General features: G+C 39.2%; 2 protein-coding genes across 3 annotated transcripts in view; one reads left to right on the top strand and one right to left on the bottom strand.

The window, feature by feature from the left end:
* Window positions 1-19200, top strand: part of LOC128733156 (protein yellow) — a 22843-nt gene extending 3643 nt beyond the window's left edge. The window contains exon 2 of the mRNA XM_053826796.1: window positions 17840-19200. Within this exon, the coding sequence (XP_053682771.1) occupies window positions 17840-19200 (1361 nt within the window). The remainder of the gene's footprint in view (window positions 1-17839) is intronic.
* A 25475-nt stretch (window positions 19201-44675) lies between these two features.
* On the bottom strand, window positions 44676-140032 carry LOC128739068 (proton channel OtopLc). 2 transcript variants are annotated; one of them, XM_053834525.1, is made up of 12 exons: window positions 139437-140032; window positions 103851-104076; window positions 103586-103782; window positions 68472-68656; window positions 68171-68400; window positions 67812-67928; window positions 57691-57793; window positions 57470-57630; window positions 56527-57407; window positions 56177-56461; window positions 48571-48919; window positions 44676-48506 (listed from the first exon to the last, which is right to left on the bottom strand). In XM_053834525.1, the coding sequence occupies exons 2-12, from the start codon at window positions 104031-104033 to the stop codon at window positions 48366-48368; spliced, it is 2832 nt and encodes a 943-aa protein (XP_053690500.1). In that variant the 5' UTR covers window positions 104034-104076; window positions 139437-140032; the 3' UTR covers window positions 44676-48365. The 2 variants fall into 2 exon arrangements, with proteins under 2 accessions (XP_053690500.1, XP_053690501.1); XM_053834526.1 differs by lacking the exon at window positions 67812-67928.
* Window positions 140033-144179: the final 4147 nt, after the last annotated feature.

Raw genomic sequence — 144179 nt, 5'->3', positions numbered from 1 at the left:
CCGTGTAGATCTTATGAGAGAGTATGCTCTAACTCTTTTTTAACTCTTTTAATCGTCTTCAAGAAGATATTAGAAAATGCTGCATAGTGGAAGATGGCCAAACATGGAATAATTAAACTGAAATTAGTTAGAGTTAGAGTTCGAGTTAGAGAAAAAACCAGCTTTTATTTTCACATAAATTTGAAATAAAATTTCAAGCTTTCAGAAACGGGCAAGTTTGATTTTTCCGTTTGCCCCTTTTTGAGATATTCTATTCTGAAAAAGACTAAAAAACACAGGAAAAACGTTAGAACTCGTCATACGTATGAGTTTTCAACATACAATGTTCTACAAAAATATGTCTTTTGATAAGAGAAACAGCTTTGTAAAACATTATGATGCAATAAAACCATCAAATTTGAAGTAATTACCGAAAAAGTGATTTATGTAAAACGCCCTGTGAGATAGAAACTATAAAAAATACACCTACTATGTCTTTGGTAAAGTTACTTATATAATCTTTAGCTACAACTTTATCGAATAAAAAATTATTGTGTATCATGTGTTTACAAGCCAAACTGAAACTTAGTCGTTGATTCCACATTAATTGCCTTTTAGAGTTGAACAACTTTGCTGAACATTGCAGGGAGCTATTATGAATCGCTTAGCCGCAAAAGTAAATTTCCACTCAGTTTTCGTTTCTGGACCACTGCGACCAGTGTTTAGATCTACTGTGGTATGCTCCATCCTTAATCTACATGCACTGTCTGACATATCACCAGTAATTCGAGTGGTTGTCAGTACTCAGTATGACTATAGCTCAAGGGTATAGACTGGATTCTTGGGAATCACAGTGATGCCATCACAGTTGTACCATTATTCAGTCGAATTTGAATAGTGATAGTTTGCCACATTGGACCAGAAAAAGCACTCGTTTTGATGAACATCCTGGTTCATGGTTCCTGATGTTACGGAAGCGCCACTCCACAGCTGCAGATTGCTTGTCTGCAATTGCCCTTGAGAACGGAGGGGAAATCGGAATTAAATTGGATTCAAAATTGGACTTGAAGCGAGGCTTAAAGTGGGACACTCAATTGGACAAGAATTAAATTGGATTTCAAATCGGTGTTGAAACTGGAATCAAATTGGATTTGAGTTAGGTTTTAAAGTGGGACATTAAATTGGACTTAAAATTGGACCTGAAATTACACTTGAAATTGAGTTTAAAATCGCGCTTGAAATCACTTGAAATCAGACCTAGAATTGGATTTCAAATCGGGATTAAATTTGAATTTGGATTTTAAATGGGACACTAAAATTGATTTAAAATTAGACCTGAATTGGACTTGAAACTGTACTTGAAATTCTGTAATTGTGCATGAAATTATAGGGAAAATCGGAATTAAATAGAACTCGAACTTGGGACTCAAAGTGAATCATTCAATTGGACACGAATTAAAATTGGAGGCAAAACTGGAACTACCCGAAGAGCAAAATGATATCAAAATGTGTTATGGAAATCGAATAACTCGTATCAAAATTTGGTCTTGTTTTGGCTGACATAGTTGGTAAAATAACAAAAAATAATATCAAAATTTTGCTCCTTAAAGGCTAAAAGAATAACTACTTGTGTTATTTGAATAACAAAGCGATAACATGACTCTATGACACATTCCAGCGTTACGGCCCGAGCAGGGGTTTAGAGCAAATTGAAAACAAAATTTGATATCTTGATGTAACGGATTTTGAATACTCGGTGTGATTTCATTTTGGTCGACTTAGCGGTTAAAATATCAAAATTGATTGCAAAAATTCCACGCCGTGAAATTAAATTGAATACTACTTTTGCTTTCAAAAATATCAAACGGAATACTAATCTTGCGGTCACTCAATATTAATAGGAAAGCAGAATTAGCTATCATTTTACTATCATATCATCATCATTTTGCTATCATCATATAATTTGAACCAACCATTTGACTAGAAAAAAGTTTAAGTGAAAATAGATTAATTTAAATATTGAAGGTTTATTTACATCATATATAGAATCTGCCAACACATTTTCTTTCAATAAAAATGAAAGCAAAATGATAGCAAAGTCTGATACATCATAAGTGCCATTTTGAGTTGGTAACAAAACATGTTTTCTAGTTGATATCAACAGCAGAATATGTAATAATTTTGATATACTTTTGTTGTCAATCCTTGCTCGGGGGGACACTATCCTACTATGCAGATCGGTTCCTGTTTCATCAAAAAATCTTACAACCACTGTTTAAAATATCTACTCAATAACAAAATGTGTTATCAATGTATCTCCATACCTATTCAATAACAAAATATAGCATTATAACACAGTTTGATATTGTTTTTATATTATTTTGCACTTCGCTCCTGCTCGGGTAGATTGGATTTGAATTAAGATTTGAAGTGGGACACTCAATTGGACTTGAAATGGCACCTGAAATTGGACTTAAAATTGGATTTGCAATCTCTTGAAATCGGGCTTTAAATTTGATCTCGAATCGGAATTGAAACTGGAATTAATTTGAACTTGGACTGTAAAATGGGACACTTAAACTTGGAATTGAATTTGAACGTTCAAACTGGAAGTTAAAGCTGGACATGAAATCGAACTTAAAACAGAATTTGAAGAATAATTAAATTTATTTCCAAGCCGCTCGAAACTCTGCAGAATAACCGCGAACAAGCCGGATATCTGCGCAGAAACTTTCCACGCGCTGAAGAAAGAGATTTGTTCTTGGAATTTGAAGTTTTTATTTGAAATTGGGCTTGAGATGTTATTTAAAATTGGAATTGAATTAGACTTGAAGTTAGATTCTAGTTCTAGTTAGATGGAACTAGATTTAAATTGGACTTGAGATTAGACTTAAAATTACATTTGAAATTATGCTTGAAATTAGAATTCAAATTGTACTTGAAATTTGACTTGAACTCAGCGTTTAAATTTGACTTAAAATTTAATCGAAATTGGAATTAAATTATGCCTAAAATTTAACTTTACATTGGACTTTCAATTAAACTTAAATTGGAACTAATTTGAACTTGAAGAATTACTTTAAACCGGACATAGACACGTAATTTTATTCGAACTTTTACTGATTCGAAGGTTTATTTGAGAACAGAATTTACATTTTTTCGTCTGATAGCACGTTTATCTCTTTTCTGTTTCGTTTTTTCTCCTTTCCAGTGCCGTTTTTTCCAATTTTTGTTCCGTTTTATCTCCTTTCATGTACCGTTTTCTTGGTTTTTGCTTGTACTTTCCTCCCGTTTTCCTTTTTTCTGACCCGTGTTTTCTGTTTCATTTTATCGTTTTTCTTCGTTTCCCATTTCACTTTTCCTTATTTCCAGTCCGGTTTTTCCGCATGTTTTTCACTCGTTTTTGTGTTCTCTTCTCTATCGTTTTCTGTCATTTCTCTTAGTCTTTTTTTCGTCATTCATTTTTCATGTTTTCTGTCCGTCGCTTCCTCTTTCTCAGTTCCTTTTTTGTTCTATTCCTGTTCCATTTTCGCATTTTTCCGGAGTCCTGAATTTTCTCTGTTCCGTTACTCATCTTTTTTCTTCCGTTTTTCCCCATTTGCAAGCCCATGTTTGCTCTTTTCCTATCTCGTTTCGACCTTTTTTGTTTTCTCTTCCATTTTTCGTTTTTATCTGTACCGTTCTTCCTCTTTGTCTGTCGTTTCCTGTCTGTCTGTTTCCTTCTTTTCTGTTACGTTCTGTTTTGCTTTTTCGTTGTATCCCTTTTGCCTACTGATTTCATTTTTTCACTCTATTATTTTCTTTTTCTGTCCCGTTTTCCCCCTTATTTGCACCGTTCTTGAGATTTGCCTATTCTCATTTTCTTCGTTTTCTTATCGCTTTTCCTTCTTTTCTCTCATTGATAACGTTTTTCTGTTTCGTTCTTTATCTTTTTCTGTCCTTGCTTTTCGATTTTTGCCTCGTTTTTCCCTTTTCGTCTCTCCCGTTCTCTTTTTTTGCGCTTTTTTCTCTTTTTATTCCCCATTTTCCCACGCATTTTGTCACCTTTTTTCTTTGGTTTTTCTTTTTTTTTCATGCCATTTTTTATAATTTTTTTTCTCTTATGAGGAGGAAAAGACAAAAACCTTTCTTCTATCCCATTTGTGTCCAGTTTTTGTCACGTTTTCCTTCGTGCTCTTTTCTGTTTGTCCTCCTTCATTAACATTTCCATTGGAAACTGTTTGATCTACGTTGTTTGGTTCACGAGGTATCAGTTTTTGGATTGGGTAAATATTCAGGAAAAGCGTGTTTTCCAGACCTAACGCAGGAACAATAAAAAAAAGTTATCCGGAAAATTGATTTCTTCGGCAAAGTTATAGAAAATATAAAGTCAAACAATTTTGCTAAAGAAATGACATTTCTACCTCTATCGAGTTCAGAGCTATAGAGCGTTTTCTTTGGAAATTTTTTAAAAATACGTTTTTCATATTTATCGTATGTCGGTTGCATTTTACAAGAGAATGTGGTTCTAAGCGATTATTGAAGGACTCTATACTCATGTTTTTGCAGAAGGTTGCAAATCTTTAGGACCTTTCCTTACAAAGTTATCGCTTATTTAAGCTTTATTTTTCCTTAACTCCACAAGCCAAAAGCGATAACTTTGTAAGGAAAGGTCCTAGAGTTTTCCAATCTTCTGCAAAAACGTGTATTTTGAGTCCTTCAATAATCGCCTAGAACCATATATTCTTGTAAAATGCAACCTGTATAAGCTAAGTATGAAAAACTAATTTTTAAAGAATTCCCCAAGAAAAATCCTCTATAGCTCTGCACTCGATAGAGATAGGAATGTCGCTTCTTTAGCAAAGTTGTTTATCTTCATATTTTTTATAACTTTACCGAAGAAACCATGTGTCTATCTACGAACACAAAAAAATGGACGTGTATCGAGCCTTTCGCGAACGCGAAACACATAAAACGTACGCTTGCCGTACTCTCATTTGGGTGGTTGGGAACAAGCGGAACCCTTACAAGTTTATAGTACTCGACTCAAGCTTTAAGATGTATGATGTATGTTTTGAGTGCTTCGATAATTGCCTTGAACAATGTGTTCTTGTAAAATGCAACTAACAAAAACTAACAATGAAAAACTAATTTTTAAAGAAATTTCAAAGAATACGCCCTATAGTTCAGCACTCGATGAAGATAGCAATTTTATTTCTTCAACAAAGTTGCTTGTTTTTACAATATTTACAACTTTGCTGAAGAAACTATGTCTACATTTCCTAGCACAAAAAAGTTATTTTATTATTTTCATTATAGTAAGCTATGACTAAGTTCCGCTTTTCGCCCTTTTGGACCACTGTGCATTGCAGTTGCATGTTGAACAAATGCAATATTGATTGTTTCACATTTTGTGTGGAGTTTGAAATCCCTGCTTGGACTCTGAAATGTTTGATTTTCTCAATTTTTCCGGTTCGGTTGTTACTTTAGGTATTTATATTGCGAGAGACAACATCATCATATATGTAATAACAGCAACCACTCTTATGGCCATTCTGACACATGCTCACTTAATGTCACTTTCATTGAATTTCGATTTTCGCAAGGATAGGGTAAATTTCAAGACCATATAGCCCCTTTTAGCAGGCCTCTTTTGTTAATCGTTTCGCAGAGTTGAATGTGTCATAATATTAAATTATTGTTAGTTCAACCGCCCGAGGCGCGTCCCATATATAAAAGTTCTACTTGACCGTCAAACGGTTAGCAACAGTCAGTGGTACTCCTTTCGCGCCAATTTGCGACCTCGGAGAAGTTATTTTAAGCTTGGTTTAATTAGTGGTGTATCAATCTAGACCGGGCTGTGCAGACAACCGAAGACAGAAAACTAATAAAGGTTTTTGTTCTATTTGTGCGTGAAGTTTAACCGGCTCTCGGATGACCATCATAAAAATTAATTGGAACTCACTGTGCCGATTTTTACAGTTTAAGATTTTATGATATCCGTTCTAAGTTTCCTTTGAAAAAGTGCTCGGAAGTTCATTAACTACCTACGCCAAGTGGAATTTTATGTCAGTTTGAACTAAAACTTCAATTATAGAGCAGGACACTCAAGAAATTTACTGTTCTGTAATTTCATGTTGTTCTACCTGTTGTACAATGAATTCAACGCAATGGGGCGTGCCCATGGCTTGTCTGTAAACTTAGTCCATAAAAACTAACGCATGTCCGGAGTATTTAACTGAATTGTGCGGTTATTTAGCGATAAGTTAAGGTGTTTGCTTACAAAAAGCGGCATCATCATACCAGCACCTACGTGTGACCTTCTTACGGGTACAGAAAATACCAACGCCACCCTTTAGTGTTAATGGCCAAGAACAATTAAGCGTCAACACATTCGTCAGCATTTATAATTTCGCACCCTATAGTGCGTACGAAATCCGTCAATGTCGTCAACAAAAAACATTTTTTGGACTTAGTCTACAGTGCGAGCCCTCAAACTGACTAACACGGCTGTGCTGTATGTAGATTCTTCGCTTTGACGATTTTCGACCACCGCAGGTTGAAAAAATGACCTAAATTTTTTTACTGTACATCGAAGCGAAAAACTACCTCTATTTTGACAAACTGCAGAAATCAGAACTTAGTTTTGTGTGCGATTAGTTTAGATTTAGTCGTAAACAGAGCACGCCGACTAGTTCAATTTGCTTTGACTCGACTTCATTTGAAGCACTGAATGCTTCGAAAAGGAACAAACCGGAAAAAACCGCACACTGCAATCATTGAGCAGAAAATAAAACAAGAACAGCTTTTACCGGAGGTTAATCTCCCCCAAGGTGATTCGCAGCGTACGGAGATATGGTGTTTATTGTTTTGATTCCTGCGTTGCTTTCTCTCAGCCATCTGCGCGCGCGTCTGCCAAAATATTTACCGCACTCGGAGAGTGCAACTTTGGCTATGTTTTGCATTTCTATCAAATGTTTACATTCTTTCATTTGGTCGTTACTTGACGCTAATCTAGAAAAATAATTAACTGCCGGCAACTTTTTTGTTGTTGTTGTTGTGTGATGCCACTGTTTTTTTGAATTTTACCACAACGCAGAACCAAACTAGCTGATGTCAGTTTGATGCGCTTGCGCTTTTTCTACTCAGCATAAAGTTTCATGGCTGAACGGCAATTTCCAAAGTCACCCAAATGTGCCCAACATGTGCGACAACGCATTTCACGCTGAAAACAATCAGTGTTGCACTTGTTCGACATGCACTTCATTGCACACTGATAGGTACTGGGTTTGCATATCAAAATTGTTAAAACAAACACTCAAAGTGGACAGTTAACAAGTACTCAAATGACCAAAAAGCACCGCTTGTCCGTTTTTAAAAACATTTTAATCGGCTCGCATCAATGAAAGTTTATTTTTTTCTTTGAAAATAAAACTGAAATTTAATTCGGCTACTAATTTGTGTCAATGAATTGGCTGTCTTCGAAAGGGAATGCGCTGCATTCGCAAATTTCAATGTATATTTCTAGTGTTGCTGTTTTTTATACCGACATTTATGACAAATATGAGCCTTTCAAACTCCCAGTAACAGTATTTATCCTACATTTCAAGCAATGCATGAATGCATCATAGCTTTGAAGATCATACACGGTAAAATCTACTAATGTATACAAATAAGCAAAATGCAAAAAGGGTTAAGACAACTGCATGCCATCCATTCTTCAAAACGACTTTGCTTATTGTATTACAATAATGTCATTGATATGTATTCTTTTAAACTACTTCCGTTTTGCTACTCTTTGTATGCCTAATACATTATTATAAAATTATCCGCTGACGACTGAAATCCCACGTAAATATTGATGTACTTTCCAGTTTTGTCGTCTAACTGAAAATCCCGGTAGTGTTAGCGTACTCGTTGAGACCATTATTGCTCAGAACAGCTTATTTCAATATTTCATAAGAGCAACTCTCGCGCAATATTCAAAACTTTCAGTTAATACGCAGCAAATAGAAATCTAACTTAGTGGCAATCACTAGCGTGCCCAGACATAAACAAAAGGTGGGGCACCCGGCCTTTCAGAAGAATGTTTTCGCTTGTAAAGTAATCGAGTAATAAAAACAAAGGTCGATTATGTTGAAAACTCTGAACTTTCAGGTGCAGTTGGATTTAAAGTTGCAGTTAGACTAGAAATTAGAGTTGAAATTTCACTCAAATTTGAATCGGAATCAAGTTATATGTCAAAACGGACATGGTCACGAAATTAGATACGAAGTTTTACTTTAAATTGCGGTTGAAATTTTTCGTCTTGTTCTTTCACACATTTTATCTCTTTTCTTCGGTCCCTTTTTTTCTCCTTTTCTGCACCTTTTTTTGGTTTTTGCTCTCGCTTGTTCTCCGTTTTTCATTTTTTTCTACCGTTTATCCTTTTGCTGTGCTGTTTTTGCTGTTTCATTGTACCGCTTTTCTTCATTTTGTGTCCCTTTTTTCATAATTTTAATCTTGTTTTGCGAAAAACAACGCTGCTTTATGTTATTTTTTTCTCGTTATCCGTCCGATTACTTTCTTTTTTTTTTGTTTCTAGTTTACTTCTGATCTTCGGTTTTCCTTTTTTATCTCCTGCTTTTCCTCTTTTCCATTTTTTGACCGATTGTTTTCCATTTTTATCTCGTTTAACCTCTTTTAGCGGCTTTCGTAGTTCTCTCTTTTGTGGTTCTTTTTTCTCCTTCGCTTTATTCCCCTTTGAAACCATCATTTGTTTTCTATTTCGTTTTGCCTCTTTTTCTCTTCCGTTTTCCCACCTTTTTGTCACGTTTTACCTTTGTTTTTCTGTGTAATCTTTCTTCTATTTGTCTTATTTTCCCTCATTTTAGTCGCGTTCTTTATTATTTGTGTCCATCGCTTCCTCTTTTCTCTTCCTCTTCATTCTCTATCCCAATTCTCGTCTCGTTTTTCCCTCGTTACATTTCTTGTGTTTGTAATTTTCAGTCTCGTTTCATCTTTTATCCCTTTCCTGTTTTTTTTTGTTTTCGTCTGTTACATTCTTCCTCTTTTCATCATGTTCATGCTTCTTTTTCTATCATGTGCATTGTGTACCGTTTTCATTTTCGTTCTGGATTTTTTCTTCTTTTGCTGTTCTCGTTTCTACTGCTTTCATTTTATTTTTATTATCCTCCTTTTCTATTTCGTTTTTTTTTTCTTTTTCTGTCCATTTTCTTTCTCGGTTTTCCTTATCGATTTTCTTTCTTTTCTCTAATTCCTCTTATTTTCCTTTCCATTTTTTCTTTCTAGTCTCCTCTTTTTAGACCCTTTTTCGCTCTTTTTTCTCTGGTTTACTTTTTTCTCTTTTCAAGTCCCGTTTTCCCTCCCATTCTGTCACGTTTGTAAAAGCAGGAGCAGGAGACCCAGCTAGCATTTTCATACGTATATAAAAGATAAAAATCAGCATTACGTACAGATATGCATGATAATAAATCATATTTGATGCGTAAAATTGGCATATCCGTACGATTTTGGAGGCGATATACGTGATTAGGAATAGTTTTGAGCGTTACGACTATATAAGTATTTATATACGATAATATCCGATTAAGCGTGACTCGTTTCGTAATGCTATACGATTTTGTGCTGAATATCGTATGTATGACAGATATTATCCTTATATACGATAGAAAATCAACCTGGGCCCACTTTATCAAGCTTCAGTTGCGATTTCGAATTTGCTAAGAGATATTTACGATAATTTTCGTACATTGATATACGAGTTGGTGCTAGCTGGGGATGAACTGCCTCTAAATCCATCGATAATCTAAGGAAATGCGGGACAGCCAAAGGGTAAACGATGGAAAACCAAAAACAAGCAAAAAGTAGAAAACAGGAAGGAAGGAAAAGAAGAAAAAACGAAACAATTTCTAAACAAATAATTCACTTATCGCAAAAATAGTGGCAAATTAAATCACAAACTGTGGACTTCTGGGTTACAGAATTTATTTTGTTTTATATTCAATTTCAAAGTGAAGGCGGGGCACGTGGCCCTGTCTGGGAACGCCAGTGGACATGGTCACAAAATTTTACTTGAAATTAGATTGAGATTTCTAGTCCTACTGTCTCGCACGTTTTTTTTTTTTGGTCTTCAATATTTTGTCCCTTTTCCCGTTTTCTGTCCCATATTTTTGCTTTTATTCTTGGTTTTCCTTTCCGTAGAGAACTATCGCTCTTATTATCGTTTTGTACATGATACACTTAGAACGGGGGTAAAGGCTCTTCACGGTCAATTGTATCTTAGGCGACGGTAAAATCTATAAATACATAGAGGGTAGCGACTTGGTAATCGCGACATTTTTGGAGAATCTGCCACGATACACAAAGATTTAATCCGTTGTGGATCGCTCATTCACACTGTATCACCGGAGGACTGTAAACTCGTAAAAATCTGGTAAAACTTATAGCGTATCAGCAAATTACGTTAAAAACCACGGTAATAGTCGCTTTTCCGAGTTAATGTAGAGCTTGATACAACTCACGCTCGAATGGTGATGACGGATTTCCCATGTGTGCTCTTTTGATTTGTTTATAAAAGTTATCTATTATCTTAATTTCAAACAGCCCATTATTTCCTTTTGAAATTAAAGAAACGTGTTGCTTCAGTTCAGTCATTATTTCTGCTTCCACGCATTACTCTTGTGTTATTTCACAAATCACCCTTCTATTTGTTCTGCCACAGGAACGCTGGGTTGTGGCACCAAACGAGATCATTATATCATTATATCATAATTTTATACACTAGATGAGCTCGAATCTTACGACGCCGGAAAATATAAATGTCTGTCAAGAAAACTGCGGATACATTCCCTTTCCCAGTGTTTGCGAAGATGTTTAATCTAGTGTATTAAATTTATTTAAATTTACGAAACTCCCATCATTTGAAAATATGATGTTCTATGGCTCGCCATTTGCACGATCGGCTCCCGACCCCATTTACGTGGGAAACTGTCAACCAACTTCGACACTTGCTCTTTGTACCGGTTACACGCTACCGGCAACTACCCAGCTAGTACCAACTCGTATATCAATGTAGGAAAACTATCGTAAATATCTCCTAACGAACTCGAAATCGTAACTAAAGCTGGATAAAGTGAGATCAAGTTGATTTTCTGTCGTATATAATGATAATAACTGACATATATACGATTTTCAGCACAAAATCGTAGAGTAGTACGGAGCGACTCGCGCTTAATCGGATATTATCGTATATAAATACTTATATAGTCGTAACGCTCAAAATTAATCCTAATCACGTATAACGCCTCCAAAATAGTGCGGATATGCCAATTTTGCGCATGAAATACGATTTATTTAGCATGTATATCTGTACGTAATGCTGATTTTTTATACATATGAAAATGCTAGCTGGGTACCCAAATAATGTGTAAGCACATTACACATTCCAGACAAATCTTCTAATATGGTTTTAATACCAGGATGCCACATCCTCCCCCTGTATAAAATGAACAATTTCATAAATAATATTATTCCAGATCAATTCGTTAACTCTCAAACATAACCTGTCGAGAAGCGGCTCTTCATTTTGTAAAGTGACGACTTAAAATAGAAAATACCACTTGTCTCAAAAACTTTGTTAGGACACGTATAATCGTCCCAGTACCTACCATATCTTGGTCATTGATATTTCACTTCTACGGCCATGGTCTTTTGCCGGCTCAACCTCAACATACGTTGGTCATAGTTGGCTCTTCCCGGCTCAATCTTAAAACACGTTCAATACACTGGCATGTCCAGACCGAAACAGAAGGTTTCCGACCTTTCAAAATTGCACCTGAATTGGACGCTGCAATTTCACTCTGAGTGGAACATAAATTGGAATTAAATTAGACGAGATGTTGAATTCAAATTGGGCTTGAAATTGAACTTGACCGCAGACTTGAAATCAGAATTGAATTTGTCTTAAAATCGGACTGGACTTCGGATATAAACATGGATCTGAAATTGGACTTAAAATCGGACATCACATTGGACCTAAATTAGACTTGAATTGAACTTGAAATCGGTGGTGAAATTGGAATTAAATAAGGCTCTGGATTGGACTTAAAATGAAATATTGGACATGAAATCGTACTTAAATTGGACTTAGGAATTGATCCAAAATTTTAATTCAAAATTAGGCTTGAAATTAAACATCAATGCGACTTGAAAACAGGACTGGTAACGGTCAGTTTCGTCACTGACGCTAAACGAAAACCAAAAACAAAAAGTCACCCTGCAAAATAATCAGTCCCTTGCGTTTTTGTCAGTGTTTCACTATAATCTGCTAGAATAAAATCACGACGCATCCAGGGTAGGTGACGGTCAGTTCAGTAAGTGACGTTTGACTATAACCAATAATAAATAGTCGTGCAGCAAAAATATTGGTTCCATGCGTTTTTATCAATAATATTTATTTGGAAGACGTGAAAAGGTTCCCAATTTGATGATTTGGAACCGGGGATGCTATTAGATGTTTAACACCATTTTACCATTTGTTCGAAATTGAATGTTTGACGCCGTTTTGATATGCAAGATGGCGGTTTATAATTTATGTTATTTTGGGAATTTTGCATGAAATCCTATACAATAAAGTCTTTTTTGGAATGGGAATATTGTCAGAGTTGAAAAATCAACATTAGACGCCATTTTGAAATCCAAAATGGAGGACTATTATTTAGCATTTTGCATAAAAACTCTTGCAATATATACCTACTTTGTTAGACAGCGAGTGACGGATAGAAGTCGAAAAACGATGTTTGACTCGACTTGAATGATCGACTGGAATTTTCGATTGGACTGCTCGACTCAATCACTCAACTCGACTGTTCGACTAAACTGCTTGATTCGATTACTCGACTGGACTGCTCGACACGACTGCTCAACTCGACTGTCCGATTGAACCATTCGACTGGAATGCTCGGCTCAACTGCTCGACTTAACTGTTCGACTCGACTGCTCGAGTCGATCCCTCGACTGGACTTCTCGACTCAACTGCTCAATTTCATTACTGAACTTGACTGCTTATCTGGACTGTTCGAGCTCAGCTCAGTTTAAATTCTGCTTTCCTCGAACACTACATCAAGTTTGTGTCTTGAAAATATCTATACATATACAGTAGGATTTTGAATTTGGCAACAAATGCGTTCAATCACCCATGTTGCAAAAATCGAATATAGGGCAATAACGGCAACAAAAATATTGTACGAAATATTCCATACCCACACATTTTTAACGTAGGACTGCGTCTTTCGGAAAGGCAGCTGTGATAAGGGTCGATTAAAAAAATCTATTTCAAAAAGTGTACGGGATTCGAACGTTTATAACTTGGAGATTTCCAAATTAAATCGAATAGCCAAGTCGAGCAGTTAAATAGAACAGCCCAGTCGAGCAGTCAAGTCGAGTCAAACATCGATTTTCAACTCATAGCCGTCACACGCATTCTAAAAGAGTATATATTGCAAGGGTTTTTATCTTCTATTAGTCACCCCATACTAAATGTTGAATTTTGGGCTGACAAAATAGGGAAACTGACCAAATCGGGAAATTTTTTTCAAAATTCAAGACCTAAGACCTTGCGATATCGAAGACTTCTACTAAAAATTAAATTTCAACCCTCAATTGGTCAATCGAAAGCTAAATGAACCGGGCACAGTACACTGGTTTAAAATTATAATTACTATCGTCCAAAGGAATTTAGATTTTGATTAATCCTTCTAAAAGAGCAATAAAACATTTATTTTTCTTCAGTTTCAATATAACACATTGATGTGTTCTGCAAAGTTTTTCAGCATATTATTACAAGAAATTTTGCTGAAGACAGTAACCTTCTATCTCTTCAGCGAAGAGAGAAAAAGCCTATTAAAAATCGTTAAAATCAGTTTTTCTATTTTAGCTGTTTTTGTAGTTGTTGTATGATTTTTTCCTGTTGTACAAAGTTGTACAAATAGTAAAAATACACAACATTGCTGAATATAGTCTACCTCTATCTTTGCTTATTGAGGAACTATAGAACTCTTACTATAAAAATACCCTAATTTTTACCCCGCAATACTCGCAAGAATGCATCATTTTATTCAAAAACTCTTTCCAGAGAATCAGAATAGTTTCAAGCAGACTGAAAAGTTTTATAAATCACGTTTAAAAGCACAAAAGTTAAACAAAACTTATAGGCTGACAAAATCGGGATAAAAAGCTGATAAAATAGGGGGTAGACAAAATTGGGAGCTGACAAAATCGGAACGTTACTGTATTTACTAAAATAAGTCGCAGGCAAAAAATTGTCCGACAATAACTTAGTCAACCTTTTCTCAGTCATTAACCATACTACGCGCGAAGTTAACTAAATTATGCAGGTTTTGATCATTCACGACCGACTAACCAACTTATCAAGGAGTAATTCTCGCTGAAACGGGGCCACTACTGACTCGAGGTCTTCAAATATTGGAACTTTTGCGTTTAATTGGTTGAAAATGGTTAAAAAATAAGAATCACACTTTTGATATCTCGAAATAGTGGACCCCTCGTGCGCCAAGGGTTCAAAAAAAGTTGAATTTTGAGCAACCCTTGAGAACTATACCATGTGATAGTTCATAAATTTGCTATGAAACAACTAACAAATGACCCGGTTCTGCAAAGCAGAAGAACAGGGCTTTCAAATGGAGTAAAATTCGCCGTTTTCGCCATAATCCCCCCGAACGATTTTAATTTTAAGACCACCGTCGGAAAGCTGAGAAAAAAATGCTATAAGGAACATTCATCAAATTACATGTGTAGTGGCATTAAATAAACGAAACAATTTCTTATCTGTATCAAGGTTTATAACTCTCATATAATGGAATGTCTTGCTACAGACAATTAACTGTTTTATTTAGTTAATGCCATTGCACGCCTAATTTGATGAATGTTTCTTATAGCATTTTTTCTCAACTTTGGTGGTGGTGGTGGTCTTGAAATCAAAATCGGTTGGGGGGATTATGGCGAAAACGACGAATTTTACTCCATTCGAAAGCCCTGTTCTTCTTTTTACAGAATCGGGCTATTTTTTAGTTGTTTCATTGCAAATTTATGAAATACCACTTGACATAGATCTCAAGGTTTGCTCAAAATTCAACTTTTTTTTTAACCTGTTAGACCCCTTGGCGAACAAGGGGTCCACTATTTCGAGGTATCAAAAGTTTAATTCTTATTTTTTAACCATTTCCAACTAATTAAGCGCAAAAGTTGCAATATTTGAAGACCTCGTGTCAGTAGTGGCCCCGTTTCAGCGAGGACTTTGAAATTGAACGTTGGAATTTGATTTAAAACTAGACTGAGAATTGGACATAAAATCGGGCTAGAAATTGGACTGAAGTTAGACTGGAAATGGGACATTGAAATTGAACTGGAAATTAAACTTGTGATGGGACATGAAAATTGACTTGAATTTAAACTCCAAATCTTACTTGAAAATTGACTTAAATTGAACTCGAAATTAAAGTTAAAATTGGATTTAAAGCAGAATCTATTTTAACGCAATTAATATTCTTACCGGGCTATTGACCCCGGACTTCCCGATTGCATATCGAGAAATTATTGTGCTCCAGCCTGGAAACGCCAGGGTGTTCACAACTACCTAAAGATAATTTTCCCTACCATGTATTACTTTAATTACCAGAGAGGTCAGGCCAGCTTCGTTTATTGTTGCGAATGTAATTATCTACCCCTTTTCATGCAAAACGTTCGAAGCTCGATGAATACATCATTATTTCGCCTAGCAATTATATTGCCACCAAATGTTCAAACAACACCTGCCTAAAATAAACTCATAGTGCGAACCATTCCATTTTTTCTTACCTCATACGTTACCTCTAAAGTTCAATTTGGCACTGGATCGCCAATGTGATGTTTTGTGGTTTGTCATCTGCACGATTAAGTCTCGACCTCCCGCGGGAAACTGTTAACCGATTTTGACACTTTCTCTGTAACACGCTACCGACAACTACTCAAATAATGTGTAAACAACACTCCTGGTAAAACTTGCATTTGTTCGTGGCCCAATTCGTTACCAAAAGTGGTTGAACACGTTTTCTAAAGCAAAGCAAAAATTTCAACGCCCACTGGGTTTCTTTCGGTTCAATCGAAATCGAAAGCCGCAGTTCAAAAGGAAATTGGTACCATATTTTTCCGGCTGATGACGCGATGGTACAAAACGGCATCACTTAGCAATTGAAATGACCGTGTGCCGGTCGGTCCGATGGTCGGTCGGCCGGAGCCAGTTTTCTTCGGCAGCTCTAATTTATTGGCATTTTCAGGCAGTTTCACATGAGCTTGTTTGTCACTTAATAAAGATTGGTACGGTTTACGTAAAAGGTAGGCGTCCGTTCAATCAATTAACCTTGACTCGGATCCGGTGATAAACGATGGTGTGGTTTGATTGGAACATTTTCCAGCCACGTTCGGTACTCTGCCGAAGGCAGATTGGAATGTGGAATGATTTACTTTAAAACGTTCTGGTTTCGACTGTACATTGCTGTTAAAAGTTGACTACTAAAACCGTTGACTGTAAGTGGATTCCGTCGTAAACTGGATTATAAGTTAATGGCAATAATAGAAAAACTTCACTAATAGAAAAATGGAGGAGCAATTTTCTGATATAAATCGGCTGAACTAACTGTGACTTCACCCTACTACTTACCAACAGCTCAGCTATTAATGTTTTATTGTCAAAAATTAATGTGATTTATTGCAAGTTTTGACATGTAGGCCCCAAACCTTGTTGCTGGGCATCGTAAATCATATCGTTGGAATCGGAAGTATGCCTTAAAATAGTAACACCCAGCGATCATAACAGCAGCAGCTTACGACACCCGAACTTACCTTCTCGTGACTGACGAAGCGTAGACGTCGGTCGGTACATACACGTGTTCAGATGGAGTCCGTTTTCTCATCAGCTGATGAAACCCCGGCTTAACCATAGCCGCAGCCATAGCAGGCAGTAGCTGAACCTCCGCTTAACCAACCACATCCTTATTGCCGAGCTAGGCAGTTTGTTTTGCTACCGCGCCGGCGCGGTCGAGGCGCTGAATGCTGACTATGCTATCAGCATGGCCTACTAACTGACTGACGGACGAAGCCAGCGATGCGATATGATTGGCAATTCCTTTCAAGTACGCTGGCAAATAGTGATCGACCGACCGATCGGTCGGTCGGTTGGCGAACGGAAGCCGGTCGCGAGGAAGCGGTTGCTTCAGCAGCTGCTGGTTGTAATTGCCACCTAAATGGCGACGACGTCGCTAATCTGGGCTACTGAAAATGTGGTTTTACGGCGATCAGTCAACAGTGAAAGAGTCATAACTTGTCTGACAGGTAACAACATATCTGTAGAGGCAGTAACGTTTAATTGGCAGAGCTATTAGCGTTGTGTCAGGCTTTAAAACGTTCTGGAACGGGTCGTTTCGGTTACGAAAAATATTCCATTTTAATATTCTAGCCCTTTAAGAAACCGGCCCTATTTCCTAAGGCGTCGCAGACGCCCAGTCTGGCCACATCCGCACGATCGAAACAGGTCTAAACAATGTAAACAAATTATTTATCTATCAACAAGCTGACAAGCCAGACAATCTACTCGGCGTCCGCCTGCCGGCTAAAGCTGGCAACTAACCGGTTGAGAGAAACTGACAGCAAAACAGAAATGAAAAGTTTACGACTCTGCATCGCCCCTTCGGGGCGTAATTTTTCATTGTGAATCAGCTGATATCTTTAATAGGCACCCTTTGCCATTGATTCAAGTGCATGATCAAGCCCCCGCCGCGCCGTCACTGTCACCCTTTTTAATTCATTTCCCTCCTTCCGATTGCAGGCATTCCGTCCACGCTGAACTACATCGACATGAATCAGACCCCGTCGGGGTCGCCGGCTTTGATTCCGTATCCGGACTGGGCCAGCAACGTTGCGGGAGACTGCGCCAACGGCTTGAACACCGTCTACCGTATCAAAGCGGACAAGTGTGATCGGCTGTGGCTGCTCGACACCGGCACCGTTGGCATTGGAAACACCACCCAGCAGCTCTGTCCGTACGCGCTGAACATTATCGATCTGAAAACGAACCGCCGAATCCGGCGCTACGAACTGCGTGCTGAGGACACCAACCCGAACACCTTTATCGCCAATATTGCCATCGATATGGGACGCAGTTGTGACGACACGTTCGCCTACATGTCCGATGAGCTGGGCTACGGATTGATTGCTTACTCTTACGAAAAGAACAAGTCGTGGCGTTTCGCTCACAGCTTCTTCTTCCCGGATCCGCTGCGCGGAGACTTCAACATCGCCGGACTGAACTTCCAATGGGGTGAGGAGGGTATCTTCGGAATGTCACTTTCGCCCCTGCAAGCCGACGGATTCCGCACGATGTACTTCTCCCCATTGGCCAGCCATCGCGAATTTATGGTCTCGACCAAGACGCTCCGTGACGAAGATCGAGTGGAGGAAAGCTTCCACGATTTCCAGTATCTGAAAGAACGAGGACCAGACGCGCACACCACCTCGCGTGTCATGAGCGAAACCGGCCTGCAGTTGTTCAACTTGATCGATCAGAACTCGGTCGGTTGTTGGCATTCATCGCTTCCCTACAGTCCCGAATACCACGGCGTCGTCGATCGCGACGACGTCGAGCTAGTCTTCCCTGCTGACGTCAAGATCGACGAATCGGAAACCGTGTGGGTCATATCCGATCGGATGCCAGTGTTCCTGATCACCGAACTGGACTACAGCGACGTTAACTTCCGAATTTTCAGCGCTCCACTGCGCGTCCTAGTTTCGGGAACCGTCTGTGACGTTCATCCGTCGCTCGGACCTGCCTCCGTGCAGCCCAAGTTCGGAGGCTCGGAAGCGGACACCACACTGGTTGAAACCGGCTACACCCAACCCGTTAGCTACACCCCTGTGGCATACACCCCAACCGCTGCCCCAGCCGTGTCCTACGACACACCCTCCTCCCACATGTACTCAACCCAACTGTACCCAACAACCGCCAAAGCCTACCACTACAATAAGTACCACAACATAGAGTACCACGCACAGGGTAACGGACACGGTCCGGAATACCACCAATACCAGCCGCACGATCACTCCGGCGGCGGTTACTATTCCGGTCATCGTTACTGGGGGGGCGGTGGCGGTAGCAAAAAGCACGAATCCCTAAAGCAATACTTTTACTAGGCACTGGGTGAATGAAGCACTATTTAAAAAAAAACTGTGAATATTTTAGGAGCACACCCGACGATGACGACGACGAAACCAGTCGCCACCGGTTCGGTTATTGATTTAGATAAATTATTAACTTGTAATACCGAGAAGCACATTAATAGTGTTTAGAATGTTGTAGCGAAAGAAAAAAAAACAAAAGCACACGAAGCCGAAAGTAGCCTCTAGCTCTAAGTTTGTTACGAAATAAAATACCTAGGTAATGTGGAGACGTGCGTGTCACTGGTAATGGCTGCTGCAACGCTGCGCGCCGCCGATATGATGACAGTCACTTCCCTGATGTCTTGTAAAAGGTAATTTACTGGGCGCGAGAGGAAAATCTCTGTGGCGCTTTCCATCGCTGGTGCACCAGGTGCGACGAAGGAATTGCAAAATTGCCGCAATTAGATAAGCCGTGCGAGGAAACCGGTAAAGTATTTCGCCTGTTTGCGTAAATGGTTGCTCACTTAGTCAGAGGACTGCAGTTGAGCATTTATTTAGTTATCTAATACTTTTTGTCAGTTTCTCACTTTGAAGATAATTTGAAGTCAACAAATTCTGCGACGGTAGAAGTTAGCGGTAAAGTAATTCATTTCGATTGTTACGACAGGACTATTTCGTAGGCAACACTCGTAAATATTTTATCTGTTATTGAAGGTTCCTTGCGCAATTTTTGTTTTTTTTTTTCACTAAGTGACATCGCCTGGAGCTTGTACATTCGCATCCTGCACTTTTCTCATATTTATCCATTTCCTAACTATGTCAGCCAATTAGGTAAATGAGTAACCATGTCACCGTGGCGTAATATTCCGGAACATCCACATTATTGGCAACATAACCCCCTTAACCTTTCACTCCGTCTTCTACATGTGGCTCTCGACTTTCTTTCCGCTCTGCGTGTGTAATCTAATACTAACCGGTCCTTTCAAGATATTACTACTTTCGAGATGGTTAAATTGTTAGTTTTGCAGCTTTTCCATATGTTCGAAATATACCATTTGTGTGAGTATACGAATCTTTTCTAAGTGTCTCCACTTGATTCGTTTTGATCTTTTCAACAAGAAAATATACACAGTAATTATTATTCGATTCACAGAAAGCAAACCAGACACGGTTTTGTTTCCATTATCGATAATAATCATCGATAGCTTTCCCATCCTTTATTCTGCGTACTGCGTTGTCAAAGCATGCGGTTCCAACTTCCAAGCATGCGAATATTTCGAAAAATCTAGTGATGTTCCGTAGGCAGTAGGTACATATTTGTTTATTTGTTTGTTTATTTATTATTTTCCATCTGGCTACTTGGGCCTCCATGAAATTTACTTGGATTGGATAGGGAAAAGCGCCTTTGAGATAGTCTAACATACGCCATTCTCAAAGAGGCATAAAAACCCCATCATCTTTTGATCATTTTCAGTATTTACAAATTCTATAAAAGTCGTTTTTACACTACTTACATACAAATTTACAAAAAGATAGGGCATCACTGCTTGCATAACGACGCGTGTGTTTTTCGCGAGCTCTCCAATTTTCAGCAAATAGTGACTTAAAATCGGTTTTTCTTCGTGTAGAAACTGTCTAGAACTGTAACTAAAGTAAAATCGCGACCTAATACAATGAAGTTTGGCAGAAAAGTGATGTTTTTATAACTTAAATTGTGAATTCAAAACCTGATTCAGTGACTTCCCCTACGCGTTTGCAGTTTTATTCTGCACAAATACATGGAGAGCGCGCCAGAGGAAGCAGCTAATTGCATACCAATACATGCCCAGTGCCTCATATTTAAGCTTTTGTTGTTACTTGCGCTCAAAATTCCTATATGGCCATGTGTCGGTCGGGGTGTATAGCGAAGAATTCCTATTGGAATATTTGGTGAAGCTTTTTCGTTGATAGTAGTGATGTCGATAAGTTTCGATAAAAGTGCTCGTTTAATCTCGATTGTGTTGACGGTAGTTTCAACTTGTTTTTTTTTCTCATACTCTTAATTGCAATCAAAATAATGATGGTGTCACGGTAAAGAGTGAACGGAATGAATAATGCCTGGGGATGACGGACATCGACGGGAGTATTAAAAAAAACGGAGTTGGCCTTTGTTAACTTTCACAGGAGGCATGAGCCATCAAATATAGTGGCGAGGGATAAGTATAATGTTTAAATTTACGTATTTTACATATCCTTACTAAATAGAAGTTTGGTACCTTTAGCGCTCATATAAACATTCCAGTTTCATTTTTTTTATTTTATTTTCTTTCAACATACATTATATGGAGAGTTTGGCAGCCATCTAAAACTAAGACTTCCTAAGATTTTGGCACCAGATCGCATCAACTATTAAAAACATATATTTTCCTTTAATATATTTCTTATATCGCGTGATAAAGATAATAACTACTAGTTTAAAGTTGTAATAAGTAGACAGTTTCATCCATCCATCCAACCGAGAGTTACGAATGAAGGGAAATATTGACTTAACTTACCCCACCACCTCATTTGGTACATCCGAATCTTCTTCGTTACCGGCATTTTTGTCGTTTCGCGGTATTTGTGTTGAAACGTACCAGTCGTACTATACTATAAAATACTCCCTCTGCAGGGATGAAACATTGTCGCGGTTATGCACGATTTAGCAACACTCCCTACAGCCGGCTGTCTGGAGTTTAAATTGCTATAAATACTTATAATTGGAAAAAAATAAATACGATCGATTGAATAATGAATAGATGAAAAACATAGCTAAAATTCTACACTTTATAAAAAAAGCGACGATCATATCACTTATCAAGGTGAATCCTGATCCAACAAACCCCACCTTACTAGCAAAACACCTTCCTGTAATCTTTGTAGGGATGCAGAGGTTAACACGGTCCCTAGAACAGCAAAGATTACACTAACATTCCTTCCCCGTTCCCACCTGATTGCAAGGACGTGGCCGGCGCAGTTATTGATCATTATTATGTCGAATCACTGAATTTTGCACAATGAGAATGATCGGTAAATCCCAACCCCATTCATTTGATTCATTGTGCAATTTCACTGGTTCTGGTCAATCACTGAGTGCAACCATTGATATGTGCAATCAGTCTAAGCTAAGCAAGCTAAGCTACTTACATACAAATTTACAAAAATCATACACTTCTTAATAACTAATCAAATTTCTAGTAGGCGTCATCTTCTATCTATATATATAAAAATGAAATGCTGTTCGTGTGTCCGGTATAGACTCGCAAACCGCTCGACGGATTTTGATGAAACTTGGCATACACATTGCGTTTGATGTGAGGAATGTTGTTAGCATGGTTTGATACCCCTCCCCCCTCTACAAGGGGGGGCTCCCATACAAATGGAACACAAATTTCTTCATAACTCGAGAACTAATCAAGCAAATGGAACCAAATTTGGCATGTGAAAGTTTTTGGAGGTAGAAATTTTTTCTATGGTAGATTGAGAACCCTCCTTCCTCTAAGAGGGGCGGCTCCCATACAAATAAAACCAAAATTTTCTCATAACTTGACTATTAATCAAGCAAATGGAACCAAATTTGGCATGTGGGAGTTTCTAGAGACAAGATTTATTTCTACGGTTGTTTGAGACCCCTACCCCCTCTAGAAGGGGGGGCTCCCATACAAATGGAACACGAATTTCTTCATAACTCGAGAACTAATCAAGCAAATGGAACCAAATTTGGTATGTGAAGGTTTTTGAAGGCAAAAATTTTTTCTATGGTAGATTGAGAACCCTCCTTCGTCTAAGAGGGGGGGCTCCCATACAAATAAAACCAAAATTTCCTCATAACTTGACTATTAATCAAGCAAATGGAACCAAATTTGGCATGTGGGGGTTTCTAGAGACAGGGTTTATTTCTACGGTTGTTTGAGACCCCTCCCCCTCTAAAAGGGGGGGGGCTCCCATACAAATGAAACACAAATTTCTTCATAACTCGGAAACTAATTAAGCAAATGAAACCAAATTTGGCATGTGAAGGTTTTTGGAGGTTAAAATTTTTTCTATGGTAGATTGAGAACCCTCCTTCGTCTAAGAGGGGGGGCTCCCATACAAATAAAACCAAAATTTCCTCATAACTTGACTATTAATCAAGCAAATGGAACCAAATTTGGCATGTGGGGGTTTCTAGAGACAGGGTTTATTTCTACGGTTGTTTGAAACCACTCCCCTTCTAGAAGGGGGGCTCCCACACAAATGAAACACAAATATCTTTATAACTCGGGAACTAAATAAGCAAATGGAACCAAATTTGGTATGTGAAGGTTTTTGGAGGCAGAAATTTTTTCTATGGTAGATTGAGAACCCTCCTTCCTCTAAGAGGGGGGGGGGGCTCCCATTCAAATAAAACCAAAATTTCCTCATAACTTGACTATTAATCAAGCAAATGGAACCAAATTTGGCATGTGGGGGTTTCTAAAGACAGGATTTTTTCTATGGTTGTTTGAGACCTCTCTTCCTCTAGAAGGGGGGGCTCCCATACAAATGAAACACAAATTCCTTCATAACTCGGGAACTAATCAAGCAAATGGAACCAAATTTGGCAAGTGAAGGTTTTTGGAGGTAGAATTTTTTTTCTATGGTAGATTGAGAATCCTTCTTCTTCTAAGAGGGGGGTTGCCATACAAATAAAACAAAAAATTTCATCATAACTTGGGGGTTACTGGAGGCAAAATTTTTTTCTATGGCGTATTGTGATTCCTCTCCCCTCTGTAAGGGGGGATGGCTCTCATACAAATTAAACAGAATTTTTTGCAATATTCAAAAAGTAATCGAATTCGCGAGTGTTGCCGTCCATACTAAAATATAAGATAAATTTGGAACAAAATTGTTAAGAATAAATCGGTGAAGGCATGATAATGGGTCAAATTAAATAGAAGTAAGATAATATAATACTTATTTTAAAAACAAAATTGAAAAGAAAATACATTGTTAAAATGAAAATATGAAGAAAATAATATTGAGGTTACACTAAGTTTATTGTTTCTGACCAGTTTTCAACTGATTTCAATCGAACTGCACTGATATTTTATTACGATTTTGCCAACAATACCATTTTAAGGGTTGGTAATAAAACCCAAATCGTTACGTTGGACTTGCTGCTCGAGTCACAAATGCTTATGCGTTGGATTATAAATTTGCGGCATGATTAAGGAATATCATGGGTTGTCAAAAAGAAAGCCATTGGTTGCAAGATTACAATTAATCAAATCTTCAGGATTATGCATGTACCATCTTTTTAGAATGGCGTAGCAACGCGCGCCGGGTCCTCTAGTACATATTAAAATAATCTTTGTAGTCTTGTCTTAAAACTAACACTGGACATGCAAAAATCAAAGTGAACATACTTACTTACTTACTTAATTGGCCTAACGTCTTATGACAAGGCCTGCGCAGTATAATTTCTTCATCTGTTTCGGTCCATGGCAACTGATCTCCAGTTCCGTGGGCACCCAGTGCTCGCCAGATCTCACTCCACCTGGTCTTGCCACCTCGCTCGCTGTGCCCTTCTTCGTCTTATTCCTACCGGATTTGATGCGAAAACCATTTTTGCAGGATAGTGGTCCGGCATTCTAGCAACATGTCCTGCCCAACGTATCCGTCCAGCTTTAACCACTTTCTGAATACTTGGTTCGCCGTAGAGACGCGCGAGCTCGTGGTTCATTCTTCGCCTCCATACACCGTTCTCTTGCATTCGAAAACTCGTTCGTTCGAAAACTCCGAGTGCTCGTAGGTCCTCTTCCAGCAGTGTCCACGTTTCGTGCCCGTAGAGGACAACCGGTCTAATTAGCGTTTTGTACAGTATGCACTTTGTACGGGGGCTCAAATTGTTCGACCGCAAGTGTTTGTGGAGTCCGTAGTAGGCCCGTCTTCCGCTTATAATACGTCTTTTAATCTCACGGCTGGTATTGTTGTCCTCTGTTGCCAGTGAGCCAAGGTATACGAACTCGTCGACTACCTCGAACTCATCCCCGTCGATTACCACGGTACTGCGCAAGCGGGCCCTGTCGCGCTCGGTTCCGCCCGCCAGGATATACTTCGTTTTAGACGTATTTATCTTCAATCCAATCTTCTCTGCTTCGCGTTTTAGTCTGGTGTACTGATCTTCCACCGCCTCAAATGTTCTGCCGACAGCATCCACGTCATCAGCAAAGCAGATAAATTGACTGGATTTATTGTAAATCGTGCCCCGCATTTCGATCGCCGCTCGCCTTATAACACCTTCAAGCGCAATGTTGAATAGCAGGCAGGAAAGACCATCTCTTTGTCGAAGTCCCCTGCGAGATTCGATTGGGTCCGACAATCCACCCGAGCTTCTCACACAGCACTGGATCCCATCCATCGTAGCCATGATAAGTCTAGTAAGCTTACCCGAAAAGCCGTTCGTCCAAAATTTTCCTTAGCTCTTGTCGGTTTACGCTATCATATGCGGCTTTGAAATCGATGAACAGGTGGTGCGTGGGGACTCGGAATTCGCGGCACTTCTGGAGGATCTGCCGCAGGGTGAAGATTTGGTCCATTGTAGACCGACCCTCCATGAAGCCGGCCTGGTAACTTCCCACAAATCTATTGGCTACTGGCGATAGTCAATGAAATAGGACTTGGGACAGCACTTTGTAGGCGGCAAACAGGATAGTGATGGCTCGGTAGTTCTCACAATCCAGCTTATCACCTTTCTTGTAGATAGGGCAGATAACCCCGTCTTTCCACTTCTCCGGTAGTCGTTCCGTATCCCAAATCTTGACAATCAATTGATGCAGACAGCCGGCCAACTTGTCCGGGCCCATTTTAATAAGTTCCGCTCCAATGCCATCCTTTCCCGCTGCTTTGTTGTTCTTCAGCTGCTGGATGGCTTCTTTAACTTCCCTTATCGATGGGGGTGGCACATCTTCGTCGCTTGCTGCACCAATGTGGTCACTTCCTCCGCTATCATGGTCTTCCGCCTGCACGCCATTCAGGTGCTCATCGTAGTGCTGCTTCCACCTTTCGATCACCGCACGGTCGTCAGTCAAGATACCTCCTTCTTTATCTCTGCACATTTCGGCCCGCGGCACGAAGCCTTTGCGAGATCCGTTGAGTCTCTGATAGAACTTCCGTGTGTCGTGAAAGCGGTACAGCTGTTCGAGTTCTTCGCACTCTTCTCCTCTTGGTGGCGCTTCTACTCCTTGAAGAGTTGGGTTTGCTGCCTCCGCTTCTGTTTGTATCGCTCCACATTCTGACGGGTGGCTCTACGCAGCATTTGTACCCGCGCTGCGTTCTTCTCATCCAATATTTGCTGGCATTCGTCGTCAAACCATTCGTTACGTCGATTCGGCGCCACACTGCCTAGGACGTTCTCCGCTACGCTGTTAATGGCTGTTTTCACGGCATTCCAACAGCCCTCAAGAGGGGCTTCATCCGGCTCACCCTCTTCCGGCAGCGCGGTTTCGAGAGATAACGCGTAGTTTTCGGCGACCTCCGGTTGCTTCAGTCGCGCTAGATTATACCGTGGCGGGCGGCGGTATCGTATGTTGTTCACAACAGATCACTAGGTAGTGATCCGAATCAATGTTAGCGCCCGGATAGGTTCTGACGTCGATAATGTCTGAAAAGTGCCGACCATCTATCAGAACGTGGTCGATTTGTGATTCTGTCTGGTTGGGTGATCTCCAGGTGTACCGATGGTAGAGGTTATGCTGGAAGAAGGTACTACGTATGGCCATGTTCTTGGAGGCGGCGAAGTCGACAAGTCTTAGGCCGTTTTCGTTCGTTTGCGGGTGGGCGCTGAACCGTCCAATCACCGGTTTGAATTCCTCCTCCTGACCAACCTGAGCATTACAGTCCCCGATGATAATTTTGACATCATGTCTTGGGCAGCGGTCGTATTCACGCTCCAGCTGCGCGTAGAATTCGTCTTTGTCATCATCGGTACTTCCGAGGTGAGGGCTGTGCACGTTAATTATGCTTATATTGAAGAATCGGCCCTTGATTCTTAATCTGCACATTCGGGGGCTGATCGGCCACCACCCGATCACCCGCTTCTGCATCTCGCCCATCACTATAAGCTGTGCCCAGCTCGTGTGTATTGCCGCAGCTCTGGTAGATGGTATGACCATCTCTATACGTACGTAACATCGTTCCTTTCCAGTATACCTCCTGCAGCGCTACGATGTCGAACTTGCGGCTCTTCACTTCTTTAGAAAGCACGTGGGTACTTCCGAGGAAATTTAGAGACCGACAGTTCCATGTTCCTAATTTCCAATCGTTAGTCCGTTTTCGTCGCCTGGGTCTTTGCCGATTGTTACGATTAGAGTTATTATTATTACTTACGGAGTCCATTGCTTTGGTTTTTTTAATGGTTCAGGCTTGCAAAGCCCGCAACCAACCCCACAGTATCACCGGAGGGCCAACGTAGCTCGAAGGAGCCCTCCTCCTCTGTCAGCATACGACCTTGGTTTCCACCGGGGTTGGTTACCCGATCTCCACCGTGGTTGCTCGTATCCCGGCTGGTACCACGAGGAGGTAGGGGTAGGAGTTGCTAGGTAAGAGGTTGTGAACCACTGTGGGGTCTTTTTTGTGTCCAGTGCACAAGGCACCGATGGTACTCATTACCAAGCCGTTTACCAGCCAAAGTAAACATAGCATTTATTAAAAATATCACTCATCGCCCTTATGGGTTCGTTTTGGCCGTATTGAGTACGCTGGTATTGCAGTCTTAGAAAGTCCCATTTTCTTAGGCTTCTAGGCGGAATGTTAATATTGATTTTAGATAGGATGAAAGGCAAATCGACTTCCCCTAGTAGCAGCATTCCAACAAAAACTGCTCTGGAAATGTCCCTTCTTCTGGCCAGCGTATTCATGTCGAGCAAACGGCAACGATCAATGTATGGTGGTAACTCCACTGGGTTCTGCCAAGGCAAACGTCTTAGAACATAGCGCAGGACCCTGGATTGAGCTGCTTCGATTCTGTTTGACCAAGAAGCCGCGTATGGGCTCCATATAATAGCTGAGGATTCCAATACAGAACGAACAAGGCAGAAATACAATGCTCGTAAGCATCGTAATATGCGAGTAATGATTTCTAAAAGACATTTGTGTGTCCAATAGTACTCCAAGATCTTTTATTACTGTTACTCTGTTTAGTTGCTCTTCAGAAAGAGTATAATTCCAAAGAATAAAGTTTTTCCTACATGAAAAAGAGATCACAGAGCACTTAGAAACACTCAAGACCAGGAGGTTTCGGGAACACCAGTCATGAAAATCATTCAAATGCTGCTGTAGTTCAATGCAATCTGCTGTCGAACGTACGATAAGCAAGATCTTGAGGTCGTCGGCATAGATTAGAAATCGGCCTGAAGGTATAACTTGGCAGACGTCGTTGAAGAATAATGAAAAAAGTAATGGCCCAGGTTACTCCCTTGAGGTACGCCCGAGTAGTTTGTGAAACATTGCGATTCATGATTTCCTATTTTTACAGAAAGAGTTCGACCAACAAGGTATGATTTGAACCATTCTACCATGTTGGGCGACACGCCAAGGCGTTCAATTTTTGCCAATAAGATAGAGTGATCAACGCGGTCAAATGCCGCCTTAATATCAGTATACACGGTGTCGACTTGGGCTCCTCCTTCCATACCCTTAATGCAATGGGAAGTAAACTGTGCTAAGTTTGTTGTTGTCGATCTGCCTGGGAAAAAACCATGTTGATCCGTCGAAATGTAGGATTTTCCCTCCCGTAATATGATGCCACCAACTAAGATTTCAACCAGCTTGGAACCTGCGCAGAGGGATATAATTCCTCGATAGTTTGCCACGTTTTGTTTATCGCCTTTTTTAAAGATTTAAAGGGAACATGATAGATTTTTTCCAGCGCGATGGGAATATCGCCTGAGATAGCGATTGATTGAAGATTAACTTTAGTGGAACACATAAGGCAGTTGCACATTTTTTTAACACAATCGAGAGGATTCCGTCGCTTGGTACGTCACGGATGGCATGCTCGATTTGAGTCAGATTAGGTATCACTGTTGAAAACACACTTGAGAAGTGGTTAGCAAATAGGTTGCAGGTAGCACTTGATGTACCGCCATCCAGGGTGAGATTGTGCCAAAAACCAAAAATGTTTATTTGTGAAAATTTATTATATCTATAGCGACTGGTGACCTAAATTCAAAATGATGATGAACATAACATATTTATTCATAACTTAGAATGGAACACAGATAATATTAGCAAATTGTTTAGCCAATACAGGGTTTCAAAGTTCGCGATTAAAAATACTCGGAAATAACGCTTCTAAAAAATGTCCCGTATAAACCAACCCAAACAAGAAATCAACTTGCTATTCTGAAGGTATATAAACTAATCATTTACAATGTATTGAAAGATTATTATGCGTTGGATAAGTTTTGATTACGAAAATAATATTTTTCGAAACTTTGTACTTTTCGAGCCTCACGGGGGTGAGATTGTGCCAAGCCATAATGATCGATCCAATTTGTGGATTTCACATACACAACAAAAATACGTCAGTATACACCAGTACACTCACATTCTTTACTATTGAGCACAATATTTTGACAGATTAGATTGCATCATCCATTTTGGAGCAAACAGCATCATAGGTCTGCTAAATAATTTAAACTAATTTTTACTTTTTCTCTAGAAATTTCAGATACTTTGAATAAACACTCTAAAATAAGACTAATATATTATACCGTGTATAAACTGCCAGTTTCAAGCAGGGGGGAGGGGGGTGGGATGGGCCACACGTTCTGCGGCCGCGGGTTCTCGAACGAAGTAATGGTTACTTTTGTAAAATGGTCAAATAGGTATGGATACACCCCTTCATATATCTCCCCCTTTTTAACCCTAGAAACGCTACTGGCTATTTTAAGGCTGTCCATTGACTACGAACTCATTTTTAGTTATTTCAGATCTCCCCGGGTTATTTTCGTTCATACTTTTTGTATGATGCGTTGTTTTTGGCCGACCCCCTGCCCATAATGGTCCACTAATGGTAATGGTTCACGGACGGCCCCATATGAACTACTTTATACTGATATATATGTGTATTGTTTATAAACATGCTAATGTTCACTGTTTAGATGTTTTCCTTAACTTTATGTTTTTGGCACAATGTCACCCCCTAGAAGGGGTGAGATTGTGCCAAAGTTCATGCACTTCTAGTATAACTTGGTTTCATTGTAACTAAACCATCTCTACGGTAGTTGTTAATTGAACAATTTAGTATATATTGACAGGTTTGAAATCAACTTAGTTCCTAAATTGTGTGTATACTGAGCTATAGAACAAAAACATTTGCTTTTTTGGAACAATCTCGCCCCGATAACGGAACCATTTTAGTGAATTTTGCGATGCTAAAAATGAAGTAGACCTTAAAGGGGTTAAGACAATTCTTAAATTAAAAAATATTGGGAATCAAAGCACCTTGAATCTACTTAAGCATAATTTTCTCCTAACATTTTCTGTCAACTTGTATTAGGGGGAAGTCCTGTATAACCGGACAAGCCTCTATGCCCGGACACTAGCGATTTCTCGAAAACAAGGAATGTTAAAAATATTTGGAAAGAATAGGACGATAGTACCGTTTAAGTAGTATTGTTCCATTCTTTTCAAATATTTTTATCATTTTTTGTTTTTGAGAAATCGCCAGTGTCCGGGCATAAAGGCCAGTCCGGCTAAATTAGACTTCCCCCTAATCATCCTTCAAAAAAATATTAACTAAATGGTAATAATAATTTGTTTTTATTTTATATATTGCGGGAAGCATAAAATGTTTTAAGTGATTCTGGTTAAGAATGGCATACACAGAAAATTACATCTTCTTCTTTTTGTTATTTCCAATTATACTACAAATTTCAGGGATCGGCAAACCCTGTGAAATCTCGAATAGCACTTCCTGTTTTAATCACGCGAAATCGCCATTAAATTTTCTGTTACAAACTTCGCCGACTTTAATTACACTTTATTCAAGCACGATTTTTCCTGTGAAACTCTTCGTTTAATTTTAAAAAAGTGTTGTGTATTGTCGAAGATTCCACAATAATAATACACTTGTCGCCCCTTTGGCTATTCAATTAGCAAGGACTTTCGTGGAGTCAATGGCACTGAAATCCAACTGATGAAGTAGTAAAACTCTTGATCCACTTTTAAATCTTTGTACTGTTAAGGAAACTGTATTATTTAAGATAAATGATCGATATTTAATTTACTAACTGTTTTTTTTTATTGATTTTGTTTTATTGTTTTAATTTCTGCAATTTTATAAAAGAAATGACAGAACTAGAGAACATCCAACGAAAACGGTTTTGAAAAAATTCAAGTGGCGAAATTTGGATCCATGACTAAAAATGGATACCATATTTCGCCACTTTAATTTTGATGAATTTTTGAAAATTATCCAAAATTTAAAGTAAAATCGGTTTAAAATTAGTTGAAATATTGAAATATTATTCAAAAATAATTGAATAATGAAACAGTTTGAGAACATTTTTCCCCAATAGTATTTTTGCCTCTTGTTTTGAATTTGTAAAAAAATATACACTTAGTATGAGATGGTATTTTCAAATCGTAAGTAATACATGATAAATTAATAACAAGCCAAAGGCATTAATTATTTTTGGTAGTACATGCCCTTAATTTTACCAATTTGTCAAATAACTTCTTTGAAGTCGACCAAAAATATGCAAAAAAAACTTTGGATTCATTAAACTGGCGAAATATGGCTCCTGACGAAATATGGATCGGGTAGAGGATTTATTATACCAAAAATAAAGTTAAATCATGAAATCGTTAGTTCCGAATGTATCGCATCGGTTCCGCCGGGTGATGGCCATGCCACCAATAGTGGTGAATATAGAGGCTAGTTGACTGTTGGTGAAATACCTTTTATCTCGTTCAGTAAGTTGAACGCAATGTTGTATGCAATCATTTGTGGTTTCTAGTCTGGATACAAAATTCTTACTATCAAAGTACAGTCGTTCCACAATAATGGGTCACTTAAGGAATCGTCGCACTAAAAAATAAATTATTTTTCATTTCTAAACAAACCATCTATAAGAAAAATCATATATTCTGATTATCATATACATATTTGGTTTATTATTACAAGTTTATTGTTTGCTTCTTGTGATCGGCGGTTTTCGGCGATTATCTGTGGTCAACATTTTGCGTCTTTACACTACACACCCATCGATTCCAGGTCCCGTACAAGTTCCTTCGAAATCCGTTCCGTGCTTGAATCAGAAAAGAAACTCTCCCCGGGGCCGGAACCGGTCATATGGCCTCTGAGAGTCATGAGATGATCGCCAATCGCTATTTTGTCGAATGCTGATGTTTTTCGATATGCGACACGACTTACTTTACTGAAGCTGAAATGTCCCTTTATGGAAACCGGTTCCGGATTCATAGTGTCCCCCCGGAGCCGGAAGGTGCGCGCCGATGTTAAAAATGTTGTGGACCTTAGAGGGGTTGAGGGGAGGAACATTCGTAGTCTTCCGCCAAGCCTGCGTTTGTGTCTCGACTCTTGAGTCACAGAACCTTCTAACTTATGGGAATCCATAAAAAAAATATTTGTTCTACGATGCTTGATTGTAAAACGATGAACTTATGAAATAAGCGATGTCCGAGAAAATCAGAAAATTTCCCTTGAAGTTTTTTAGGAAAATAGCATACCTCGTTTCTTTTTAAAAATTGTTTCCTTTTGTTATGGATTCATACATAAACGATGCCCGTTTACAAAACTTTACGAATTTCTAAAACCCATCGACCCATTTTGTACGATAATTTTGAAAAATGCGCATTTTTCACTTTCATCGTATGGCATGCATCCTCCCGGTTCCATATTCGACAGTATCAATCGTCCGCAAACAGGAATATTCATTCTCGATCGTTGGAGGTATTGCGCTGTTCATTCAACAACCAAAACTATTTCACTACGCTGTATTTGTCATGCGAGGGGACGCCAACCAACACACCGATGGAAGTGCCGAAAGCGGAAAGTACCGTTATTCGGCGTGCATGATCACTGCGGCCGGCGGCCCGACGATTTTTGCACACGCATTTTTTCGAAATCTTCTATCAATTCAGTTGCCATTGGTTTGGCATCGGGTTCGGATCGGGTCAAGTTCGCATAGTGTCAGTGGCTGTAGGTGGCAGTGAACCGGGGCGACGCGCGGTTTGGTGTTACGTGCTGATCGTGGTTTATTGTGGCTATGAAGTAGGCCTTGTTTCAATGGTTTTAATCAAAGAAAAATCAAAATTATCGTTCAAATCTGTTGTGGAATACCTACCTATTAGTGCAAAAAGTATGTGAATAGTGAAGATAAATGTGAAAATGTGTTTTCAGCGGCAAGTGGTGTTTGTGTTTTTCTGCGGCGATTGCTATCTGGCGGCCAAGATAGTAGCTGTGGTAGGCGATAAAAAGAAAGTGAAGAGCCTTCCGACAACGGTTCCCTTGCTGTCCAAGGGAATTTGCACTTTTTTCGTACCTTTACAAACAGCGGAGGGCTGAATCGCGAGAAGCTCGTGCTGGATGGGGAGGTTTAGGTATGTTTTATTGTATTTTTGTTTTGGTACATGATTTTGTTCCCATTTTGATTCTTATTAACCGTGTCCGTGTCGCAATTGAAACAAGCCCAACGATTCATTGCATCTTGAAACTTGATTCAACTCAAAATAAATAATTTATTAAATACCTAATCAATTGCAAATATGGCGGTAACCATGAAAATCGTTTACCCTGCGCTGTGCAGCTTCGCCTCCGTTCCGTAGACGACCAAAATAAATAGCAAAATGTACCGTTATTCGGCGCATTCGGGTATTGCGGATGTGAACCGGACGCGAAAATGACCGACCGTTGGCGTTGACCGGCAGTTATTTTTGAATGAATTTATTTTGAAATAAAATGAACCTCTGAGATAAATAGACGCACACGAGCACACGACAGCTATAAGAGTTTTCGGGCCAACAGCGTGGTTTATGTATAGAAAGCACTGGAAGTTTCAATATCGTTGCGTTCGATCGTTGAGAACAAATAGCAATGGGATGAATGCATCATCCATTATACCCATAATACATTTTACCATGAAAAATGCCGGTGTTTGTTAGTGTTTAAGCGAAGTTTAAACATTTTTAGTCGATATTTGAACGTAATTTACTGCCTTAAAGGTGATCCAAAAACATTATGCAATGTACCTGTTGGGGGATGGGATCGTTGCCTCCAGTGTTCGATAGCTCTTGGTGGGTAATTGGGGATCCAGCCCCCAGCATCGACGGAATTCTGCCCCCAGCAGAATGACCAGTTATCCGAGTAGTACCGGGTAAAATCCAGAGGATGGAACCACCTTTCGGGACCAGTAAATCACTCCATGCACAGATAAAACCTGCACTTTATTTACTACACAATTAACGGAGCTGACTTTTATTTTCTTCGTGTAGTTGAACACTTATATAATTAAATCTAACGAATTAAAAAGCAGCATGCGATTCCATCGCTCATGCTATCAGATGGTTAGTTTGGATTCGACTGACTTATTGCTCCAGCAGTAAGCCGAAGGAATCCTTCGGGCTAATCATGCGATGTTATTTCGGTGCCCCAGAAGTGGTATAAACTCTCCGCTCTTATCATCATCACCTCTGCGCTGACGAATTGGTAGGATGTGATTTCTGCGTTGATAGATTGGTTGGATGCGATCTCGTTCTGTGATATAATACATTGTTATAGAAAGGGTTGTAGTGCTGGGTGGGTTACCGTATTCCTTAACAGTACCAATTACCGTTATAGGTACTTTTATTCTGCATAAAATCACCAGAAATTGATAAAAGTTTCATTTTTTCCCTATACAGTAAAGCATAACTCTAGGGGGCCCTTATAGCCGTAACGTTACCGAGTCTGCCTTGACAAGCGAGCGGTCATGGGTTCGAATCTTAGTAGAATCAGGCCTTTCGATTTGAAGTGACTTTAGCATGGGTTTATTCTCAAATCCCTCCACATCCTTCCTAGTGAATTCTGCATTTTACTAATGATGAAGCCTCTTACCATGGCAAGCTATAAGAGTGGTACTTGCTTAAGGTGCGAATGAAGCCTCTTGTTCAAGGGCAAATAATAACTGCTTCTAGGAACGAGATCGGTAATGCAATAGTAGTAAGGACACATACACACCCTCGCTGAACCAACCATGAAACCTCTACCCTGGGTTGATTATAAGAATGATACTTTCTCGAGGTGCGAATGACGCCTCCTGTCCAAGAAAATTATAAGTAGTCTCTGCACTTACTGGCGCCTTAAACTGAATAAAAAAACTTATCTAATTTAATTCTACTATGTATATTTCTTCGCGACAGATACGTATTTGACCTATGACCTGCAGGTTTCATCAGTGCCATCAGTGTTTTCTTTTTACTTAATTTCTGGTTTCGTATTCTACTAAGACGCTCCAAAAACTTCAGTCAATACTCATTAGGCCATGTTTTGCAAATAAGGCCATTGCAAATCATTTCAAAAGTTTTTGTCACCCCCCCCCCCCCCTTCTTTCGTTTTTGTTCGGCCACTGAAGGGGGGGGGCGAAAAAAAAACAAAGTGAATTTTTTAATCGAGCAAAAAAAACTTGGATTAAAGCATTTTTATTTAAAGTTTAAACGTGAATCTATTCTTGCTTATAATATATGCGTTATTATTTTCTATGCAAAAATCTACGAAAAAAAGACAAAAACGAAGGAAAATTTTTTGGACGATTTTCAGAAATTCCATTCTTCGAATTTCCATTTCTGTTTCGTGCTAGAAGCGTTAGCTCAACTTGTACACTCATTTTTCGAGTTTTTCAGACTGTAGAGCCCACAGACAATTGATTTTATAAAAAAAAGGGGTAGATGGTAGATTTGCTTAATTATAATCAGTGTAGTGCAGTGTTGCAACCAAGAGCTTTCTTTTTGACAAACCAAGATATTCCTAATTTATGCCGCAAATTTCTAATCCCACGTAACAATTTGTTTTTTTACCAACCGTTTTTTTTGTTGGCAAAATCGCAATAAAATATCAGTGCAGTTCGTTTGAAATCAGTTGAAAACTGGTCAGAAACCATGGACTTAGAGAAATCAGTTTTGTTCCAAATTTACTCTATATTTTAGTATGGAAGGCAACACTCGCGGCCTGCGGCCTTCTCGCCCTGAATCATCTAGTGTTACTATAAGCAGTTTTTGGTGGTATTGGTAATACCTAATGGTTCATCTAATGTTTTTTGTCGCCCCAGAGAGGGAAGGGGTCACAAACTACCATAGAAAAAAACTTGCCTCCAAATATATGGTCATGTGGGAGGCCACATTTGATTATTTCTCGAGTTATGCATAAATTTGAGTTTCATTTGTATGAGAGCCCCCCTTCCAGAGAGGAGAGGTGTCTCAGTCCGCCATAGAAAGAAAAATTGCCTCCAAAAACCTTAGGTTGCCAAATTTGGTTCTATTTTCTTGATTAGTTCCCGAGTTATGCCCCCCATTCTAGTGGGGGTGGGGGTCTCAAACCACCATATAAAAAAATCCTGTCTAGAAACCCCCACATCCCGAATTTGGTTCCATTTGCTTGATTAATAGTCGAGCTAGGCGGAAATTTTTGTTTTATCTGTATGGAAGCCCCCCCCCCCTCTTGAAGTGGGCAGGGGTCTCAATCCACCATGGAAAAAAATTCTGCCTTTAAAAACCTTTACTTGCCAAATTTGGTTCCATTTGCTCCATTAGTTTCCGAGTTATGCAGAAATGTGTGTTTCATTTGTATGGGAGCCCCCCTTTCTAATGGAGGGAGGGGTCTCAAACCATGCTAACAACATTCCTCATATCATACGTAATGTGTATGCCAAGTTTCATCAAAATCCGTCGAGTGTTTTGCGAGTCTATACCGGACACACGAACAGCATTTCTTTTATATATATGTATAGATTTTTGACTCATATACAAATTATTTTTCTGCCCCCCGATTTTTGATGCCAATTTCCAAGGGGGCGACAAAAACTTTTAAAACGATTTGCAATGGCCTTATTGGTTTTTGATCAATTTGTTACCAATTTGTAACAGATTATGTATCATAATCTGTAGATAAGTATCATAATATGTTATAAAACTGATAAAACCCTGTTATGGCCTTCTGATCGGATCCTGACCGGTCACTGCACATCATCTTATGAAAAGATTGGCAAGCTCAATGAGGAGATTTGCCGCTTCTGTAACCTTGAGAGTGAGACCTCAAGATATATAACTTTGTCAAATTTGGCTCGACAGGGACGGCACTGTCAAATGAATCAAAATTGAGTCAAAGTGATCAAACCATCCATTCTTAATACAAATATACCGGCCGATTGATTGAAAACAGCGGACTTTCGGATACAATTGGATTTAATTGGACTAGAATAGAGACTTGAAACCGGATTAGAAATTAGATTTGACTTAAATTCGGACTTGACAAAGGACATTTAATCAAACATGACTATTTTGAGCTCCAAATTGAACTGAACATTGGATATTGGATTTAAATTGGATTAGATTTGGAAATTTTAGTTGTGTCGTACCAAAAATTAAACACTATTGACGGATGCAAAATTAAGCAACGGAAACAGAAACATTTTGATCATGCAACTAAAGTTTATTACGTCCGTCTTCAACAATGGTACAATATCTAATAAATTTTCATGTCCTTTTATGTTGGTTACAAAGGGCTTTCATACACACATATAACGTATGAATTAAAAAAATAGACTTCTTGACGTAGGACTACGTCTTTGTTCACTATACTGGGACTGGGTAGCACTTTGTGAAAACGAAAATAGAAGTGTAACGTTTGAAAGAAAGATTTCAAATACTAATAACTACTAAACTACTGAACGAAACTGAACAATTTGTACGTCGTTGGATAGATAAAATGACCAGCAATTTTATGAGGGGTGAGAAAGCAACTTTAAGGACCGCGTAAGAGGGGGGCTATCATACAAATGAAAGACAAATTTCCTCATAACTTGAGAACTAATCAAGCATAAGGAGGCAAATTCGGCAGGTGGGGGTTTTTGGAGGTGAGATTTTTTTTCTATGGTTTACTGAGACCCCTTCCCCCGTTAAGAGGGGGGGCTCCCATACAAATGAAATACAAATTTTACCATAACTCTAGAACTAATCAAGCCAATTGAACCAAATTTGGTATGTGAGGGTTTTTGGAGGTATGAATTTATTTTATGATGGTTTGTAGTAGGAGGATAAGAACTCTCATACAAATAAAACAGAAATTTTTGAGTATGTGCCATATTTTCTGCTATGCAACAAGCGATAATCTGTGAAAGTAAACTAGTTAAACCTTCTCGGAGCAAAAGACAGTGAATCTAAGAGAGTAGGACATTCGAATGGCACGTTATATTTGTGTTGAACGTGCTTTGGCTTTAATGTTATTTGTAACTAATGGCCCTTTTAAAGGCCACATGCGAGTTAAAGTAAGATTATTGAAACATGTCAAGCTACGCATAATCATATTTATTACAATAATCTGTGGGCTGGTCATTCATTACTATTTCAACCTGTATGACGCACACAAGTGATTTTTAAAAGAAATCTCTATGGCTCAATGGTTGCAGGCGTTGTACTTATGAACCCCCATCCACGTATTTTCAAAGCCACCATTGCATTCAATGAAGAATTGAATCTGAATATTTCGCTTTTCTCTTTTAAACATTTACTTAAACAGAGGCACTCACAGATTCTTATAAACATACATATGCCAGAAATGCAGTTTACATTAGTCTTTGATCTGATACTTTGATATAGTCCTACCTCACCCTGTCGTACAACCCTTAGGGCTGTATACCTTGTTATTTTTCGGATGGTGATGAACAAAAAAACTAAGACAGCTAATTGAGTTGGATAAATTTTCCCTGGAAGGTAATTATATTAGCTTACTTGCAAAAAAATTCTACAGCTCTATCAGTCGAACTCTAACCGTGATGGCGAAAACAGTGAAGCTACTCCGTTCAGAAGTGTGCGCGTTCAAAGAACGGTATCCCGCTTCGTCGAAAACAGACATCGTACGGCACTTTGTTTATTTGATTTGTATTTCGAATATAGGCTTTAGCCCTTTACCCATTCTTAAATCTATACTACAACAGTATACAACAATTAACTGAAAATTAAAAGTATTCGATTTATCGTAATTGTCCTCTAAAGTATAAACTGAGTCTATGTCATATTACATCCGAGCTCATGCTAATAGTTATAATATGTTACCATGCATTGAAGGCGTTCATGAATCGGTCGGTTCGTGCTGTGAGTAATTTCTAAACCTAAAAGATGGGTCAAACATCCTACGTCGGAGCGTGACTGCACTATCATTAAATATCAATCGACTGGTCAGAGGTTGGCTGTTTGTTCGTTCTGAGAGAATGTTCATGAAGAATATCTTATGCCTCGAATGGACCGTATCAATATCCACCAAAGAACAGAGATCGTGGTAAGGCGGTAGTTGTTCTCCGTTCTATCCGAGATTCCTGAGAGCGAATCTTACAAATCTCTTCTGAATCCTTTCGATACGGTGTATGTGCGTTATATACAGCGGGCGCCAAATAACGCTAACGAAAACGAGCTTGCTTCTGACGAGGCCTTTGTAGATCGCTAGTACTGCATGAGGGTCATCGAGATCACGGCCAAATCTTCGGACAAGTGCGTAAAGTTTCAGACTCTCATTGATGACATTGTCAATGTGCCTATTGAAGGAGAACGAGCGATCAAAAGTTACCCCCAGGTCACGGACAAATTCACCTCGCGGAACAACATTGCCTCGGTATGCGTAGTCAAAGATCACAGGATTAGCTTTTCTGGTGAAAGTCATAACAGAGCACTTATTCGTGTTTACTTTCAATCCACGGTTTTCGCAGTACGTTCTTACCTGACCTAAGTCGAGCTGCAATTTCATGCAATCATCAATAGATTTGATCGGAAACCAGTTTTTTACATCATCTGCGTGAATCAGCATTGCTACATGGGAGATAACATCTGGCAATTTGTTCATCAGAAGCACGAATAGCAATGGTCCTAAGTGACTACCTTGTTGTACTCCTGAGTGCACAGTAAACGAACGAGATTTGTGGCCACGAATTTCTACAAATTGTACACTATACTTGAGATAAGATATTAACCAGTTGTGGACGCCGGATACGCCCGTTCTGGCATCTACAACATCTTGGCACTATCGAACAACAATCAGCGGCAAAAAGCGGCTACTTCGCTGCGAGCGCTTGGTCGAGAGGTCGGCGCAACCGGCCAAATATTGAAAAAGTTGCTGGCGAACAGGGATATACATGTCAGGAAGCGGCAGTCCCGTCCACTCACTGGTCTCGGAGCTGCAGGCAATGGCGCAGCGGCAGCGGCTGAATAAGATGGTCAAGATGATTTTCCCGGCGAATCGCGACGTGGTGGTGGCTAGGGATGGAAACTATCATTAAAAGTCGTTACTGATAACTATCAGTAGTTTCAGTACGTTACTGATAACTATCAGTAAATATCAGTAATTTTACCCATCACGGCATTGTAGCAAAAAAATAGGCAATTGTAATAACTGCATTATTCATTGTAATTTTACATTGTAATTTATCAGGTGGATTTCAAGGGGGCTCGCGCAACTGCCGACCAGATTTTTTCCATCCGACAGATCTTGCACAGATGTTGAGGATACATCATGTCCTCGGATCACATCTTAATTGATTTCAAAGCAACATATGATACAGTCCATCGCGACCAGCTATGGTACATAATGCACGAAACCCGTTTGCCGGATAAACTGACCCGACTAATCAGAGCTATATTGGAACGAGTGATGTGCTTCGCACGTCTCCGGGACACACTCGAGTCCCTTCGAGACTCGTCGAGGGTTGGGACAAAGTGACAGCTTATCCAGTATGCTGTTCAACGTCACTCTTGAGGCGGTGTTCCGATCAGCGAGTATCCAAACGAGAGGCATGATTTTCATCAAGGGTAGAAGTATATGAATCACGACATAGTTTCACTGTTTGAGAATCCCAGAGACCCCCATCTATATCTGACGATAGTCGGTAGGCTACGGTGGGCCGGGCACGTCGTAGGGATGCCGAACGATAGAGCAACGACAACAGTTCTTTTCAACAACCCCACCGGCACCGGAAACACGAAGACTCAACATGCAAGATGGCTTGACCAAGTCGAAAGTGATTTATGACTTTTGAGACGACTGGGAAACTTGCGACGAATGGCCCAAGATCGAATTAAATAGAGACGACTGCTTGAAACAGCACGAGCCACCCCGGCTCTAGGCTGCTGACGACAATGACGATATATTGTGTCACTCTCGTCTATCGTACGCAACTACCTACCATTTATTTAATCCAACTGATTTTTCTAACTGGACGACGTAACTGTATCAGTAAGCATCAATAACTGCGAAACCTTACTGATACTTAGTGATATTATTGCTTACTGATAACTATCAGTAATTAATGATAGTTTTCCCATCCCTAGTGGTGGCGATGGACGACGAGACCTATCTCACCCTGGATGGCAACGACTGCACTATGGGCCAGAAATTGAAATTTCGGGACAAATCTATTTGCGGTTAAACGGCGTGTCTCAGCTCAATATAATCTTCGGCAACTTTTTGAATGAAAAAATGATGCATCTTTTGAAGGGGTCGTCCAATATTTACGTGTTACTTTAACAACAATTTGGGTAATAACTTTTTGAGTAAATTTTTTTTCATCTTTTTGATTTCAAAATATTAAAGATGAACTAATTTCAAGTATGTTTTCTGAAGATATGAAACTTCTACCTTTTACCCATTTTCAGCAATAGACCTTTGTTTATAAACGACCACTCAAATCACATTTCTTCTTGTAACATGTTTATTTCATCAGACAGCTCAATGTGATGTTCTAGACAACATTTTGCACATAAAAGAGGAATATTTTTGATGAAGACTGTTTTGCTTTTTCTGCATTAATTAATAAGATATAACTATTTTTAGGCTAAAAACCGTTTGATGAAAAATGTGTATTTTTTCAAGGGTGGTGTCTTCGGAGAAGTGAAATTATAAAATATAGCGCATCTTCCTGTACTATTAGGGTGACCATGAATTCACCTATCAGGGTGATACAAAGTTTTGTTTTCTTAAATAATTTTTAAAAAAAGTTTTTTTCTCCAAAAGTTGCAGAAAATACTAATATAAGCAGCTTTGCTGAATAAAGTAACTATCTATCTCTTACCGGTTACGAAATATTATGATGTGTTAAAAAAGAGCACTTAAAAATCAATTACACTCAATAACTTTGCACACGATTATTTTATTGCTTTCAAATGTTCTACAAAGTTATTTAGTATGTTGAAATACATATTTTCTGTGAACACTGTTTGACGCTAGGACGCATATTTATTAAGCTATAAATTGTATGAAAAAAAAATCCGCACTATTCCCAGGTATTCCCAGCCATGGTATTCCCAGGTATTCTCTGAAATACACATTTGGGCAGATAGCTTTAATAATTCCCTACAAATTGGTATGCAAACTAATTGCAGATACTTGCAGATGGCTAAGATATTTGGACTTTTCATCAGACGGTTTTTAACCTAAAACCAGTTATATCTTATTAATTAATGCAAATAAAGGAAAACAGTCTTCAGCAAAAATATTCCTCTTTTACGTGCAAAATATTTTTTAGAACATCACATTGAGCTGTCTGTTGAAATAAACATGTTACAAGAAGAAATGTGATTTGAGGGATTGTTTATAAACAAAGGTCTATGCTGAAAATGGGTAAAAGGTAGAAGTTTCATATCTTCACAAAAATTACTTGAAATTGGTTTATCTTTAATATTTTGAAACCAAAAAGGTGAAAAAAAGTTTACTCAAAAAGTTATTACTTAAATTGTTGTTTAAGTAACGCTTAAATATTGGACGACCCCTTCAAAATATGCATCAATTTTTTATTCAAAAAGTTGCCGAAGAGCACATTGAGCTGAGATATGCTGTTTAACCGCAAATATTTTTGTCCCGAAATTTTAATTTCTGGCCCATAGTGGACTGGCAGGGCACTTCGTATTTCACTTTCCCCACGAAGGCAGTGAGCTCCGAGGTGAAGTTTATTTCACACAAAAAGTTCCCCAAGAAGGTGCTGATGCTGCTTTGACTGACAATCAGCGAGAAAGAGATGTCAAAGCCGCTCTTCTTTCCCTCTGGTCTGGCCGAACGTCCCCCTGCTGCCTCTCAACACATTCAGAGTTGCTTAGAGACAATAATTCACCCATTGATAATGGAAATTGTTTCGACTTTTCTTTCACTAAAAAATTTTTGCTGGGTTTAAAGGGGTTCAATAGTTCCATATAGTTGCCATAGTCGCATACAAGCTACTTTAAAAATCTGTTTATCGCATTCAAGCTTGCATGGAAACTTGTTATCCAACCCAAATTAGCAGAGAAACAAATCATTTATCAGTTCGGAAGTGTTCCATGTCTTGTGGCGCAATTATTTAATTGAATTTTATCCGAAAACGGCGGGACTACGATTGCCGACCGTTGTCTATTAATTCGTCCCAAAGAAAGTAAATACAAAAATAAGTTAATCTCTAGAGTAAATAAACTAAAAATTGTAGAGAGAAAGAATAAACTTTTTCTATTAACTATAGTATTTATTTTTAATTTTGGCAGATCTATGACTTTCGTTTCCGACTCGAAGTTCGAATCAAGATTCGAACGACATCGACTAACCAATGATAAACACCTAAAATTGAAAACCACCTTTATCATCAAGATGGAGACAGATACTAGACAGGGTTTATTAATAATTCCCGTCGTAGTAAGGAAAGCCACTCTAATGTACATCGTTTCTTTGGTGGATTTAATGAATACTCCAAATGTTCTTGTGCTGATTTGACTCAAACATACTTACCTTCCGATCCGTGAACTTTGAATCCACTAAAACGTATAGTAAACCATTTTATTGAAATTACGCAACTGACTTTATTTCTTAAATTCGTCGTACCGTTTTAAAATGCGTCCATCAAAATTTTTCATCGTCCGAACTACAAATCCCAATAATGATTACGAAGCTAGCGAGCATGTATTTGTGTAGGACGGCATGACAAATGTTATTCTGCAAAATTTCTGCAGGCCAGGCAAGTTTTCCTGGCTGTGGAATAACGACAATGCCTTGCATGAGTTGTTTTCATTTATGAATGACGGAAATTAAAACGATTAGTCGACATTTTCTTCTTCATCGCAGAACAACAAACTAAAATATTGGGGAATAACTAATTTTGCATTGTGTGTCATAAAAATCGCTGATATTTTTAATAATTTGTGTTGGATAGGACGGGAATAGGCAATTACGACGAAGCAGCAACATACCCTACAAGATACAGATAAAACTCCACCCAGGATTTTGTTTATTATTCACTTTCTTCCTTTATTTGTTAATGACCTGTTGCACTGCATCATCTGTTTACACGGGTTTTTTTCTTCTTTTTCTTCTCTTGTTTTGTACAATTAAATTGAGACATCATTTTAATCATCATCATCATCATCATCATCAGCTTCTGCCACCATTTCTAAGTTCATTACAAATATGCATGCATGCATCTGCTTGCTGCTTACTGTTTACCTTGCGGGATCCGTGTCATGTCGTGTCGTGTCCTTCTTTTTTTCTTTTCGCTCGGTCCTTCGTGAGTTTTGCCCGAGTGCTGCCTTGCTGCTATGTGTTGTGGTTCTGTTTCTACCGGAAAAGCGCGGTTTGACAAAGTTTTATGCTTTTTTTCTGTTTTGGGCTGATTTTGTGATGCTACACACTAATGCATGGTTGTTGTTTTTTTTTGTTTGGATTTTGGAATAAATCTTTCTTGTTCTTCTATTGATGGGCTGCTTGTTTTATTGAACCATTTTCTAACCACTGCTTTTTTTGCTGTTTCACTGCCAGTTTCCAACTACTTCCAATAACTTAGATTCGAATCATATGTTTTTAGATGTTTTTAGAGATAGTACATAGTATAGCGCATGACGTGACTTGACGTGACGTGACGATGTGTGTGTAAGATTGGTCTTCTCTCCGCTACTATGTACGTGTAGAATACTGAAACAACTCACCAACGAAATTCGAAAAATGGACAAAATTTAACGTTTTCTTTTTAGTTAGATGGTTTTTGTTTGTTATTGACTCATTTGATGTTACTTTTCTTTTTTCGTTAATATTGAAATAGAATAATTTTCGTTCCACTTTAGTCAGGTTAAACGTTTTTTTTTGTTCGTAAGATTTTTTTTGTGTATATAAATATAGAGTTTTAAAACGAGTAGAAAAACCTATTCTTACCATCCGAATAAATTCATTACCGATTGCGTTTTGCAGTGTGTGTGTGTTTGTGTGAGTTTTTTCTTTCACCCCATCATTCTCAGCTTTAGATTTTAGATTTTTTTTTCATTAGACATTTTCACGTTTAAACAACTTTTTCCTCAACGTTCGATTCCGGCATTCCGGCTTGCTGAGCTGCTGGAATTTGGCCTCGCCGAAACTGACTGCTATTATAGTACCTACTATGTGTGTGAGTGTGTGTGTTTATTACTATGCGGATAATTTTGTCTTACATCATTTTTTTTTTCTCTATCAAATATGGGTTTAATGGGTTCAAATTTTGATTATAAGTTTTTTTTTGTTTTGTGTTTTCCATATGTAGCGCAAAATTGTTGACTTGTTGATGATGTAAAAGTTTTGGCCATTGTTTTACACTACTATCTTTTTTTTGTTCTGCTGCTGTCGTCGTCGCGTCGGTGTGCGTTGACAGTTTGTGAATGAGTGTTGGTGTGTGTGTGTGTGTGTGTGTGATGTTTTGAGTTTGAGGGTTGCTTCTATTGTTTCAATCCAGGGGTGTTGATCAATACATGCATGGAATTTTGTGATTGTGGAATTTTAAAATACGGCAGTGTTGTTTTTGTAACCGGGTTGAGGGGGTGTGTGTGTGTTTGTTTGAGTGTACCTGTTAGGGAGTTTCACGTTGAGCACACAGACTGAGCAGCACACTACGAGAATAACTTGATTTTTGACTTCTACGTTGGTTTTGCCCACAGTCGACAAAAGTTTTTTTTTTGGTTTTGGCTTCGCTAAAAGAGCTAAACATCAAAGTTTTGTTTTTAAGTCTGTTTCGAGCTAGGTCTTTGTTTTTTTTTATTTTTTAATCGATTTCGATTTTTCAATCGCTACAATTTTCTCTCGCTTCTGCTATTTTCCTACTACTTTTGAGCTGATGGAATGGTATTTTTTTTTGTCATCGTATTTTATTTCGACAGCTTATTTTGGCCTTTGAAAAATTTCTACAAAAAGTACTGCTACTAATGTAAATTGTTTACCAGGTTGAGATGTTTTTTAACCTTTCTCGCTCTTCCTACGGCATTCGTAAATAATCGAGCAAAAGTCCTGTTTGAAAGTATTGTGTGGTCCACGAAGTAAGTCGACTAAGTTAGATAAAAGGTAAATCTGGCTGCGGCCAGATTTGTTTTTATATTAAAACCGAAAAACCGATAGGTAAATAGGTTGATACACAAGATGCTTACTAAGTATTTTGTACAATTGAAAATGTTATACGAAAACCACTCTCACTATAATCATTTGAGTTGCTATCAACATTATAACTGGATCACTCCATTGTGTTTTTTTTTGTTCTTCTTTTTGTTTTCGCCTGTTAGCTAATTGATGCCACAAATTGTGTTATAATAAATCTCAACAGTTTAGAAAAATGCGACATGCTATAATGCTTTTGTCCACGACTTTCACCACTTTCGGTTGTTTACGTTTGTTTTAATTTTCTTGTTTTCATACTGTGTAAATATGGTGGGCAAATTGTTTTTATTATTAAGATTAAAAAACTGTCTGCTTCGCTTGCTATTTTTATGGCTGCTGTATGTATTGTTTTCTAGTGTTTTTTACGTCATTACGCTCTCTTTTTTTCTCTGTGTTTTTACCACTGTTTATCGTTGCCTCTTATGTTTCTTTTTTCTATGCGCTGTTTGAGAGCGTTCTCATCGTATGTAATGTTTTGAGTTACGAAAATTTTCCTCTACTCATCTGTTTTTTTTTCTGTTGTATGCAATGACGACTTAAATATGTGATAGATTACTAGTCTAACAACTACACATAGATTTGAACGAGATTCGTCCGCGGCCTCCGACCGCACTAACCGTCCGTCGGAGGAAGAGAGCGGCCGAAGAAGATTCCCCAGCCGGGGAATCCCTAATGATTCTATGTAATGTTTGCTGCTTTTATTTCCTCTTAGGTTTGTTTTATTTTCTTTTTTTTTTCAATGAGTGAAGATGTGCTGTTACGCGATCTAAGTTCTGAGTAAAATTTTCAAATTTTATAACTACCAATATACGATTCTTCTTAGAGTTGCTTACTTGTCTTAATTGGTATGTTTACGATACACTATTACAACGTGGTGAAGGTATGTTTAATGTTTTATTAGTTTTTCTTTTATTCTTAAGTAGCCAAGGGACCTCATCATGACATAAAAACCCAGCGAAAGGACTTTCCGACTCTGACTAAATACACAATAAATAAATAATTTAAGTACAGTTACTGTTACCAATAATATGTTCACTACTAATGCAACAAACGAAACAAAATACTCACAATAAAATGCCAATGTTTTTTTTTCTTGTTTAACTATTCACAACTAAAAACAACGCCTGTAAATGGGCTCGGAACGGCGGTCCTCCGCAAAAGTATCTACCCAGCACAACAGAAAAGCCCAAAAAAAAACAAACACCGAATGACAGAAAGCTTTTTTTGACTTTTCTTGTTTTTTGTTTCTTTCTTTCTCTACTGCTGCTTCGCAACTACTACATCTCTCATGTGTTTGTGTGTATGTGTGAGTTCAGAAATACTTTTTTTTGCAACGAGAAAAAGTGATTAAATTATTATGGTCTACTGTACTGTACTTTCGCTTCCGGCCGGTACCACTCTCTCTCTCTCTACATACACATATGCGCGGCGTCTATTTTCTCTCGTTGCTGCTGTTGTTTTTTTTTACGTGTGTTTAAGTGTGTTCGACGACGACTGACGCGTTGTTAGAAGAAAACGGTTCTGTGTGTGTGTGCGTGTTTCAAGGGCCTTCTTACTCCAGACGGGCCTTGTAGGTGGTCTTCCAGACTTCAGCTAGCGTGACAGCGCTGTGGAACCGGTGGAAGATGCACAGCGGCAGGGTTACACGCTGAATCAGTGACCAAGCAATGAAACCGTAGAAATCAAGTTGAACCTAAAGCATCAAGAAACCGTTAAAATCATATGTTTTGTGAATTAAACCGTGCATTTAAACTCACCGGATTGGCGAACACCTTCTGCGCCTCGAACGTGTAGATGACAAACATGGAGATGTTGCAAATCAGCAGGAATGTAACGATCTGACGGCCCGGCTTGATGCGGTCGTGCTCCGGCAGATGGACGCGGCGGCGCGAAACGTCAGCGATGAACAGCAGCTGGATGACGACCTGGACGACCGCGACAATTCCGGTAACCATAACGAGCAGGTTCGGTTCGCTTTCCATCGCATTCAGCGAACCGGCAATGACGCTGAACGTTGCGTAGATGAACAGTCCGAAGGCGGAGATGCGCAGCAGGATGTCATTCAGGTTGCTCTGCTCTTCGCAGCGGAATTTCAAGTTTTGAACACTGAAACCAGAAGGGCAGCACGTTAGAGTTTTCGTCAGAAAAAATCTTCCCTTCCCATAGACCGCCAAATTTTGGCATCATACTCTCTTAGTCCAATTGAACAAATTTTTTCAAGTTTTGTTTTTCCAAGATCAACCTGAACTGACTGCCAGAAAAGACCGTTTTTTTAATCCCTAGTCACAAACGGAGCGTTTCGAAAGCCAGACACCAGAGCGCCCTTCACAGTAATGTAAATGTAATGTAATGTCAATGTAATGGAAATGTATAGTTGGAGGAGGAGAAGGAGGAGGAAGAAGAAGAAGAAGAGAAGGAGTTTATGAGCACAGCAAAAAACTGCTGCATTGAACGATGCGCAGATACTCAATCTTGCGTTTCATTTACTCTCAACACGACGGCTCTTTCTGGAACAACAGATGACACAAGTGATAGAATGAACGTCATTATCAGGTTCTTGAAAAGTAAGCTAAGGAGCAAGTGCTGACTCAGTCTGATTCTGTGTCAGGCAAACGACCACGAGGATCGAAACTATCCAACAGTGGAGAAAAACTGATCCAAAATAATCAAAAAAGAATAACTTGTGCCCGAGAGTGAATGTGCGAAAGCAATTTATTCATCCATCTCGGGAAAGAAGTGTTAACGTTCCAAAGGCCAACACTGTACCTACCACGGTTCAGCTAGATTCCATACAGGATGTCCTATTAATCGCAATAGAACAGCAAGGAAACAAGCAGTTCTATAACTGCTCAGTCCGGCTTCCAGCTTACCGCTATGGAAAGAAACGACTCTTTGGGATGAATCCAAAAAACACTCTGCGTCCAGAAATTCTTAATGCTTATTTCTTCCAACAAAGCATTACATTCGTTGACAAAAGACTCAGAAGACTCTTAGAGAATCAAAATGATAATTTCATTGGCGACAAATGGCGAATTGTGCAGCGATCTAATCCGAATAGAATACATGGGCACTGATCGCTAACAGTCGATGAAGTTTCTGTGCGTCAGGTCACAAGTAGAAACTTCGTTATAAAACTTCGTGTTATACAACGCAGCTGAGGAAAGTAAATCCGATTCAACATCGCCTCACAAGTCAGTTCATGGGGGCTAAAACTTGTGACACCAGTACTAGTAAAGTCAAAGATGTCCGCTGGCACTGGGTCTTAAAACTCCAAGAACCGTGATAATCAGATCGCTCATGAGACCAATGGTACCAAAAACGTGGTTCCACCATCTGGTGGGATCCTATCAGAGATTCTGGTATAACTGAAAGACTCTTCGCGGTGAATCTCCCAAGCCTATGGATTTTGACAATCTGGCAGTGCTCGGGGCTAAGCAGTCCCAGATAGCGTTATCCACAAGTTCCGCGGAAAAGGTGAATCCGCGCTTCCCTCATATCCAAAGCGAATTCGGGTACTGGTAACAAGAAAACTAAGGCGTCTCCGAGGATTAAACCAAGTGGGACCTCGACTCTCCCAAAAGTTTCCATCAAGCATAAAGTTAAAAAAATCAGATAACTAAGGTTCTGTAGATAAACCTTCATCGCGCAAAAACATTATCGGGTGTACTTTTCAGGAGATTTATCAAATTTTGCCTAGAGAAGTTATGCCTAGATAAAGCAAGAGTCCCGTAATTGCAGGGCAGATGCGCTAAACTTTCAAGTTTTGAGTTACAAAAGCGGCAGGCTTCGGAATCATCCGATATTCTTTAAACGATCAAAAGCGGGATAGTGTCCAGCTAGGAGTCCCGTGATTGTGCGTAGTTCACTACGAGTTAAGCTGAGCAGTTTTTTCGCTACTGCAGGATTTGGGTAGATAAACTGTTTAACTGTAGTCTACAACCCTGTATTTGATTTCAAAGGAATTCTTTCTTAATAGCAATATCTAGGCGGTTACTAGCTCAGCCTGACACCAATCAGTATAGGGGAAGAAATAGCATGTGAATAGTGAATGATATAGCGACTGTTTTGTGCGAAATCGTGACCGACGTATCTTCCCATGATGTTGTGATTTCTTTGCTCGAAAGCATTGCTTGAATCTAGCGCATTGAGCGTGGTGAATTGCGTTTTGAAAAAGAGCCGTAATAATTTAAATGAAGGACGTGTAATCGAAAGCTCCTTTAATATCAAGGAAAACACAAGATGCCGTCTCTTGATATTTTAGTGATTTTCTGGAAAAAAATGGATAGAATGTCATCCGGACCTGGAGATTTCATTGGTTCAAAAGATCTAAGTGACCATTTGATCGAAACCCTCGTAAACAATCGGCGTACAAGCTGAGCCGAGTCGTTTGGCACTTTCATCGATTTTTTCTTCGCACTACACTCTGCAGTTAAAAAAAGAGTTAAATTTTTCGGAAAAATTTAACCAATTTTGACTACTTGCTTCCGCTAATTGAATTATTCTCTGTGACAATTACGCACTTTTAAGTTCCTACTACCGATTTTGTGGTTGAAGAACTACTCAGAATCTGAGTTTGTACACTTTAAGGGCATTTGGAATAATTTTAACCAAGTTTTAGCTACCAACCAATTTACGGGCAAACAGTTGAGTTACTCATCTATGCAAGCTGGATTCTGTGCCGGTCGATCATGTGTGGATCGGATTACGACGCTCAACATAATATTCAAGTAAATCATCGCAATCCAAGGCTGTCTTCTTCTAGTGTTTGTTGATTTCAAAAAAGCATTCGATCGACTAAATCACGAAAATATCTGGGGCGCACTAAGGTGTAGAAGAGTTCCTGTTAAGCTAGTCTATCTTATCGACGCTCATTATGAGGCCTCCTGCCGGGTTACTGCAGGAGTGAGACAGGGTTACATACTTTCACCGCAACTGGTCCTCGTCATTATTGACGAAGTTTTAATTGGAGCCATTGATAGTAAACTTAACAGAGAAAGCTTGATGGTCTCTGCGATAACCCTAAGGCAGCAGGTCTGAATAGTCTATGTCGCAAACATCAACAATCCCTCCAATTTCACAGTAGAGATTGGGGAGGTGGCAGATATCCTGGTAGCAGATAACCCTAGGCGGTGGTACCAAGACTGATATAGAAACATGAATCAGGATGGCCAGCGGTAATTTTTCGATCTTGGGAATGTTTGGCGCTCAAATCAGATCATTTTACCGACCCTAACACGAATTTTCAATTTGAACGAGAAGGCCGTTCTATTGCCCGCGAGATGTCACAACCGCAGGTCTTCGTCAATGGTTGCCTGGATCTGACATGTTTTGAGGAGAGAAGAGAACGAAATCTACAGAAAGGCAGTCAACTGGAACCTGCAGGAACAACACAAAAGAGGCAGATCTAGAGGCTGTTGGCGGTGTAGCCTAGTCGACTATATTCAGAATATTGATTCGAAACGCTCCTGGCGACAGATCAAGGCCATGGCGGATTACTGTCATTATTTGCGAAATGAAACATTTTGTTTTGCCAAACTAGCGGACATAAACGCATAAGTAATTAAGTTGTCAGCAAGCATAAGAATTTTTTCCTGGTTTTGGATAAAAATTCCTGGTTTTTCCTGGTGAAATAAAATTCCTGGTCTTTTCCTGGTTGAGTTGCCACCATGAAAGTGCAGCAATTACATGCATAATATTTTCGTGGATTTCAAGGCAGCACATGACAGTCGTGCGCAAACAGCTATGTCTGTTAATGAACGAGAACTGTTTTTCGGGTTTTTCGGAACTGACGCGGCTGATCAAAGCTACCCTGGAGCGAGTGATATGTTACGTGAAATATATTTCGGGGGCACTCTCGAGTCCTTTCGAATCGTGCAGTGCGTTCACAAGGAGATGGATTGTTATTTAACTAGAAACCTTGCAATGGCGAAGCCAAAACGGAAACTTGGAAGATTGGGTTACAAATCAATGCGTCAAAAGTCAACTCAAATATAGGGAAATATATAGGCAAAACTCCAGAGAAAACAACGTTCACCTCTCACGGACACTGAATAATTGACGGCGAAGAAATGAAAGTTGTTGATGAGTTTATATATTTGGAATTTGGGATGTTGACGGAGTACAAACGGGAAGCGGAGTTTGGCGGAGGATATGACTGTTTGGAAACATTTCAATCGTACACCTGGCGAAAGTCGGGCGACTACGGTGAGCTGGCCACGTCGCCAGGATTCCGGGCGACTGTGCAGTCAAATGGAGGGGCGCTACGTGGTAAATAGTTCGATTGACGTGTGTTGAGTCGGTGAATGAATAGGCGACCAGGCTAGCACTGATACAGCACAAGCCACTACAGCTCTATACTGCTGAAGGAGGAAGAGGACATGTACATTTTCATATTCAAATTTCGTGTCGATTTTTTTCAGTGTGCAAAAGATTCAACAACTAAACCGCAGTGGCGGTGGCAAGAATTTCAACCATCACGATACGTCACAGGAACGAACGTCACAAGACAAAGCGAGTCGACTAAAAAGGATTAGGATGCTAACTGACCGAAGCGTAAGTTTTGTTCAATCTCACGAAGAACGATGAGACATTTAGAGAACAAAAGCTTATTAAAGAGCTTGAGATCGTTGATCGAAACGTCATCGATAGTCAGTGAATTATAAAAATGTTGGAACTTATATAACAGGTATAAAAAATGAGCGCCATGGTTATCCGATTTGGTAGATGAAAGATCATGTATCTATTCGAAGCAGCCGTTGCAGGTTTAAATTGCGGATCTCACTTTCACAATTTACATTCGATTAAACCAGACCAACAAGGTCGGCCGTTTTGACGTGCGGCTTTAATTCAACTGGATCTTGGGTCATTCGTCACCAATCTCCTGGGTACCTTAGAAGCCCCAAGTCGTCTTCGAACTGGTCCAGCTACGTTGGGCCCTTTTGGTCCTGATGTTGGTGTGATGGTGTGAAAGAACGGTTTTCAACACTCTATCATCTGATTTTTGCCAGGTATACGAGAGAATTCTCCCCAGCACTGGCTCGGAATTCATGCGCCTTCATCCCTCTCTGCATTCAGTTTATACCCCACCATTGACCGCCCGCTGTATTTTTGGATCGAACACGGCATGGGCTTGTACGTCCACATTACTCGATCCAATATTGATTTGATCAAACGTGTATGTTTATTCGGAAATTCGTATCCTTTATTTCACAACCTCTTCTGTTGGATACTTTTACCACTGCGTTCAGTATTTTGAACTATTGTGGACCCGTTTATTTCGTGCCTTACCTGCCGTGGGTTAGGTCATTACTCCAGCAAAAATTATTTTTCAAAAGTTTTTAGACAGCACCTAAGTTAAGTTAAGTAGGTTATGAAATGAGGAGCGTCCAATATAGCTCTAGCCATTCCAAGCGCCAACCTAGCGCCTCCACGTGGCTATACCTGGTAATGCTCTATTGAGTAGCCAAGCTAGGAGGTGCGATGCTGGGTGGTTCCCGGCTGCCTGGTCTCGAAACCGCGGTTTTGGGCAGACGACGGAGCCACACGGCCTAGCTAATAGGTAAGCCTAATAAGTTATTTTCATTATTTTTTTTTCGTTTTAGCTTATGAAGCATCTCCTGCTATATAGTAAAAACTTTGGCCAAAACGAGTTTTAATACTGCACATGGATACCAGAATGAAAAATTAAATTAACTATAAGAAGCACTTATGGAACCTCAAAGGACGCTACTCTATTCCATACGAAGGACTGCTGGTGAGATTGTTCTATTTTTACCATATATACCACATTTCATCTTAATATCATATTATTAACCGTGTGATTAATGATATAAATGTGAAAGGCTGGATGATGGAGTGGATTGCCAACCTGAATCCTTAAGGTCTGAAGCAAATATGGCACTTCTCAACTCAAAACAAACTAATCATCACGTGGGTTAAAGTTGGTACAGCGAAATTGATTATTACATGGAAGGATCCTAATGCTGGAAGGCGACTCTTATAACCCCGGAATGTACACAAGTGCCTCTGCTTGTGGGTCCGCCCAATCCCTTTCGGCCCTTCTGTAACAGCATTAGAGTGAGATTCATTTGATAATCAAATTTGGATCTACTGTAATTCTACCCACATACATTGGCAAGTCCTTGAACTGATGGTGGCATTCCCCTACTACTACTACTACTACTACTAGTACCTAAGTTAAGTTAAGAAATTGTAAGTTCAGGAATTGTCCCCTCATCTGGAAGTACAATAATTTTTGTTTTCCGGATAGCGGTGCGGTGGAGGTATTTACAAGCGAAGATTTTGGGCTGGCTGAGGCTATACGATTAATGATCATGTTAGCTATGTAAAGGCGTTGATACCTGAAGCGCTACAGATAAACCAACCGAGTAAAATGAGACAGCGGCCACCATCTATGAAGTGTCCCTCAATAGCTTCTTACTGAAGGGTACTGACTAGCTAATATCTCTTTCTCCGTGCTGATGCAGTTCCCAGAATTTCGAGTTGTAGTGAGTGGAGAAATCCGCGATCGATAAACAGCATTCGCTATGTTTCTTGATGATCTATGTTCTGGCTGTGGTCAGTAAAAAACAATTACGTAGAAAAACCTTGGTATCGGCTATGAATGCGCCACCGAAAAGGTTTTCAGCACGTGGTGTGTGTCCTCGAAGAACTAGGTACTTCATCTATAAGGCCTCGGCCCGAAATAACGAGAAGCTCATTTTAGGGAACCATCGATTAAACAAAAGAGAAGTTCTTCGTGCGCTAAGGGTGGTGCATCGTAGCTCATCGGGCACGTTTTAGTGTGCTCCAGGAGATATGAAGAACGATCGATGGCGTGGATGCTTTAATGAGACGGTTGCAGTATGACAGCTAATTATCGCGGTTAGTAGTCTTCTAGTCATCCTAAGCTTCCTGTTCCTGGGTAGTAACAATTACAGCGTTACATCAAATGCTACATTGTGGTACATGACTTTAGTTTTGATTAAATTCTAGTAGCATCTCTATTAAATCGATCGTAAAGAAGGGTAAATCGTGCACTTTTACAACATTGTTTACTTTCAAGACATCAACTTTGTCTAGGTACAATCCAATTAAATATACTGCGACCTATTGGGACGAGGAAGAGCCGTTACTTTTTTTATGAAATCGAAGTAGGTAAACTAAACAGTAGATAGAAAACCAATATAGTAAACAAACATGAAGTCCTACGTAAGAATTGAATCAAACCCATCATTTCTAAAAGTTATTTTAGATTGACTTTAGTAAAATTAAGTTGCTTAATTAAGCAAAGTTTCATTTGCTTCTGAGAGAGTGTTGCTAATTCCATAGACAAGTTGACGCAAAAATTCACACACAACTTACCGAATGAATCCAATGATAATCGCAAACACGGCCAGCACCATCAGGATGCAGTGGGAAGCATCGGCCAGATAGATAGCCAACAGCGACAGCTGCGGGTGTCTAACGAGTACGAAGAACAAAATCAAACAGATCAGCGATCCGACCAGCAGCAGCAGTCCGAAGAACAGTCCCTTGGAAGCGCCAACGCAATCGACACGACCGGTACGAGCCTGCTGGGCCATTACGACGGCACGACGCGACAACATAACCTCCAAACGGTGCTCCAAATCCTCTTCGTTAGTGAACCTGAAAGCAACCGTGAAACAAACTGTCATTTCGAATCTTTGACACTTTTTGTTCAACCAACTCACTTCGGGTAGCGTCCAATGTGCTTCCACATTACGTAGATAACGGCAGCTCCGATAAGCGAGTACTCGATGATGAACGGATAAAGGTAGGGGGCTGAATCTTGTACGATCGTTCCCATGATGTTAACTCGACCGCAGCTGACTGCAGTTTCGTTGGTGGCTGCCGTGGAAGTGGCGATCAGCGCTTGCGGAAAGAGTGATTCCAATGATTCGTAGGACTGCTCAAGGCTGTTGTTGCGTTGCAAATAGTCAACATGATCGATGAACTGGTCCAGATAGGATCCACCAGCGCTGGCGGCTGTTGTGCTGGTCGACGTAGTCGACGCAGTTGTCGAAGGCGTCAGTGAATCGTCCCCGTCCGGTGTGGTAGAGGTGGATGTACTCTCGGTGACTACGATATCACGAATCCGGTCGAACAGATTGGCGGCGGTTGATGTGATGGTGTTTCTAACCGTAGAACTGCTAGCAGGGGTGGTGCTGGTGGTACTAGTTGTCGATACAGTGCTGGTGCGGGCTGAATTGTACGGAGAGGTCGTTGCTTCCGTCAAAACCCTGGCAGTGTTTTGGACCATTCTTGACAGGACGCCACCTCCCTCCTGACCGGGGTCGTTTTGTGCGTTTAAGTTTACGTTGATTGGTTCCCATTCGCCTTCCTCGCGCGGTCCCAACTCGGTACCGAGTACCATTCCGGCGTTACGAAGCGTATGCTGGCGGATATTTTCCAGGATGGCATTGTCCTCCGGTTCGGGTCCACGGCGCTGATGGTAGGCAGTGATTTCCTTCAGCGATTCCAGAACCAACGTTCGAATCCAGACGCAGACGTTCGTTGCCACGATATGCATGAGCCCGAAGCGAGCCAATACCTTGAATCGGTGAATGTTGAGCTGACGAACGAAAAAACTTTTGTACTTCATCCACTTCAAGTTGTATCGTATTTGGTACTTACTCTAGCGTTCATGAAGATAAAGTACATCTGCATGAAGGTGAAGATCATCTGCAGCAGCGGGTTTACTCCACGCAGAATCTGATGGCAGGGGGAAGTGAACGGTATTTCGAAGAACGAACCAAACTCCAAGCCGGTGTAGATCATAGTTCCCAATCCAAAGGCTGGTTTCGACGAAGAAAAATTTTAATTTTCTAGATTATGTCGCAAACAAGATGACTTACCGATGGCGCCAACGCGCAGGAAGAATGAACCATGAGCCGGATCCTGAGTAGTTTTGCGCTTGCATCGTGGGGACAGAGCCACTTCCGGATCCGGGGTGGAGTCCTATCGCAAAAACGACAAGTTTATCATTAGACTCAGCAGGATTTTTTCCTCAATTATTTTATTTTAGTTTTAATTGACCGAAAAGCACAAATAAAACCAAATCAAACAAGCAAAAAAAAACGAAAAACACATACTAAGATTACCGATAGGACCGAAAACTGTGTAAAAGTTGTGAAACTACTCTAAACTTTGAGAGAGAAAAAAACACGGTATCCCCTCCGGGGATAACGTTTGATGTTTCTCATTTCCGATTCGATGATTCAGCTTTCCAGGACGGCACAGGAAACGGAACTTTCGGCGGAATCGGAAATGTAAGCCCACGATGAAAGTGAAACACCACACCACATCACAGCACAGGGGTTGAACTGCTATCGCAGTTAAAACATTCCACATTTGATAGAGAAAGTTGTTGAAAAAAAACGGGTAACATTGTTGCAATATGAGGCACACATACACACAGACACACGCGGAGAGACACACGTTACCACGATAATACGTAACGACAGGTGGACAAAAGGAAAACTTTTCAGACGAGTTGGCTATTCCGGTGGGATGCCGCGATAATGAAAATGCAGCTTCAAGTTCAATGCGGAAGCTGGCAATGAACAACGGTGTGTGACTGTGATTGGAGAATTACCTGTTTAAAGGGAAAGCATTTTGGCAATTTTGGTCAATTTTTCTTCAACCGCATCCGTGGCGTAGTATACAGATCGTTTAGATGCGTATAAAACTATTTCGCTGCTGGCAACGCACGCGAGAATGATCCTTATCGGTACCACTTTACTAGGGAGTCGTAAAGAGTATAATAAATTAAACTATTGGAGTCGATGTTTACCAGCCGGATTACGAGCAACCTTGGCCGATATCGTGTAATCAATCGCAGAGAAACTAAGGTTGTATTACCACAGGAGAGCGGGCATTCGTGCGAACGTTGAGTGTAGTAACGAGAAATAGTCTTGTCAAAGCGTTATACGTGGAGCTGGAGATTGGATTCGGAAAGAATGCGAATGCTCATAGTACGCTGACCTTCGTCAGCATTATTCTCTCCACCGACGAGAACCAAAGGGAAAAAATTCTTCGGTTATTTCGTCGCCAATGGATGGTTTCTCGAACCACATCAAGTAGACGACAGACACTGAAAAGTGATACGTTGTGAGAGGTAATTTTTTAGTACAGGGGATAATATTGGATTGGAAATTTAGCTTGAATGAGTAAACTTGAAGTATTTTATCCATATATCCATCCGTTAAGCTGTGATAAAAAACTTTGATACGACAGAATATAAGTAAGAAAGTTCGGTACGACCATAGATGAATCAAATGGATCGGTACGACCAGTTATAACTAAGAAGATTCAATATGTTCATTGTTGAATGGAACCAGAGATGTAGCCAGCAATGTTTTCTGAGGGGGAGGGGGAGTCTAAGGAGTTTATTCAAGAAATCGGGAAATATTTTCAGTCATAAACTATTTTGGTTGAAATTGAGTGTTCTTCATTTAAAAAAAATCGAATTAAAATAAAAGAAGATAAATGTTAGAATTTTGCCTCCCAGTTGGCATCGCATATGTTCGATCCTCAGCTGGAAAAGGCTGTTTTAGTCCATAGGACGGGTCTCTTCGAGATGCGGCGAGAGTCGAGACAAGCTGACAGCTGATCCCGCATGCCGTTCAACATCACATGAAAGGGTGATCCGACGAGCAGGTATCGAAACGAGAGTTTTGTAAAGATAGCAAACTTCTTGACTACGCAGGTGAATTTGATATTAAAGCCCGATACTTTGCCACGGCGGAGGTAATTTTCGCTACACTGAAAGCAGGAGCTAGGAAAATTGGGCTTAAAACAAACGCAACGAAGACTTAATACGTTACATGAATGGTAAAAGCTTAAACGAGACGAACGTGGGTCTTTCGTGGACGCCAATTGTTGACGATGACGAGCCAGAAGTGGAAGAAAATATTACATTGGAGCGTTTTACCTCAACTAAGCATTTATCCATAGTTCTTCTACGTGTATGTGGGATCGCTGGTGGTCGCGGACAACAACAAAAATAAGGAAATCCTGCGGCGTATTCAAGCAGGATACCGAGCCTACTTTGCCCTTCGTAAAATGTGACGATCAAGAGGCATAATCCACCGTATGAAGCTGACAATGGTAGAAACCCCTATTAGAGCGATAGTTTTTATGAATTTGACAATGCTCACGGAAGACTTGCGCGCCCATGCGGACGATATTTGGTGGGGTACAAAATGAAAGCCGAGAGTGGCGGAAGTGTATGAATCAAGAGTAGCAGACCTAACGTGGAAAACGGTTCTATTCAACAATTCCACCTGCACACAAAGCACTAGCAGTAGAGTCAGTTGAAAGTCAGTAGGCATTTAGATGCCAAATCGTGCACGTCGCTTTATATTAAATTGTAAATAGTGAACAAAACAGAGGGGCTCAACGCGCGAAGTGGTTCGACCAGGTCTTAAGCAACTTTTTTTTCTATTTTTTAAATAAAATAACTGCGACCTCAGAGAAGTCTGGAAAATGGGCGCCGAGTAACCCAAGATCGAGTTGAATGGAGCTTAAAAAAGTACGAATCACCCCGGCTGTAAGCTGCTGACCAAACAGCTGGCTGTTTAATTTCAAGATCAGGGATGGAAAATCAGTGATTTTGATCTGAGTTATCGCCACACGCACAGATCACGATCCGTACAGTACATGACAAACCGAGAATCTCTAGCATTGATCACAAGATTTTGCTCTTTAAACTGTCTCACCAGTCGATCACAGTGTTATATCTTACCTAGCAGCGAGAAAAAAGGCTACTCATGTTGTTTGTACTGAGATTCATACGCTGCACACATATCCGTTGATACGCCCATGAAAGAAGTACATGGTTCGGTACGACCATAGATGAAGCAAATGGTTCGGTACAATCATAGTTCAATGAAGTAGAGGGAAGTCCTCTATGGCCGGACAGCTTCTATACCCGGATTTGGAACGAATGGGATGATAACAAATTACAAGATTATATGATGGCCCAATTATGACGTCTTTGTTGCAAAAAGTAAATAAATAAGAACTGTCAACCATTTAAAATAACGAGAATCGAGTAAATTTCATGAAAATGCAGTTGCAAATGTTCCTAATGTATAAAGGAGCAATATTTCTGAACGTTGGTTTGATGAAGTTGTTATTCCGAAACAGTTTAAATTTGACATGAAAATAATAGATTTTGAAGAAAAGACTTCATTTTTTGAAACTGTGGCGTGGCCTCTATGGCCGGACACCAACTTGTCCTCATTACCGGACAGCAAAGTAACCAGCAAAATAGACTCACTTAGTCTAGCATTACTATTTCTTTGATTCCTATGTGAAATAGAACTTTATTCAACTATTATAAAGTAAATCTACGAAGACCGGACTCATAAGATTTGTACTGAAGTTTTATAGTGTTACTAGCTGACCCGACAAACTTCGTATTGCCACAATTTAAACTATGTTGTACATAAATCGTGAATCTGGGATGACCTTTGTCACAATCTCGAGTTTTGCAAGTTTCTGAGGAGTTCATGGGTGTTTTAACCGTTATGTGTTCGGCTGGGTACCCGGGTACCTTTTGAGACTTTATAGCCTCGAAAAACAAGGTTTACGACAACTCAGCCAGCTAAAACTCGTAGAATGCTCCTAACTAGTGGGAATAAACCATTTGTCATCAACAGATTGCCTGTAGCAGCAGGGGGGGTCGAAGGGGGGGCCTTCGAATTTTTTTACCCCATAAGTGTTCGGCTGGGTACCCGGGTACCCACCGAAATGAAATGCTTCTAACTTTATCAATTCTTGACTGATTTTAGATCTTGAACCGTCAAAAGATTGAAAATTTTGTCTATTTTTAGAGCATGAGACTTACTAAGCCTGGGACCACGTCTGGTTCCCGTAAATCCGGATCTCCGGGACCATGTTCCGGATCCAAAACAAATGTGTACAATTGTCAATAAAACCACACAATATTGGTATCAAAATTCATGAAATCACTCCAGGAGTTGATGTTTATCCATTTTGAGTCCGTTCAACTTATAGTCTTTGGAATGGCCACTCCGGAGCAAATTCCTGTGGGGCCTTACGGGACCGCTAACATATTTGGATAGAAAACCCTAGCAATATGTATATCAAAATTCACGAAATCACTCCAGGAGTTGAGTTTTATCTATTTTAAGTTCATTTGATAAGCTGTCCCTGGAATGGCCACTCCGGAACAGGTTCCTGTGGGGCTCTATGAGACCTGTAACATGTTTGGATAGAAACCCTAGCAATATGTATATCAAAATTCGTGAAATCACTCCAGGAATTGAAATTTATCCTTTTTGAGTGCAGTTGATGACATGTCCTCGGAATGGCCATTCCGCGGCAGGTTCCTGTGGAGCCTTATGAAACCATTAATATGTTTGGATAGAAACCCTAGCAATATGTATGTCAAACTTCATGAAATCACTCCAGGAGTTCATTTTTATCCATTTTGAGTCCATCTGACAAGTTGTCCCCGGAGTGGCCATTCCGAGGACAACTCATCAAATGGACTCAATATGGATAAAAATCAAATTCTGGAGTGATTTCATGAAGTTTGATATACAACCTGCCGAGGTTTCTTTTTATATCAAACAAGCTAGTGGCCATATCGGGCCCCTCGGTAAGTTATTCCGGAATGGTCATTCCTAGGACAACTCGTCAAATCGACTTAAATGGACAAAAATCAATTCCTGGAGGGATTTCATGAATTTTGACATACATATTGCTAGGGTTTCTACCCAAACATGTTAGTGGCCTCAGGGCCCCATGGGAATTTGCTACGAAGTGGCCATTCCGGGAACAACTCATCAAATGAACTCAAAGTGAATAAAAATCAACTCATGGAGTGATTTCATGAAGTTTGACATACATATTGCTGGGGGTTCTAACCAAACATGTTACAGGTCTCATAGAGCCCCACAGGAACCTGCTCCGGAATGGCCATTCCAAAGACAACTCGTTAAATGGACTCAAAATGGATAAACATCAACTCCTGGAGTGATTTCATGAATTTTGATACCAATATTGTGTGGTTTTATTGACAATTGTACACATTTGTTTTGGATCCGGAACATGGTCCTGGAGATCCGGATTTACGGGAACCAGACGGGGTCCCAGGCTTGGTAAGTCTCATGCTCTAAAAATAAACAAATTTTCCAATCTTTTGACGGTTCAAGATCCAAAATCGGTCAAGAATTGATAAAGTTAGAAGCATTTCATTTCGGTGGGTACCCGGGTACCCATCCGAACACTTATGGGTGTTAAATTTCCCGTACACATAACGGTTAAGTATTCGCCATCATTACGAACCATTTCGCCGAATACCATTTTGCGGAACACCAATTGTCGGTTATGGTCAACCGACGCGGAATATAGAGTTTCGCAGAATACCATTTCGCGAAAAACCTTACGTGGGATGTACCATTTCACGGAAAATCTTTTCGTAGAAAGTACCATTTCGCAGAGGTGACCCAAATGAAGGAAAGTAATAGAGGTCTGTAGATCTAGAAAAATAAATAAACCTAGATAGAGGTGATCTTTACGGGGGGCTGCCCCCCGCAGTGGTCGGCGCTTCCGACGGCAAGTCTCCGACAACACTCGCGGCCTGTGGCCGATAGTTTTTGGAGGTCTTGTTATTGATTAATGTTTTATGAAAGAGTCTAAAATTTCTCGAGTTCGATTAGTTTTTGAGTTACGCAAAAATTTCTGTTTTATTTGTATGATAGTCCCCCTACCACAGGGGTGAGGGGTCTTCCTGCCTCCAAAACCCCCCACATGCTAAATTTGGTTCCATTTGCTTGATTACTTTTCGACTTATAAGGAAACTTGTATTTCATTTGTATGGAAGCCCCCCCTCCTCCTAAAAAGGGAGAGGGGTCCTAATTCATCATAGAAAAAATTCATGCCTCCAAAAACACCCACATATCAAATTTTGTTCCATTTGCTTGATTAGTTCTCGAGTTATGATGAAATTTGTATTTCATGTGTATGGAAGCTCCCCCTCTTAAAAGGAAAAGGGGTCATTATTCCCCTCCTAAAGAGGGGAGGGGTCTCAATTCACCATAGAAAAAAAATTACCTAGAAAATCACCCACATGCTAAATTTGGTTCCATTTGATTAATTAGTTCTCGAGTTATGAGGAAATTTGTATTTCATTTGTATAGGAGCCCCCCGTCCTAAAGTAGGAAGAGGTTTCAATTCACCATAGAAAAAATTCTTGTCACCAAAACACCCACATGTCAAATTTAGTTCCATTTGCTTGATTAGTTCTCGAGTTATGAAGCAATTTGTATTTCCTTTGTATGGAAGCCCCCCCTCTTAGTGGGAGGAGGGGTCTCTAACCATCATAAGAACCTTCCCTGGCCCCAAAAACCCCTATATGCAAATTTTCACGCCGATCGGTTCAGTAGTTTTCGATTCTAAAAGGAACATAGGGCAGACAGACAGACAGAAATCCTTTTTTATAGGTAGGATGTCCCCGGTTATGAAACAGGTTTTGTTTGTTGGCCATAGCTTTTGATCGGATCATCCAATTTTGAATCTTTTTGAAGCATTAGAAAGTTTAAACATATACCAATCTTTTTGCCAAAGGAAGTATATGGTTTTTGTTTAAAACACAAAAGTTATAGCAAAATATCAAAACATGGTTTTTTGTGGCTAAAAGAAAAGGTTGTGAAACACCTCGGGAAATCATTAGAAAAGAAAAGAAAATATAGAAATATCGTAGGAAAATCAAAAAATAAAATCATTTATTCATGGAAAATACTAAAAATACAAAATCATTAATCAATTTCTTCGTTTAATCATTTAAATCTGAATCGCAATGAATGCATGTAAAAAAGCAAGCAATCATATTAGCGCATTTCAAATGCACCGGCCTGTTACATGTGTTATAAGGAATTGATTTTTGCTAAACCTAAATGAATCCCGCTGCCATAAAAACTCATAATGCTCCAATTGAAGTAATGTACGATCATTTAAGTATAAAAGATTTGATTTTCTAGATGTTTCACAACCGGGGAACTCAACTGTTTCATAACCGGGGCGGTGGCCATATTGCAAAAAAATTATATTATAATTTTTGAGTCAATTATTTCACCTAAAATTTGCCTATGTGAAATAGAGGCCCAAAACTTAGCTTATATGCCTTTACCTGAGCTTTTTTATTCCATTTGGTTCACAAAATAATCAATTGCAAAACATGCGAAAAAACTTTTTTGGGTGTTTTTTGAAACACTTTTCCTACAAAGCATAGTAAATGTTGAAATTTGACCGTTGTTTGCTCAAAAGCTATATTACTATGAAACTAGACGTTGGTAGTAACTTGATTGCACTAGGATAATAAAAACGTTCAAAATTATGGGTGTTTCATAACCGGGGCCGTTTCACAACAGGGGACAATCCCCTATATATGTATATGCTATTTAATGAGTTTTATCTGAAACTCAAAGTATCCGAGCATATCGGACTTCCCCGCTATATGGTTCGGTTCGGTCATAGATGAACTAAATGGTTCGGTACGACCATTGATAAATAAGAAGCTTCGGTATGTTCGCTGGTGAACCAGATATATGATTCGGTACGACCATAGATGAATTGAATGCTATGTTATGGCCATTTATAAGTAAAATGATTCGGAGGGATCATTATTGAATGAAGTGTATTTTTCGATACGACACATTAGTATAATGAAAAGAGAGTAAAAACATCCAGTTAAATGGGTGGTCCAGTTAAATGGACTAGAACAAGAATTAAACGATTCTCGGCAGAAAAATTCTATAGTATCGTCTAGGCAAAATTCCCAGGCAGAGAATCTTCCGGAAGGGTAGTTTTTCGCATTATTGAAAAGACATTCGTCCGTTTTTTGCCAAGTACGCCAAAACGAACTTCGAAATTTGGAGAGTTTGAACAATGTAAGTAGTGACGCCATACTAGTGTACCTATTGGGCGATCAGTTACAGGGATTAACCATAGCCACAAACTCTGTTCAAGTTTTCGTCAGGAAAAGCCATCTTCAGGATTTCTTTAACTTGGGAGATACTAATTGAATGTAAGACAAAGTCGGGTTTTATCCCCAAATAAATGAAGATGATGTGGGGGTTGAATGCCCGTGGCACTGTGGCTCTGCTAGAAGAGGAATAAGAGAGTTGATGTTCATAGAAAATCGGGGTGACTGACAGATATTTTCTCAGTATGCCGATATCTATCTTTTCAGAGTGCAATTTATATAGGGTAAGGTGGTGCAGAATGCATCGCTTAAGCAAAACATCATTTTGCAGAGCAACGGCGTGTTTGTTCCACTTTTTTCAACTTCTAGAAGACTTTGGGATCTTTTTTACACTTACTCCTGGTGAAATTTCCTAACAAAAACCAGTATTTTTTGTTATTTTTGACGATTTTTGGCAAGAGTCAAAATCATTATGTGAGGCAGAACGCCAAAGCCCGTGGACAAAACGCTCCAAGTTTGCCTAGTTTGTTGATAAAAGGGTGGTTGTTCCTGTCAAGGGAGGAAGTCGAAATAAGGCAAAGGGATTTGTTTCTCTTGCACTCGGACGTGCGGACCGCTAACATCGCGCAATGTTGTCAAAAGTCAGTATAGACGGCTGCGCTATAGCTACAAAATCATCCCAAGCTAAAGTAACGATGGTTACGAGTCCACTGGTCGCGCTATTCATGACTAGTCGAATCCATTTAAAATTGCAACATTGTGCAGTCAGCCACTAGGATGGAACAAAGACCGCTAGCCAATTGTGCGGTAGGCCAAGGGGCCAGTTTAAACTGGATATCCATGCTGAACGTCATAATTAACGTTCTTGAATTCGTATAACGCATCCCGATGCAGGAGGTCTATGAAGTGTAACGAAAACTTGTACGTTGTGATGGAACCATATTGAAATCGTTATACTCGAAGTAAAACAGTTTAATGAAAACCTAATAAAAGGGTTTAAAATATAGTTTTACAATGAAGTGTATCTAGGAGAAAGACTATACATATAAAGAAAAATGAAGAGAAAAAAAACAACTAACCAATGTAAAGATTATCAGTGAACATAACAAATATAATGGCTCCGTATTTTTTCTTTGCGAGCTGCTGCTCGCAATCTACTTCGAGACGACTTGGAGCTCTGTAAGGGGGAGGAGATGTAGCGCCCTTACCCGTGCGTACTATTTTAGTATATTCTGAACCCGGAATTCAGTCCCGGAAGATATTGACCTGCATTCTTTTACGTTCCGCATTACATTAACCTAGTTTATCGTTTGTCTAAAGTCAGCGAAAGCGCTCACGGTTGCCTCGCGGTTATTATTTTTTCTGCAACCCGCCTAAGTTAAAACGTGCTTTTGTTTACGGTGGCGAGCGCTAGTAGGTAGGAGTTTCAAGTTAAATTCAATTAATACATCCCAAAGAACTTCATAAAAGGTTTATAATATCTATAAACATTTATGTCATCTCTATACCTATTTTTATGATTGGAAACATGGGACAGCACATAGACGGTACCATAAACTTACACAGTGGGGTTAAAAACATATGTAGTATACTGGGTCCGGTACCGAATTAAACCACAAAACCCAAAAATTCTAAACTTGCAATACCTGACTAAAATAGTAGAAAATTCGGAATATTAGACTACACATTAAGAGTTAACAAGAAAAGGTTAACATGAAACTGTCAAGGTTAGTAAGACCACATGGTTATCAGAATGCAGGACGAGACATGACAAGCCGAATCAAGTGTATAACGAATCTGTGTTACGAGAAATAGATGATAATTAGTATTAATCCAAAAACTGAAACCATTACCACATTAGTATTATTACCATAAAAACACGCACAGACACAAAAATCTCGCCATAACCCATTACGGAGGATCTTATCTAGTTGATGAACCGTCACACTCAGAAATCACACGCACACACTCGCACAACAACACAGTTCCCATCGCACCAGACTTCCGGGAGAGAAATACCTTGGGCCGGCTCGACTGGCCAGTGGCCAGTTTGCTGCCACTGGCCGTGCCGCTTTCGCTGGCAGCCGATTTTTGCGATTCCCGAAACACATCGCGCTTCTTCTTCGGGTAAACTTCCTTTTCGGCGACACAGATTTTTCGGTGCAATAACGGTGGACAATTTTTGTGTGATGTGTTTTAATGTTGTTGTTGTTGTAGTTGTTGTTGTGATGATGTCAATCAATTTTTGATGAATTTTTTTGAAAAATGAAAAAAGACACAAAAGAAAGTTTAGCCAACTTATAACCGAATAACAGTGAAACTGTGCAGGCTAGGCAAAATTTGGTAAAATCCGACGCCAACGAGCGCGCCATAATCACCTGATACGGACTGGGCTTGCTGGAGGCTTTGCTGGATTTGTCCTCCTTGGCAGCCTTGCCGGTGGCACCGGCACCGTCTTTGCCGTCCTTAGCAGCAGCGGCATCCTTACCGTCTTTGCCACCATCCTTGCCGCCGCCAGTTTCCGCGTCTCCCTTCTTTGGCTTCTTCTCCTTCTTTGGTTTCTTCTCTTTGGGTGGCTTTTGTGGCTTTCCGTTGCAGCAGGAGCTCTCTGCAAGCGCGGCAAACAGTAGGGGAAAGTTGGACTAGGAGATGCAAATGAGGCTTTGTACTTGTACTTACCCTGCAGCAGGAAGCAGAACACGTACAGCAGGAAAAGTATACTCGCTCCGTACAGGTAGGTGAAGAAGCCCTCGTAGTAGAGAACGGGCAGGCGATGGGTGGTTACATCACTAATTACGTACGCGACGCACACCACTATCAGTAGCATCGCGTAGACTAGACTAGTTACGATAAATAGGGAGGTTCTGCGGAGGAGATAAGAGAAAGGAAAATCGGTTAATCATTTGGTAGTGTAGCAAGCAGGTAACCAATTCTAACAGTATGCTTGTTGTGCCCAAAAATGTTAACTATAATTATGATGTAAGGCAATTGGGATTCCACAATTAGAGAATGAACAAAATAAATCATTGTTTCAGCCTGAGATACGATCTACGTATGTGAAACAAAGCATTATTAACTCTTAGTAACAAGTTTCAGCATGAAATGATCTATAACAAAACATGTTTCTCGGAAATGATTGATCAATATAACTGAAGGATTAATCTGAATTCTAAAATTTTGTAATGAATAGACACGGAATATCAAATGACCCAAATTACTACCCTGTGGTACTCCAATACGTAATGGGAATGATTTCATAACATTTGTTGGACGGGAACGAAAGCATTGCGAGAACTTGCGTGACAGCACTTGTGCCGCAATGGTTACACTCTCGTGGATTATTTCTCAGTGAAAATCAACAGCTGGTTTGGTATCTATGAATTAAAGTTACGATAATTATAATATGAACTCAGTGTCGTGTTCCCTTGCAGTGGAAAGAAGGTGGACCTGACATATCCAGTACTGGCTGGTTCAATCACATCGAATTACAGCAGCCGATTAGAAAACAATATACAACTTCACCGAAAAAATCGAAAGAAGTGATGTAAACAATACAGAATTTTAATTAGGTCTGTCAAAAATGTAATTGCAATAGCATAATTTATTTTTGGCGGCAATAGATTAAAAGCAATATTAAACCGAAAAAACCGCTGAAAATTTCTGATATGTGGTCTTACGTCACTCCTCTTCATTCTGAAATCTCTTGCTTTCTGGTATCTTAACATCGTCTTTTTGTCTCTTTTCAGCGATTTGTTGTCATTTTTTACCATCTTTTGTGGGATTTTTGATTTTATAGTCTTTTTTTGCACTTCATGTCGTTATTTTGCTGTTTTCTGTAATAGTCTCTTTATTGCCGTTGTTGCATCTATTTATAGTCGTTTCGTCGTTTTGTTTGTCAGTTTTTGTCGCTTTTTAGCGGTTTTTCGTCGTCTTTCCACCGTAATTTTGTCGTCTTTCGCCTATTGTTCATCGTTTTTTCTCCTATTTGTCTTCATTTTTTCGTCATATTGCCGACGTCTTTTCACTGCCTCGTCGTGTTTTTTCGTTAATTTGCTGTTCTTTCGTTGTCTTTTTGTCATCTCTTTATTGCTTTTTCTCCGTATTCAGCAACTCTCTGTCGCATTTTTGTTGTTGCCCATGGTCTTTTTGCCATTTTTCTGCTAACGCTGTTTTTGAACGCCTGTTTTCAGCATTTTTTATGCCTATTGTCGGCGGCTTCTTGTCGATTTTGTTGCTGTTTTGGCATCTTTCATTATCTTTCGTCCTGTTTGTTGTTAAATCAACAAAATATTTCCCTTTTCTTGTCTTTTCGTCGTTCTTTCGTCGTCCTTCTGACGTATATTCGCTACCTTTTTGTCGCCGTTTTTGCAAGTATTATCGCCTTTTTTGCATGTGTCATCGTCTGTCTTACGCTTTTTGACGTCTCTTTGCCATGTTTGTCATGTTTTTTGTCATATTTTCACGTTATTTCCGTCGTTTTTTGTCGTATTTTCGTTAATTTTTTATTGTATTTTTGTATTTTTTTTATCCTTCATCGGTTTATCTCATTTCTGTCATTTTTCCGCTATCTCATTGTTGTATTTTCTATTCATTTCTATATATTCCGTGCTATGTTTTCATCGTTTTTAAATGTCCAACAGTTTGTAATTACCCGCAAAAAGAGCCTATAAAATTCTGAAATATATGAAATAACTTTATATGCTTGATTTTGAAGTTCTATCGCTCTACAGAAATCATATTAGGAACTGTCAAAATGTGGAAAGAAATAGAAACAAAAATCCTTCATCCAGGAAAATATCAGCATTACTATAAATGTGGATACTCTTCGGTCAGAAAACGAAAGCCAGAAACTGAAGAATACCATGCTATTAACGCATATAATGATGAAAAACCTGCTGTCAAAGTGGAAACTTCGTATTGACATGTTAGGATTAACATAAATCTCCCCTTTTCAATCCAATTCTTAATAGAGAAAACTATTCTATTCGTTTTTTTCACTCAGAAAATTAAAGTTATGCATTTTTGGATATTGTTCGCTACGCATAAAGTTTATGAAAATTCGTAGATATGAGCACTTGATCCGTAGAAAATTCCTAAATCCGTAGAACTGGGGATACAACCGTAGAACGGGCATCAAATATTTACCCTGCATTAGTTACTAGCGAAATTCCGGGAGTAAAACATGGAGACTCATCACCTTTCAGGACTTTCAGGTGGCGTACTATTCAGTCAAACGAAATGAGCTGTATGGTAAATACTGCTAGAACGTGAAATTTTGCATGCTTCTTGGTTTTGCAAAACCAATGATGTCGATTTCATCATAATCAGCCACAGAGAAGTGGCCTTTAGACCTTTCAAATTGGAAGCAGCAAGGCTCATCATTAACAGTGCCAAAATGAAGTACATAGTTTAGATCTCCCACTGAAGTAGCACGCCTTTACCACATTTAGTTATAAACAAATTATTTATTACTTTTATTAGTCATATAAGTAATACTATTTGGCAGATTCCAGAAAAGGTAACCAAAATTGTTTTCGGATTCTGCGTCCATAATTTTGGCTGGTCTTTCACTACCTTGCTTGCAAATAATTGTCGGGGATCTTAGGACATGGTAAACAGTCGAAGCCGCAACATATTCGCTTTTTAAATATTGTACCGTATACTTTTTGCCGAGATTCCTGTGGCAGTTCGTAGAAGTGTACAACGCGCTCCAGAAATGGTTCTTGTTTCGACGTCATTTTAAGCAAAACAAGGCAAGCATAAACAAAACAAAAAATATTGACAAGAAGAGTGGAGAGAGAGAGAGCTAACACATACATACTCTCATTTCTCTCTGAGCTCGTTCGTTGTTGAGTATAGGGGCCTCAAAAAAATTCCAAAATTTTAGTTGTCACCCGTTAAATAGAGATGTGATTAGTCGGTGTATTTGTTAGGAAAATGTCTTGAACCAGTAGTGAAGCATATTTTAAAAGCGGTAGTAATGATCAAGTATCTAACAAAATGTGTAGATTAAATTTTACGCTTGGAACTGTCGAGTAGTTGTTTGATTGTTAATCAACATGACTGCTGTACTTTGAAAATATTAAGCTCAATGGAAGTAATGAATCTCCAGAACAAACAACACGTTACATTTTTTTTCCTGTATGGACTCATCACTGTGACCAGTATCATTGATCTATTGTGATATCGCCCGGGTGTTTGCTGTATAACACGTACTGCATTTTTTTGCTATAATCGCTATTGAATGGGCGATATGCTTATTAAATTTCCATTAAGTGATCCATTAAGTGGTCGTAGACTCCGGGATCGATAATGGCGAAGCAAAGGATATGTATGGAAAAGTATGTGTGAGCAATCCTAAGCGCAATAAAACTTAACTCAGTCAAGCAAAAGATTCATGGTCCAACCTCATGGGGCTGTCAGAGAGTGGGGCTGTGGTTTCTATATGAAAACCAGGGCTTGAAAAGGGATCGCAAGTTGAATGTGACTGCCGTGAATGCGAACTTTCCGCTTTTTGAACGATCATTTGACTGTTTTTTGAATCCAGTCAATCTCCCGCTTGCGCTGCTGCCGTCTTACAATTCATGCGGCATCTCAGCAAAAGCAAACAGTCGATCTCCCGTTTTGCTTTGCGCTTTGAGAATATAAACTGCAAACTGACTGGAAGCATACGGTGACGTATTTTTTCGTTTCTCTTTTTGTCTCCAAATCGGCTGCTCACAGTAATAGTTTGTCACCCGGACGTCGGTCCGACGCAAGCAAAATATTCGTTTGTATTGGACGGAATCCGACCGACTTCTTCCATGCACATGTAGTGGTTGTTTTTTTGTAGTATTGAATCATACGATTGTGCGGTTGCTTTTCGTTAGCGTGGTGATTGCCAGTCATTTGACTGTTTTGCAGTCATTCGCTGCTTCAAACGGTAAAGGCAACTTGATCGAAACAAAAATGTCAAAAAATTTTAGAGCGCGTTCGTTCTGTTGCGTGCGGTCGGCGTTTGACTGAGCAAACTGCCAGTTGTGTTATGCATAGCGTTCGTATTCCACCTCTAAATGGACGGTGTGAACTTGAATGCGCGTTGGTGTGACTGCGGTAGAAAAAAAGGATCGGTCGAAGCCCTGATGAAAACACAATTTTTAGTATTAGTCTTAAGTATAATGTTCAGTATTCAAAAAACCCAAATCAATTCGCTCTTCACATTATCGCGAATAAAATATTTGAAATGAGGCAATCAAAATGATAACAATATTCTTTTGCCACACGGACAGCATAAGAAGGCCGGATCATGGATTTAAATATGGCAATGGCTAATGCCGAATGTTTTGGTGTGCTTTCAGCGTATAAAGACAAAAACAGCATAACAGGAGTATTTATTTTCCCTTTTGGGTTGCGCAGAATTAGGAGCAAACTTGCGCAGAATTAGGAACATGGGCAAGAAAGCGCGCAGAATTAGGCACTGTGGATAAGTTTACGAAACGGAAAATATACTCAATTGTTGGTCGCCTTATAATTCCCATATTTTTTAACCAGATATTATAGACCGTAGCACTACACGTTGCTGCTATCCACGTTGTTAATTTAAATCTAGAATACTTAGAATAGCGGAAGAATCATAAAAATGTCTTAACTGCGCAGAATACGTTCACGGAACACAATAGAAAAAAATCTTATTTCCAAAAAACCCCCCAATTTGGTTCAATTTACTTGATTAGTTCTCGAGTTTTGAGGAAATTTGTCTTTCATTTGTATAGGAGCCCCCCCCCCCCCCCCCCTCTTACGCCCTCATTAAAATTGATCTCTAGTCCCCCATAAAACTGCTGGTCATTTTATCTATCCAACGACATATAAATTGTTCTATTTTCGTTTTCACAACGTGCTACCCAGTCCGAGTATAGTAAACAAAGACGTAGTCTTACGTCAAAAAGGACAATAAGCGAACGTCGCTGTACCATCCATATTATGCATACGATGCAAGAATATCGATTCTGATGGAAAGTAGGTAGAAGTAGGTAGCCACAAAAATTATCGAATCTGCTTTGACAAGCAAGTGGTTTGAGTTCGAATCCTAGTAGAATCAGGCCATTCGATGTTAGGTGACTTAAGCATGGGCTTATTCTCAGACTCCTACACATATTTCCTTCATACTTCGACAACGAAGCCTCTTGCCAAGGCCAGTTACAAGAGTGGTACTGGCTCGAGGTGCATAATGAAGCCTCTTGTCCATGGACAAATTGTAACTAGTGTTCGCACTTTCTGGCTCTAGAACACGAGACTGGTTGCAAAGTAGTAAAGAGACGACGTCAGAATGAATCGAAATAGTGGTCGCAATGATAATGCCTATACAGAAAACAAAGTTTGTTGTTGTTGTTTAATGTGGTTTTAACCAGTTGGTCATTCACCATAAGAAAACAAAGTTTTAATTTGTATTTTCTAGCATAAAATCTGTATAAAAATCTGCTTGTCTTACAACATAACTTATTCGGCAAGAAAAGTATGCACGCTTTGGAAGAAGAAAAATGTGCGATATTCGATGAAGGGCTGTGTCTTGATCCAAGACTTTAGGGGGACGGTGAGAGTGTAAAATTTAAATCCAAAAGTGATAAAATGATCAAGTTTCGACCGCCTATAGTTCATTCATTTCTTGACGGCCTAATAAGGTTCTCGTGTCAATCGAAAATATCGTTTTTATTCGCTAAATAGTGGAAATTGACAAACAATAAATGAGAATGATAAATTAATATCAGAAACAATAGATGCAATTATCACAATGCAACATTGTCGTTAAGATGTCATTCAGTTCTGTTCTGTGCCCTCCGAACATATGGTCTCTTGACTGCTTCCTCATTCCTAAGCTGCAGCTGCAGCTGCAACTGTCAAGGCACGAAAATTGATTCACATTAGCCAGTCCGTGAATGCATATGTTGCCTGTTTTTAGTGTTATGTAGCTAGCAAAAATTCTAAGTCGGATTACCGCTTCAAAGTAACAATTCAGGTTTTATTACGCTCTTATGATGGCATTTAAGACCAAAATTGGTCTTGAAGATCACGATAAGTGTACAATAAAACTCACATTGTTGCTTGGGACTGGAGGGGTCCAAGCTTTGATCGAAGAGAAAAGTTGAACTGAACAGCTCGGAATGCAAAAATTACTCAACTTTTCTTTTAACAGCATTCCAATAGTCTGCATGTCAGCCCAAGTAAGAAATTCAATTTTAAAGTGAACTTGAAGAGGTTTCCAGCATTTGTAATTCTACAAAACTGCTATAAAACAACCATAAAAACCTTATAAAACTAGAGAGCCCCATACTACAGAAGGTTCTTAAGAATATTTTCCTAAGAGGGCGATATGTTTAACTATACTTATTGTATTCTTGAAGAAGATAAGTTGCTCTTGAATAAGAATTGCTTGAATTACGTAAGCGTACCAAGTTTTTTGCAAGATAACCATTCTAGTATAAACAAAGAAAACGTCAACGAAGTGACGATGTAACGTGGAGGGGCTCCGTAGTCGCAAAGTTGCCGAGTCTACTTTGACAAGCGAGAGGTTGTGGGTTTGAATCTTAGTAGGATCAGACCATTCGATGGCAAGTGATTTTAGCATGGGTTGATTCTTTGGCCCCTCAACCCTTCCTTCACGCTGAGTTCTATATGACCCCAATAAAAGCACTCTAGACAGTGCAAAGAGTCACTCTTATAGTTAAATGCACTGGTAAACCTCGCCAGGGATGGCTGTAATTGGAGACAGTACTCGCATTGAGGAGCAAGGTGGGTAAAGTAGAGCTAGCTAGCATTGAAGGAAAGGTAAACATCACTACACACAAGCACGCATAAAATTTAATAAGCATATCGCTCATTCAATAGCGATTATAGTAAAAAAAAAATGCAGTACGTGTTATACAGCAAACACCAGGGCGATATCACAATAGATCAACGATACTGGTCGCAGAGCCCAGCAAACCACAAGTCGTATAATAATGTGTGAAAATCATCTTAAATATCGCTAAACAAACTCGAAATCGTACATAAAGCTTAATAAAGCGCACCCTAGTTTACATTTATTCGTACAAAATGATAGTAACTGATTCACATACGATTTTCGTCACAGAATTGTATAGCATTATGGACCTAATCATGTTGAGTCGGATTTCATCGTATACAAATACTTATGAATGTGAATTGTTTTCATATAATTTGCAGTACGTATATCGCCTCCAAAACAGTACGCATATGCTGGTTTCGTGCATCGAATGCGATTTTTCTAGATATATATCGGTACATATATCATATTTGTTACTTTGATATATGTACGAAAATGTTTGCTGGGAGATGAGTCCATACAGGAAAAAAAATGTAACGTGTTGTTTTGTTCTGCAGATTTATTACTTCCATTGAGCCTAATATTTTCAAAGAACGGCAGTCATGCTGATCAAAATATACTTCACTACTGCTTCCATCCCTTCAAACATTTTCCTAACAAAGACACCGACTAATCATCTCTCTATTTAGCGGGTGACAACTAAAATTTTGGAATTTTTTTGAGGCCCCTATACTCAACAACAAACGAGCTCAGAGAGATGTCGAATCTCGGCAAAAAGTATACGGTACAATATTTAAAAAGCGAATATGTTGCGGCTTCGACTGTTTACCATGTTCTAGGATCCCCGACAATTATTTGCAAGCAAGGTAGTGAAAGACCAGCCAAAATTATGGACGCAGAAGGACATCGTTCTCTTTCTCGTTTCTTCAACAACAAGCCCTCTGGTTTGGCTATCAGTAAATGTGCACCAGACGCATGTTTGAAGAAAATTTTGATCTCGTTTCTGCGAAAACATCATGCAGATGGACAATACGTGTTTTGCCCGGATAGAGCATCATCGCACAGCGCCATTAAAACACAATCTTGCTGAATACCCATTCGATCCCATTTGTACAAAAAACCACATTCGAAGATTTCTTCGGGATTTTGAGTTCCTTGATGTACAAAAATAACTGGAGAGCCACGAATTACTAACAGTTGATTGGTAGAATCAAGAGATGCATTCGCAAAGTTGACATGACGGTCGTACAACGCTCCTGTTCGGACTTCAAACGGAAGCTTCGCCGAACAGCCGAGGACCGTTTTCAAATGTACACTAATTTTATTTTCAATAATGGATAATGTATCTTTAATTTCGGTTAATCAGATCTTAAAAAACTGAACTTTTTGATCTAAAATATCAGTCAAAAGCAAAGAAATGACTGACAGGTTAGTCGAGCAACCGTTTAGCACTGCACTACATGAATGAATTGTTTTGAATGGTACAAAACCTAGAAAGACAAACACTGTCAGCAGTTCAGTAGCCATTTACGTGGGCTGACAGATAAAACAATACTACCAGAGGTAAAACTGGATGCCCTGAATGAGTTTTATATTGGTCTTCATGCAGGGCTGTCAATATTTTCGAGCACAACTCAACAAGTTGAGAAGAAATTTGAATTTGGAATGCTGAAAATAGGTAAAACTCGAAACACGACTGAAAATTGGAAATCAATAGGTCGAAAAGAGAGAAATGCTATAATTGTCTAATATAGCTTTTAGTTTAGTTTAGTTTAGTTTATTTGCTCACAAAAACTTAAGACTATTGTCTTTTATGTTTACGATTCGACTAGATGAAGTGTTGTGTAACAGAAACCAAATGGAAAATTAATAACAAACAACAAAAATATAAAAATTAAATACTAATCAAAATGCTCTAGACACGCCTTCTTAAACCCTATTCTTGATTTGATTGTTTGAAGCTTTACCGGTAGTTGATTCCAAAAAACAATCCCTCTAATAAACAATGAATTTTGGTAATGTGATGTCCTGCATCGTTGTAGCTGGTATTTCTTTCCCCTATTGCTTCTCATCGGTATTAGTTTAGAATACAAATACAACGGTAATTGCTTATGTATAATTCCGTGTAATATCATTACTGACTTGTATTTAACAAAGTTATTAAATGAACAACCAATTAGTTTATGCTGCAGGTGAGTCACACTTGAATACCGATTTAAGTTGAATATAAATCTGACACAGCAATTAAGAGCAACTTTTAGTCTATTGAAAGCGTATAACGATATTTGGCTCAGCACAAAATCACAAGCGGTTAAGTGTGGTAAAATTAGTGATTTAAATAGCATTAATTTTATTTTTGTATGTACTAAGGAAGCACTTTGACGAAGAGAACGAAGTGCCGCATATATTTTACCACACTGCTGTAGTATAAACGAGTCCCACTCCAGATTACTTTGGAGAACTATACCCAGGCTAGATACAGTTTCCTTGTATAGTACTTGAGAATCATTGAGCACAATAGATGGTTTTTGTATAGTTTGTTTACGTCTTGATAAGCAAACCGCTTGAGTCTTCGAAGCATTCAGTCTAAGAGAATTCTTTCTTGCCCATTCAGAAATAATGGTTAGATTATCATTTATTATCTGTTCAGCCATTTGTTTTGAAAGGTTTGAAACATCAAAGTAAATTTGTACGTCATCAGCAAAGAGGTGAATACTGCATCTATGTAAATGTGATGGAAGATCATTGACGTATAAAGCGAAAAGTATTTTAGAAGACGAAAATTCCAATTGACACAAACAATCGAATAAGCAACAGATTAAAAAAATCGAATCTTATAAAATTCAGAACGTCTAATTGGTAAAAAATGGATGAAATAAGAAAGGCGATATACAAGTCAAGATGTTGGAACACGGAAAAAAATAATCAGAATCATCAAAACCAACAAGTGTCGTCGAATCTAATCATTAAAACGACGAAGAGTTTAAAAGCCGTAAAGTTTTAATGCTGAAAAGTTAAAAGATGGAAAACTCAGAAGTCTGGAAACCTAAAAGCATTTGAAAAATAGAAAACCAAAAACTGAAATATCATAGGTATTTAAGGTTTAGGTTTAAGATTTAAGAATTACAACAAACTCTCTAAGTGTCAATGTGAAAATCCATGCCAGCTGGCAGATGTACAACCAAACTCACACCGGTTTGGCCGCCCTGCCGGCTGTGGTTTAATTGTGATCAAATAAAACTTGCACTGGTGGCGATTCCGTCTGCCAGCCATTGACAGAGGCTTGCCATGAAAGGATTAACCGAATCGTTAGAAATCGTGCCAATCGTACGGTCACCCGAAGCGCAATTCCGATGAAAGACACGGTACCACGGGTCTCGCTCGAAGCTCTCGTAACAGAATCCTGCGAGTTGTAGGTCAAGTCCCGCATTTACGAGTTTTTATTCCGTTCGTTTGTAGTTCGTTATGTAGGCCACTACACAAAACCGAATGGCAGCAGCGAGCACTCGCGCCGCGGAATCGGGCTACTCTCGGGCTTCGAACCGAACTGAAGCTGACCCAATTTGCAGAAAATCACCAGGACTTCGTAACGGGATGAAGGCTCTCCCTACACCACCAATCGCCACCACCCCAAAACAGCCAAACGTCGCTGGTGAGTGGCATAAGTTAGGAACATCGAAAACAAAAATCACCATCTTTGGAAGCATCAAGCCAAATGGACCACCAACTGCGAGGGAGTCAGGCTGTCTGGAGAAGCAGCCTCCGGTCGTGCGAGTGCCACACCGTGAGTTCCCGTGAGTTACGCGGCATTGTTTCTAATTGGAATTTCAAACTAAAGACGAAACAGAAAACACGAAAAGCTTTGATCTGCATGACTACGTGCTTCCACACTAACCTTTGCAGCGGCTTTGGGACCACATTTTTAAGCTCCATCTCTTTGTTGGCGGCGTTGTTCTTCTCGGCGGTATCACTATGGCTGCCGCCCCCACCGGGGCCTACGCCCCCGAGGGTTCGACCCACCGGTAGTGTGGCCATGTTATCACTACTTTCCACGTCCACCGTGGCCACCTTCATCTCACCGGTGACCATGATCGTCCGTGCCGAGGTCCCCTTGGTAATCCTTTTTCGGGGATTCGATTTGATTCGAAGGAGGTTTTACACACTGATTAGCACACCAGGACAGGATCAGACAGACAGAGACGGTGCAGTTGTTAGATCACATCAATTTTCACTCTTGGGTAACACTTTTCCGCTTTTCACGGGGACGACATTTTGTTGTCCCACGATTAGCGTTTCGATGATAAATGCAATGTTTGCCTACACTCTAGCACTTTACACCAGCTTTCTTCTTACGGGAAAAAGGGGACTGAAATTTAAACAAGAAATTGTATTCACTGAAATTTTCCTCTGTAAAAATAGGAAAATGTCGCCTTTTTTCGGTCGGTTCAAGCGCCTTCACACACGAGTGCCTGCAGGATTCCACTTTTCAACAGTTTCGATGCTACGAGTGGTATCACAGTGTACGGGAACCCTCCGAGCAGCAGGAGGAGACAACATTCGAAAACAAATTCCCCAAAAGGAAGCAAAATCTATGCGAACGAACGGAGCGGCGAGAAATGAGAGTTGCACCGAACTGAATGAGCAGACAGGAGCATGAGCGCGCTCTCTAGTGCGAGCATCAAAGGATGCTGCGCGCCAGGATGCTGGCTGAGTTACCACCGCCCTTTGCCGGAAGGCTCCCGTGCACGCACGTACACACGAACCACTCCCCTCTGGTATACGGGAACCGATGTGAATCTCTTCGATTTTTTCTTTCTGTGTTCAATGGTTTTTCCTTCCTTCTGGGGTGGGGTCCGTGTTGGGAAGCAAGCACTCAAAGGAATCCCGCAGGATGTGGCCGAAAAGCACTTTTCTCTAGGCTAGTTTTTTTTTGTTGCATCTGTTATCAAACAGTTTTCATTCACTATCAATGGACCACTTGATTATATTGGAGAGAACACTCTTGCAAAATTATGGCTTTTGAAATATTTTTCCTCGAGCTGAGCGATATTTGTTTTCCGAGCAGTACTTTTGCTGCAGGTGCTGTACAGAGCAGTAAATTGAGAGCGAATTTTCTTTGTCCTGGCAAACGAACGATCCACAGTATTTGCTTTCGCGTTGATTTTCACGGAACTGAACTGATTTTACGACGAAAATATCCTTACATGACCGTAGCAAGGTACTTTCCTAGCAAATTGCACAGAAAACTGATGCTCGCGGCGCAGTCCTGCGACGGTGGCACAAACTCGAAAACGATGTGAACTGCAAATCGCCCGAATGTAGACTGAGATATCGCGGCAGGAATCCGTGGTCGAGGCTCTGGTTGGCAGTGTGCGGGGCGGTGGCGGTCGAAGCCAGCGATGAACCGAGCGCGAGGCGCGCGCGGCAGCGAGATGAATCTCGTGAGTGACTTTTGCGCTGCTGCTCGCTACGGGGTTTCTCAGCGTTCCTCTATGGTTCTTTTTATTTTTTTTTATTGCTCTTCTGTATGATTCTTCACTGATAAAGCTCGCACAAGGGGATGTGCTGGATTGCTGTTCTCCGCTTGCTTGCTTGCTTGTGGTAGGGTGAGACGACGTGATTAGAGGAAATTGCATGCGGCTGCACTGCACTGAACTGATTCAGGAGCGAATGGTGCCGCGCTTGTATGTTTACCAAGCGAGACAAAGGGACTAGGCCAATACAAAAATGTTTCAAATTTAAACATTGCATGTTGGCTTATGTGCAACTGTTATCCCATGTTGTACAGGATCCCTCTTTGTGTCCCATTTAAGAAAGTTATTTAGGTTTAGTCATTTCGTCTAATGTGAATATACATGTTAGAATCCGCTGGACATGCAGTAAGCACTTTCGTTGGATTTTTTTTCTCAGTCGCTCAAAACATGTCACTGACTATGATATCCTATTTAAAAACTAATGTTCTAGTACTGATAATAGAAAGTCATTCATTTAATACAGTTCACAGTACAGTACAGCTCTGAACGTGATACGATGATACACAAATTTCAGAAAAATGAGAAAAAATAGCATGGGCATATTGCTTTTCATTAAAAAAATTGACACCGAGAAAAAGTTTTACAAGAGCTTCATACTTGAAAAGATTGCTATTATCGATGAATATTTTTTGTAGAAGCTCTCAACTGCCTTAACTCTGAGTTAAGCTGAAAAATGTATACCAATATTTTCACTGTGAAAAATTACTAAAATAAAAAAAAAATATCATTGAAAAATAAAATAAAGAACAAAAGTCCCTCAATGCTTCCTTGGAGAGCCATATCATCATTGGGGTCTTCATATCATTAACTTTTTCTGAGAGGAAATGCAAGTTTCCGAGTCTTTCGGCATTGAAGATGGTTCGACTTGTAGGGTAAGCTTAAAAGCAACTTTAACTTCACGTAACTGCTGTTTTTGTTGTTGTTTTCCCGTAATGCGGAAAATTACACTTCCTTCTAGTCTGTCAAGTAAATTTTTCTTTGAACACTTTGTTGTGTCTTTCTGAGCCCGCAGGGTTCTCTGACTGAAAACTTTGCCGATACAATGTTATTGAATTTTGCAGCGGAAGTTCGTCTACTTCTTGATCATTTTATTTCACATTCATAGCATATAAGACTTTTTTTCTGAGTCGCTCTTTTCAATATAACAGTTTCCTTTAACCTCATGGGATGGTTAGTTTATTAGCTGCATCCAAGTTGTCCGAAATAATTGTAAGCACTGTTATGTTAAGCAGCATGAGGAACTACATGTCCTCCGGTTAGCACGGATTTGTCTCTGATCCTCGCATTCGTGATATCGAACATAACGCGCAAGTTGATATACCTATACAAACCTGGAAGCTGCATTCGACCGAATTGATTATCACATCGTACTTAAAAAATGCACGTTTATGAGCTTCATCGCGGTTTGTCTCGCGGTTAAAATTCTTGTGTGACAGATTTTTGCAAGTTAAGCTTGCAAATCACCTACATTTAAAAATAAATCAGATGTATTAGAAGATAGCACGCTTGACCCTCTCCTGTTCATCATTTATCTCAATGACGCAGCAAATGCCGTCTTTTTGACAATGATCATATAAAACCATTTTATTTATCACTGGTTGTATCAAGCATTGTCATTCGTCTATGGTTTTACCGATCCATATCTTCATACACTTACCATACACTTCATTCAACAATGATCTTATCGCATCATTTAACTCATCTATGGTCATACCGAACCATATAGATCATTCAACAATGATCTTATCGCATCATTTATTTCATCTATGGTCATTCTGAACCATATAGATCATTCTACAATGATATTATCGCATCATTTAATTCATCTATGGTCATTCTGAACCATATAGATCACTCAACAATGATCTTATCGCACCATTTAATTCATCTATGGTCATACCGAACCATATAGATCACTCAACAATGATCTTATCGCATCATTTAATTCATCTATGGTCATACCGAACCATATAGATCATTCAACAATTATCTTATCGCATCATTTAATTCATCTATGGTTGTACCGAACCATATAGATCATTCAACAATGATCTTATCGCATCATTTAATTCATCTATGGTTGTACCGAACCATATAGATTATTCAACAATGATCTTATCGCATCATTTATTTCATCTATGGTCATTCTGAACCATATAGATCATTCAACAATGATATTATCGCATCATTTAATTCATCTATAGTCATTCTGAATCATATAGATCATTCAACAATGATCTTATCGCATCATTTAATTCATCTATGGTCATACCGAACCATATAGATCATTCAACAATTATCTTATCGCATCATTTAATTCATCTATGGTTGTACCGAACCATATAGATCATTCAACAATGATATTATCGCATCATTTAATTCATCTATGGTCATACCGAACCATATAGATCATTCAACAATTATCTTATCGCATCATTTAATTCATCTATGGTTGTACCGAACCATATAGATCATTCAACAATGATCTTATCGCATCATTTATTTCATCTATGGTCATTCTGATCCATATAGATTACTTAACAATGATCTTATCGCATCATTTAATTCATCTATGGTCATACCGAACCATATAGATCACTCAACAATGATCTTATCGCATCATTTAATTCATCTATGGTCATACCGAACCATATAGATCATTCAACAATTATCTTATCGCATCATTTAATTCATCTATGGTTGTACCGAACCATATAGATCATTCAACAATGATCTTATCGCATCATTTAATTCATCTATGGTTGTACCGAACCATATAGATTATTCAACAATGATCTTATCGCATCATTTATTTCATCTATGGTCATTCTGAACCATATAGATCATTCAACAATGATATTATCGCATCATTTAATTCATCTATAGTCATTCTGAATCATATAGATCATTCAACAATGATCTTATCGCATCATTTAATTCATCTATGGTCATACCGAACCATATAGATCATTCAACAATTATCTTATCGCATCATTTAATTCATCTATGGTTGTACCGAACCATATAGATCATTCAACAATGATCTTATCGCATCATTTAATTCTTCTATGGTTGTACCGAACCATATAGATCATTCAACAATGATCTTATCGCATCATTTATTTCATCTATGGTCATTCTGAACCATATAGATCATTCAACAATGATATTATCGCATCATTTAATTCATCTATGGTCATTCCGAACCATATAGATCATTCAACAATGCTCTTATCGCATCATTTAATTCATCTATGGTTGTACCGAACCATATAGATCATTCAACAATGATATTATCGCATCATTTAATTCATCTATGGTCATACCGAACCATATAGATCATTCAACAATTATCTTATCGCATCATTTAATTCATCTATGGTTGTACCGAACCATATAGATCATTCAACAATGATCTTATCGCATCATTTATTTCATCTATGGTCATTCTGATCCATATAGATTACTTAACAATGATCTTATCGCATCATTTAATTCATCTATGGTCATACCGAACCATATAGATCATTCAACAATGATCTTATCGCATCATTTAATTCATCTATGATCATACCGAACCATATAGATCATTCAACAATGATCTTATCGCGTCATTTAATCCATCTATGGTTGTACCGAACCATACAGATCATTCAACAATGATATTATCGCATCATTTAATTCATCTATGGTCATACCGAACCATATAGATCATTCAACAATGATCTTATCGCATCATTTAATTCTTCTATGGTTGTACCGAACCATATAGATCATTCAACAATGATCTTATCGCATCATTTATTTCATCTATGGTCATTCTGAACCATATAGATCATTCAACAATGATATTATCGCATCATTTAATTCATCTATGGTCATACCGAACCATATAGATCATTCAACAATGATCTTATCGCATCATTTATTTCATCTATGGTCATTCTGAACCATATAGATCATTCAACAATGATATTATCGCATCATTTAATTCATCTATAGTCATTCTGAATCATATAGATCATTCAACAATGATCTTATCGCATCATTTAATTCATCTATGGTTGTACCGAACCATATAGATCATTCAACGATGATCTTATTGCATCATTTAATTCATGTATGGTCATACCGAACCATATAAATCACTCAACAATGATCTTATCGCATCATTTAATTCATCTATAGTCATTCTGAACCATATAGATCATTCAACAATGATCTTATCGCATCATTTAATTCATATATGGTCGTACCGAACCATATAGATCATTCAACAATGATCTTATCCCATCATTTAATTCATCTATGGTTGTACCGAACCATATAAATCATTCAACAATGATCTTATCGCATCATTTAATTCATCTATGGTTGTACCGAACCATATAGATCATTCAACAATGATCTTATCGCATCATTTAATTCATCTATGGTTGTACCGAACCATATAAATCATTCAACAATGATCTTATCGCATCATTTAATTCATCTATGGTTGTACCGAACCATATAGATCATTCAACAATGATCTTATCGCATCATTTAATTCATCTATGGTTGTACCGAACCATATAGATCATTCAACAATGATCTTATCGCATCATTTAATTCATATATGGTCATACCGAACCATATAGATCATTCAACAATGATCTTATCGCATCATTTAATTCATCTATGGTTGTACCGAACCATATAGATCATTCAACAATGATCTTATCGCATCATTTAATTCATCTATGGTCATTCCGAACCATATAGATCATTCAACAATGATATCGCATCATTTAATTCATCTATGGTCATTCTGAACCATATAGATCACTCAACAATGATCTTATCGCATCATTTAATTCATCTATGGTCATACCGAACCATATAGATCATTCAACAATGATCTTATCGCATCATTTAATTCATCTATAGTCATTCTGAACCATATAGATCATTCAACAATGATCTTATCGCATCATTTAATTCATATATGGTCATACCGAACCATATAGATCATTCAACAATGATCTTATCCCATCATTTAATTCATCTATGGTTGTACAGAACCATATAGATCATTCAACAATGATCTTATCGGATCATTTAATTCATCTATGGTTGTACCGAACCACATAGATCATTCAACAATGATCTTATCGCATCATTTATTTCATCTATGGTCATTCTGATCCATATAGATCACTTAACAATGATCTTATCGCATCATTTAATTCATATATGGTCATACCGAACCATATAGATCATTCAACAATGATCTTATCGCATCATTTAATTCATCTATGGTCATACCGAACCATATAGATCATTCAACAATGATCTTATCGCATCATTTAATTCATCTATGGTCATACCGAACCATATAGATCATTCAACAATGATCTTATCGCATCATTTAATTCATCTATAGTCATTCTGAACCATATAGATCATTCAACAATGATCTTATCGCATCATTTAATTCATATATGGTCATACCGAACCATATAGATCATTCAACAATGATCTTATCCCATCATTTAATTCATCTATGGTTGTACCGAACCATATAGATCATTCAACAATGATCTTATCCCATCATTTAATTCATCTATGGTTGTACCGAACCATATACATCATTCAACAATGATCTTATCGCATCATTTAATTCATTTATGGCCATTCCGAACCATATAGATCATTCAGCAATGATCTTATCGCATCATTTAATTCATCTATCAATTTTTCCAAGAAAAAAATTCACAAACTATATTTCACTCGCGTTCCGTAATTACTTTGCTCGGTTTTCATGGGCGATTCTGCATTCGTACCGAAAAGAAAAACTAGCACGGCACAATTGTTCGATTAAAACAACCGCGTTCGATTAAAACAGTATTGCGCGAGGCATCTTCTGATGCTGGGATAAGCGATATTCTGTACCGGGGGCATCTAACCCCCACACTGATCACATTCGGTCGTCTGCGGTTGGTTAACAAGCAAAATTTGAACGATTCTTTGTGGCTGTTATTCAGACTTTGTACAAAATGATAAATGAACTCCTCCGGGACGAATGTTGAGAGGCATTCAGGTTGTTATAAATCATGTAATGCTCCCAGTCGAGTTTCCTCTGCGCCGATTATCGTAAAACGTAGCAAGCCGCATTGGATGTATGCTTCGTTTAGGCCGGATTACGCAAGAGGACTCCGTTCTTTGATGCAATGCGATCCGTTTCTAGGCATTATTGCTTGAGCAGGGCTTCTAATTAAATTACACATGATGGTATTGAACAGCCTGCGTATGAATCGTTCCAAGTAACTCTAAGGGTTTTATTAAGCTCTTATGTAGGGTTTTTGTGACCAAAATCGAAAATAAACAACGCTATAAGACGGTAATAAAACTTGAATTGTTACATGGGGTGCGGGTTTAAACGATGAATTAGAAGCTGAAGAACATCTTCAACCTCGATAGCGATTCGCTGTACGGAGAACCTCCGTACGGTGACGTGGTCAAATGGCAAAGCAGCCTGTCGAGCCGCTTCCCAATTCGCATAAAAGCGGCAAAAGCTGCATCCCAGTAAGGCGCACATAGGCGAAGAGCCCAGAAATCATTTTGTCGAACAATAGCCACGTGACTCTTTCTAGACCAGAACAAGCAGCAACGATCGACGGAACTGTATCGTCTAACAGGAGCGCTACCAATTCCAAAAATTCGAGACCGCAGGTACGCTACACGAACTCCTCTGCGCCTATAACTCATTTAGGAGTTTCGTTTAGTTAGATGGAGGAGACGCCTCCCAGTTGGCCTCGAGGTAAGACGCTGGTCTAATAAGCCAGCCGCCGTATGTTCGAATCTCGGCATGTATGACAGATAGATTTTGACCCGTTCAGTGTCGTACGAATCAGATTAACTTTAGAAGTTTAGACGGAAAACCATGTTCTACCACTATTTGCCTCAGTTCGTTTTGTTTGACTGAATCATACGCAGCGTCTGAAAATATTTCTCCCACCTGGCCAGTCATCAAGCAGATTATCAGTATCTTTATAAGTTCACTATCAGTTGTCAGCTCGGCTCGGAAGACGGTGTTCCATGGTCTTCCTAAGTTTAAAGGGGAACCCGAAGTTTGGCCCCTGTTCATTAGTAGTTTTGAGTATACGACAGAAGCTCGCGGATTTTCGAATCTAGAGAATCCAAAGCGGTTACAGGACTGCTTGATGGGTGATGCGTTCGAAGCAGTTAGGAGACGGCTGGCTGGTGATGTCAGACTCTGTTCCGGACGTGATTCAAGACCGTCGAAATCTGTTCGGCAAGCCGGGGAAGTTGCCTAAGACTTTGTTAGTGAAGATGAAGATTACACCATTGCCAGAATCGAATCGTTTGGAAACATTCTTCCAGCTCGGGATTATGGTCAAGCAACTGTACGACCATCTCGGAGCCAGCGGTCTACAGGACCATTTGAATAACCCAATGCACAATGGGCAAAAACGAGTTCGTAATCCCAAGAATTAGAAGCCGCTGGTTTGAAATCGTACAAGATACCTATTCCTATGTAAAAAATGCAGGAAATTGATTGGTGATGGTTTCATCCTGCGCAGACTTCGGGAAGTGGTCCATTTTGCCCTATTATCCCCAAAAATCGTGATAAAAGCGAATTGAACAGTATAAAAACTTATTTGCCGCCCGTGAAATGAACTCAAGTCTCAAAAAGCTTTGACTGCTTCCGTGAGTGTTCAAGGAATTAAATCCTATTGCTTTCTTATTCCATCCGGAGTACCCCAAGGCAGTATCCTAGGACCATTAATTTCGTGCTTCTTGTGAATGATATTTGTAATTGCATCGAATCGGAGAAATTGTTATTTGCGGATAACCTAAAAATTTTTAGAACCATTACATCCTCTCTCGACGGAGATGCTTTGCAACGCGACATAAACAACTTGCTGCATTGGTACCTTGTAAACGGTATGGAAGTGAACATATCGGAATGCAACATTATTTCCTTCTACCGCCTTCGTAACCCGCATCAGTTTACATACAAGATACATGATAACGATATAAAACGCTGCAGCTCTATCAATGATCTCGGTGTTACGATCGACAGCAAGATAAGGTTTGACTAACACATTAGTACAATTACATCTAAGGCTTTCGCCATTCTTGGTTTTATACGAAGGAATACCACTGATTTCGATGATATTTATGCCTTGAAAACGCCCTATTGCTCTCTTGCTCGCAGTATTCTGGAGTATGCAGCACCGGTTTGGTCTCCATTTGGTCTCTATTACGCATGTTACTAAAATTGAAAGCGTTCAACGTGCATTCATTCGGTTTGCACTGCGCCGTTTGCCATGGCAGAACCCGATACGGCTCCCGTCTTATGAAAATCGCTGTCAGTTAATAAGACTTAGTACGCTAGCTGAAAGAAGAATGGTATCACGCAGACTGTTTATTTTCCACCTACTAAAAGGGACTGTGGATTGCAGTTACCTCCTGGAGCAGCTAAACATTCATGCACCTCGTCGGAATTTGCGAAATTATACGTTGCTTAGGCCTCCAACGCACCGAACGTTGTATGGTCAGAATAACCCGTTGCACGCTTGTTGTAGGCTTTTTAACGAAATATCTCACGTGTTTGACTTCAATATCAGTAAAAGTAGGTTTAGAAAGGCAATTGTTAATTTAAGTTGATAGTAACACTAGTCTGTACAGAATTGAAGACTGTGAACAACAAAATAAAAAATGGACCACTTCCCGAAGTCTGCGCAGGATGAAACCATCACCAATCAATTTCCTGTATTTTTTTAGATAGGAATAGGTATCTTGTAAGATTCCATACCAGCGGCTTCTAATTCTTGGGATTATGAGCTCGTTTTTGGTCGTTTTCGTTCGACTTCGTAAAACGCTACGATCAAGAAGCATACGCCGTCGCACGAACAATGTACAAAACCCTTATTAGAACGGTAGTTCTTTATGGACTTCAAGCCGTGACGCTGCTCACGGAGGACATGCGCGCCCTTGCACTATGGGCCAGAAATTGAAATTTCGGGACAAATATATTTGCGGTTAAACGACGTGTCTCAGCTCAATGTAGTCTTCGGCACCTTTTTAAATAAAAAAATGATGCATCTTTTGAAGGGGTTGTCCAATATTTACGTGTAACTTTAACAACAATTTAAGTAATAACTTTTTGAGTAAATTTTTTTTCACCTTTCTGGTTTCAGAATATTAAAGATAAACCAATTTTAAGTATTTTTTCTGAAGATATCAAACTTCTACCTTTTACCCATTTTCAGCATAGACGTTTGTTTATAAACGACTCCTCAAATCACATTTCTTCTTGTAACATGTTTATTTCAACAGACAACTGAATGTGATGTTCTAGACAACATTTTGCACATTGAAGAGGAATATTGCATCAATTTTTTATTCAAAAAGTTGCCGAAGACCACATTGAGCTGAGACATGCTGTTTAACCGCAAATATTTTTGTCCCCAAAGTTTGAATTTCTGGCCCACAGTGCCTTGCCGTGTTCGAGCGGAAAGTGCTGCGGACGATATTTGGCGGAGTACAAACTGAAAGCAGAGAGTGACGGAGGCGTATGAATCAAGAGCTACAGGCACTGCTTGGAGAGACTCCCATCGTACATCTAGCGAAAGTTAGCAGGCTACGGTGGGCCGGACACGTCGTAAGGATGCTGGACGACAATGCGACGAAAATAGTCCTCTTCAACAACCCCACCGGCATCAGGAACTGAGGGGCCAAACGTGCACGATGGCTCGACCAGGTCGAAAGCGATTTGCAACTTCTGAGACGACTAGGAAATTGACGATGAGCGGCCCAAGACCGAGTTGAATGGAGACGAGTGCTTGAAACAGCACGAGTCACCCCGGCTCTATGCTGAAGAAGAAGAAGCTCGTTTTTGCCCATTGTGCGATGCTGGTGCAGGAGTTAGTTGACAAGCTTCCAGCAACTTACAAGCTCAATTGGGTTCGGTATAAGCGCAACAAGGTAGAGAGTCCGTTGCGAATGTTTACAAATTTCATGAACAAAATTGTGTCCGTTGTGTCTGAGGTGGTGGAGTTTTGTGACGAGCTTAGGAGAATGAATATTGCAGAACAGTTGCACGAGGTTGAAAAGCAGAAGCTATGCGAACGCTGTCTTCAGAAATATGGTAATGGACGTTGCGTGTCAAGGATGTGATGCACGGTACGGTATGGTCAGGGAAACCATCATCCCATGTTACACTGTTGCGGAGCAGAGGGCAGAAGGCAGAGAATGGTATGCTCAACGGTGAGGGATGTTGGATAATTATTGGATAGTTGGATACCGTGGCGTTTTTCAATGAATGGAAATCGGTTTGAAACGGGGTTACTGTGGAGAGATCATACGCGCCGGTTGCCGGTTTCCGGTCGATAACTATCCAATGGCCGTTCGGAAGATGAGAACACTTCAATAGAAGTTGGAAACAGATCCAGCGTTGAATCAGAACGTGCAAAACCAAATATCAAGTCAAGGGCTGCGCGCATAAGATTTCTGCTGCAGAAATGGCGAAAACACCGAGTTAAATGTGGTATTTGCCAATGAACGTTAGTGGTGAACCCAAGGAAGCCCGTTAAAGTACACCTAGTGTGGGACGCTGCTGCTTCGGTGGGTGGTATACCATTGAAATCGAAGTTGTTAAAGGGGCCGGATGTGCTAGTGCCTCTTCCGAAAGTTGTCTGTGGGTTCAGGGAAGGTCCGGACGCATTTGGGGAAGACATCCAGGAGATGTATCAGCAGATCAAGATAGTAGCTAAGCATAAGCAAGCACTTCGATTCCTATTTGGAACCGACCCAACGGGGGCACTGCAAGTGTACGTGATGGACGTGGTAACATTAGGCGCTACATATTCACCATGTTGGACGCAGTTCATTAAGAACCTAAAAGCACAGCAGTTTGCGACGGAGTTTTCAGAGGCGGCGGCATTATGGCAGTGCAAACACTATCGAAGAAGCGGTCCGTAGAACCCAAGAAGTGAAACACATTCACGCACGAGGCGGATCCCACATACGAAACGGAGTGTCGAATTCGAAGAAATTTCTGGTGCATTTCTCTTGGACAACAGAACTAATCTAAGGGGAGCCAGCAAAGAGATAATGGAAACCGTTAGAAGTATCGGAGATGAGTACGATGACCAAATCGCCAATGCGAAGACGAGGTGGAGTTTCAATCATCCCGCTGCGCCTCACTTGGGAGGGATTTGGGAGCGCCTTGTGGGCTCAGTGAAAGAAGCGCTTATTGCGCTCGACGACGGAAGACGGTTTACGGATGAGGTCCTAGGCACCGCAATTATCAATGTGGAGGACATAAAACACTTACGCAATGAAGCAAAGGCGCTTACTCCAAACCATTTTTTGAGGAGTGCTTTACCAAACCTACGCTTTCGCAGACAAATCCTGCAGAAGCCCTTCGGGATGGGTACGGACGAAAAATGGACGTTTCAAGCGAGCGACCGCAAGACGGGATTAGACTTCCGGCTCAGGATAACAGGCCGTAGAATGTTCTGGCCACCCTGGCCACCACTGATTCGAGTAAGTCGAATGAAGAGATTTATGCCTTGAAGTTATTACAACTATTAGTCTACACCTATAAGTACTAGCACAGGTACGAGTGTATATACGGAAAAGCTAAAATGGAAACACAAACTACAAAATAGCGGACCTGGTGATACAAATTGAACGGCACAAGAAGACAGGAAATGAAGTTCGCATAAATAAAGGCAGACAGAAAATAATTATGTAAGCAGGAAACAAGAATAACATAACTAGATTGTTTGAAAAGTGGTAAAAAGCATAAAAGGAACAAAAGGGTGAAAAACACCGACACTTAATCTCGGATAAAAACAGTTTTTTCACTTTATGGTGATACTGCCAAAAGAACGAAGTGCGGAATATAAAAAAACAACTGGAAGACATCACAATAGTTCAAAATCCTGGTTGGAAAAATGGGATGTTTCTATCAGCCGCAAAAATGTTCCAATTTTCCGCCCTGATAGGTAAAGTTTGACATAAAATTCATCAAATCAAAACTCAATTCTACTGCGCCTTAATAATAATGGCAAATCTTCGTTCGTGAATTAACAATCCTCTATTAAAAACAAATTTAAAATCTTCACCAGATGGGATCCTTTGTTTCATACTACCGGCTTCTCTAACCCACTCGTTCCGGAGCTCTTCGGTCGGTCATTCCGGTTGAACGAACCGATTATTCGATAAATAAAAAGCAAAAAACCGCGAAACATGCGTACGTACGTACATCCGCAACTACAGACATATCAAGCCATAGATTGAACGGACGTTCGTAAAAGGTCGGCAAGAAGGAGCACCCTCGAATGCATTCATGTGCAGCAGCAGTTAGTGCTACTCGTGTTGAATAAAATGCTGCCTGAACCCGGGAAAGCAGCCGCAGCCGAGAGCAGCACTAGCACAGAGGGAATCCTTTGTCCGCTGAAGATGCTCTTTCGTCTGCAGCGCAGTTGTTTCATCCTTTCAGTGCCACCAAGAAGAGTAGACCGCGGCCAACCAACCAACCAACGGTTTCGAGTGGCCACTTTCCACTTTTCACGTCACGAGGTAATCAAGAGCTTTAAAGTAGCAAATTTTTTGCTGATGACTATGGAAATTTGTGCTATTGATTTTTCCCCTCGGTTCGTTTTTGTTTCGGTTCCCGTACTCCTTCCGTAGGTACGGGAACCTAGTACGGACGTCCGACGAGAGCATCGGTTCTTGGGTGGCACTCAGCTCAGTGCCTATGTGAGCTACCAGAGCAACCAGAGAGTGAGTTACGGCAACGCGATTTTGCAAGACTTTTTTCACATCACAGAGTTTGGGTGAAATTCTGTATTAACCGGGAATGAACTGGAAAACAGAGGAGCGAGCACTCGATGTTGAGGAAGGCTAGCGTGTCAGGACTGACAGAAACTGCAAGATCCCGAGGGTGTTCCTGCGGAACCTGCAGCAAAGGGTAGCAAATATCGATTTTTTGCTCTGCTTTTATGTTTAAAGTTTGGGAGAAACTTTACTATCATTAAAAATATAATTTGAAAATTGTTTGGTTAACTTAACTTAACTTTTACTTTTACTTTAGTAAACGGATTGAATTTGGCGAAAATCTTTCTACAGTAAATTTGAAAGTCGTTTGCGTATTTTATCGTCTATTTGCAATTCATTAGCCAGTCGAAAGTGAAAAAAGTGATCTGTTTACTTTTTTACAGATTCCATTCGGCCCTTTTACCGTAAGATGTCATAGTAAATCACTGCCATCAATCCTGGTCAGGGATAACCATAAAATCCTCAACAAATCTCCCCCTTTTACACCGTGAAGCTTATCAATGCACATGGGTTTTTTGTTCTCTGGAGGAAAACTGCATCACCGACCGTCGAAAGCGGCGGCGACCCTTTCGAAGGGCGCATACGAACCACCGCTAAATTGCACTTGCAGTTCCTCCCTCAGCGCATAAGCCAACAGCAGCACGAAGCGGACAGAGCAAAACCAAGGGCGAGGGCGAGGATAACATTTCAACAATAGCGACGACGACACGCTCGACAGCCTAACAGGCGGCCTAACTAATGAAATCACCACATGGGAACCAGTCCTCCCCCATGAGCGGCACCGGCCGAATAGCTTCTGACATAGGATGGAACGTGGCACACGTTCCTGACTCCGTCGTTCAAGTTGAAGGTCATTGATTATATTTATTAATACTCTCCCACCCCCGTCCACACTGCTTCACTGCACCGCTGACTGCACTGGGATGTTATGGATTAGAAAACTAGAAACCAGGGGTTGTAAAGTTAAAGTCACACTTTTATTGACGGTACAATGGCCTAATGGGTCTGAGGTTCGCATTCAGTTGCCGCCTGGCAACACTCGGCAGGGCATCCCTTCGCGTAGCATTCGCCACCGGTATCGAAGCATCGATCGCACGTCGGATGGCACACTTCCGGAAACTGCATTGCCTTCACGCAGCCTAGCAGCGCGGCGAGAATCATCATCAATGGCAGCAGAAACAACAGCTTTCGGACCATGGTGGCGATATCAAACGTAACTTATTTAATTATTGACTGCTGGTAGTCAGATAGGCAGAGAAGGATTTTATAAATCGTCTTATCAGCGATTGACTGATTAAACCGTGCGCTGTGGAAAGTGTGGCGAAAGCATTCGGCAAGTTTATTTTAAATCCGTCACATCTTATTAAAGCATTTTATATTTATTTTTTTCAGTCTGAATCTGGTGGGGAATCAAATTTTAATATCTAAATTAAAATTTGCTTGATTAGTTCTCGAGTTATGTGGAAATTTGTATTTCATTTGTATAGAAGCCGCCCCTCCTAAAGTGGGGAGGGGTCCTAATCCATCATAGAAAAAATTCTTGTCTTCAAAAACACCCACATGACAAATTTTGTTCCATTTGCTTGATTAGTTCTCGAATTATGAGGAAAATTGTGTTTCATTTGTATGGGAGCCCCCCCCCCCTCCTAAAAAGATAAGGGGTCCTAATTCATCATAGAAAAAATTCTTGGCTGCAAAAATCCCCACATGCCAAATTTGATTCCATTTGCTTGATTAGTTCCCAAATTATGCAGAAATTTGTGTTTCATTTGTATGGGAGCCCCCCCCCCCACTAAGAGAGGTCTCTTACCATCATAAGAACCTTCCCCGACCCCAAAAACCCCTACTTACAAATTTCCATGCCGATCGGTTCAGTAGTTTTCGATTCTATAAGGAACATACAGACAGACAGACAAACAGGCAGGCAGAAATTCATTTTTATGGGTAAAGATTTCCGATTTTTTCTTTATATTTGAGTTTTTCAGCCATAGGCTGGTTCATCTAACTTATTTTTGTTTTTATATTTTCGGTTTGTGAATTTTTTAATTCCTTTTATTTCTATTCTTAATTCTCAATTATCAATTTTCGTTTCTCTCTTCTCTCTTCGCTCTGCACTCTACTCTCTATTCTCTATTCTCTGCTGCTAAAGTCCCAATAACCCAAGGCTTTGCTTTGCTTCGTGTTTTATTTTTAAGGTCATTCTTTTATTCTGTAGTTTTTGGTTTTACTTCTGTTCTTTAATCGTTTACCTTAATTTTTTTAAATTTTTGATGGTTCAGATTATTTTTTTATATAACAGTTTTTGTTCCTTCGTGTTTGCCTACTATAATGCTTGTTGTTTCCTTTTCAAAGTTTATTTTTTTCTAATCTTTTATTTAAATTTTTAATTTTTATATCTTTTATATATTTTATTAACCTTATGAATTCGTCCTTCATTCTTCATTTTTCAATTGTCATTTCCCATTTTCGATTTTGTATTTTTCATTCTTTATTTTGCATTTTTCATTTCTCATTTTCGCTTATTTTTCATTTTTCATTTTTCCGTTTTCTGTTTTCCGTTTTCGATCCTCGATTTTTGTTTTTGGCTTTAGATTTTTAAACTTTGGCTTTAATTTCTTGATTTTTATGAATTCAGTTTTGATATTAAGGTTTCTCTGTATTTTTTACAATTTAAATTCTTAAATTTTGTTTTGATTTTACAAATAGAATTCGTCGTTTAATCAAAGCATATTTCATGTTTTATGTTTCCAGTTTCTTGTTTTATATTCAATGTTCATGTTTTATGTTTCATTTTCCATTTTACATCTTTCGTCCTCCATTCTTCATTCTTCATTCTTCATCCTTCATTCATCGTTCTTCATTTTTCATTGCGCATTAGTCATTGTTCATTTCTCATCCTTATTTCTCGATTCGTCATTCTTCATTCAGCATTCTTCATTCTTCATTCTCCATTGTTCATTTTTCATTGCTCATTGGTCATTGTTCATTATTCATTTCTCATCCTTCATACTTGATTCTTCATTCTACGTTCTTCATTCTATATTCATCCTTCTTCATTTTTCATTCTTTATTTTTCATTGTTCATTCCTCATCCTTCTTTCTTCATTCTTCATTCTTGATTCGTCATTCTTCATTCATCATCCTTAATTCTTGATTCATCATTTTTCGTCCATTCTCCATTTTTCATTTTTCATTCTCTATTCTCCATTTTGCTTTCATAATTCTTCATTCTCCATTCTTCATTTTTACCTTTGTTATTTATTCTCCATTTTGCATTTGTCTCTTTTCATTCTTCATTCTGGATTTTTCGTTCTTTATTCTTCATTCTTCATTGTTAATTCTTCATTTTTCATTCTTCGTTCTCTATTCTTTATTCTTCATTCTACGTTCGTCATTCGTTCTTCGTATTTCAATTTTCATTTCTCATTTTTGATTTTGTATTTTTCATTTTCCATTTTTAATTTTTCGTTCTCCATTCTCCATTCTTCATCCTTCATTCTTCATTCTTCATCCTTCATTCTTCGTTCTACATTTTTCATTGCGCATTGGTTAATGTTCATTTCTCATCCTTATTTCTCGATTCTTCATTCTTCATTCAGCATTCTTCATTCTTCATTCTTGATTCGTCATTCTTCATTCTTGATTCTCCATTCTTCATTTTTCATTGCTCATTGGTCATTGTTCATTATTCATTTCTCATCCTTCATACTCGATTCTTCATTCTTCGTTCTTCATTCTTCATTCAGCATTCTTCATTCTTGATCTATCATTCTTCATTCATCATCCTTCATTCTGGATTCATCATTTTTCGTCCATTCTCCATTTTTCATTCCCTATTTTCCATTTTGCAATCATCATTCATTCATGCATTCTTCATTTATTATTCTCCATTTTTCATTTGTTTGTTTTCATTCTTCATTCTTGATTTTTCATTCTTTATTCTTCATTTTTCATTGTTAATTCTTCATTTTTCATTCTTCATTCTCTATTCTTTATTCTTCATTCTTCGTTCGTCATTCATTCCTCGTTTTTCAATTTTCATTTCTCATTTTTGATTTTGTATTTTTCATTTTCCATTTTTCATTTTTCGTTCTTCATTCTTCATCTTTCATTGTTCATCCTTCATTCTGCGTTCTTCATTCAGCATTCTTCATTCTTGATTCGTCATTCTTTATTCTTCATTCATCCTTCTTCATTGTTCATCGTTCATTCCTCATTCTTCATTCTTGATTCGTCATTCTTCATTCTTCATTCATCATCCTTCATTCTTGATTCATCATTTTTCGTCCATTCTCCATTTTTCATTTTTCATTCTCTATTCTACATTTTGCATTCATAATTCTTCATTCTCAAATCTTCATTTTTTATTCTTCATTTTTCATTTGTCTGTTTTCATTCTTCATTCTTGATTTTTCATTCTTTATTCTTCATTTTTCATTATTAATTCTTCATTCTCTATTCTCTATTCTTTATTCTTCATTCTTCGTTCGTCATTCATTCTTCATTTTTCAATTTTCATTTCCCATTTTTGATTTTGTATTTTTCATTCTTTATTTTGCATTTTTCATTTCTCATTTTCACTTATTTTTCATTTTTCTATTTCCTTGCTTTATTTTATTTTCGATTTGCTGTTTTCCGTTTTCGATTTTTGATTTCGGTTTTAGATTTTTAAACTTTGGCCTTAATTTCTTGATTTTTGATTTTCGTTTTTTAATTTCATTTTTGCACCTTTCCATTTTCAATTCACGATTTTTGATTTTCGATTTACAGTCTAAGATTTCCGATTTTTGAATTTCAATTGGTCTGTGAGTTACGATTTTGACATTTAATTTTCGACCCACGGCTGGATTGTGGATTTGGATTGTGGATAGTGGTTTTTGATAGTTAATTTTTTTCGAATCTTAATTCAAGATTTAACATTTTGAATTCTGGGTTTGGGACTTTGGTTTATTTGTATTTTGCATTCTGTTCGCAGCTTTCTGTTTTCAGTTTTCTTTATTCCGTTTTGTTTTTTGTTTTCTGTGTGCTGTCTTCAGTGTTCTGTTTTCTATTTTCGGTTATTCATTTTCTGTTTTCGGTTTTTCATTTTCTGTTTTCGGTTTTCCATTTTCTGTTTTTTGTTTTCTATTTTCTGCTCTCTGCTTTCTGTTTTTTGTTTTCTGTTTTCTGCTCTCTGCTTTCTGTTTTCTGTTTTCTATGCTTTGTGTTTTCTATTTTTTGTTTTCTGTTTACCGATTTCTGCTTCAGTTTTCTCTTTTCTGTTTGCAGTTTTTTTATGTGTTCTATATTTTATTTTTTGTTTTCTGTTTTTTGTTTATTGTTTTTGTGCTTATGTTTTCTCTTTTGTTTGCAGTTTTTTATGTTTTCTGTTTTCCGTTTCCTGCTTCTGTTTGCAGTTTTTTATGTTATCTGTTTTTTCAATATCTGTTTTTCTTACTGTTTTCTATTTTCTTTTCTATGCTTTCTGAATTCTGTTTTCTGCTGTCTCTGTTTGCTGTTTTCAGTGTTAGATTTTCTGTTTTGTGTTCTCTGTTTTCTGTTTATTTTATTGCCTGTTTTGTGTTTTCTGTGTACCGTTTCCTGTGTTTCGCGCTGTTTTTTTGTTTTCTGCTCTCTATTTTCTTTTTGTTTTGTTTATTCTGCTTTTTGTTTTCTGTGTTTCGTTTTCTGTTTCCTGTGTTCAGTGTTCTGTTTTCTGTTTTGAATTTTCTGTTTTCTGTTTGCTGTCTTCTATTTACTGTTTCCTTTCTTCAGTGTTCTGGTTTCTGTTGTTTGTTTTCTGTTTCCTTCATTCTGTTTTCTATTTTCTGTTTTCTGTTTCCTGTCTTCAGTGTTCTCTTTTTTGTTTTCTGTTTTTTAGATCCTATTTTCTGATTTCCGTTTTCTGTTTTCTGTTGTCCGTTTTCTGTTTTTTGCTTTCTGTTTATTTATTTATTTTTATTGTGCATTTTGTAATTTGTATTTTATATTTTCATATCAAAAATTCTGACTGTCATTTTTTTCCTTTTGATTTTTTATTTTAACTTCTTTATATATTTAATTTTCTATTGTGTATTTTGTCTTTTGCATTTCCTCTTTCCTCTTTTTTTTATCAATCTTCTTTCGTTTGTCGTCTGTCGGCCGTCGTCTGTCATTTGCCTTTCGTTTTTTGTCCTTAATCTTTAGTCTTTAGTATTTGGTTTTTGGTTCTGGTCTTTTGTCTTTGATCTTTTGTCTTTGGCTTTTGTCTTTTGTCTTTTGTCTTTTGTCTTTTGTCTGTTGTCTTTTGTCTTTTGTCTTTTGTCTTTTGTCTTTTGTCTTTTGTCTTTTGTCTTTTGTCTTTTGTCTTTTGTCTTTTGTCTTTTGTCTTTTGTCTTTTGTCTTTTGTCTTTTGGCTTTTGTCTTTGGTCTTTGGTCTTTGGTCTTTGGTCTTGGTCTTTGGTCTTTGGTCTTTGGTCTTTTGTCTTTTGTCTTTTGTCTTTTGTCTTTTGTCTTCTGTCTTTTGTCTTTTGTCTTTTGTCTTTTGTCTTTTGTCTTTTGTCTTTTGTCTTTTGTCTTTTGTCTTTTGTCTTTTGTCTTTTGTCTTTTGTCTTTTGTCTTTTGTCTTTTGTCTTTTGTCTTTTGTCTTTTGTCTTTTGTCTTTTGTCTTTTGTCTTTTGTCTTTTGTCTTTTGTCTTTTGTCTTTTGTCTTTTGTCTTTTGTCTTTTGTCTTTTGTCTTTTGTCTTTTGTCTTTTGTCTTTTGTCTTTTGTCTTTTGTCTTTTGTCTTTTGTCTTTTGTCTTTTGTCTTTTGTCTTTTGTCTTTTGTCTTTTGTCTTTTGTCTTTTGTCTTTTGTCTTTTGTCTTTTGTCTTTTGTCTTTTGTCTTTTGTCTTTTGTCTTTTGTCTTTTGTCTTTTGTCTCTTGTCTCTTGTCTCTTGTCTCTTGTCTCTTGTCTTTGGTCTTTTGTCTTTTGCCTTTTGCCTTTTGTCGCTTGTCTTTTGTCTTTTGTATTTTGTCCTTAATCTCTGTTAGTCTTTTCATACAAAGAATTTTTTTTCAAAATTCCTGTAACAAAGAAGCGGATTTTAATCGAGAATAAATTTTTTTTTAATTTTATTTAAATATTCGTATTTCACTAAGACGCTCCTAAAAACTTTAACTTTTGTCGTATGTTTTAAGTTACCTTCATTTTAATTTTATTCTTCTTGTTTTGGTTTCTATTTTCCATTTCTTGCTACCCATTCTACTTCTACGTTAAGTTTTAACCAATTAATTTTGATTTATAGTTTTTTATTTCAATTTTTCTAACCTAATCGTTCAATTTTTATTAAACCAATCGCTGTTTCTTTCTCATTTATTTTTGTACAGCGTTCCTATTTCTAATTGAATCAATTTTCATTTCTATTTTCAATTTGTAAATTCTGAAATTTTAGTTTATTTTTCTTTTTTTATCTTTTATCTTCAATTCATAATACATGTTTATTTTTATTTACTTTAGAATTTAAATTTAAATTCATGTTACTTTTTATTTAAAATTTTTCACATGATATTATAAATTTTCTTTCCTGGCTGTCCTAAATATTGCTTTCTTCATGATTTTCATTTGCGTTGATTTTTTTTTTATTTCCATGCCTTATTATTTATGTTCTTCATTTTAGTATTGAATTTTTCAACTTTTAATGTTTTGTTTAGTTTGGTTTGGTTCTTAAATTATGTTTTTCAATTTTTATTTGAAAGACTTATTTTGGTTGCTTAAATGTTATCTGTAATTTTTATTTTTATACATATATAGAGCTATAAACTTATAGTATGTTTTATAGATTAGTAGTTTTATAGTTTTATTTAGCTTTATAGTTTCAATTGAGAATGAAAAGTGATAGGTAATCATCTTTTGAATCCATATTTGGATTATTATTTTTCTAAAAACAACCGCAACCGTTTAACGTCTAACATCATCCCCTAGCAAACGGCGGTTCAGTATTTGTAGAAAAATCATACAATCCTTCCAACTTCAACCCGAGATTCGACGGTTCACCGCCCATCCGGGCGTCCTGTCCGCTGGAGGTACATCTTTCAACTATCACCTCATCAAAGGAGTAACACTTTATCGCTCGGAATCCCACCGGACTGGACAGCGACTCAGCAAACAGCAGATAGGCGCGATGGTGCGAGCATTCCTCTCCGTTCTTGCCACCGTGACAGCCTCGCTGGCTCTGTCCCCCATTAGCGTAGAAATTAACCTGTCCCAGCGGTAGTCGGTAGCTCGCGGTGCTTGTGTACAGTGCCTCCACATACTGGGAATCATTGGATTTCAATAAATCACGGTCTTCGGCCGTGAAATAGGCACCGGACGGATCCAGTGCAAAGATGGCACCAACTTGACCCTTCAACCACTTGCCAGCACTTCCTACCGCATGAGCACCAAGTCCATGACCGATCAAACTGATTTCGGTACGATTCAAAGGACCATTCACACTTTCCAGAACTTCGATCATCGCAGCTATGCTGCGACCTACATCTTCGATGCGATTTCGAGCTGTCACATAGTTAATGGTGTGCGCTCCTCGTTCCCAATCGACGCAGATGACATTGAAATCCCCAACGGCGAAGTAGCTTTCGCGAATCTCCAAATGCATACCGTACGTTCCGTTGCCCCACCAATCGTGAACGGTGAATCGGGTGGGTTTTAGTGGATCGAAATAGGAATTTTCAATCGAGACCAAATCGGCTAATTGAAGAACGTGACCTTCAACGCGATAATGGTCGCGAGTGTATAGACGAAATACGATATCGGTCGCTGCGTTGAACGACGATTCCAAAGGCAGATCGACCATTGTGAAGCGATCCGGATTAACGGACCGCCAGTGTCCGTTGATATCGCGTACCTTGGTCGCAAATATGTTGACGAAGCCCGAAACCACTGCAATGGGGATTCGTTAAAAGGATTTGAAATCTGACCGTCAGCAATTGTGCTTTCGATTTTTTACCGTACAGTGAACAGGAAAGGAACAGAAGCGGTAAATTGCTATGAATCATTGTCCTAAAATTTGTTGGTGGGAGGAGCTTCTCCAGGGGGCTAAGTTGAACTGTTTAGTTTAAGCTTAGTACGTTCCACAATATACTGGAGCATAGAATTCTGATTCGATCCGAATCAAATCAATTACTGAGTACTCTGTAACTATCGCACAATCTTAATTTTGTTTTAAAATAAATTGATGAAACTATTCTCAAGTTCCAGTTTTTCTTCCCAAATTGAAAAATAGTTCCATTGGTAACTTTCGGTATTAAACTAAGCAATATCATGCCCAATGTGTGATTCTACTAAACTAAACTAGATGTATGCCGTGACATGAATATGCAAATGAGTTAATTCCGTGATAAGAACGAACGGGTGCAACGATGAAGGAAGAGTGAACCGCATGGAATGGAGCTATTCCACGAGAACAAGACAGAAGACTACACACTGACTGGAATGCTAACCTTTTCCGACGCTTTTCCCTCTTGGCCAACAGTGGCAACCAAAAGGTCCAGAAGCAGCTGTTTTTTTTTCGTGACAAAATCGTGCACAAGGGTTATTTTTTCTGAGTAAATCTGCGTAAAAAAAACCGAGCGGTGGGACACTTACTTGGCATTTTTTGGCTTGCGACCTTCGATTATCTTGCGAATGTGCGTCCGCAGGTGGATTCCGTCGTCGTCCTCGGACTCGCTGACGGTGGTCCCGAGTGCACCGTCCGTGTCGTCGTCATCGGTTCCGTTGCAAGGCACTAGCGGCGTTTTGTGATGTGTCGGTGTGGTGTGCGAACCGAATCCGTCCGGGTTCAACTATGAACGAACAGAAAGAACAAATATTTTAAAACCCTGGTTGTCAGGGTTGCCAGAGCGACCCTCACCTTAACCATCGTTCCGATTTGTCGGCTTTCGGGTCTGCTCTCGAGCAGACAGTCACTCTCGCGGTCCATGATGTTTGTGTTTTCGGGTTTCGCCAAGGGGGGGAGGGCTATCGGTATCACTCGGCGTGGTGTTGGTCCCAGTAGTCGTTCATGCATCTCATGAAGATAAGGGCAACGTATCATACCGTGCACGAAGCTCGTCGGTAACTAACAGCTAATGGCAGTGCTGGAAGCAAAGAAAGGAAAAAATTAAACGATAAAAGTTCAGATCAGGCACCAAAAAAACAAAAAAGAATAAGTTCACTGACATTTGGCCAGTTGCAAAAGTTGCCTTTCCGCCCATGCTTGAACTTTGCGCTCAGCGATTCTCTATCACCAAAGGACGATGATGGTGTCATCGGCCTAAAACACCAATCGATGTATACGTGCATACAGCACAGCAACCGGAAAAAGTTGTCAAACCAAAGAACACTCCGTTTCAGCAACGTTTAAGAAATGCAACTGGTGCAGTGCAACAATGACGGCCGTACGCGAAGCAAAACACAAACAAAAAAAAAAACAACAGAAAACGGGATGTCAATAACCCGATATTTTCCCAATTTTTCTCGTCGTCGCTGCTACTAATGGAACAAAGCAGGCGAGAGAGACTATCATAATTTGTATGTTTTGTTTTTCACACTGACGAGTGCCTGCCTGGATCGTCGTCGTCGGTGGTAACATTCCACCGCATCGCGAATGAATGTAGGTCACTTGGATGGTCACGGAGGAAGATTTTGTTTGTTGTGTTCATTCGTTTCCTGCTGGAAATTAATGACGAGTTTGGGTAAACATTGCACCGTTTCGGACACTTGTTTTGATATTTTTGGCACTTTGGAACGAACGGCAATTTACTACTGCACTAGTCATCATCATCGCCTATTCTAGAGAGGAGATAGGATGGATTGTTTACACAACAAAGACCAGTTGTAGCGGGAAAGTATTGCACCATCATGAGATCATTTGCGGAGCGAACTTTGCCAATAAAATTATTATTATGCTTTTTACTCTAGAAGTGTTTGTACTTTCTTGATAAAGTAGTAGAGTAGTAGAGTCTACGTAGAAATTATCTGGTATTTTACTGTTCAAACTCAATCCCTTAGATTGAGTCAGGATTTCATTTTCATATTTAGCTTGAAAAATTCTTATTAGAACATTCTGCTTGTGAAGTAATTTCAAGAAACAGAAATAAATATTCAGTTTTCGTGCAATCTACAAAGAATGTTCATCCAAGTAGCATACTTTAGGTCCATTTAGTTGAAGCAACCGAATTACGACCGAAACTGGTCATATTTCGGTTACCACAACATCTTTATAACAACCATGCTAGTAGGGCACTATATTCAAGTAACAATTCTAATGTCATTTGGAATTATTTATGATACTTTTGTTGTGACAAAACTATAGAATGTTTTTAGCTGGTTATAAAACTGTTCTATATGATATGTCAAACAAGAGTTTATTTTCAAATGAGACAGGCAGTTTTTTGCCTGGAAGAATTCAGGTGCAGAGAGAAAAGCCAGTTTGAGAAATATATTTTTAAGTTAACAAAGCTGGTTGACTGATTTAAAAATTAAAAAAGAAGAAAACTTATCCAATTTAATTCTACGATGTATATTTTATTCACGACAGATACGTAAGGAGGACTACGATCACCAGATGTTGGAAAAAATCAACAACGGCCCATATAGACAACAAACCACTACCCGAAATAGTTAAGCGAGTTAATCCTACAATTAATGCCAACCGGCGCTAGGAGACGATATCGGAAAATTACGAACTTCAAACCCTACATTACCCAGAATAAAAGGACAACCCAAAATACACAAACCAGGAACGGAGATGCGGGAAATAATAACGGTAAACGGATCACCCACGGAAAAGATTGCCAAGTGGTTGGGAACCGAGTTTCAAAAAATGCCTATAAAATTCCCGAGCCGTTCTGTCAGTAGCACACGAGAAGTCGTCGAGTACCTAAAAACATTGGGAGAACTAGTAGAAGACTACATAATGGTCTCTTTCGATGTTACGGCCTTATTCCCAAGCGTCCCCGTGAAAGAATCGATAAGCCTCTTGGAAGACTGGCTATTGAAACAGCATGAGTTCCTTGCGTTATCAAGGAGAAAAAAAGGTGGGAGCATATTTGAAGCTGACACGTTTGTGTATGGAGAAGAATTACTTTATATTCAGGGACAGTTATTACAAACAACTGAAAGGTGCACCGATGGGCAATCTTTTATCACCGTTTCTGTGCGAACTATTCATGGCTAACCTTGAAAACAAGCTGGAACAAAACCAGGTACTCCCAACCAGATGGTGGCGCTACGGCGACGACATTTTTAGCATAATCAAAAAAGGAGAGATGGAAACCATTCTAGCAGCCATGAATGGTACACATAGGAACATACACTTCACATATGAAATAGAAAAAGACGGAAAACTTCCTTTTTTGGATATCATAATAATAAAACAAATTGAAAGCACAGAAACAGAAATTGAAATTTATAGAAAACCAACAAACACCAAACGAGTTATACCTAGCTCATCTAACCACTCCCACCAACACAAAATGGCAGCTTTCCTGCACGTGATACATAGCATGGAAACATTACCGTTAAGAGAGCTAGGAAAACAAAAAGAACTAGCTCACATTCTTGAAATAGCAAAACTAAACGGATATAAAGAAACGACAATCCAGAACATGATTTCCAAAAAAAGAAGAGACGCATACAAAAAATCATTCACAACACTTACACCAATCACACCAAAACTCAAGAGAGTGGCAGTAGAATACGACGGAAACATTACACGCCCTCTCCGTTGGAAAATGAGGAAATTTGGAAATGATCTAATCTACACGAGCCGAAATAACCAGCTCAAAAATAAGTTGGGATCAACTAAAGACCCGATTGAAGAACACAGACAATCAGGAATTTATGAAATCAGTTGCCCACATTGCGAGAAGGTTTACATCGGTCAGACTAGAAGGAATCTGGAAACACGAACTAAAGAACACTTGGCAGAGGTAACAAAAGCATCAAGAGATGCCGAGAAAGTTCTGACACATCATTTTAGATCAAAAGTGACTGAGCACGTCTTCAACGACAACCATCCGCTGACCATTGACAACGCAAAAGTAATTAACAACTGCTCTGCGTGGAAGATGGATGCAGCGGAGAGTTTATAGATTTACAAGAGGTGCTCCTCCACTTTACTAAACAAAGACCCTGGAAACGGTTTTTCTTGGCTTTTTAATTATGTGCCAAAATACAGACATACAGGGACACACTCAGACGAGACAATTGCTGGCTAAAAACTTCGCTCTCTCTCTCTTCTCAGATCCCGGTTTCACATTATTCGTATAATCCCATTAGCTTTTTCAGGTTTCCCTTAATTTAATTAATGTTTTAGATTTCAGACTCTTTCAATAGAATTAGTTCACCAATAGAATTTAGTTTACAATAGAGTTAGTTTACCTACACCAATTGTATATACGTACACAGGTAGTCTCAGACAAACGTTGTATCTGTCTACCTACACTATTACCCACACATAGATTTCGTACCCATATCTCCTATAAAAACTGTGAAATTGCCTGCAAGTCGTAGGCGAAATACGTATCTGTCGTGAATAAAATATACATAGTAGAATTAAATTGGATAAGTTTTCTTCTTTTTTAATTTTTAGGTTTCGTATTCTACTAGGACGCTCCAAAAACTTCAGTGACTGATTTATCTTTTTACCACAGCAAGTTTTATGCTTTATAGCTTTGACAGAATAAAACGAAAAGCATCAATGCATTACGGCGGTTACTATCAAGAGGCGAAAAACATAATCAGTTTTATTGATGCTTTCAGCGGAGCGTAGTAAGACCACTTGAGCTTGTACCCTTACTTTTATAAAGGTGCTAGGAACCTTCTAAAGAGTGGGCCACTTGCCCACATCAGTAGGGAAGAAAAGTATAGACTAGTGATAGCTCCCCATAGCCTGCACACCGACAGGAACGATAACGGCCAACGATGTATAAACTTCACTGCTTCCCGAGGCCCGGTGATCCGAAGCACCTTTTTTCTACGCAAAGATATCCACAATGGAGTTGTGTTCCCTTGCCCAAATATCGACGAGCTAGGAAGCAGAGGACCACAATCCTGTTTCAACTGTTTCGAGCTAATGACAGGCGTAAGTTTTACGAGAAGGTAAACCTACCTTATAAGGGCTACCGCTACACACCGGAACCTGACATATGTAGCGACGAGGGAGGGAATCTAATCACAAACGAGCGCGAGATGGTCGACAGGCGGAAGCAGTTCTTCGATGATCACCTCAAGGGCGAAGTTGCATAATGGAAATTAACCTAGGAGTACCCATGGAAGATAGTAATGTTCCAGCACCTGATCTCCAAGAAGTCAAACGAGAAATCGGGTTGCTGAAGACCAAAAAAGCCGCTGGTAAGGACCGTCTACCGGCAAAGCTTTATAAACATGGCCGAAAAACGCTGAGTAATTTTCAAAATTTAAGAGGGGGTGAAGCTTGGAATGGATGGAAGGAGTGGCCTACCCATCTACAAAAAACGCGATTGGCTCGACTACTGCAACTATTGCGGCATTACGCTGATAAACACCGCCTACAAGGTACTCTCCCAGATCTTGTTGCGCTGCCTGTTACCGATAGCACAAAGTTTCGTAGGGAATTACGGGGAGCTTCATGGGGGCTCGCGCCACTGCGGACCAAATTTTCGTCATCCGACAGATCTTGCAAAAATGTCGGGAGTACAACGAGCCTCTTTAATGATTTCAAAGCAGCATACGATACAGGCGATCGAGATCAGCTCTGGCAGATAATGCACGAACGCAGTTTTCCGGATAAACTGCTGTGACTGATCAGAGCTAAATTAGATCGAGTGCTGCGCTTCGTGCGTATATCTGGGATGCTCTCGGCGAGCGTTGAAACAACCGTCACGGCTTATCCTGCATCAACATCGCTCTTGACGCGGTGATCCAACGGGCGGGCATCAAACAAGAGGCACGATTTTCACAAAGGGTAGCCAACTTACAGACTTTGCAGATGACTTTGGGCTGAATTGGGCTGAAAATAAATGCGTCGAAGACTACATACATGAAAGGAAGCGGCTCCAAAGAAACAAATGCGCGCCTCCCACGGACGGAATTGTCGTTTGAATGCTAATAGCTTAGTGGTTTCCCGATCGAGTTTCAATATTCTTACACCAATCGATTGGAAAATCTTCTAAGAATTGCTCCAAATGAAGAAAAGTATGGATTCTTGATGTTGAACTATTGAAAAATTGAAAATAATGAACCTTTGTTTTACCAGAATTCTCGCTTCGTGATTGGTTGTTGGAAATGACGTCATCAAAGTGGAAATGGGTTTTCACGCTTCGGCTGATAATTCAGTCAATTTTCAATAGATTTTCGAGATATTTACACCAATTGATCGGAAAATCGATTTGGAAAATATTGAAAGTATAGAAAATTATTAATTTTCTATGCGCGTCATTGTTAAATTGAATGATTTTCATTGTTTTGCCTTCCCTCGTCAGTGCTTCCCTAGCACTTAAGCTTAAGCTTCCTTATGATTGTACCGTGAATTCGGGTGAAATTGATCACTTTTACGAGTATTTTTTTAAATAACTTTGAATAGAAACATATTTAAGACGATGATTGAATTTTAAAATAAGTACTGTAGTGCTGGCTACACGACAGTATCATGTATATCGTATTTAAATAGCTTTATTTTAGATAAAACTTATTGTAATCGTGAAATTGAAATAGGCAATTTCGAGATAGGCAACATAACATCCTGCATGTAGGCAACAATGTCGCGTATAGCAACTAGCACAAAAATCAGACAGACAGCTCTACATTAGCATGGATGATGCGGCTGCTAAATAAATATGAACGATAAAAAAGAAATTAAGCAAATTTTAGCATCGTATTCGCGATTTTTTGTTTAAACATAGCTGTATATATGTGTAAATGTACGATTTACGTATACAATCTTCACCTATCTAGTGAAAAGAATAATTTAATTCTCCTCATATACGGGAGCTTGACTGTCTCTTTGAATGTGTAGTTGCATTTCGCTATGTAGGCACAAACCGATCTCTAGCACTCTCATGCAACTGCCATATGGAGCGTTTGTAAAATTTGTGCGAAGTATTGTCTGTCTTTTGCACTCTTTTATAAATCTCCATTCTGCTTCACAGAAAGAACAAACTTTCGCAGGTGGCGGCTCCATTTCGCAGCCATAGTGAACTAGAAATCTATGTTGTCTCAGCTCATGATGTTATCATTCGTTTTATTTTGTAAAAGGTCACATTAAACAAATTCTTTCGCATTATTTTATTCATGGAAACTATCAAAGCACAGCCAGATAATTAGAGAACCGAATTAGTTTCATTAAAACTTTCTGCTGCAACGAAATTTTTGTTAACGGCAAAGAGTTTTATCGAGCATTTTGAAAATTGCGATTCGATCAAAATAATAAATTTTAAAAAATCAAGCTATTTACAAGATCAATCGTGCTGAAATCCAAATGACTTTCATCTGTAACTCAATCTTTATATGAATGGGTGCATATACAGCTTTATGAATCAGTGTAAACGTAGAATAATGAGTTTTTTACTCGTTGGTCCGTGGTGATCAATTTCACCCGAATCGACAGTATTTAATTTACGCCCTACAGAATCCAATCGAAAATTGTTAAGCTTTAGCTGTTACTGCTTCTTCGGATAAGGTAACGTAGACATCCAAATTCACCAAGCGACCGCCAGTGAACGATAGGGGTTTTGGCTGCTATGCCTTTTACTGCGCATCGTCATTCGGTCAGCGGCTTTCGTTGGCGACACATCGGCAAGTAGCTAGCTTGCGACACATCGGATCGGACAGGCAGTTTTCGAGTCACATCCGTGGCATAATTTTAAAGGTTGTATTTGAAACATTGTTTGCCTTACGGTGCACATCGTCGTCAGTTGGTCGTGTTCATCAGCTGTTGAAGAAAGGAAAGTATGCTGAGCGTGTTGGAGCTGGAGCACTCGTCTCGCTGCCGTGATGGAATATCTGGCTGCTGAAGTTCTAGAATTAGCAGGAAATTTGCTGCTCGCGACAACAAAACGACCAGAATTAAGCCATGTCACTTGCAGTTGGCCATTCATGAACGGCTTCGTCGATCGCATAGCTGCTGAGGCTTTCTGGCTGGTCCGTTGCAACAAGCCGTGCCTGGTTAGCGGTTATCGGAACTTCAATTTCACCGTTAGGTGCGTTAGTGCAAGTTTATTGCAAGCTAGAGCTATGATAATCAAACAATCGGTCCTTTTAAGGATCACACAACGATTGAAGAGTTTATTATATTTTCTTGCCCAGTCCTAGACCATAATAACACAGGCAACGAGGGAAAAGTTGAACTTTTCGCCGTTGCGGACGACCAACAAACGGCGGGAATAAGTTTACTGGTCACGGGCGACATTTTCTGTCACTTCAAAAACGTTTGCAACTTGTAAATGCTTTATGATCAGTGTTCTTCTTTTTTAAACTGCAGAAAAGTTTTGCGTAAATTGCTTTTTGAAAACTCGCGCGTACCGTCTACCGATTACCAGAGGAAAAGCCCTATTTAACGTAGAAACAGATTATGAAAATTTATTTACTATTTTGTTTCGTGTGACTTCGATTGGTTTTAATAAAATAGATTCTATCAATTCATGGATATAACTCCAAAATCGGTTGATGATTGAACGTATACAATGTTACTACTTTGATAAACGTTGCGTATGTAGGTTGTATACATGAAGAATCGTATTATTACATACATGGATACATCCTACTATCGCTACAAAGAGACTAACGTAGTCCTACGTCACCTATGAATTCCTGCCTTGGCATGGTTCGATTTTGGATATCAGCATTTTTATGACACACAATGCAAAACTAGTTTTTCCCTATTATTTTTGTTTGTTGTCTATCATACGCGATCAATCAAAGTGAACTGAGATCTATTTAAATGCTTTTTATCATTAAAGAAGTTCTTCCAGCCAAATTTCCTACATGTTTACCGACGTGCGACGAAGAAGAAAATGTCGCCTAATCGTTTTAATTTCCGTCATTTATAAATGAAAAAAACTCACGCAAGGCATTGTCGTTATACTACAGCCAGGAAAACTTTTTTTTGTATGCCAGAAGGGCACTGGGTTGAAAAATGCCACTGCGACAGTCACGAAGATTGTCTTTTGTAGCTGGCCCCGATTGCTGTACACAGTTTACGGATTGCTCATACCCATTGATGGAGTTGAGCTGGGTTGTAAGACTGTGCCCCAATTAGGTATTACATGGTTAATAAAACCAACTACCTTCTTGGGACGAAGTTTCCATACTGAGTATGGAGTTAATAGGTAGCTTCCGAAGAGGCTGAACCTGGAAGACGCAAGAGCTCCACAGGAGCAAAGTAAGTGCGCTGAACTTTCTAGTTCTAAATTGCAAAAGCGGCAAATGTCGGCTAAGACCTTGACAATTCTCTTTAAATAGTAAAGAGTGGGACAATATCCGGTGAGGAGTCCCGTGATTGTGCGCAGTTCCCTACGCGTTAAGGTAAGTACTGCAGGGTCTGGGTAGATAAACTGTTTAGCTTGTCTACAGCCCTGTGCTTTATACCAACTGGATGCTATTTATAGCTTTTCCCAGGTCAGTTATTCGCTGTTGAGTTGACAGCGGATATGGAGGTGCCCAGAAACGGTTCGGGGCCAATGAACTGATGAGCAGATCCTTGTCTCGCTAGGCTGTCGATAAGCTCATTGCCCTCGATTCCGCAGTGTTCAGCTCCAGGCACCCAGAACAATGAAACTTTATTCTGGCGGGAGAGCTCCTTCAAGATTGTGTTGTACTCCCAAACTAATTCACATGCACATTTGGTGGATTAGAGAGCCAGTAGTGCAACCTGGCTGTCCGTGAAGATTCCGATTTTAGCATACCTATACTTTCGTTTTAGACATATCATGGCGCAGATGTATATTGCATATACTTCCGCTTGGAACACGGTGGGCCATTTGCTCAAGCTTGGAAGAGCTTCCTTTATTCCGGGTCCGTAGACTCCAGAACCTGTGCAAGTCCCAATTTTTGATCTATTTGTAAAGAAGCAGATGGTACCGGATGGAAGAACAGGCCCCCCATTGCTCTATACAGCGCGATCAGTATCAATTACACTGTACGGAACACCCATGTTAGGTCGTGCCTCCATTCAGTCAGAGATTGTCGTTACTAGGGGTGATAGTTTGAACTCCCTTAGTACGCGAAGGTGACCAATTTAATGCCCCTCAAGTATGTTACGACACCTCTGCAGCCTTAGTGCACCGAGTTCGGCTACCTTCTTCACATGGAGATGTAAAGGTAGCAAGCATAACATTGCCTCCATGGCTGCAGTTGGTGTTGTGCGCATAGCGCTGGTCACTGACATACATGCCAGGCGTTGAACTTTGTTTAGCTTGGACTGAGCTGTCACCTTATTCACCTTTGGCCACAATACAAGAGCGGCATAAGTTAGCCTAGGCCGTGCAATAGTAGTGTATGACCAAAGGGCTAGTTGAGGATTCATTCCACAGGTTTTGCCAAACAGTGAACATGCCCAGATGGCTGTTGTTGCTTTGTTGACAGTATAGTCTAGGTGAGCGATTTATGATCCAGAATAATACCCAGATGTTTAACTTCATTGCTGAAGCTTAGTCTGATTCCATTCAGTGTAGGGGGAGTAAGAGTATGTCTCCTCCGCCTAGTAAATGGTATCACGACTGTTTTGGAGGGGTTTATATTAAGCCCCTCTCGTAGGCACCATGAGATATTGGAGTTTACAGACAATGAGAACTCCTCCTTGAGGACATTCTTTGATCGCTGAGATTGTGACCGACGTATCTCCCAATGAAGCTGTGATTTCCCTGCTTGACAGCATTGCTTCAATCCAGCTCATTGTCGGCTGATCAGTTCCTTTATTAAGGAGAACCGTGTTAAATGGGGCAAATGACGTGTTATCGAAGGCACCTTAAATGTCAAGAAAAGCACAAAGTGCCGTCTCTTGGTATTGAAGCGACTTCTCAATTAGCGTCACTAGGCAGTGAAGTGCGGTTTCCGTAGATTTCCCGCATTGATAAGCATGTTGATTGTCATGTAAAGGAGTGTTCTTTAGAAACTCGCTACGGATGTGATTATCCGTGATTTTTTCCATCAACTTGAGAAGTGTTGATGTCAGACTATTGGTTTGAAAGCTTTTGGCATAGTTTTATCTTTTTTTCTGCCTTAGGTATGAACACCACCCTGACCTTCCGCCAGCTTGCCGGGGCATGTCCCAACGTGAAGCTGGCAGGAAAGAGGTTGATGAGCTCGGACATTATAATCTCGTCCGCTTTTTGTAAGAAGATGGGAAGTATGCCATCCGGACCCGGAGACTTCATTGGTTCAAAGGAGCTGAGTGCCCAATCGATTGAAGCCTCCGTAAACAGCCGGCGCGCAAGTAAAACCGAGTCGGTTGACACATTGCGCGACGACCTAACTTGCTGTTGCGCGCCGACGTCGCTTTCAGTGGACACTGTCGAACCAGGGAAATGCGTGTTCATAAGAATCTCCAACGTTTCCCTAGTAGTAACAGCGAGACTGCCATCTTATTTTTTCAATTGCCCTAGGCCATTATCATGGTCCTTGGCTAACGCTTTTTGGAGTCGCGCCGCCACAGGCAGAGTTTGGATACTTTCGCAAAACTTGACTCTGGACTTTCTTTTGGCTTTGCGAAGCTCTGCGCCCTGTTGCCCTGTTGAATAAACGCCTACACGGTGCTCCAAATAGCGTTATTATAAAAAAAAATTCTCCATAAAATCCGAGTATACCAGTCGATTTGTATTACTTTCCACCATCTTCAGTCAAAATTTAAAAAAATGGTAGGCACAGTTTTGGAGAAACGGCCATTTAATGTCAAAAAGGCATAAATCTCGTAGAAAAAGACAAAATACATATACAATTGTGCTTATTTTATCACACAATGATTTGCAATAAGCATACTGCTGTCATTATCATAAAAAGAACATAGTAGGCCTTGTTCTGCACTACACAAAAGTTAATGTAAGATTTATTTTTTTGAGATAGAGTAAGGTGGGGCAAAAGTCAGATTCAATGATTTATCAGTGCCGATTCCGCATAATTTGACAACATTGATATGGACTTGACATACTTTGACAGCTTAAAGTCCATCGTATACATTTATTATTTACGAATCATAATTGCTGAGTTAAATGGAAATGTTCAATTAGTGCGGTTTGGATGTTTTATTTCGCAATATAGGAAACGCAATATAAACATAGTTGAAGTAGCATTTCACATTACTCAAGCATCTCTTTTGAAAATGCGATGAGAAAAATTTAGAAAATATATTTCTATTTTACATAATTTAATCAAATCCTGCCAAGCACCAAATGGGACAAAAGTGCAATTCAATTGGTGTATTAGCAAGTGCACTAATTTCATAAATTCAAAGTTCGAACTTTTGCCTCGCGATCAGGCACCTGATCAGAAAAATGATGAATTTTAATACTATTACTCCAGATGATTTATAGCTGAATGTGAAGATGTTGAGTTGTTACATCAATATTAAATATAGTTTACTGTGTGCTTCATTTCATGAAAATTGAAGACAACTTCAAATGTCGCACTTATGCCCCACCTTACTCTAATGGATATTCACGAAGAAAATCGTAGGAAAGTTTTACGAAAAATAAAAATGCCCACTAGCGTGGCAAAAGTTCGTTTGAATCCAATTCATAATTACAACGCATTATTTACTTGTCCATGAATCGCACTTTTGCTCCGCCCATGAATCGCATTTTTGCCCTACAAGACTTTTTAAGTGGTTTGATCAAATTATGGAAATAGAAATATATTTTGAGAATTTCTCTCGCCGCATTTTTAAAATAGGTGTTTGAGTGATGCGAAACGCTGCTGCAATGTTTCAACAAGCAATAACCTCCATATCAACAGGAGCCGTATTTGCCATATAACGAAATATTACATCAAAACCGCTCCAAAGTAACATTTACACTTAATTCAGCAATTATGCTTCATAAACAACAAATGTTTACGATAAATTCAAGCTATCTCAGTATTCGACCATTCAAACTAATGTTGTCAAATTACGTGCAATCTGCACTGATAAACCATTGAATCACACTTTTGCCCCTCTTTACTCTACACATATTCACAAATATGCAATTAATTAAAGCAAAATTCATTAATATGCGAGAACAAATTGGAAAACTCCTTTTAATACTACAATATTTTATGTCTAAAGCTTGCCACTCACTAAAGAAGGCTAGTCCTAGCCAAAACTACAAGCCTTCTTTAGTGAGTGGCAAGCGACTTTATATAATAATTTATAATTATTATACAAAACTCATTAAGTCATTCATATTTCTGTTATGTTGCATGCAGCATATCTCAAAAATATTAAAATACTTCTACCGATATTTGGTACTCTTGTGCGCACTAAACAAGCGTATTTGTATAGACATTGCGTCAATTTTCTTCTAATTTTTGCTCTTTTCATTTTAAAAGGGCATACCTCAAAAACCGTGCCTACGCTTTTTTTAAATTTCATCCATATATAGTGGTAAGTGCTGCAAATCGGCTGGTGTACTCACATTTCATGGAGATTTTTTTTTGATAATAATGGTCCGGGAGCACCGTGTAAGCACAATTGTATATGTATTTTGTCTTTTTCTACGAGATTTATGCCTTTTTAACTTTAAATGGCCGTTTCTCCAAAAGTGTGCCTACCATTTTTTTAAAATTTTGACTGAAGATGGTGGAAAGTAATACAAATCGACTGGTATACTCAGATTTTATGGAGAATTTTTTTGATAATAACGCTATCTGGAGCACCGTGGCCTAGCCTCCCGACGAAGGTTGCTGAGCGATTTATTCCACCAGGGTACGTCACGGCAGACTGTCCGCGTGATTAACGGACAGTTTGCAGTATAAGCATCAATAATCCTGCTCTGTAGGCCAGGAAAACTTGCCAGACCTGCAGAAATTTTGCAGAATTACATTTGTCATGCCGTCCTACACAAGTACTTGCGCGTTTGCTTCGTAAACAGTGTTGTGATTTTTAGCTCGGACGATGAAAAGTTTTGATGGACGGATTTTAAAACGGTACGATGAATTTAAGAAATAAAGTCAGTTGCATAATTTCAATAATATGCTTTAATGATCGCTTTTCAGTGATTTCAAAGTTCACGGATCAGAAGGTAAGAGTGTTTTAGTCAAATCAGCACAAGAACTTTTGGAGTATTCATTAAATCCATCCAACAAATGATGAAAATTAGAATGGCTTTACTTACTACGACGGGAATTAGAAATAAAACCTACTTAAGATGACGGAAAAATGTTACGCTAAGTGTGTTCAGGAAAAAAAAGTATGCGGTTTTATAGAATGTTTCGAACAATAATATTTTTATTGCCGTAGGACTACGTCTCACCGCAGGTCGCCACGCATTTGTTGCCAAATTCGAAATCCTACTGTACCTAATTGGTTCATACCTAATGTTTAATTTGGGACAAGGGACAAAGCTTCCGAATATCGACAATGCTAATCTTCAAATGAATAATAGTTATTAATTCCAGAGAGTTAATTTTATTCATTCTAGGTACTTTTATTGCTCGTTGCCGTTTAAGGGCCTCTTTTGTTTGCCCTAAGAATCATTGAAGTTTGTTAATAGACACAATAAAATAACGTTTTCGTTGCGTAGGGAATAATATTCATGTAATTATAAATTCGTGACTGTATTGTAATCATTACACTAGATCAGACTGTAGTTTCCAATAAAATCACCATTAAATTTCCCTGCGAGCAAACCAATCCAAACCCCAACCCGAAAACTTGCGTGTCTGGCCCTTTTGTTCGATAAATTATTTTCACCGGCACGTTTCTTTCTTCGAATTTTTTTCCTCTCTGTCCCATTATCTTCCGCTGAACGGAACTTCATTCATCAACTAAAATTTCATAATAATCAAAACGGTCAGAACGACGAAATCTATAAAGATTACACCGGCCAGATTCGCGTTGGAGTTAGCCAACCGCGACGACATTTTTATGATAATCCAACTCCACTGCGTGCGTGGTGAGGGGGCCGCACAGCGGCCGTAAATGTTAAACCGGTCCGATCGAGTGTTTTACTGTTGTTTGGCGGGCACCACGGCCACGGTCGGGGAGTGCAGTAAGAGCAGAACAAAGTCATTATTATCATCATCGTCGTCGTCGTCGTAATTATTCTCGCTAAACGCTTACTGCCGGAGCTGCCGGACACGGCTGACACCGCGAGCGACAGCCCGAGTGATGTTTTATGGCGGTCTGTTATTGTTGTTTTGCTGTTGCAACAAGCGAAAGTTTGAACACCCCATCGGGCGATTCGATTTATATAAACAGACACCAATCCTGGCAGGCCCAGGCCCAGGGGATGGCGCTACAATCGCCCGCCAATGTGAAAATTCTTGCGGAAAGATCATTCGGGTTTGTTTATGCTTGCAGACAGATACGGCGTCTTTATTTGTTGACGTAGATTAATTTACAATTTCGAGCACGATGTCGGACTGGAATTACCATCGCACTCCAAAAACAGCAAACGGCTTCGATCGATCGAGCCAATATAATAATTTGGTGAATCCGCCGGCTTTGCAAACCCCGGGATGACTTCATAACCGCCAAGCAGAGTAGAACACTGTTGAATATTAACTATCGGATCGGATCGGTTCAGCTCAGCGTTAAGATTGTGCGTTGGTTGACGGTAAAGTGGTTTCATGGTCGTCTTGTAGAGAATTGATTAATTTTCAACTTTTCTGTTTAGGTGACATTCAGAACAAATGACCGGTAAAATAATTTTAAATTCATTTCAACACCTCCCCACACTAGAAAGCAATTGTATTGACCGGCAGTTTCATCGGCAGGAAATTTAATTATTCCGAGTAGGTTGGCTTAGTCGGTCCTGGTCGTTAGCGAACATGTTATCTCTCATTACCGCGCTCTGCTATAGGTAGGTTTGGTACTAATGGGTTTAAAAATGAAGAAGCATTTATTCCCATTTCCAAACAAAAACCCCTCTTTGCCCAGCCAGCGGCTAGAAGAATAGTTTATCTACTTATACGTAACCCATTTCCATAGCCATAGCCACAGTCATTATGAGCATATCAAGAAATAAACTTTTTCCTGCTGCACCTTAAAAAGCGCGGTTCATTGTGCCCGGTACGTACCCATGGGGCAAACGGTGGTCCAGTTTTCCAAATGAAAACACTGCGAATGGAAAGTTATAGTTACCTGCATTGCATGAGGGATTGTTAGAATGGTACGTAATGCTTATCTTTTCTGCCAGCGCAGTGGGTCACTTTCATATTTATTTTAACTATCGTTTTATTCGTGATCAAAACTTTCAACTTTTATGACTTTATATTTTATGCTGCGGTGATTAATCACCGCATAGGAGATAAAACAAAATCTGCGCGAATCAGTCTAATGTGAATGCAGCAAATACAGCTAAAAGAGAGACTGAAACTAACTGAACTATCGAAGCGTAACTTTTGACCGGTCCCTGCTAGGCAACTATTAACTGGAGTGTTCAACGCCCCGTGACGCAGGAAGTTCCTGTGCAATTCTAACTGTGACAATATGAAAATTACCACCAAGCCCTGCGGGTGTGTAAGGATAGTTTCCCAACTCGTCTGGAAACCGCTGTTTGCCTTCGAAAAACCAAACCTGGTTATAAAGTATGAACATTTTTTTTTCGATCTAAATAGTAAGAAAGCTTAGAGCACCACTTTCATTGCAGAAATTACTATTAACGTGCGTGCTATGGAAAGAGTTAATGGATTTAGCTCTATTTGTCCAAAAATTGACCTGGCTTGAAAAGATGCGAAAATTATATTTTGCATTCGGCATTGTGCTACGGTGAAGAGAAGTCCAAACAACTTCCCTAACCTACAAAGTCGCGAAAAACTGCGTGTCACTGCCATTTTCATATTTAGTTATTACATTATTAGTGTCAAACTGTCAAGAAACGATATGAATTATTTATCTATTTACAGAAATTTATTTTATGGAAATGAGCAAAAATAAGTCTAGCTTTGTGTTGGCCAAGCTAACGTCTCGACTAGTACATTGTGCCACAAGAGATGGTTGAATGAAATGAAAAAAACGCGTAGCGGGTAATGGAGTGGTGATTGCACTCCATCCTCCTTTTTTTTCGGGGATTGGTGATTAATCAAGGGACAATCTTCCACGATGGGTGGTTGATGAATTGCGGAAGCATTAGGTTGCCTCCCGCTGCGCTCACTGTTGGCGGTAATGACAGTTCCGGAAATTGCAGTCGGAACTATATCAGAAATGACAGTTGCATTCCTCTTCAGAAAAGTAGTCCCTTATGTTAGTTTTTTTTTCATTATAGGTAATTTAACGAAGAATATTCAATCTCATTCTATATTGTCTTTTTTTCTTGACATTTTGAAGTGTGACATCAATTCTCGTGAAGCAAATGAATTAAATGGATTTATTTTCAGAGCTAAATGTGACATGAAGCTTGTAAACCAATCAGGTATTATTTATTGTTAATAACTCAGAAGTTACGCCCTGAGAAGTTAACTACGCCAGAACCTTCTAAATCTGATGTCATCGATTCAATCAATCGCATGATTAAGCTTTCGCCGGATGCCGGATTAAAGAAACAATAGCTTCGTAAGAACGCTAGTTAGAATAAAATACTAATTAAATAACCGCAAATTGCCATCAACTAATGATGTAATAGAGTACACTCGTATGTCATCGATTCATATAGTTCGTTGAGATGTACAGATCGCAGTTTTTTAAGGCGTTGATGTCAGGGCAATTATTACATGCTTACTAAGTACCTAACTAAGCACCAGGAAGGCATACACCAATCACGCTACTCTAAACCAAAGTATGCAAGAACAATGTGAATGACTTCACATTTTCGTGTTAACTTACACCACTTTGGTGGAAGCTACTTAGCGTCATCTAAAACACATACAAATTCAGTTTCAGTTTATAAATACCGTAAGCGCGCCTAATTCTGTGCATGGTTACTAATTCTGCGCAGCGGACATTTCAGTCAATAATAATTTCACACTTTGTTTTGCTTAAACTAAGCCAATTCAATCTGTAAAAGGCGTCAGTCGTCTTCACTACCTATCGTAGCTATCGTATCCAGCAGAATCGCAACGTTATTAAAGAACAATGAGAAAATCAAAGGCCCCAAGTTGATACCTTGAGGAACTCCAAATTTGTTGCTAAACACTGATGATGTAATGGCTCCTAGTTTCACAAGTAGTACTAATATCTATGCCTAAAAAAATTAATTTCTGTCTGTTTGTACTCTGTATGTTCCTTATAGACTCAGAAACTGAACCGATCGGCGTGAAAATTTGGATGTTTTAGGGGCCGGGGAGGATTTTTGGGACCGGGGAGGATTCTTATGATGGTAAGAGACCCCTACCCCCTACGAGGGGGGGGGGTGGTCTCCCATACGAATCAAATACAAATTTCCTAATTACTCGAGAACTAATCAAGTAAATGGAACCAAATTTGGCATGTGGGGGTTTTAGGAGACAGGAATTTTTACTATGGCGAATTATGACCCCTATGCCCTTTAAGAGCGGAGGACTCCCATACAAATGAAATACAAGTTTCCTCATATCTCGAGAACTAATCAAGCAAATGGAATAAATCAGCTTTATTTTGTATGGCTAATCAATAGGGGAAGTTGTTTTCTACTTTACTGTGAGGAAAACTTGAAAATTTGTATATTAAACTACCCACACTTTCATAGTTACGTAACTACCAAAATGAATCATCTAAGGTTGAGCTCCTCAGAAACTGGTAAAACTCGAGATTGTGACAAAGGTCATCCGAAATTTACGATTTATGTACAGCACAGTTTAATTTGTGGCAATACGAATTTTGTCGAATTAGCTAGTAACATATATAACAGAAAAGTCCATAATAACAAACTACATTTCAACACAATCTTTATTAGACATGATATAAGAATGAGTTTAAACAAATTAGCAACTGAAACAATCATCTTAATATATACAAGTGAACGTGACTAACATATCTGAAATGGGGAAAGGGTCGCAATTCGGTTGCTTCAGCTAAATAGAACTAAGTGGAAGGGTGGATTTTATCACCGAAGAAACAGTTATTTTAGCCAACTTTCACATGAAAATTTTAGTTGAGAAGAGAGTTTAACCAATATTTGTGCTCATTTGAAGGGTTGTTACTACCCAGATAACACAAAATCGTAATAGAAAGTACACATTAAATCGTTTTCATGTCAATTTCACATTGGAATTGTATAATGATTAGAGTATGTCAAACCGAAGTGAACAATCAGTTGTTTTGCAGTCGTGCGTGTCTTCATATACAATTCATGACTGTGAATTATAAAGCAGTATAGACGATTGCAATATTTGATTATATCTTAATCATATATTCAGGAGTATTTAGTTGCGTGTTATAAAAACTACGCAAAATAGAATTGCAAATAGTTGTCAAAATTTTCGCACGTATATTGCCTCCACTTTGGTACATATATGTTCTTATATGGCGTGAAATATAACTTTTTCGTTCAGATATGATTTCGTATAACTCAGTTGTAATCGAGATATACAAACCAAATGGTTTACTGGGTATTAAGTATTTGTTAATTTGGTTGCAAATTATAAACTAATTTCGACGTGTAAATACTGTTGGTTTCCGTCTTTCAGATTTCAGTCTTTTGGTTTGGTTTTTTCACCTTTTGTCCTTAATTTTCCTTTTTTTTCTAATTGTGTGCTTCCTCTGTCGCCTTTTGCAGTCGCCTTCTTGCCGTTCTTTATTGATTTTTTTTTAACACCTGGTTTTCTGGCATCTTTACATCGTAATTTTGTCTCATTTCAGCGATTTGTACTCACTTTTTATCGTCTTTTGTGGTATTTTCGATTTTATAATTTTTAATTTATAAATTTATAATTTTTCACCTTTTGTTATAAGGCCCTTGCAAATTACTAAGGTTTTGTCAACCAAACCCCCCCCCCCGCCCCGCCTTCAAAATTGGCTTGAAAAATGGGGGGGGGGGGGAATAATTTTTGGGATGTGAGTTAAATGGTTTTTTTATAAAATCGATTGTCTGTGAACTCTACAGCCTGAAAATCTCGAAAAATGAGTGTACGCGTTGAGTTAACGCTTCTACACACTTAAAAAAAGTGCCGAAGCCAGCAAAATTTTGTCGAGATTTGGACAGCCGAGCGTTCGGTAAAATTTTTTATGATGCCAAATGCTAGTAAAGATCCGTAAACGTCGATTTGCAAAACTGAAATTTTTACCGAACGCTCGGCTGTCCAAATCTCGGCAAATTTTGCTGTGTTTTTTAAGTGTGTAGCACGAAACCGAAACAATGGAATTTCCGAAAATCGGCCAAAAAATATTTCTTTCCTTTTTGTTTATTTTTCGTAGATTTTGGCATGGAAAATCTATACCTATAAAGAAGGATTTCTGTATGTCTGTCTGTCTGTCTGTCTGTCTGTCTGTCTGTCCGTATGTTCCTTATAGAATCGAAAACTACTGAACCAATCGGCATGAAAATATGCATGTAGAGGTTTTTTGGGGCCAGGAAAGGTTTTAGTGATGGTTAGAAACCCCTCCCCACACTAAGAGAGGGGGCTCCCATACAAATGAAACACAAATTTCTGCATAACTCGACAACTAATCAAGCAAATAGAACAAAATTTGGCGTGTGGGTGTTTTCGGTGATAAGAATTTATTCTATGGTAAATTGAGACCCCTCCCCTCTTTATAAGGGGAATTATAACTCCTCTCCTCTTTAAAAGGGGGGGCTTCCATTCAAATTTCCTCATAACTCGAGAACTAATCAAGCAAATGGAACCAAATTTGGCATGTGAAGGTTTTCGAGGGCAAGAATATTTTCTATAGTAAATTAGGACCCCTCCCCACTTTAAGAAGGGGGGCTCCTGTACCAAAGAAACACAATTTTCTTCGTAACTTGAGAAGTAATTAAGCAAATGGAACCAAATTTGGCATGTGGGTGTTTTTGAAGACAAAAATTTTTTCAATGATGAATTGGGACCCCTCCCCGTTTTAGGAGGGGGGGATCCTATACACATGAAATACAAATTTCCTCATAACTGAAGAACTAATCAAGCAAATGGAACAAAATTTGGCATGTGAAAGTTTTCGAGGGCAAGAATATTTTCTATGGTGAATAAGGACCCCTCCCCACTTTAAGGGGGGGGCTCCTATACAAACGAAATACAAATTTCCTCATAACTCGAGAACTAATCAAGCAAATGGAACCAAATTTGACACGTGGGTGTTTTTGGAGACAAAAATATTTTCTATGATGAACTGGGACCCCTCCTCACTTTAGGAGGGGGGGCCCTATACAAATGAAATACAAATTTCCTCATAACTCGAGAGCTAATCAAGCAAATGAAACCAAATTTGGCATGTGAAAGTTTTCGAGGGCAAGAATATTTTCTATGGTGAATTAGGACCCCTCCCAACTTTAAGAGGGGGGGGCTCCTATACAAATTAAATACAAATTTCCTCATAACTCGAGAACTAATCAAGCGAATGGAACCAAATTTGGCACGTGGATGTTTTTGGAGACAAAATTTTTTTCTATGATGAATTGGGACCCCTACCCACTTTAGGAGGGGGGGGCTCCTATACAAATGAAATTCAAATTTCCTCATAACTCGAGAACTAATCAAGCAAATAGAACCAAATTTGGCATGTGGAGGTTTTTGGAGGCAAAAATATTTTCTATGGTGAATTAGGACCCCTCCCAACTTTAAGAGGGGGTGCTTCTACACAAATGAAATTCAAATTTCCTCATAATTCGAGAACTAATCAAGCAAATGGAACCATATTTGGCATGTGGGTGTTTTTGGAAGCAACCATTTTGTCTATGATGAATTAGGACCCCTTACCTTTTTAAGAAGGGGGGCTCTCATACCAACGAAATACAAATTTCCTCATAACTCTAGAACTAATCAAGCAAATGGAACCAAATTTGTCATGTGGGTGTTTTTGTAGGCAAGAATATTTTCTATAGTATATTTTCTATGGATTTCCCCACTTTAAGAGGGGGGGGGGCTCCTATACAAATGAAAAACAAATTTCCTCATAACTCGAGAACTAATCAAGCAAATGGAACCAAATTTGACATGTAAGTGGTTTTGGACGCAAGATTTTTTTCTATGGTGAATTGAGACCCCTCTCTTCTTTAGAAAGCGAGTTATGGCCCATCTCCCCTTTAAGAGGGTGGGCTTCCATACAAATGAAATGCAAATTTCCTCTTATCTCGAGAACTAATCAATCAAATGGAACCAAATTTGGCATGTGGGAGTTTTAGATGGCAGAAATTTTTTCTATGGTGAATTACGACCCCTTCCCCTTTTAAGAGGGGAGCTCCCATACAAATGAAATTCAAATTTCCTTTTAACTTGAGAACTAATCAAGCAAATGGAACCAAATTTGGCATGTGGGAGATTTTGGAGTCTTGAATTTATTTTACGATAGTTAGAGACTTCTCACCGCTGTGGTAGGGGGATATGGACTCTCATACAAATAAAACAGAAACTTTTGCGAAACTCAAAAACTAATCGAACTCGAGAAATTCGAGACTCTTCCATAAAACATTAGTCAATACAAGACCACAAAAACTATCTATAGTAACACTAGATCATTCAAGACGAGACGGTCGCGAGTGTTGCCGGTGACCCGCCGTCGGAAGCGCCGCCCACTGGGGGGCTTGCAAAACTCGAGATTGTGACAAAGATCATCCGAGATTCATGATTTATGTACAACACAGGTTAATTTGTGGCAATACGAAGTTTGTCGGGTCAGCTAGTAGTATGTATATTAAAAGCAAGAATAGATTTGGTTTTCTCATTTAAACTTTAAGTAAAAATGCTTAACACCCTTTTTTACTCGAATAAAAAAATCTCCTTGTTTTTGGAATCCGTGAAAACTTGGAATCCGTCAAGTTTCCGCTGAGATATAGCAGCGACATTTTTTGTACAGACAGAAGGTTAACTAACAGATGCGATTACAATGAAAATAGGTAAAAAATTACTATCATTACAACTGGTACGATGAACCAGAATAAATGTAACCAATTCAGTAAGAAAAGAATCGCTAACTTTAAAATGTCAATGTCACATTTATAAATGAATAAAATAAAAATGTCAATCCTCTTTTCAAGAATAATTTCGTTAAAATACACAATAATATAATATTCTGGTACTTGTGTGCTCATACGCGACATCAGTTTTGATAGGATTTTAGTGACTGATCGAGAAAATTGGCCGAAGAGAAGCAGTTGTGCATTTCTTCATTACGGTTTACTTTCAGAACATCAACTTCGTCTAGATTCGTTAGGAAAAATAATCAGGGCGGGATGGCTTGGTTTCTTTTTTCCGAAGCCGAACCAACGGAATCGTAGGTGTATAAATTCGTCGTTTAGGGCAAGGGAGACAAAACTAGGGAAAGTGTATCAGTTATGGCGATAGCACCAGCTATTGCTATAGTGTAACAAAAAGTGAAAATATAAGGAAATGAAACATTTTCGGGTGGTTAAATGTAATAAGATATGAAAAGTAATAGCACATTCATTACTCAAAATAATAGTAATTAATAGTTATGAGCGATTTCATAAATAGTTACTGTCGGCAGTCGTCATCTGTAGTGCTTCCAGCTAATTTTTCTAGTTTGTGCTGTCTGAAATTGAATTCTCACTTCAGGTTCGTAGAATCTATTATCACTATTAAACAGCGATAATAAATTTAATTTTTAGTATGGGAACAGTATCCAAACAGTGCAACGAAGGTAAGGCAGAACACTATTCAGAGAAAGCGATTACAAAATGCATCGCACGGATTAGAGGAGAAAATGGGAAAAGCAAATTATCGGTGTACGCAGCTTGCAAGTTGTACAACGTTCCGATGTCCACGGCGCGGTATCGCTTGAGCGATCAGTGGAAGAATAAGAGTGTTCGGGGATCACGATCGGTACTGACCAGAGAAGAAGAAGTAAAAATAGCCGACTTGCTGACTGGGATGCAAGAGCGCAGATTTCCGGTCTCACGTGAGACACTGATTTTTAAAGTGGCTGATTTTCTAAGATCAAACCCGCGAGACACCCCATTTAAAAATAACCGCCCTGGTAAGTGAAAATTATTCTTCAACTACAAAAATATCATGATTTTGACGCTTGTAGGACGAAAATGGTTCGCGTCGTTCATGCGTCGGAATCGGGGTTTTTCCCTCCGTACACCGGAGTAGTGTTCGACATCGGAACGAAAATTGAAGTCCGGGTTCCGGTCCGGTCCGGTCCGGTAAAAAATCGGAACGAATTTTTTAGGTCCGATTTCGTTCCGGTCCGATTTAGCTCTGTTCCGGTTCCGGTCCGATTCCGGTCCGGAAGTCCGAAATTGTCCGGATGCAAAATTGACCAATTTTTAAAAAATAGGTAAATGTCAAAGGCAAAGCTTTGAATGTGTAAAACCTTCTGTAACTTCTAAACGCTAACCGGTCTGAAACGGATCATTTTAAAAAAAATGAAAATGCGACACCATTAACTGGTGCTTGGTTAACTTACCCATCATGCAATGGTACACTTTCAGACATGAAAGTCAGCTTTTGATTAAAAAATTGTCTTTCAACCGCCAGTGTATGTTATTTTTAATGAAAATTAATTTAAATTCGCAATTTTTTATTTTCTCAGGAAACTTCAAATCAAATCTTCCAGTTTTCTCGGACATCACTTGCTTCAAAAGTTTATAACTTTTGAACAATTTGTTTTATGAAACGGCAAAAAAATTCTCAGCCACTTAGCAAAAATAGGAAAAAATATTTCTCACGGTGGTGGAAAACTCCTGTAGAAAACTAAAATCACTGCAGTGAAATTGTTGACACTAACAGACAGATGAATTATCGAATAAGAAAAAAATACAATGGACTCTTGGAAAAGTTAACTCTCTGAAAAGTTAATTGTTCAGAAAAGTTAAGCGAATATTAGATCCCATGCAACCCATTTTAGACTCTTCCATAAAACATAACAGACAATAACAAGACCACCAAAAACTTTCCGCAGCCTCCCGCAGAAATCAGCTCTGTCTAGGTTAATTTGTTTTCCTAGGTCTACTGACCTCTATTACTTTCCTTCAGTTGGGTCCGAACGAGCGACAACGAGTAAGGAGAGGATCACCCCGAGGATCGAAATGGTAATTTTCATGAAAAGGTTTTCCGTGAAATGGGACATTCCGCGTAAGGTTTTTCGCGAAATGGTATTCAGCGAAATGTTATACAATCACGGCGAATATTTAAGTGCTATTCGCTTTATTTTATCAGGGGGATTGTTTTCTACTTTATTGTGAGGAAAAAATGAAAATTTGTAAATTAAACTACCCATGCTCTCATAGTGATGTAACTGCCAATATTAGTTATCTTAGGTTGCGCTCCTCAGAAACTTGCTAAACTCGAGATTGTGACAGATTCACGATTTATGTACAACACATTTTAATTTGTGGCATTACGAAGTTTGCCAGGTCAGCTAGTAGTATAACACTCTGCGCTGGGCCCTTTTGTGATGTCAACAAAGTGTCAGGGAGACCTCAAATATCAGTTCTGCCTGACAAGATAGGCAATGTCGCCCGCTTAAACACAGGTAGAGTCCCAAGCATAGCCGTCACGCCTATGCCCGCAGACTCCATGAACTGACTCTAAGATCTCTCTGCCAAAGGCCGGAATGCCATATTTTAAATATAATGATGATGATAATGATCATGACGATGATGATGATAATGATGATGATGAGAAGAAAAATGATAGATCGAATTTGTAAACGTGCTTTGGACTTTTTGTACTACTTGAGTTTGACTAATCTCATGTTTTTATTCTTGATCTTGAAATGCGGTCATACTTGAGTTGTAAAATTTAGTATAGTGAAGTGGAGGATTCGTCAGCCTCGCTTGACACCGGTCATCAACCGCGTGCCCGCTTTCTATTTTCTAACACAAACAACGACAAATGAACTAATAGGAGAGACAAATTTCGGAGCATTGGCGGTTATCAACTTATCAGGGCAAATTGAATCTTTCATTCCCCCAGCATTTATGCACTGTCCCAAGATACAAAGTAAATTGAGCGCAGTACAACCCGGACGTTTGCGGTAATCGACATAAGTTTTAGAGCTTATAAAGCTTTATAGAGACGCACCCGCCTTCCAACCCTCGAGACAAAAGAGCTAGTGCAGTAAAGCTGTGGGCTTAAGGGGGCATAGTACTTTTTGAACTTAAAAAATCGAAATTTTTTTTATTGATTATTTCGAAAGATTAACATTTTGACCATTTGTGTTTCAAGTCATTTCAATGAATTCCAAAAATTGACAAAGTTCCAGCTATTTGTACCGCGCATGTCTGGAGCGATTACACGGCGAATAAAAAGTTCAACGTCGTTTTTCTCGAAACCAGGTTTTGAAAGTCGGTACCATAAATATCTCAAGAACGGCTCAAGCAATTCTCATGATTCTTTTTCTGTTTTAAAGCCAACAAAATTATCTAGTGTTTGACCCATCCTTTTTTTGATATTACTATTTTTGTATTTTTTAGAAATATTTAAAGTCAATTTTTTCGACTAAAAACCTTACTTTTATGTTTGAATGTCCGCCATTTTGTTATGCGTTCGAATTTTAAAAAAAAGGATGGGTCAAACACGAGATAATTTAATATACTTTCATGTCGTTTCGGAATTTTTCAATTCGGATAAGACCCCCAGCGCCAATCCATGGTACCGCAAATCATGTTTTTTTCGAACGATCATGTTCAAGGAGCCGTAGGGGAGAGGGGAAGAGATTCACATATGCAAACAAAATTGTAAATATTAGTATAAAGTGCAATGTTTGGAATGCAAAAAACCCGAATCGATTCGCTTTTCGCATTATCGAGAAAAAAATATTTGAAATTAGGCAAAAAATATGGTGTAAAAAGTACTATGCCCCCTTAAACGTCTCTCTAAGACTCAACCCCTCCCTATCGACAAACCCCGCGGCCGGTCATCAGAGCACAGTTCAGCCACGGGGCCAGTGCAAAAATCCTACTGACTATCTAGCTGCACCGCCCAGCCGAGATTCGAACACACGACACGAATTGACCTAATTTTCCCATCTGCTACCTAAGCACTTCTATTATTATACCCGTAGTCATTGTAGAGTGGTCCTTCGGCATCCAACAGGAACTGGTATCCCGCTTACATCCCCTTACTATCCCTAAGCCCCCGATCGACCCAACCAATCCGACATTTTTCGGAGATATTTGTGACAGCTTTGATAAATAGGGTTGAATCCCAGAAACATTCATCTAGTAATTATCATAGATCCCCATACTGGCATATTCTTAAACGGAATAAAAGCACTTTCTGAACAACGCAACAACTACATTTGGTAAATTTTTACCCCGAGTCCCACTTGAAGTCACAAAAGTATTTTGACATATACCCACATTCAGAAGAAAACGTGACCGCTGCTCATTTACTGATTAGTTAAAAAGCCCTACACCACGACAAGGTTCAGTTTTATCGTAGGGAAGCATTATTTCATAAAGATCTTGCTACATATTTCTTTACGTTACAACTTCCAGATACTTAAAAATGAGTATCCTAAATTTTTCGCTTTTGTGTTTATCATTTTCAATTACTCTTAGGACTACTCAGAAAAGGTAATATTTCGAAAAAGCTAATCGACCCATTCACCAACCGGTTAACTTTTCCGAGAGTCCACTATATTTCAAAATTTCTTAAGACTTAGAACATGGGCTTTCCAACATTTCCTTAGAATTTTGCACCGTCATAGAAAATGATGTAGAAAGCTTGTTTTCATAAAAAAATTGTTCTGCAATCCTTGGTTTTAAAACTATAAACTTTCGAAATGAGCTGTGTTAAAAAAAATCGAAAAATTTCTAGTGGAGTTTTCTGGGAAAATAGGACAACATATTGTTTTCATTAACAAGTTAACATCCTACGCTCATAAGCAAAATTTCATGAAAATCTGAGACTCTTCGGCCCAAACCTATTTTGATAATTTTGAAAAATCCGATGAAACTATTGAGTTATCTTTCATATTGGACCATAAGCGTGAATATCGGTTACCTATGGCATTACCGAGAAGATGAAGTGCTATAATTACATAACTTTTAAAATTAGTTCTTTGAAATTAAATTTTGAGGGATCATAAGGCACGAACCGATGCTGCAAACGTTCGGTTTTAAGACCCACAGATATTTGCTAATTTTTCAAAAATAAATCGATTCGTTGAACTTGTTTTGGAGCCTTGAACAGAAAGTGTATTATTGCTAGCGAAATTATTGTCTTTCCTCAATACTGAGGAAGTTGAAGAAAAAATAGTTTTAAACATATAAAGCAAGTCCTAGTCATCGTTTCCACTGCGGTCAGTTTTACGATCAAAAGTGCTCCGGACTTTTCCGGACTTTCAACGGAAGACCTGGTCCGGTCCGGTTCCGGAACGCTTCGTTCCGGTTCCGGTCCGATAAAAAATCGGACTCAAAAATTTCGTTCCGATCGGACTTCGGACCGGGTATCGGACCGGACTTTCCGGACTTTACCCGGTCCGATGTCGATCACTACACCGGAGGCTATCTCCTCAGCCAGTGCACGAGTAAGTGAGAATGACATTCGCGGATGGTTTCGTACTATTCACGATTGGCTTGAGAAGAACGACTTGCTCGATCTCTTGGATCACCATGAAAGAATTTATAATGGCGACGAGACATCGTTTTACTTACACCCCAAGTCCAAAGAAGTCATTGCTAGGACTGGTTCTCGCAACGTGTACGAAGTAGAGCAAGCACCGGGAAAGCAGAACGTTACGGTGATGTTTTCGTTTAACGCTGCTGGAGCAGTGGTTAATACACACGTGATCCTGCCAGGACAGCAAATTCGGAAGGAAGTAGTTGCAGGATTCCCCAGCGACTGGGGTCTAGGACAAAGCGAAAGAGGTTGGATGGATGAAAATAATTTTCGGGAATACATCCAAACGATTTTTTAACCATACCTGGTTAGACAGAATGTGCAATTTCCCGTTATTTTTTTCGTTGACGGTCGCGCTTCCCACAAATCGGTTGAAGTAGCAGACCTTTGCCAGTCGCTGGGAATAATACTTATTTCACTTTACCCGAACACAACTCACATAACCCAACCAGCTGACGTGGCTGTTTTAAGCCACTTAAGGACGAGTGGAGACGCGCGGTGCTGCAGTGGCGATCTGAGCACCACGGAGAAATATTAACTTTATCACATTTTGGCAAAGTATTGGCTAAAACTGTTGGGCAAGGTGGGTATTTTTCCAAATTAACCTTCAGGTTTGCCCAAAATTTTATCTTAAGTTTTGTCTACATGAATAGTTCATAGGCCTATAAATGAAAAGAATGCTTAAAAAATCTTCTTAGAGATCTTATTTCCAATTAACATGTCAAAAAGAATATATTTTTCTGAAAATTACTTGCTTTAAATATTTATAACTTTTGAAACGACCATCATAGAACAAAAGTTTTATTGTGAAAAACAAATTTCCTCAGAAGTCCAGAAATGCCGTCTTTAGTTTCCTGGAAAAAGAAAACCGAGTTTTATAATTATCGTTGTCATTTATAAGTTCACAAACTATGCCCGTATACAAAACTTAATAAAATCATGAGGTTTTTCGATCAGAGTTGTAAAATAATTTTAAAAATACCCAGGTATTAAGCCCAGTAGCATAAAAAATGGATTTCGCGTCTGTGGATTATGTCCATTCAATTCAGACAATGTGGATTATTAATAACGCATTAATAACGTGGATTAATCCAAATGCCTTGCTACGAAACGTAAATTATCTCAAGATCGTGCAGAAGTCGATTCTCCCATTGCTGAAACCCGTGATCCAGTGATTTTGACGCCAGAAGCGGAGTCTCCCGTTGCGGCGTGCCCTGAATCTCCTCAACTGCAACTGCCATCTGTTTCAATTCGAACGCCACATGAATATGTGCCGATTCAAATTGAAAAAATCGTACAGGCTGTGGATATGATTGGTACGCAAACTATGAGAAGGATTGAAGGCGATGTCTACTCGCTTTCGAAAGAAGAGCGATATTAGGGTAAGGAACGAGTTAAGCAGTGTTACCTATTTTAATCAGTTGAACATAAATGATCCGAAAATGCACTTTTCTATTCATATTTTCAAAATCTTTTGATAGGATCATCTTCACAAATCACTTAACCATACATTTGATTCACACAAACACAATTTACTGGGTTTCCGACAAGAAATATGATGAATTAAAAATTGTTGTCCAAAAACGTACATTTTTCAGCTGCTCTTCAGCAATCGCCACCTCGCTACTAACGAATTCATCAAATTTTCAGCACTGATTACAACCACTCTGAAAGTCAAGCACTCAATTGTCACATACCATATTATTCAGTCTCTTTTTTTCTATTATCTAAGGCTTTGTCACTAGCCGAAAGTTTTATTATTTTCTAACAAAACTGAAAACAAATTCTGAATTGATGGAACCTGTTCACCAGTAGCAGCAGCTGCAGCACAACTGATGAACTATCGTGTTGCCAAGATACTGTTTCGGTTCTGGAAATAAGAATTTTAAGTTTGAAATTAACTGAAACCTCCTATGGTGAAAACGTGGTTCAATACTTTTAAGAGAAATGTATGTTCATAATTAATTTTTCTTTATTAAAAACAACACAAAAGACAGCTTTTTCAATAATTTTCGAAGATTTTCTCAGTGATTTAATGAAGCAACGATGTGTTTCAATGTTATTTGCTTTGACAACACTGTTCTAAAGTTAGATCGTGTGCACTTCTATGTTTGCCTCTTTTGTTCTCCCACCATCCTTATGAACAGCGAGTGAGACGTCAAACTCGCAGTTTCCCATAAGAACACCAGAGAATAAAAGAGACGACGAATACCGTTTGCCGAACGGTGCGGTGAGTGTATGCCCCGATAAACAATTTAGACAGATAGCATTTTACGCATATGCCGATACGCTATGCCGATTACGCATCAGATGCCGATTAGTAGGTCGCGGATAGGAACGCGAACTTACTGAATAGGGGGAAAAGTTCGAGGGATTTTTTAACGGGACGTAAAAAAATTCAGATTTCAGGATTGCTGAAAACAGCACCCTGCGGGTGAAAATGAGTTCGGTGTGTTCAAAATTAGTTCCACCGCTCCAACTTTTAAAGCGAAAAATCAAAAGTTTAGCTCAACAATAGTGTCTTCTAATGGTAACAGCTTGAAGAACTAAAGATAGCAAGAAGATTGGTATGCTGATATCCCCCACTTAGTCAACCCATCGCTTGTAATAAGGTAAAACAATCAGTGACCCGCTTAGACTGCTTAAAACTAGTTCTTTACCCTATATTATTCGATTCTTTTTCCGGGAATTTGTTAAACCTTATGTGAGCGTGAACAACAACGGTGAGGTGGAGTTGAATCGAGAAAATTGTATAAACTGGGAACTCATATCGCCCACCACTGTGACACTGTACGAAAACCCGGCAACGACGGATAAGAGCACTTTTATTTCTTCGGTTGCTGAAGTACACGGCTTCTTCAGGATAATTCAATTATTTTGGATCTTATTGATTATGCGAATGATCAATGCCCTACTGATTCGGGTAATTTCCCACACACTGACGCACCTTCAACTGTAGATGATCCTACGGCTGCAAATAAATACGGTAAGATGATTACATAAGCTTTTATTTCTTTTTAAACAAAATTACATTTTCAATGGGAATCAAGATGCATCGGATAATGAAGATCTGCTGTCAACGCATAGCGAAACCTGCAGCACTACCCATCTGGATGCACAAATAAGCGTGCCATTAGCAAACGCACCAGTTTTACAGTGTACGTGTAACTATAGCTTTCATTAAAGTTCCAATTATAGATCACTAGCTGACCCGACAAACTTCGTATTGCCACAAATTAACCTTTATTGTACATAAATCATGAATCTCGGATGATCTTTGTCACAATCTCGAGTTTTGCAAGCCCCCCAGTGGGCGGCGCTTCCGACGGCGGGTCACCGGCAACACACGCGACCGTCTCGTCCTGAATGATCTAGTGTTACTATAGATAGTTTTTGTGGTCTTGTATTGACTAATGTTTTATGGAAGAGTCTCGAATTTCTCGAGTTCGATTAGTTTTTGAGTTTCGCAAAAATTTCTGTTTTATTTGTATGAGAGTCCATATCCCCCTACCACAGTGGTGAGAGGTCTCTAACTATCGTAATATAAATTCAAGACTCCAAAATCTCCCACATGTCAAATTTGGTTCCATTTGCTTGATTAGTTCTCAAGTTATAAGGAAATTTGAATTTCATTTATATGGGAGCTCCCCTCTTGAAAGGGAAAGGGGTCGTAATTCACCATAGAAAAAATTTCTGCCATCTAAAACTCCCACATGCCAAATTTGGTTCCATTTGATTGATTAGCTCTCGAGATAAGAGGAAATTTGTATTTCATTTGTATGGAAGCCCACCCGCTTAAAGGGGAGATGGGCCATAACTCGCTTTCTAAAGAAAAGAGGGGTCTCAATTCACCATAGAAAAAAATCTTGCGTCCAAAATCACTTACATGTCAAATTTGGTTCCATTTGCTTGATTAGTTCTCGAGTTATGAGGAAATATATTTTTCATTTGTATAGGAGCCCCCCCCCCCTCTTAAAGTGGGGAAATCCATAGAAAATATACCATAGAAAATATTCTTGCCTACAAAAACACCCACGTGCCAAATTTGGTTCCATTTGCTTGATTAGTTCTCGAGTTATGATGAAATTTGTATTTCATTTGTATAGGAGCCCCCCCTTTTAAAGTTGGGAGGGGTCCTAATTCACAATAGAAAATATTCTTGTCCTCGAAAACTTTCACATGCCAAATTTGGTTTCATTTGCTTGATTAGCTCTCGAGTTATGAGGAAAATTGTATTTCATTTGTATAGGAGCCCCCCCTCCTAAAGTGAGAAGGAGTCCCAGTTCATCATAGAAAAAATTTTTGTCTCCAAAAACACCCACTTGTCAAATTTGGTTCCATTTGCTTGATTAGTTCTCGAGTTATGAGGAAATTTGTATTTCGTTTGTATAGGAGCCCCCCTCTTACAGTGGGGAGGGGTTCTAATTCACTATAGAAAATATTCATGCCCTAGAAAACTTTCACATGCCAAATTTGGTTCCATTTGCTTGATTAATTCTCGAGTTATGAGGAAATTTGCATTTCATTTGTCTAGGAGCCCCCCTTCCTAAAGTAGGGAGGGGTCCCAATTCATCATAGAAAAAAACTTTGTCTACAAAAACACCCACGTGCCAAATTTTGTTCCATTTGCTTGATTAGTTCTCGAGTTATGAGGAAATTTGTATTTCGTTTGTATAGGAGCCCCTCCTCTTAAAGTGGGGAGGGGTCCTTATTTACCATAGAAAATATTCTTGCCCTCGAAAACTTTCACATGCCAAATTTTGTTCCATTTGCATGATTAGTTCTTCAGTTATGAGGAAATTTGTATTTCATGTGTATAGGATCCCCCCTCCTAAAACGGGGAGGGGTCCCAATTCATCATAGAAAAAATTTTTGTCTCCAAAAACACCCACATGCCAAATTTCGTTCCATTCGCTTAATTACTTCTCGAGTTATGAGGAAAATTGTGTTTCTTTGGTACAGGAGCCCCCCCTCTTAAAGTGGGGAGGGGTCCTAATTTACTATAGAAAATATTCTTGCCCACAAAAAACCTTCACATGCTAAATTTGGTTCCATTTGCTTGATTAGTTCTCGAGTTATGGAGAAATTTGTATGAAAGCCCCCCCTTTTAAAGAGGAGAGGAGTTATAATTCCCCTTATAAAGAGGGGAGGGGTCTCAATTTACCATAGAATAAATTCTTGTCACCGAAAACACCCACATGCCAAAATTTGTTCTATTTGCTTGATTAGTTGTCGAGTTATGAAGAAATTTGTGTTTCATTTGTATGGGAGCCCCCCCTCTTAGTGGGGGGAGGGGTTTCTAACCATCACTAAAACCTTTCCTGGCCCCAAAAAACCTCTACATGCATATTTTCATGCCAATTGGTTCAGTAGTTTTCGATTCTATAAGGAACATACGGACAGACAGACAGACAGACAGACAGACAGACAGACAGAAATCCTTCTTTATAGGTATAGATTTTCATTATAGGCAACGAAATTGTGAAGACCACTGATTTTGAACCTCGTTCTTTGAATCCGATGTCTGATAGTCAGCCATCCTCGTCCAAAGTTGCCAACAATTCATATAATGTAACTGGCGACATAGACAACAATCCGGAGGTGTTCGTGTTTGGTACTCGGCGTTTGTCACAGGTTTTAGAGCGTCCACCTACTCCACGCCGTGTTGGAAAGCATTGTAATTATTCGCAACATTACCATCCTGTGCTAACTACTAAGGAAAGACTAGAAGAAATACGGAAAAAGGAGAACGAGAAAAAGGAAATGGAGGAAAGAAAGAAACAGAGAGCACTAGAACGCGAGGCAATAAAATTGAAGCGCGAAGAAAGCAAGCAGATGAAAGCTGAAGAACGGCTACTTAAGATGATTGAAAAGAAAGAGAAAAAAGAGCAATCAAAGCTAAACGTAATTCGCAGAACTAGTTCTAAGTTTACGACTAAGTAATTTTAATTAAATCCCAATCCTCATAATATCCTAATATCTGACTAATTATATAAAATAAGATAATTTCTTGAAAAAATGAAATTCTAAATATAACTAGATCATTGAGAAATCACAAACGCTATTTCTAAGGTCACGCTAGTTTGAGGATGTCTAAATTGATTGACTTGTAACAGGTTTCATTTAAATGGTACTAATCTTTAACCCATCTTTTTAGTTCTTATTATCACTTAGAGTCATTTTGAAATTCGTCGATTGCGGTAAACAGATTTAACGGGAAAAAGTTTCGGAGTCTTAAAACCTTGATTACAAAACCAGAAAACTACAAACGCGTTGTCGCGTTCAACGGACATATTTTAAATTACATATGTGGTCGGGGGCAAGAGACAACGTTTCAATGTAAACCAAACCAAACCGTGCAACATGTCGAATTTTATGGTTTTCTATGCTCTATGTGACGGTAAATTTAATTCCACTTTCGATCGGTCGAACATATTCCACGTCAAGTGCTAGATTAAACTAAAAGAAAGGCAAGTCTACATCTTTAAGTGAATGTAATCAAGTTCAATAAACTTAATACACACCTTTAAAGAGTAATCTTCTGCTTTCGGAGGAAAAAAGTGGATTTTTTTTAGAAATTTCCGGTGTAGCCATAACTGGTACACTTTTATCGCGAATAAAAGAACACTATAGCCAAAACTGGTACATTAAAATGAGATTTTCAAATCGCGTTAAAACAATAAATTATGTCTAAACCAAGAGTTTTTTTTTAATATATAATGACTGAAAACCGTTCAAATTTCGTTACGGAAATGTAGAGACTCAAATTTCAGTATTATATCAAGTGGAAATAACTTAAATAGTGACATTTCGTGCTAACTATAGCCATGACTGGTGCATTTACCCTATGCTTCATGTGATTGGTTGAAAAACTTGACTTTCAAATCTACTTGACTGTTTAGCAATTGCATAATGGCTACAATCATCACATAAAAAAATGGCTAGACATTTTTTCTGTCCAGCGACATAATCGCGATGAAATTCCAAGCAGTGATAAAAAAGTTATTGATGATTGAAATGGTTGAAATCAGGCAACATTCAGCACGATCTCTTTAATCTTTCAATTTCTGTGGAAATCAATCAAGCAGCTCTCTCAATTCAGCTCTACGTTGTTGTTGTGGCTGTCAATCTCGTGTGTTCAGTTAAACCACGCGCAGTAAGTACGGATTACTGCCACCCACTGGCATTAGTTAATTCAATTCCAAAGAAGCACTCTTCCGAACGCATCACCCATGCAGCGTGAACAGCTGTAATTATGCTTAACCTCATTAGTCCCATTCCATTCAGTCTCTAAAATGAGTCTTTGTTTTATTGCCATGTTGCATACTATATTTATAGCGACATGCATTCATACAAGCCGAACTCATGTTCGCAGCGACAGGTGGAAGTTGAAGCAGAAAAAGTTCTCCCCCAACCACCGCACCGTGTTCTTCTCATACAAATGTTGAACATGGGAAAACGCTCACTGTTGCGGACTTTGTTTTTCTCCCCCTGCCACCCACACTTTTTGTCTAGACGACGGAGCAACAAATATTTTTCCGAATCAAATCCACGTTAATAGCGGGGAGCATCCATTTCGATGCCAGCCGAGCCGGAAACGAAACTATTTTCATACACAGAAATCCGCTCCAAAGGCAAAGTGCCAATGCGGTGAAGAAGCGAGCGGACGAAATTCGATGCCTACCCATATCGTAGCCAGTGTATAATCCTCCGAAACAGGACCTGTGCCGGTTGCGGGTGTTGTCTCCCTTCTGCAGTTCGGTTGTCTACTTTGCACTTCACTAGTTAGTAAACTGCACTTTTACACGAAACTATATTCCAACCAACACACTAACTAACTATAATCGCTAGCTTGGAACCGCCGTAAGTCTATAATTCTCATCGTACGTGAACCGACGTCACTAACCGGTAGCAAACCTCAATCAATCAAAACATGCACACATATGTGAGCTGCAAAAAAACACTCAACAACCTGTCCCGAAACACGCGATCACCTGCGATACGATGCGGATTGAAGCAAAAAAATCACTCGATCGTTCTTAACTTCGTTTCATTTCATGCCTCAACAATAGAAAACAACACGATCAATCGAAATTCAATTTGTCCAGCCACCAAACGACCGACCCGATCATCGGCTGTTCATTCTTCTATTATCATTAGCTTATTATGTTTTTTTTCCCACAACACAGTTCGAAATTCATTCAACCAATTTCAAATCGAATCAATAACCGAAACAACTTGCCCGCTAACAACGCTAGAGCGGGCACCTCCCGGAATTACGACTCAATCGGACAAAGTTCTAACTACGACTGCAGCGGCCCGTTCCTCGTTCGTTTCGTTTGTCGTCTTGCTGTCTGTTGCTGCTGTTGCTGCTGCTGTCTAACTGACTCGCACTGTGCTGTGTGTTGTTGTTGTTCCGTGGGTAGCAGTCAGCCAGCACTCCGTTTCAGGTTTCCCAACCCAGCCGAGCCGGTGAAGTTAATGTATGTATGCACAGTTCAGGCCGCAAATAATAGTGACGAATGGGTCTACTAGTAGGGCTGGGCGCAGCCCTTTTCTCGGTGTGGCTTCGGAAAACCTCGGTTTCGGGATGGGTAGATTCCGCACCGACAGCAGCGACAGGGTGGATTTACTCCAGCTCCTGGCTCCTGGTGGTGATTGAAGGGGTACGGAACGGTACCTCTATCTCGCTTGCGGCTTTTGCTTGATGCTACCATTTTTTTCGATCACTATTATTTTCAGCATTATTATTGGTATTGTTGCTGTGAAGAGGCTCGGTTTGTGTGTTGAGCCTACTTAGCGAGCACGCATATCAGTACGGTCGATATGACTGCTGACAGGATTGACAACCATGGTGAGATGTTCGCTATGATTGAATTGTTATGAATCTAGGAGGCCACTTTTGCTACGAAATGATTTATTCAGTGTTTTATAGGTTGAAAATTTTCGTTGTTGTTTGTAAGCAACAGGATATCAGAATGTCAAATGAAAATTTTGCGCAATTTTTCTGCGGCTTACAAAAGAACACTGATAGGTAATAAAGCGTTAACCAGCTGCAGACGTTTTGGAAGTCGCAGAAAATGTCGCCCGTGACCAGAAAACTTATTTCCGTCATTTGTTGATCGTCCGCAATGGCGAAAAATTCAACTTTTCCCTCGTTGCCTGTGTTATTATGGTATTAACTGGGCAAGAAAATATAATAAACCCTTCAATCGTTGTGTGGCCCTTAAAAGGACCGATTGTTTGATTATCATAACTCCAGCTTGCAATAAACTTGCACTAACGCATTTAACGTAATTCTCTGTTCGGAATACCGATAACCGCAAACCAGGCACGGCTTGTTGCAACGGACCAACCGGAAAGCCTCAGCAGCTATGCGATCAACGAAGCCGTTCGTGTATGGTCCTGAATCACGATGAAATGTCCCTCCGAGGGGCCAGCTGCAAGTGACGTGGGATGCTTCTGGTCGTTTTGTTGTCACGTGCAGCATATTTCCTGCCAATTCCGGAACTTCAGCAGCCAGATATTTCATCATGGCAGATGAACACGACCGACCGGGAACCGCAAACGTGCTCGAGTCGAGCGAGACTTTCGTTTGCCCTGGCAAACGATGTTGGCAGTAGCTCAGCTAGCGTTTGAATAATGCTGTTCGCCGGCTTACCTCGTGTTATGTATCAGAGCAAGCGACAAGAATCGGCCACACCTATTTTTCATGGTCCTTCATTCTACCATCTACGTTAAATAAAATAGAGCATTTCAATTTCAGTCTGAACACAAGCGCAAAGTTACCAGTGAGCCGTTCGCCTTCTACTGCCAAAGAAAAATTACGTTACGTATTATTACTGTAGCATTGGTGATGGATAAATTTGTGTTGCTAAAGAAAACCGAGTGAAAAGCCCCAAGTTCCGAATTTCCTAGGTTTCATCAATTAGCGAAAACCGTTCTTTGAAGAACGAACAAATTCTCATATGAAGATGCAACAGATGTTACTATTTCATATTATTAAACCCATGGTTTTATGCATTTTGACGCTTGACCGAATACATTTACTTGGAGCTGGAATATTTGTTGGCTGCTTTGGTACCTTCCGAGACGACCAACTTAACCAGCAGCCACAAGCGAACAGAAGCGCAGACAGAAGGTGATCAGTTAAAATTATTTGATAAGAAGCGAACAATTAGATCAATCTAAATTAAATAGAATTAACATCAGTGAGTGAAAATTCTTTAAATCTTCATGAACATATGTTTCGTCCTTAAAAGAACGGTTTTTCGACGTGATATGTTGGAAATTTAAGCCTTCTTTTCCGTCTTCTTGGGCAACAACAAAACAGTTTGGATGTTCGGAAAGACACTTCTCCGAGCAGAGCAGTGGTGACACCGGACAGCAATTTGTTCAACTCTTCGTTGTTGCGGATGGCCAGCTGCAAGTGACGATAATTCTGGTCGTTTCGTTGTCGCGAGCAGCATATTTCCTGCCAATTCCAGAACTTCGGCAGCCAGATATTCCATCACGGCAGCGAAACGAGTGCTCCAGCTCCAACACACGCTCAGCATACTTTCCTTTGCTCAGCAACCGATGAATACGACCGACCTGGAACTGCAGACGTGCACGACTGCGTCATCGCTCGTATTGCCGTTGGTGGTACATCTAAATAAGGAATTTTCAAGCCAATTAGCAATCAACGAGAAAGAGTAGGATTCCATTTAATTTTCTTGTAAGTTTATTATAGTAGAATTAAGTGGAACTTTCCAACTTTTTCGGTGCATCCTGAATTGTACCAAGACTTGTTCGATAATAATTGGAAATTATTCCAACCAATCACAAAGCGGAAATTTCTAGCACAACCGAGTTAGAGTTATTTTCAATTTTTCAATGACGCGCATTGAAAATCAAAAGTTTTCTATATTTTCAATATTTTTCATATCGATTTTCCGATCAATTGTTGTAAATATCTTGGAAATCTATTGAAAATTAACTGAATTATAAGCCGAAGCGTGAAAACGCGTTTCAACTTTGATGACGTCATTTCCAACAACCAATCACGAAGCGAGAACTCTGATAAAACATAGGTTCATTATTTTCAATTTTTCAATAGTTTAGTATGGAGAATTCATAATTCATTCTTCATTTTGGGTCAATTCTTAGAAGATTTTCCGATCGATTGGTGTACGAATAATGAAAATCGATTGGAAAACCGCTGAGCTATTATCGCTCAAAAAAATTTTCGTGACGCTCACATTTTTCGATTTTTTGGAAGGACACCCTATCTCAAAACTTGCCGTAAGACGTAGTCCTACGTCAAAATATAGTGAAAAACTAATTTTAAAAAAATCATCATTAAAGAATGCATAAACGACAAGGTTTGTTACAATTGATTAATCAACCAACCACATAAAAGCACAATTTTGCTTCACCTGTTCTAACCATCTTGCTCGCTGTGCTCCTGATCAGCTTGTTCCTACAGGATGTGAAGCAAACACCTGCTTTGCAGGTTAATTGTCCGGCATTCTTGCAACATGCCTGCCCAGCGTATCCTGCTGCTGCGTTCATGGTTCATCCTCAGCTTGCGTACTCCGTTCTCCAGTAGAGCGCTGAAGATCGTTCAGACACTCCAAGTACTCTTTGATACTCTTCGTGCATTGTTCACGTTTCATCCCCGTAGGAAACAACGGGTCTAATGAGGGTTTAGTACAGGCTAATTCTGCGTATGACGGTTCAGTCTTTTCGATCGTAATTGTGAAGTCCATAGTAAGCACGACTTGCACTGATGATACGTCTCCCCGAACCTTACGGTCGGTATCATTGTCCACCGTCATCATTGAGCCAAGGAGGACAAATTCGTCAACTACCTCGAATTCACTACCTGCGTCGCCGTTGATCGTTACATTGCTGTTTAAGCGGTGTCGGTCTGCCTCGGTTCCGATAAACGGCCAGCATGTACTTTATTTGGGACGTATCTTCTCTGCAATCATCTCTGCTTTGCGCTTTAGTCTGGTGTACATCGCCACAGATGTTCAGTCAACAAACAATGTCCATGTCGTCGGTAAAGCAGACTAATTGACTAAATTTGTTGATGATTGTCATATGATGTTGATATCTGTTCGGTTCATGACAGCTTGTAGTGCTTTGTTGGACAGCAGGCACGAGCGACTATCACCTTGACGAAGTTCTCTGTGAGATTCGAATGAACTCGACAGCCCACCCGAAATCCGTACACAGCACAATGTAATCGTAGAATTAATCAGTTTGATCAGCTTCAAGGGGAAACTGTTATCGTCCATGATTTTCCATTACTCTTTTCGGTCGGTGGTATCATATGTAGCTTTGAAGTCAACGAATAAATGGTGCGTGGGAAATCTTTATTTACGGCTTCTTTGGAAGATCTACCGCAATGTTAATATTTGATTCGTCGTTAACTGTCCTT

Source organism: Sabethes cyaneus, chromosome 1 (genome assembly GCF_943734655.1).
Source record: "Sabethes cyaneus chromosome 1, idSabCyanKW18_F2, whole genome shotgun sequence".
Taxonomy (NCBI): Eukaryota; Metazoa; Arthropoda; class Insecta; order Diptera; family Culicidae; genus Sabethes; species Sabethes cyaneus.
Note: the sequence above shows the minus strand (reverse complement) of the source record. Positions and strands in the feature narration are given on the sequence as shown.

Excerpts from the sequence above, each read along its gene's own strand:
- LOC128739068 (XM_053834525.1), bottom strand. The coding sequence starts at position 104,033 with ATGATACGTTGCCCTTATCTTCATGAGATGCATGAACGACTACTGGGA. Across the intron at positions 67,929-68,170 it reads GCAAGCCCAGTCCGTATCAG|GAAGTTTACCCGAAGAAGAA; the intron begins GTGATTATGGCG and ends GTCGCCGAAAAG. Across the intron at positions 57,631-57,690 it reads CCTGCGCGTTGGCGCCATCG|CCTTTGGATTGGGAACTATG; the intron begins GTAAGTCATCTT and ends CGTCGAAACCAG.